A 144,179-nucleotide genomic window follows, 5' to 3' on the forward strand; every position below is an offset into this window, starting at 1 on the left:
ATCTTTAGAAAGAAGCAGTCTAAATGGCCACCAAGTCAGGAACAAATGAACAAAATACAAGCATAAGATAGAACACTCTACAACATGCAGAGACAGCAAAAATGTAATACTGTGTAAAAAAGATAAGATAAAATGATTCTGATATAGTAAATGCATTAATAAAAACATGCAAAAAATAATACTATGTAATTTTACATGCATTTTGATGAACTGGAAAACTACACACTAATCATAGTGATTGCCTCAGGAAAACGGGTCAGACGGTGGGACAGGTTATAATGGTCAAAGGAGATGTTAGCTTCATGTTATGTTTCACATTTTTAACAAGCAGAGAACGCAGATATGACAGCTTTTTTTTTATACTTAACTCTTGGTGATAAGAAAGTCGGTATTCTTAATTCTGTTATCATTGTTTTAGCTTTTTATAAATTTTAAATTTATAAATTTATTGTCCAAAGTAAAAGTAAAATAAAAAGAACTCAGAGCCTGAGAATTTAAAAAATGATTTGTTTGGAGCAGTGATGGAGAGAAGACACTAGAATCATGACTGGATCAGAGCTGAGTAAATGTAACTTTTAGGGTCTCCTTCTCAAGCTATGCACCCTGAAATCTGTGGAGGTGAATATATACACACACTTATTATTATATTTACATAAAATTCTATTGTTTTATTATTTATATATTATATGTAGTATATATATAAAACAAATATATATACATATATATATTTACATATATATAAAACAAAACTGGTATGCTGAGATGTGCACTGTGAACCCCCAAGGAGAACCTTGGCTGAGGGGATAAAAAGCCATTTAAAAACCAACATTTCATTAACATGGGATGGAAGTGTTTGTATACTTTATATACTTCATCAGGACTCTTTAAAAGAAACTCCAAGGGAAGGAGCAACGGCCAACATTTTTTTGCAGGGGGGCTATTTTTATAACATTAACCAATAGTGGCTTAAGGACACAGAAATTAGAGACCCGTAGTTGGAGAGAAAGAAAGGAGGAAGAACTACAGATGTCCATCAACGGATGAACGGATAAAGAAGATGTGGGGTGTGTGTGTGTGTGTGTGTGTGTGTGTATTTAATGGACTATTACTCAGCCATCAGAAAGGATGAAACCTTACCATTTACATCAGCATGGACAGAACTGGAGGGTATCATGCTGAGTGAAAGAAGTCAAGCAGAGAAAGACAATTTTCATATGGTTTTACTCATATGTGGAATATAAGAAACAGCACAAAGGATCATAGGGGAAGGGAGGGAAAAACAGAATGGGAAGAAATCAGAGAGAGAGAAAAACCAGGAGAGACTCTTAACTATGGGAAGGAAACTGAGGGTTGCTGGAGGGGAGGTGGGTGCCAGGATGGAGTAACTGGGTGATAGATGGGCATTAAGGAGAGCACATGATGTGATGAGCACCAATGAATTACCGAACTCTACATCTGAAACTAATAATGTTCTCTATGTTGGTTAGTTGAATTTAAATAATAAATAAATAAATAAAATATTCCTAACATTTTAGAGCTCTCCTTTTGAATTTTAAAAACCCCAGGAAGTCCTATATGATATTATTTATGCATTTAAAATCCACCGATTGAAAAAAATAATTGCAAAAACCTATTTTGAGTTAGGCAATATTTCTCAAGAAGATTTACTTAATTACTAATTCAAAATTATCTTTCGATGCTTGAAAAATAGTAGCATACTGTTTTTGTTTATAGGCAATAGATGAAGTATCTCTGATTCTGTGGACCTTTATAACAATTTTGTAGACCCCTACCTCTTTCCATCAGATTGTGGCAACATTAATCTGGACATAACCTCTGGTTTTAGGTGTAAGATGATTAAAATAAATGGAAAAACAACTCCACAGAAATTTGTGGCTTGAGTTCAGTAGAGAAATCTGTGGACTTAGAAATGGATTAAGAAAGCTTATTTGCCAAATGCTAAGTGGCAGAAACAGGACTCAAATTAATCTGATTGATTTCAAAGCTTGCGCTCCTTCCACCCAACACACAACACTATTTTTGAACATTGCATTTTGTACCCAACGCTAGGATGACTAAAACACAGTTAAAGCCAAACTCAACACAAGCCCTAAAGTAAAGATTTGAGCTTTAGATAAATCAGTTGTTATATTATACTGGTGGAGGTTTATTTTACATTATTCCAACCAAGACCTTCCCTGGGAGCGAAAGGCTGAGCAAACAAACCTGGTCCATCCATGAGGCAACCTGGCAATGTGGGCGGGGCCCTGCTGAATGGGCAATATTCACTGTCTTACTCTGTATCTGTGGATGCCTCATTCATGCATCCCGAGACCCTCTGTAAAAATTGTCTTTCCATTGTCCAATTTTAGCAAAAAGAGAGTCAGGGCAGACCTGGATCTCCTGGACAAATATTTAACTGAAGAAAGGAATCAAATCACCTGGTGTTTAACATCCGGGTACTCCTGACCAGGAACATGAGCAGCTAAGCAATGAAGCTGAAATCCTTAGTCATATTTCCAGGAGCCAAATGCTGACTCCCATTTGGGGTATGTTCCTGAGTAGAGTCCTGCCTCTATTTTGAAATGCAAGCACCATGGGAGCAGAAGCTGATTCACACATCCCCCCTGCTATCTCCCCAGCACCAGCACCTAGAACAGTGCCTGAGACATAGAAGCACTTAAATATTTGTTAAATGAATGGATACTAGTGGCTGTGGGATTTTTATTCCTTTCCTGTTAGTATAAGTTATAAACATAATTCACTTGGAATAGTGATGATACCTTTGAGCAGAAGACCAAGATCCAGCTTAAGAGCTGATAATCTCACTAGAGTATCTGAGAGCTTCAGCAAAGTGTTCACTCCTTTAATTTCCCCATCTCAAGGCTAGTGGGCCTTTCCAAGTCCTTCACCCATGATCAGTGATGCGTTCCATAGGTAATGTATGTAGTTTATTTGCACCTACCTTACCTCATTCAATCATCACAGCTAATCTTTAAGTAGAATAATAATGCTTATTATTATTATTATTATTATTATTATTCCAATTTTACCAATGAAGAACCAAAATGTTCTTGTCAGGACTCAAACTAGTCCAAACAAAATGAAACGCAAAAAGGTTAAAAAAAAAAAAAAAAGGTGATTCCAAATAACTGAAATGTCCAGAACCGGATCCAGGTTAAGTTTAGAATCAGTGACTCAAAACATGTCAGAGCTCTCTCATGTGGGCTCTTCTCAGCTCTGTGGGCTTCCTTCTCTGCGGGTTAAAATTTATTCTCAGGTAAGTTCATTCCAGTTCCATAACTGGAAACTCAGTCAATACCATCCTTATAGCTTATGATCCTGGAGAACAATAGCTCACTTATTCCTCTTTCCAAGAAACTTTAGTAAAATTCCCAGATTGGGCCAGTTTGGGCCATGTGTCCACCCATCCCACACTAATCACCGCGGCCAATGGAGTGTTTACATTGCCCCAGTCCACATCATGTTATGGAGGAGGTCAGGTATTGGCCACCTTGTTAGGTAGAAGAGAGAGAGTTCCTACAGAAAATTGTTGGGCAGACGAAATGTGACAGACTGTCCTCAGTACCAAAGCACAAAAAATTCAGTTCCACATACACAATTCCATTGCCCCTAAGAGGCTGAGAACCTGAGTGCATAACACATTAAGTATTTACTGAGTAACTAAATAAATGTGAGCCTGTGTTCTAACTCCCAAACCCATGCCCCATCTACTATGTGGGTAGCCTTCTATATTTTCAGCAAAATGCAGAACTACCCCCAAGTTCTCAAAGTGAATAGGATTCACCATGTGGGTTGACATAGAAAATTGAACCATAAAAATGGTCATTCTTAGAACAGTGCTACATAATATTGACCTAATGCTTTCTATTACTCTTGATTGTAAGGATTTCCTAATTGATCTAATGGTTTGAAAATGCTTCATTTTCTGTGCACTTAGCCAGCCAACGTCAGAGGTAGTTTCACTCAATAGGAATGACAGAACTTGCTCCCTTAAGAGATGAGGAACAGTTGCTCATGTTGCTACTATTTCTGTCTTCCATCTAGTATGTCTTATCCCCTCCTCCTTTTCTGATTGATAAAACACTTGACTTGAATTAGTGAGAAAATGAGTGGGTAGCATCTGTAAAATGTTTTTAAACCTCCCTTTTATCTTGCAAAAATCCAAATGATTTTTATTTTCACTTCAAGAAGAAAAAGAGAAACGAGTCTAAAAAGTATCAAGCACAGGTGGAACCATTTGCATTTATGTTCTGACACTAAAGTATTTTTCTAGTGTCAACAAATGGAGAGCTTTATTTTAAATGTTGCTAGACTCTGCCTAAGCGTCATTATTCCAGTCCGCTCCGCTACAAAAAGGACAGATACTCTTTCTTTATAACCTAGGATTCCTGGGGAAAGATTGAGGCAACCCTTCTGGCTGGGAGGAAAATGTGTGACTTTTCATTAACGTTAACAGGAGTGCTTTGCGCTGAAATAGCAGACTCCATGTTTTTAAATGCTTGAGTGATGATTCACACAAAGCGGGGAAAAGCCTTTTTGTCTTATGCAGCTCTGCCCACTGTTGGCAGTACTGGGATTACGAATCACAAGGGGCTGTCCTTCTAAGACAGTACATCCATCCACAGACATGCCAGAAAGATGTCATGGCTCCTCACTGCAACATCAAGGGACAAGGCTTCCAGGTAACACTCTTGTTAGACCCTTATGAAAAGAAAGACTAAGTTAATTGAAAAACTGCTTAAGGCTGTATCTTTTCTCTGGTAGGTTTAAAGTCAGAGAAAAATAATAGTATTGCTCCTGTATTTGCAAAGGCTGAAGAAAATCCACTGAAGTACGTGGACACAACAAGCTAATCCTGGTAATTTTTCCACCCTGTATTTACCACATAAACAGAATGACGCTGTTTTCTTATGTTCACTTCTAAATAAGAAAAAAAAGTATAACTTTACAACCTTTTAAGTAAAATAATTATGAAATAAGAAGAGATATTAATGGTTTTTTAAAGATCCAATAAATCATGTAAACTAGGCTTTCCAAGTAATGTTTGCAAGTTGCTGAAGATCTGAAGAGAGGAAGAAATGACTGAAATTAATTCCGAAGACAAATCCCCATCAAAATGAGAAATAGTGCACTAGCTTATATTAAATGAAAAATCACTCGGGTGGCATAAAGCAGATAGAATATCCCTTTTTTTAAAGGAATACAAATATGCAAAGGAGCCCTGTGTGAAAATAAGCAAAAAAGAGACTAAAAGACTGGATGCTGACCAGGTAAGGGATGAGGCCATGAGAGCACCACGGTGGGTTTGCCCACCCTTTGGTCTTGCTCTGTCTCCCTACCCAGTACTCCCCCAGCCTGGGGACCTCTGTGTTCAAATAAGTCTCCATGGGCCAGCAGAGGAAGGCCCAGTGCCCACCTCCTCTGCTTTGCCTGTGGATGCCCATCTCCAAAGTCCTTTCCGATTTGTCTTCTATGGCACAAAGTCTGCTGGGTCTGGAGAAAATGGGGAACCTACAGGGTTACAGGATGCTGAGGGGGGAGTCGAGGGGGCCGGGCCCACGCATCCTCTTAAAGAACACTTTTAGAAAATAGAAACAAGGTCAGAAGCTGATAGAACAACCACATGGAAGACACGCCCATCCTGAGCATATGACCCTGAACAACTGTGTTGTCAGCAAGTCGAAAAGAAGAAGGGTGATGTGGCTTTAGGATAATGTGAAGGGCCAGGAAGCTGCTGGGTGTTTTCCAGATCGCAAATATTTCTACCGTGAAATCAAGGACTGCTGAGAAGAGATGAGGGCTGGGGGAAACACACACACACACACACACACACACATACACACGCAGATTATGTTTTACATTCCCACAAAGATAAGTAAATCTATATTTAGTTGTAACTGAGGTTTGTTTGTGTCTGGTAGCAAGTTCAGAATCTTTTACCTCATTGGGAAATCTGTCAAGCCTCAAAAGTGTATGGGAGAAAACATGCTGTGGGAACCTATCAAAGAGACTGAAAATAGTCCTTACTTTCGAGGTGTTTAAATGCTACCTGTGAGGAGCAGACATGGGCCCAATACAGTTTTTTGAGGGCAATTTACAAGTAAGACATTTAAAGCATGTGAGAGAACTACTTTCTATTTCTTGGAGTCTGCAGCGTAACGGGAAATGTTTGTAAATGACCCGTCCCACAAAGTAAACTGAGGACAGCTAGACTCATCTGCTCATCAGATGAGTGACTCACGAGGAGAAGAGCTTGTACAAGTGAGGAGGCAGCCTCACACCCCGGCTCTCAAGCCAGGAGGTGGAGCAGGCACCTGTCCCACCTCATCATCTTCTCCATCTTGCTTCTTGGCCCTGATGTGTCTCTGCCTGCCCACATCTGTGGGCAACAGGCCTGCCAGCCCCCAGGTTGCCCTCTTCCAGACCACCATGCATAACATGAGGGGCTAATGTCCAGACACCTCAATCCCCTGTTCAAAATTCTTCTGGGCCTTGTTGCCGGCTCTGTATCATTTATCCTCCAGTGTCTCCGGTGTCTATTATGGTGCATGCTACTTACGTGCTCATAATTAACTTGCATAATGAATCCATTATCTCCGGTAGACAGATAAAGGTCAAACTTCATAATCTAGCTCTCAAAGTACTCAGTGTGATTCCTTCACCTGCCTTTTACTGTAATATTTCTCCACTTTCTGGCACATATTTAGATTCAGAGACCATGGCCCATTACCAGCTCCGTACCCCACCCACCCTCACACTTCTCTTCCTCTTTCTTCTGATCCATGCACCTGGATGCCTTCTCTGCAACTGCCTCTCTAACCTTCCTCTCCAACTTTCAAGTCCAATGCCACCCTCCCCATGCAACAGTCCTTGCTCACCTCAGAATGTTCTTTTTTTTTTTTTCTTTTTTGAGCATATACTTTGCACCATCCATCCGGCTTTAGAAGATGCTCTGAATTATATTTAGGTGTGTGTCAGGCAAGAAGTGAATTTCCCTTAGCACAGGACACTAACTGACACACAGTACAAGAACACAGTAAGTATTCATGGAATACATAAACGATATGCTTGCATGCTGTCACCCTCACTGCCAAGGGAGAAATGTCAGGTGTTACAAATCACGTTTAATTACAACAACAAAAGAAGAGAAACAAACAGAAGGAGGAGTGTATTACTGCACTTGACTTTGCCATGTTTCCAAGGCCATCATAACCATCTTGTATACACCCTTCCTACTGTGCAACAGCCCTTACATTTGTGGATAGAGATGCCTGCTCACCGAAACATCAAACCTGCTTCAGGACATGCATGGTATTAAAGATAACTATAGACTATAGGACAAGCATTAAGTAAAATTATCATAATGGGCTTGTCTGACCCCAACAACATGTAAACCTTATCTTATTCTATCTTCGGCTTCAAAGTGAGTCCGACCATCATCCCAGGAGGGATCTCAGTGAGCAGTACCTCTTACCCCAATCAGTTAGGGGCCCCTGTCAGTGGGACTGCTCTCTAGAAAGCTCTACATCTCTAAGAAAAGATAATGCATCAACTAAATGCATTCAAGAAAATAATTTCCTTTAGGAATAGTTTCACAGTATTATATAGGGCATTTGTTAAATATTTCTGATGGGTGGAAATTGAGAAGCATATAATAATATGTGGTTACATAAATTTCACTGGTCCTGACTAGAGAGTGGGCATGGAAATAAATGGAATGTGTGCATTAAGAAAACTTACCAATGGTGATACCATAAATTGGTGTTCTGTGATAGAAATGTATAAAGGAACACAATAAGGTAGTGTTCCAATAGTGTGGGATTAATTAGAAATATGGGAGAATGGAATTAAAAGTACTGTTAACTCACACTTATATTCTGGATCACCTCCCACAAGCTGACATCCTGTCCAAGAAGGGACTTGTCCATTGTGTACGTGAATGAGACTTTCAGTCCCAGGGTGACCCTCGGGTCTCCTTGTCACTTAATTCTGTACTCAATGTGCTACCTACCACAAAGTGCCCTGCCCATTTCCTAACTATGCAATTCAATAATTCAGTAATTGATTTTTTTAGAACCTTGTCTAAAACCCAGCTAACACAAAGCTACTAAAATTTTAATGTACTAGAACTAGATCAAATTCAGTAGCTTTGAGTTCACAGGAACCAAATAACCATCTATTTTATCTGCTTCATATTCTCTTGCTAGAGTGTTTTTAGGCAGAAACAGGAAAGTTCTGTTAGCGTTGTATATTTGCTTGGTGGATGAAGGGCAACTGAAAATCTACCTCTGTGCAGACTTACTCATTTTTATGCACACCCCAAGATGAAGCAGACGATCCATGCATTGCAATTGTTTGCCTTTGGTGCTCTATCATTATGAAGAAGTCTGATTTATCAATGTAGTTGGCCCATCGAAGAGCTCACTTTCATTCACCCACCTGGCCCCAAGAGAGTCCTCATTAATGTGGGCAACGAACAGGCCACAGACTAAACAAATGCCGACTCTCCACTGGAAGCAGAAGCAATGAGTGTTGATATTTAGTGAATATAGGAAGTTCTCCAGATAACAATTCCACTTACCTTCACAGAGTTTTCAACTCTTTCTCACCTAAGTGGCTCTTGGAAATTAAATATTCTACTTCCATTTGAGATAAGACAAGCTAAAAATTCTTAACCTAACCATTATCTAGCACACACAAACCTGGGAATTCATGGATTAAAAGATATTGCCCCATGCTACCCAGATCTCATATTGCTGCCTAGGAAGTCTGGTGTGTTGTGAGGGAATGTGGGAGATAAGATTCCAGTCAGATTCCAAGCAGAAAGTGACTTTTCCCAACCAGACTGGTGCTAAGTATGACATCCATCATGACATAGTGGAGAATGATATCACCAGAGAGAAAGAAACTGCCATGGAGGACACCGAGAGTGCCTTGAGGACAGGAGGGGCAGAGAGCTGTCGCTTCACATGGCCACTTCCATTAACAAGTCTGTGCAGCAGCCTCCATCTCACGGAACATTACGGCGGGAAGAGAGCCTTCAAAACAATCTGCTGAGAAAGACTCAGGACTTAACAACTGCATTTGGAATGAGTACATAAGCAAAAATCTAAGAATTATCAGGGCTGAGGAAAAAAATTATGAGGAAAAAGGGAGTTGGCTTGGAAGAGAACAATCTGCAACATAAGGACAGGATCCAGAGAGGACGGCATTGATTCCTTTTGTCACATGGCTTAAGGACTTGACAACACTTCCTTAGTGAGGAGGAACTGCAGGTTTGTATCTGAATCCCCTGTGTCTCCTTTACAGTTTGTTGGGTATAAATAACAAGTAGGACTACCTTTACCAGTGTGGGCATCAAAATTGATCATCTCTTGGGCGCCTGGGTGACTCAGTTGGTTAAGCGACTGCCTTCGGCTCAGGTCATGATCCCGGAGTCCTGGGATCGAGTCCCGCATTGGGCTCCCGGCTCAGCGGGGAGCCTGCTTCTCCCTCTGACCTTCTCCCTTCTCATGCTGTTTCTCTCTCTCTCTCTCTCTCTCTCAAATAAATAAAATCTTAAAAAAAAATTGATCATCTCTTTTTTTAGTGTGGCACTTGCAGCTCCACATAGCCTCATTCATAGAAAGTCTAAGTACCCCCTTGGGGAAAGCTGTCCAAGCAGGTACCATTTGCATCCCAGGGGGGCCGGTCTGGGCACTTCTGCTTTCTCCCAGAGCCTTCAGAGTCATTCACATTCTGCATTGTTATCCAAGGGGATGAAGGGTGGAGAGATCCAGAGCAGAGTCCAGCCTCAGCCCCCAAAATACTGCCACCCGTCCTAGCCCACAACCCTCAGGCTTTGCTTTCATCGGATGTCACCAGATCGGCCTACCCCTCCCACATGGTGCCTTGCTTTGCTGGGCCTTCCCAAGCAGTGAACTACCACCAGGTTCCTCTAACTTTCAAACTCACTTGAGAGTCTTAGCTTCTTCCCTCCCCAGAAGGACCCTAGCTCTTCATGGAAATAGTGTCAACTCTACCCCAGAGGTCTCCTCACAGAGAGGAGCTCCCCTTTGTCACACTCCTCTGTGCCTTCCCTCCAAGTGAGGCACACCTACATGCCAACATGTGCATCTCTAAGAGGGGGTCCCTCAGCAACTCTGAAACACAAGGAAGTTACCCTTGGGAGACTGTCTCTACCTAACCTTACAAGAAGCAGGCATAGTCAGCTTTTTAAGTTATCTGCATCAACAGACAATAACATATAAAATGACACTAAGTAAACCTATTTACTCCTCATTTCAGAGTATGGCTTCACTCATCCTTCACAAATTATTTCATCATCTTCCTTCAAGTAATTCGATATTCAGGTACATAGAGGCTGATCCTTCCTAAGGACTACACCTACTTTCAGTGCCCAGCATGTGGGAAGAAGAAAAATGATGAGAAACTCCTCAGGAGATTTTGCCTTGGGGAATGATATTCCTCTCTCTCAGCATGGGAGTGACTAATACGCCATGTGCCACAGAGGGAGGTCCTGTCTGTGTGGAAGCCCAGGGAGAGCCAGTGGGCACAAAACCGATGATCCTTCCAAAAAGGCAAAAGGGAATGATAAAGAAGACGAGACTGCCCAACACAGTCCCCTTCCAAAAGCCCAGGGCTCGTGGTGGTACAAATTGCACTGGGGGTATGAAGTGCCTCCTTCATCCATTTGCTTGGTGGACATGGACATCCATGGACACGCAGACCTGCCAACCATCACGAAGAAAGCACAGAACCGTAAGGAGGGTCCATTCCAATCTTATGACGGAGTTAATACATGTCATTAACAAGGTAAGGCAATGAAAACACCAGACAGTTACAGTTCTTCGGTCTTTATATCGTACTCAGTGTCATGAAAGCTTCTGTTTGCTATTTTGTCATCAAACTCTTAAAGGTTAGAGAAAACCTACCTCTCAGTGTTTTGACTAAGGAATGAAAGACTGGAACTGGCTATCAATCCTCTTGGATATGAAATGAGATCTGGGGAGATCTATGCAGTCTTGGATACGCTGAGAGGCTGAATGCAGAGGTGTATACATTGCAAAGTATCCAGAAAGAGTGCAGGATGGGTGGGCAAGCTGAGGTCGCCAGGCAGCCTACCCACTTAACGCCTGTCACTCCACAAAAGTGGGGATTGCTCTGACCCATTCTTCACTATATCCCCATCACCTCGCACAATGCCTGGGACTTATAAAACTGCACAATCAACAGTTGCTGCACAAGTGAATACATATTCTATACACGATTAAGACAGCTATAGGGTAAAAGCACTTCTCTAATGTCTTAGACATTCCCATAAGTGATGTAGTAACAGCAAACACTTAATTTAGATGCTCCCATGAGTGCTACAGTCTTAAAAATGAACAACAAAAGATTTAAATCTTGAGATCCAAAGATAAAGAAACTGATACCAATATGATTAAGTACATAGCTCAAGGTCACACATCACTTGCAGGACTCAGACACAGAATTCAAATCAAGGAGTCTGGCTCCAGTCTATACCTGGAACTCTCTAGAACACCTGCCCATGTGACCGCCTGACACGAGGTGAGCACATAACCAGGAATCAGTCAAAAACTTTGCCCAGCGAATGGTGTGAGGAATACCACTTTGAATCATCTAAGGTACTGACCTGTATTTATTACAGCCATTACTTTATTGTGGGTCTGGCTTCACTGAAATTCTTTGTTCCTTTTGTGACGTCTTCACCTCCTTTCATTTGTGCACCTGTCCCAGGTGCGTGCTCTTACCATATGTCACTTTCCACATGCAGGCCCTGGTTTCCCTCCATTTGTCTATATGTGGGGGCTTCCTTTCCGCACATCAGCTGGAAGACATGGGTCATAGCTTCCTATTCCTGATTCACCTCACATGGTAACGGTGGGGACTAATGCTGTTGAGGCAAGTCTGCTTTGTTAAGAGCATTGTGCAATGCATTGGAAAGATTCCAAAGGAAATAAAAAGTACAAATAATTCATCAGATGCAGAGGTTTGACAGTAGGTACTGGACACATTTTTTTTTCCCTTTCTGGTCAAAAAAAGGAAAGAGAGTTTCCCTTGGCTGAATCAGAGGACAGAATTAAGAAACTCCAGAAATCAATTATGTCTTCCTCTCTCAATAGTTTTTAAGTGATTTAGAAAAAAAGAAAGAAAAAAGTCTCTTCTGGCCTCAATATTGTCTGCCTCCTTTGAACTAATTCCTATGGTATAGAGACTACAATGAGAAAAAAATATATTTAATACAAATGTGTGAGAATGTAAAAATACAGACCAATTGTTAGTAAGCCAGAAGAAAGAAAACTTCTCCAAGGGTAGTACTGAAAATATGTATCATCCTGCCAAAGATGTGTAAGTTAAAAACACTGCATCCTGGAGTCTCAAGGAGGCTCTGAGAATAGAGCAAGGCAAGGCTGGAACCTCAAGGGTCAGAACTGCAGTGAGATATAATAGGTGTAATCAATGTCCATAAGACGTTTTCAAATATGTGGCTTTGTGCAAGGACTAGCAGTAATAATGGTCCTAACCTATATGTGATGCACTGTCTCTTGGAGCTAACTGCCTCACCTGCTTCTTGTCCCACACAACAGAGTACCACTTAGGATGTTTTCTCACACTTACATAAATGAGAAAATCACCTCCTTGGTGCTCCGAAGTATTAATTTCTCTTCCTGGGAAGACCCATCTCCCCACAAGAACTATATTTACATTTGCTTTGTGGGGACTTAGAAAATAAAAACCTGTGGAGTTATAGCCTTCTCTTAACTGGTCTCTGTTTTTCCCAGACGGCTTCACATTTCTGGTTATGGGTGGAGGCTGAGCTTGGCCATCTTGACTACTGAGCCTAAGAGCAGAGGCAAGTTCCTCTCTGCAAAGCCATCATAAAACACTTCCCTAGACTTGGCGTGTGAATTTTTTTAATAATGCCTCAAATATATTTATTGGATGTTTGGAACCATTTCATATGAAAATAATTTCTAAGTATGAGTAGAAAAAAGGGGGGGGAAGCACATATATTACAGGAGGTTTTTTTGTGTGAAGATCATTTCTTTCAAATGAGATTTGTTCAAAAAAGTATTCATAAGGAAATTTATTTAATATGACTGAAATTTCAAGGGCTCAATTTTCATCTCAGTCTTGTGCTACAATAATACTGTAGATCTCCTTTATGCCATAAAGAAGCATCTTTATGTTATAAAAGATAAAATGTTTTTCACGCAACATATAGACTTTAATCTGCATTTTAAGAAAATCCCTTTGGGCCAGATTCTAGTACAATTTCACAGGAAAATTCCTATTGAGGCTGACTGAATTCCAATATAATTTGAAAGCAATTAAGGTTTATCAAAGGAATTATGCAGTAGAGTTATTCTGGAAATGAATCAGGCCCAAAGGCAGTAAAACAAGCATATTAGGTCTTTGGATTTCTTAAGTTCTATTCACTCACTAAAACTATAGTGTTCCAGTGGAGGGAGGGAGGACAAAAGCCTTATAAGGCAATTTATACAGATTCATTGAAAAGTTTCTTAAAACTTGATAATGTCATTTCCAAATGGACATTCCTGTACAACCTGAAGCATAACACTTCTAGTATGCTTTAATAAAACATAATCTAAGCCTGATACAACACAAAATTTCCAATTTAAAATCCTTTCTTCTGTGTTGTTTTTATCTTTCTTAAAAATGTCTGAAGGGTCATATTTCACCACCTCACTACCTCAGTGAGTGCCAGTTAAGAGTTTCACACAAAAGTAACACGGGAAACAACTCTAAACAAAGGAAGGGAACATAGAAAGGAAGGAAAGAATGTTTCCCTGTGCATATCCTCAGGGGTCGCATTACCTCATCGGTGTACAATACCTCATCTTTTCCATAACGTTCTATACCATTAATTAAATTTAATTAATTAAACATAGGTTGTTTTTTATCATAGGAATAGTTGCTATATCAATATGGTCTAAAAGAAGTGAACAGATTCTAAGGAAAATGAGATTTATAGGGAGTCTATTTATGCACATGCCACCTTGGGATTAAGTTTGTAGAGTTAACTTGAAAATCATCAGCACATGTTAGCTAATTGCTTTTAACTAGTTGGTTAAATAGAGAAATAAGATCTCAGGGTAATTAATTCCATAAGTTAATGACTAATATTGTTAAGTCAAGGTCATTTTCATTTTAAGAAATTTTACCAAAAACTACAAGTCTACCCTCAATCACAAATGATGATATTTGACACAAAATTCTGGAAAATATGCTCACTCAAGTGAAAATTCCAAAAGGGATAGCCAGACATTTCAAGTTAATACACAATCTTGAGAGAAAATTACATCCAGAATGACATGTAGAGCTTCACAGACCTGCTCCCCAGCAAAACAACCATGACTGATAGAATTGGAAAAAAAAAAAAGAAGAAATTTAAAAAGTCTGAAAATTTTTCTAAGGACACACAGCAAAAGAAGAAACATTTATTCAAGAAAATCTCCTAAATCTCAGTAAGAACAGGAAGACATATGGTAAGAGCACGCACCTGGGACAGGTGCACGAATGAAAGGAGGTGAAGACATATGTGGTATGTTGTACCCACTTACTTTTTATCCTTTTTATGCCTATCAGACAGAACCACAGAAAGAGACAGCCAAGAACCCTCCTAGGATCAGAACAAATCTCACAGCTGGCCTCAAAACCATTCCAGCAAAGGGGTCCAAATTTAACTGAACCAGATGTGGAGCAATTTATGCCCCAGGGCATTGTCAAAAACAATGAAGCAACCAGCCAGGAATTAGTGGACCTAAGAGCTAGGGTGTTTGTGAGGCAAAGAGCTTAGAAGAGAAATCGAGGAAAGAGACCACGCAAGAGAGTCCTGTTACATCACTGTCATTCCAGGATGACTGTGCACATGCCCAGAATTGCAGTTCTCTTGAGAAGCTACATCATAGGCTTCACAGTGCATAGAATAATAGATGTGATAAAAAAAAAAAAAGCCAAGTCATTAAACAAGTAAACAAAGCAAACAACAACAAAAACAAGCGGGGGGGGTGGGGGAGAGTGGGAGGAAAGGGGAGAAAATGAGCACAGGATCAGAGAAATATGGGACACTATTAAGTGCCCTAACAAGGGGTGCCTGGGTGGCTCAGTTGGTTAAGTGTCTGCCTTTGGCTCAGGTCATGATCTCAGGGTCCTGGGATCGAGCCCCATAGCAGGCTCCCTGCTCAGTGGGGAGTCTGTTTCTCCCTCTACCCCTCCCCCTGCTCTGGTGCTCTCTCTCTCTCTCTCTAATAAATAAAATCTTAAAAAAGAAAGTATCCTAATATTTGCATAACGGGAGTACCAGAAGGAGAAGAGAGAAGCAGGAAAAAAAATACTGAAAGAAGGAATGGCCAAAAACATCCCAAATTTGATGAAATATTAATCTACATATCTAAGAAGCACAACAAACTCTAAGTATGATAAACACAAACAGATCTACACCCAGACACATCATAGTAAGAATGCGTAGGAGAGGGCAGGTAACAGGAAGGGCAGAAAAAAAAAAAGAAGAATTTGATAGCAGCAACATAAAAATGATTTGTCATGTAGAAGGAAACCCCATCAAGTTTAATGGCTGACATCTGGGACGCCTGGGTGGCTCAGTCGGTTAAGCATCTGCCTTCGGCTCAGGTCATGATCCCAGGGTCCTGGAATCGAGTCCCACGTCGGGCTCTCTGCTCAGCAAGGAGCCTGCTTCTCCCTCTGCCTGCCACTCCCCCTGCTTGTGCTCTCTCTCTCTCTCCCTAATAAAAAAATAAAATCTTTAAAAAAAAAAAGTTTAATGGCTGACATCTCATGAGAAACAATGGAAACAGTGAAGGCCAAAAGGCAGCGAGATATCATACTCAAAGTGCTAAAAGAAAAAAAAACTGTTAATCAAGAATCTTATATACAACAAACTATCTTTTACACATAAAAGTAAAATAAATATATTCCCACATAAACAAAAAGAATCTGTTGCTAGTAGACTTGCCTTACATGAAATCCTTCAGTTTGAAACCAAGTGACCCCAGACAACAATATGAATCCATACCAAAAACCAAAGAGCACTGGTAAAAGTAATTATGTAATTATAAAAGACAGTATAAGTACATATTTCTTCCACTTATTATTTAAAAAGCAGCTGTATAAGACAGTATTATATAATTGCACTATTAGGCTTACGACATACAGAAATGTAACATATTTAACAATAATAACATATAGGAGGTAGGTGAAAACAAAGTAAGAAACTGGAGTAAATTACACAGATGGCAATGTGAATCTACAGGGCCAAATAAAGAACCAGAAATGATAAATAAGAAGGCTAACTTTATGAGAAATTCTATAAAGAAGAAATTCTACGTGTCCTTTCTTTGCTTAGCTTCTTTAATAGACAAACAATTCTATAAAGTAGTAATTATAACAATATATTGTTGGATTTGTAGGGTATATATATGTAATATATAAAACAATAATAGCACAAAAAGGAAGAAGAGTGAATAGAGAAATGTAAAGGTAGTATTTCTGATCTCACTGTGATCAAGTTAGTATAAATCTGAAGTAGATTCTGATGAATTACATGTATATGGTAAGCTCTATGGGGCACCTCAGTGGCTCAGTTGGTTAAGCATATGAGTCTTGGTTTTGGCTCAGGTCATGATCTCAGGGTCATGGGACTGCGCTCCATGTCAGGCTCCAAGTTCAGCATGGAATCTGCTTGGGATTCTTGCCCTCCCTCTCCCTTTGCCCCTCCCCCTGCTCATGCTCTCTAAATAAATAAATACAATAAACTTAAAAAAGAATATATATGGCAAGCTCTAGAGCAGCCACTAAGAAAATAAAGTCCAAAGAAAGTAAAAGAAAAAAATTATTAAAGTAATTGAAATAGTACAATGGAAAATATTCACTTAATGCAAAAGAAAGCAATAAAGGAGGGTCAGAAGAACAACAAAGATATGAGACATGTAGGAAACAGAAAGTAAAGTGGCAGACACAAATCCAACTATATCAACAGCAACACTAAACGTGAATGGGTTAAACAATCCAATCAAAAGTCAGAGAGATTGTCAGGCTGGATGAAAAAACAAGATCCAACTTTAAGTTGTCTACAGGAGACACACTTTAGATTCAAAAATACAAATACACTGAAAGTGAAAGAATGGAAAAGACAGTATTATATGGTTGCAAATAGCAACCATAAGAAAGCTGCAATAGCTATACTAATATCTTACAAGGTACTTTTTTTAAACAAAACAGATTTCTAGAGATAAAGAAGGACATTTTATAATAATATAAGGAGAACTCCCTCACAAAGATATGAAAATTATACATATATGCACCTAGCAATAGAGCCCAAAATGCCTGAAGAAAAAGCTGACAGAAATGAAATGAAAAATAGATAATTCAAAAATAATAGTTGGAGCCATCAATAGCCTATTTTCAATAATAGAAATAGGAAGATCAACAAAATAGAATACGTGAACCACATCATAAACCAACCAGACCTAATAGACATCTACAGAACACATCAACAACAGCAGAATACACATTCTTCTCAAGTGCACATAGAACCATCTCCAGGATAAACCACATGCTAGGCCATAAAACAAGCCTCAAAAGATTTGAAAGGCTTGAAAACATGCAGAGTTAGTCCTCTGACCACAATGGAGGGAAATTATATATCAATAACAGAAATTTGGGAATTCATAAATATGTGGGAATTAACCAACACACACCTAAATAATCATTAAGTAAAAGAAGAAATCACAAGGCAAATTAGAAAATATTTTGAGATAAAGAAAGCAAACACATAGCAAACAAAACTTGTAAGATGCAGCAGAAAGCAATGCTTAGAGAAAATTTTATAACTGTAAATGGCTTTATTTAAAAAAAAAGATCTCAAACCAATAACCTAATCTTCCACCTCAAGACATTAGAAAAATCACAAACCAAACCCAAAGCGAGCAGAAAGGAAATAATAAAGGTTAGAGAAGAACTTAATGAAATAGAGAATAGAAACACAGTAGAGACAACCAACAAAACCAAATGCTAGTTTTTTGAAAAAGCGACAATATTGGCAAGCCTTTAGCTCAACTGACCAACAATAAAAAAGACTCAAATTATCTTAATTGACAAAACTTCTGAGGACAATTATTACTTTATACATCATCAGGTACATTAATCATCATGAATCAGAGACACTTTCAGATGCGTAAGCTATGTGAAAAAGCACCTCAGCTTGTTGCTTTTTTTTTTCCTGTTAGGTAAACAAATCCACCCTAAATTACATTTCAAGATCCGTGAAATTTGTCATTTATCTCAAGTTAACTTCCCCCTACACCCCAACACACACACACTTTTGCTTTGAGAGGCTCCTTCCTCAACTTCAGGGCCCATTACATACCTTTCTTTCCCACAACACCATCAAAGCAGGATAGATTTGAGATCAGTTATTTGCACTTGTGTTTACAAATTACACTTTCAAATTCATTCCTACACAAGCATACGCTCACCAGCATTCATATTCTGAGTCTGAGGTACCGAAGTGTGGAAGGAAGAAGGGGTTTCCTATATTAAAGATTAGTAAGCCTCCACACAACCTTGCCAATGGCTACCACAAGCTGAAACCAAGTAGTTCATGTCAGCCTTTTGACTCAAAACATAGATGGTAAATAAATTTGATTGCTTCAGTTAAAAAACATTGGAGGGAGAAATATGGGCAACTAGATATTCCCCTACGGGTCATTTGAATTGTTATGTTTATTTTGTGTTTTTCAGGGACAGATGATAGGAGACTACAGGAAGCAGCAGAAGTTAAGTCCAAGATGATCCCCTAGCTGCTCAGTACCAAGTGCATCAGGGCAGAGGCTGGGTACCTGCACCCTGCTTTTAGGCCCCAAACACAGGCTCTACCAAAGGAGTTCCAGGGCGCCTTTTGACTGGCTTCTCATCCACAAGAAAATGAAATCTTTGGAGGTCATCTTTAGATGTCAACTACTAATGAGGCAACACCTACGACCCATGTTCAGCGTGTGTGGCATGTTTTAGTCGAAGAGAGAGAAGTCTTTAAATATGCTACAGTCTTTGCAACCATGCTTTGCCATTTCTTCATTTTTGCATATGAGAACTACATACAGAAAGGAAGAATCCAGGGCTTCTCTCCACTTCTCAGAGGCTCTGCCCGATGCTGCCCTCCTGTGGTGCAGGTTCAGGGCAGACCCCAAACCTTCACAAGCCCCCACGCTTTTCCTCACTCTGCTGCAACGCCCATCCTTTCTCCCCCTGCCCAAGGTTCTACCAGGATCTTCCTTTGCTGCCGTTTTCAGGGATACTCGGTGTGATTTTTATTTGTATTTAATGCTTTTGTTATTACAGCCTCTACCCAACACATCTAAAATCTACCCAACACATACTGCTTGCACCTGTATGATTTCTAACTTGGACATTGTGCATCCCCAAATCCCTCCAAATTAGGACTATGAAGTCTTTGGTTTTACAATAATTATAACAACAAATAACATTTATTAAGTACTTGCTTTGTGCCAGGCACTCTACTGCTTTACATAAATTATCTCATTCCGTCACATCTAACTGCTTCTAAGCATATGCTTACATTTGCCAGTAGCACTTAAAATTTAATTAAAATAAAGATATTGTTGATTATCTTGGAAAGCAATGTCTCAACATACTAAAGTCCATAGAATAAAATATTTTAAGGTCTTACAAAATGTACAACACTAAGTTATTATAGGATACTATTAAATTTATGTTTCTATCATGGAAAATAAAGCTATTTTCTGGTATGTTGTACCCACTTACTTTTTATCCTTTTTATGCCTTTCTCAAACTCCTGGAAACCAGAGCTTCTAATATGTCAAATAAATACAATTAGATTCATACATTCAATTTGATCCTTTGAGAAATATATAAGGTGACTTTGTTCTTGCATTAACTCCCAAATTGTTTTGCATAATAACCAGCCTGACATTAATTGTGGCATGAGGGCTGAAAAACAACATGAGATATGACTTTCACTAATCCTTCACATTCCATTTTCAAGCATATGCTGTTCCTGATCAAAACTCTTATTTATTATCAAGAATTACATTATTCTCTGAATGAGTGAATTTTCTCTCGGAGACAGGAAATGAAGGATCGCTAACACTGGGAGTGTATTTTTCCTGTCTCAGTATTAATACATGATATATATTCATATTAATAACAACTCTGAAAACTAGTTTCATTTCGTCTACACATAAGCAATAAACAGTATGTGCAAAAATCTGAATCCTAGCAGCAGTGGTGTGGATATAGAATATTGGGTTTCTTTTGAAGGCACAGCCATTTCTAATATTTCATTAGAGCATGTGTAGAGGCAACTGTCACAGATGTCCATCAAAGCTGGGTTGGATGAAGACAAACAATGCAGGCTTTGAGGATAAACTGTAGCTGCAGCTCAAAAGTTTCCGTTTCTCATCGAAGGGCACTATAGGATCATTGTCTTCCTCCTTGAGGCAAAAAGAATGAATCAATTATGTTACTGACATCCCTCCACAGCAGACTGAAAAGTCTTTTTTGCAGTCCCACAAGAGACAGTGAGAACAAGATTTCATAAGAAAATGTGGAAATTTCAAAAATATCTACATGCTCAAGTTTGTCATCTCTGCAATTTTTCCATAACGTCTCCCATCATTTTATTTCTGTGGCAGAATCTACTAGTGTAAAATTTCACAGAAGTATTTTCAACAGAAGTAAATGCTTGAACTACTAAACAAAACATTTCTGTACCATGTTTAATAATAAGATTCAGCTTTAAGTTATTGTCATTAATTTCATGTATATTAATCACAGATGGTAACTGCTTGCACACAAAGATCACTTCTTGCTAGCCCCCAAATAACTTTGCAATTCTATTAAGTAAATGGATAAATAATAAATACAAAATAATACATGAAACAATAGTCTTTTTTGAGATAGTGAATTTCCCATTTAGGAAAAAAACAGCTAAGATTTTAGTTCAATAACATCTATTCGTGTTGCCAGTGATGGGAGTGGCAAAACCAACTTTCATATAGTTGCTGCACGTTAACTGGTCCACTTTTTGGGGACAATAAATACCTATTAAAATTCAGATTGCATATACTTTCTGACCTGAAATTACATTCCTAGAAGTTTATTGTACAGATATAACCATCCAATCATATGAAGATTTTATGTCGGGATATTCACTGCAGCAATTAAACGACTTCCTTCCTTAATAAAGTATAGAGTAGGACACAATAGAGTACTTGAAAAATGTCCACATAGGCTATGTGTGTATGGATGTATTGTACATACACACATACATGTGTCTGCCCACATATGCAAATGTACATACAGATACATGCAATTTCTGGAACAATTTATTAGAAAGTATTTGTAATGTGGGGTATATTTTTCCCAACTACATTTCAAAGAAGATATAGTCCTAATCAAATCTTTAAGATCTCAGATAGAACTTCAAAGGTAAAATAGGACTTTGTGTATATATTTGACAATTATAACCCAGCAAATTTTAAGTCAAAGTGACTCACAGGAAACTGATAATCAAAATTGTGAAGCCACAGCATTTCAGAGCTAAAAGGAGCCTAAAAGTCATGATGTATACATTTTCTGCAAAAGAAAAATAACCTGGAGTTCCCCATTTCCTAAAATGTGTTCCACGCAAGCAAAAATTAGTTGGAAAAATGAATCCGTGTTCAAAAAAAAAAAAACAAAACTGGAAACTCTGGTTAAATACAGTAACATATGGTTCTTATATGTAAAACCACCTCAGAGTTCTTATATACAAAACCACCTAACATGCTAATGTGCACTGTAAATCTCCAAAAGAAGGTTACGATATCCAGGATTCTCCAAATTTATAGACTATCAGCTCTTAACTTAACAAACATCTTAATGGGTATCTTAATGGCTCCGCAGAACACTTTTGGAAAAGGCTAGTCGACAGGAATATATATTCCAAGTTTACCAGAGTAATGAAATTTCATTTTAAGAATATATGAAACCATTCTAAAAATTAAACTATCATGGTCCAAAATACCAATTAAACAAAAGATAGTTAATATGCAGTCTCCGTAATCATACAAATTCAGGTCTTAACACAAAGCATTTTAACACTGAACGTTCATACACCCAGAGTGCAACAGATGCACATGCCCATTGGTGTCTCATTCATTTTGAAGTTCTAAGGGTCTGATGTAAATGGTTCTCAACAGATGCTAAGTGAATTCTAGTCTACCAGAGTGTGGACTCTTCCTGGTAAATTTAGGTACTCACCCTGCTAAAATCTCCCTCAAGAAGAAACTTAAAAGATAATAATGCCCCCTGCTTGTTGGGCTTATTCTCCTCTACAAGGCACTGTGAGGATGATCTTTATGTTAGCTCCCCCCAAAGATGGATGCTTGATCTTGTTCACTGCAGAGACCAAGTTACCTGGGAAAATACTTCAATCGATCACAATCTGCAGTATGGATTTGGAATCAGGGAGACCAAGGTTCAAATCCCAGCTCTGCTGCCAACTTGCTGTGAGATTTTAGGCAATCTACTCGCCCCTTCTGAGCTTCAGATGATAGCAGAACCAGACAGAACCTCACAGGGTTGTGTGAGAATGTAATAGGACAACAGACAAAAGGTGACAACAGTGAGTCCCGGACACATAATTGAGCTACTAGTGAGGATTTCGGTTGATTCTACAGACATCTCACTAGCATCCATAGCATGTGTTCAAAATTTACTTTTCAGAATTTCAGAGGAAGTTTTCATGGAAGGAAATTATACTTGATCTCATTCGCAGTGTTCCCAAGGTCCAACGCAGTATCTGGCCCACAGCAAACACTCCAAGAAAATCAAGTGTGTGTGTGTGTGTGTGTGTGTGTGTGTGTGTGTGTGTGTGTGTGTACATACATTAAACAGTATAACAAAATGACAGGGGCAAATTTATTATATAGTTTTATTTAATTTTTAAAAATTTGTATCAAAATTACACATTCGCATAAAGGGTTAAATAGTTTTAGAATGTTTCTTATGAAAACTAGCAGGTCTCTGTCTCTTATGCCACCAATTTCCTCAACTCTTTTAACTGAGTATTTTATTTACACCAAAGAGCTAAATAGTGTATTACTCCTTTTCAATTTTTAGTATTCTCTTGACTTTCCCCATGGAGAATGAAGATTTGACCCTCCTTCCTCCTGTCAGACAACCCCCCACCACATACACATACACACACACACACACACCACCCACATGCATATAAACCCTTCCTTCACTCCATCCTTCCAATACGGTTATGTAGTAACTTTGGCTGGATCAGTTTCTGTTCTATTCTTTCCATTATTGTGATGATGTAAATCTTATCCAGAGCTGAATTATGTGTATTAATGTATCACTTTCTTCCTGCACTTCTTTTCCCCTCCTGGAGTGAATAACTGTAATTATCTTGGGGTTTTTCCACCTTAGTTTTCTATGTACTCAAACCAAAGCTACCTCCCAATCCTCTGATACTCAGGAAGTTAAAGGTATATCATGCAATCTATCAATTTCATCTTCTTGGAGAAAGTTCTAGAATCTTCTCATTTGCTCATATCTGGACTCATGACTCTATCCCTACAACCCTACTTCACAAACATTCTGGGCATCTCCTTTGCTGGATCTCCTGGTTCCCAAATTCCCCATCTGTTTTCTCCATTTTGGTGACACGTACCTTCTAGTAGCTTCCTAGGAAGAAATCTTCAATGATCTTGATATTTAAAAATGACTACTGTAAGTTTGACTGGGTAAAAAATTCTAGATGAGTTGTAATTTTACCTCAGAATTCATGCTTGACATTTAGCCTCCAGTGTTGCTATTAGTCTGATGTTCAAATTCCAGTTTCTTTCAATGTTTTTTCTCCCTGTAATTCCTCCCTCCGTGTCTAGGAATTTCACAATGGTAGTGCCTTGCATTTTGATCAACCGTGCTGGAAATTCAATCAAACTGTAAATGTATGTCCATGAGTCCTGAGAAAATGTTTAAATGATTTTGTTGCTGCTTCCTCTCCTCCATTTTCTCTGTTCTGTCTCTTGTTTTCTGATTATTTGGATAATGGACCTCCTGCACGGGTTCTCCAATTTTCTTATTTATCTCCTGGTTTTGCTCTATTTTCTAAGAAATTTCAGTTCTGCTTTCTGATTCTACTATAAAAGTTTTCCTTTCTGCTATCATGTTTTCGGTTTCCAAAAGCTTTTTAGAATATTCCTTTTCTTCACAGCATCCAATTCCTGTTTCATGGCTGCAATCTCTTCCCTCACCTCTCTGAAGATATGAATGATCACTTTTTTGAACTTTTCCTAAGTATTTATTTCTTATATCTTGCCTTCTATTTGTTTTGGGCTCTGCTGTATTTTATGCCTTCTTCAAATGTCTGTAACTGTTCATACCTAAGAATGGGAACTACCACTATAAAAACAACAACAACAACACAACAAAAATCCAGAGTGGAGGCTCTGAGCACACAGAGGGCACTTATTTATCTGTCCTGCCTTCACCATAGAAGTACCAGCTGGGCCATTTCATTAAAAAGTCCCTGGGGTTGCTCAGATTCTCCAGAAAGACCCTTCCAGGCCCCAGTCTAGAGAGTAGAGGATTTTCTGCCAGTGTCCTGGAGGCCAAGTGGGGGAGGAGCAAACACAAGACATGAGGATATTATTTATTCTATTTTTCAGAGAGGAATCCTGATACTCAATTGCACCTAGGTCCTCTAATAGGCAGATTCTCTCTTCATCAGCTTTTAACAACTACACAGGATCTCAGCCTCCTCTCAATCCAACTTCTAGAGATTATCTGTTGCCACCAATTCCTGAGATTTTGAGAGATTATCACGTAAACAGGCTTGTTCCTCACATCTGCTAAGTCTATTACCTCACAACCATCTGCTTCCAGCTTCCAAAATATTTTTGCTGCTGTCTCTTTTGTTTTCTCTATTCTTGGAGGTTTGTGCACTTAAAAAAAAACACACACACAAAAACTTTTCCTGTTATTTTAATGCAATTTGTGGTGGAAACAAAATTAATTGCCTATGATCAATGGATTATCATTATTTGATACAAAAGTTCTTTTTTATACATTTGTGTATTTTCCCAAGTTTCTACCATAACTATATTACTTGATAATCAGAATATATATTTATTCAGAAAAACCATCTAAAGAAATGATACTTTCAATATACAAAGGCAATCAGACTGACTTGTTCCCCTTTGGGACTTCCTCCAAATACCCATTTATGTATATATAAAAAATAAGAAAACTTAACTCTAAAAAAAGAATGTTCTATTATACAATGATCACTGTTCATAACGAGACCCTGAAGTATGGCCATATCCTAAGAAGTCCTCTAAATCATCTGGTATTTCAGTATAATTGTAACAGATGCTATCTTTCACATGTGAGTATTTCTGAACCTTAAATTACCTTCTATGAAGAGACCCTAGGAAATGAGTGCAAATCAAATCACTACTGGGAGGATTTCCTGAAAAGCTATCAAAAATAAACAAGCACGTAAAATTAAAAGAAATCATAATAAAATAATAAAAAGGCACGCATGCCCATGTGCCCCACTTCTCAGAGGTCACTGCAGGTCTCAGGGCTGACCTAAGGGTTAGTCTGGTTCAGCTCACTGATAACACATTAAAGTTTTCCTCCTTAAGTAAGATAACTCAGGGTAAAATCTCCGAAATAAGAATCTTTTAAGAAATAGGGATGGGGGTGCCTGGGTGGTTCAGTCAGTTAAGCATCTGCCTTCAGGTCAGGTCATGATCCCAGGGTCCTGGGATTGAGCATCAGGCTTCCTGCTCAGCCGGAAGCCTGCTTCTCCCTCTGCCCCTCCCTTTGCCTCTCCCCCTGCTCGTGCTCTCTCTCTGGCTCTCTCAAATAAATAAAATCTTAAAAAAAAAAAGAAATAGGAGTATGTTATACATGAGAATTCGCTCTTTCAGAATGGTCTCTTTGTCCTGTACACTAGAAGAACACTTTCTTGGGGGAGTTTTTACATGCTGTTTTAATTTGGAGTTAGCAATGTACCTGATTTACCACCAACACTAGGCTGTAAGCCCCTTCAGGGAGAGTCTATATATGTCTGATTATGTTCTTATTTTCACACAGCCCCTAGAATGCCACCATACACAAAACAGAAGACTAAAAATAAATGTCCTTCCATGACAAACAAGGACACTTGGCCACCTCTTCCCCCCCGCCAAGATACCCACTAATAACAACATCAGGTCATGAGGAAGGAAATACAGAGAGAAAGGAGGAAGAGAAAGGAAGAGGTCAGGAGTGTCCAATGCATTTGAAGATTCAAAGAAAAGAGTGTGAGGAAAATGCCATTGTATTTGGAAAGAGAAGTCAAAGCATATCAGAAATAAGAAAGGGGTGCCAGATTATTTAACATTATTCTGAAAGTACTATATGATGCAGTAAATATTGAAATTAGAAAGGAGAAGACTGTCATTATTTACATATGTGATCATGGTCTGTTTAAAAAATTCGAAATAATCAGCTAAAATGTTACTGGAAACTATGTGAAAGGTCAGTGAAGAAAGCCAAGGACAAACCTAAGTAATTATTTGTTCAATGAAGAAATATTAACCCACAGAAAAATATAATGGAAAATGACACTAATCAAAATCGATAATGACATCAGTAACAATAATAGTAAAGAAAGAAAAAGAAAACAATAATAGTAATAGCTCACATTTGTTGAACGCTAACCTCTGCTAGGCACCGCGCTGTGCATTTTACCTTATTTCATTTCGTCCTCACAACATCTCTAGGAGGTTATTACTCTTAGTATCTTTTACATCATAGATGAGGACACTGAGGCTCAGAGTATATCATTAATTTGCCCAAGTTGTGGAGCAAGTGGTGGTGCCAAGTTCCCCACCAAGCCACACCCAAAGCTGACTCTAGAGCCCAAGTTCACACACATCTGTAATAAGTCTAGTAGCGACGAGAGAACCATCCAATGAATGAAGAACATAAAAACTTTTAATAAGCACCGACCTATGCATCGTTCCTTGATAGAAAGATTTGATACCAATTCTCCTTAAAATTATATATTCAATGCAATCCAAATGAAATATTCTAGGAAGATCCTTTTTTCTTTTTCTTTTCTCAAACTCTTTTCACACCTCCTCTTTCTTTTACTCTTTATTTCGACCCATCTAATAAAATGACCCTATAGATTATCTGGAAGAATTAAGCACGTGAAAACAGCCGGGGGCGGGGGGGGGCGGGGAATAGCCAGGAAAACTCTGCAGAAGGGGCTAGGTAAGGGATCTTGTCCTACCAAACACTGAAACATACACAAATACCATAAACATTGTGAGCGATGCTCATGAATAGGCAGGTTGATGGAACAGGAGAAGGACTTCAGGAATAGAACCAAGTAGTCACGAGATTCAATGTTGTAACATATTTTTATCCTTTTTAGTCAGATGAGCATGGATGAAAAATCTGGAAATAGTTAATGGTGGTGAAGGTGAGGAGAACTGTGGTTAGTGGAAGCATAAATGGATACAACTCCTGGGAAGAGCAATCTGCATATATACATACTATAATTGAAACTCTCTGAACTGGTAACTCGTTACCAACAAATTTTTAAGGAAATAGATGCATAAATCAACCACAGTATGACTAATAGCAAAATACTGTAAATAACCTAAATGAATGATAATAGAGGAACAGCTCAATAAAACTTTGGTACATACTTAAAGGTAACCCTTAAAAGGCAATCATTTAAAAGTATGCCATATATCTACTCAACGGCATAAAAAGATATATTACCAAGCAGACAGAAAAACAGCCTGGGGCACCTGCCTGCCTCAATTGGTAGAGCATGCAACTTCTGATCTTGGAGTTATGAGTTCAAATCCCACACTGGATATAGAGCATACCTAAAAAAAAAAAAAAATCCTCTGGGTAGCCTGGCTGGCTCAGTCAGTAGAACATGTGACTCTTGATCTCAGGGTTGTAAATTCAAGCCCCATGTTGGGTGTAGAGATTACTTAAAAATAAAAAAATAAAATAAAATATTTTAGAAAAGAAAAATAGCCTGAATATAATCCCATAAGGAACATTCTATGTCTACATATCCCATAGAAGATAAATGCATAAAGAGAGATCAAATGGACAATAACAATAAAGGTTAAGTATTCACTGAATACCTACACCATGGACCAAAAACATGTTAAGCCCTTTACATTATCTCATTGTATCTTCCCAATCACACTATGAGGTACTTATAGACTTCTTTTAACTGAGGAAAAAAAGAACTTAGAGAAATTAGTAACCTTCTCAAGATCACACAACTAATTACTAATTAGTGGTGGAGTCAAAATGGAACCTGAGACATCCCCACTATGTTGTGGGGCCTCCATGTTCACGTCCTGGTGATGGCTGTCACTCACAGAGGGTTTGAGAAATCATTGCTTCTTCTTTAGTTTGTTCTATATTGTTTGAATTTTCTGTCATGAACATGTATCATATTTAGACACATGGGAACAAAGAACAAAAAAAGAAAGAAATCAAAGGTGACTCTTGCCACAGCAATTTCAAGAGGTACATGGAAGATGAACACATCTCAAGAAATCGAGGAGGAAAGAGGAGATGAGAAAGAGGCAGAAAGTATACTGAGTGATAAAAAAAAAAAATTGGCAGAAACACCTTCTATAAAATATTTGATCAATGGTACAAGCGTACATACATAAAGGACCCCATGAAAAGCTGCTTTATTTTTTGCTCCTTCTGCTTTTATTCTTGCTAGGACCCATACCCCTGCCTTCCACACACCTCACATAACAGATAATGTCTGTCCTCATTGCAGAGGTCAAGGAGTTAGTGATTTCTTTGGAGTCTTCAGCAAAAGAGATAACATCTTAGGAGTGACCAAGCAGGGTCATTATGAACGTTTTCCAAGACCACTGACTCATCAAGAGCCCCGGCTCTAGGGCATACGTGACTTAGGGAGGACACCTAAACACTCATCTTTGTTCCTGGATGTCTGAGAAGACATGTGCACCAGACCACAATCCCCAGTAAAAACCCCAGACCCCAAGCAACGACGAGACTCACTCTCCTCTCCTTTCCGAGTCTCCGAGACACTCTGTCTCGCTCTATGTCTTCAATAAGCTCTGCTCTCACTTCGTCTTGGCTCGAGTTTGCTTTCTATCCTGCACTAAGCCAAGGACTATGTTGGCCGGTCCTGCAGGACACACTCTGGGTCCTCGGGGACCCGGTAAGCCTGCATCATTAGCATAACCCTTATTATCATAACCCTGCATTTTAGCAATATGTTACCAAAAATGAAAACATGAGTGTCCTTTTTTCAGAGAAATCACATTTCCAGGAAATTATCTAAAAGAGATAAGGAGGCAAAGATATACAAGGACCTCATAACTTTCTGCCCTTTGTTATTTGAAATGTGGTGTAGTGACAAGAGCTCCGGGTTTGCAGTTAAACTTACCTGGGTCTGAATCATTGCTCCGTACTTTACTGGCTGTGACCTTGACCAAGTTACTCAACCTCTTTCAGCCTCAGTTTATCTCTAAAATGTAAGTCAAAACACAGGCCTCACAGGATTGTTGTGGAGATTAAATGAGATAAAATACAGCACCGTGTCTGAACTATAACAAAGCACTCAATTCTTTTTCTTCCCACCACTCGCTAATATGCTTAACTTAGAATGAATACATAAACTTTAATCAGAACTCTAATATAAATCATACAGCTTGGTAATTTCTACATTATTCTGCATCCAAGTATCATAAAACATTAAACTTAGCTTTTAAGGTTGATCAGTAGTAAACCTACGTTATGATACTTTGACACTTCCTCAATCTCAATTAGCTGTAAACCAATTAACAAAACTTTTATACACTACAGTGAGTCACATTTTTCTTCTTTCTTCCCTAATCCCTGGTGTGTTGTAAGGGTGATTGAGTGTCTAATTACTTCTTAATTGAATGCACATATTATACATTTTTCACTAGTTCAAGCTTAATGCTTTTAGTCCAGAAATCAAAGTCAATGAAATTAAGTTGAATTGGGATTTGGGCAACTATTATAATGAGAGAAGGTTTGTATTATGTCTAATTATAAGTAAATGTGTATTTTAGCATTATTTTCTATGGAAATATTTCAGGTACAGGAATGTGCCATAACTGACTAATTTAGATGATTAATAACATTGTTATTCTTACTTACAATCTTTCATTCCTCATTACAGTGATTTTGATTGCTGGGACCCACTAAATATAATCATTCTTTAAAGAAAAGATACCATTAGAGAATCATTAGTTGTACACAAAATCAGAATGAACATTCACATCAGTGACTAGATGAGTTTCTCTGCAGCATAAAGGTTACAGGAATTCTCAAATGCTGCCAACAGAAGAAAAACATAACTTTGGAATATAATCAGTTACAATAAAAAATATTTATTTATGGCAAACCATAAAAACATTACTATCAAAATGGCATTCCAAATTCAGTTAATACTTCAGAGAGACTATTTTCATGAGAGGTTTTCTTTTTTCCCCTTTTTGCATTCTACAGGAGTAAAAAAAAAAAAAGGTCTGAAGTAGACATTCTCCAACAACAAAGGTCTGTTTGCTGGTTTATAGATACGGGGAGCAGCCATCTGAAATAATTGAGTTGAAGACCTCCTCCGCAGATGACTAGATTAAGTAACTTTTTCAGGTCCAATTCAACTCCATATTTCCAAGATGTCCTAAAAAGATTTTCTGTAGACAAGCCCTAAATACCTTTATGAGTTTCTAAACACTGAAGTTACAACAAGAATTCAGAAATTTTGAAGGCGGTTAAAGAAGCACCTGTAATAGAAAACAGACCCATCAAAAACCAATATGGTTTTCTTGTTTTAACACTTTATTTTGAGAAGGTGTTACCTACCTAGTGGCAAATTTCTTGACTGGAGAAACCTCCACATTACCTAACAAGTATATCAGATTCTGCCCCAAGATATTGGGTATTGTCTAGATTATTTTAACTTTGTATGTTATCAAAACGAGTTTTAACTGGAATGTTTGTTTAATTAAAACTGAAGTAGCCCCAGGAGGGAGGAGCAAGATGGCGGAGGAGTAGGAGACCTAAATTTCGTCTGGTCCCAGGAATTCAGCTAGATAAGGATCAAACCATTCTGAACACCTAAGAACTCAACAGGAGATCAAAGAAAATAATAGCAACAACTCTCTGAACAGAAAAGCGACCGCTTTCTGGAAGGTAGAACGTGCGGAGAAGTGAATCCGAGGCGATATTCGGGAGGATAGACGGCGGGGGAGGGGGCCTCTGTCGGCCACTTCTGGCAAGTGATAGAGCCGCGGAGCACAAAATTGGAACTTTTAGTCGGCTCCGCGGAGGGACGTCGCTGCAGTGGCTAAGCGGGGGGTGGAACCCTCGTGGGACAGTGTGGTCTCAGTACCCTCGGGGTCACAGAAAGACTGGGGTGCCTGAGTGCTGCAGAGCTCCCAGGTATCGGAGCGGGGAAGCTGGCTGCAGAGACAGAGCCGAGGCACAGGCTCTCAGCTCGGGGTTGCCATAAACTGTGAACCGCAGCATAATCGAGCCACTGCTCCTCCAGCAGGGACCCAATAAGCGGCAGATCCGGGGAGACTCCCCTTCCTCCCCCGGGAGGAGCGGCGTGGGACCGCACCGCAGGGATCTGCTGGGTTTGGAGACTCCACACGGGGTCGGGTGCCAGAGATACAAACACTCGGTCCCAGAGATACAAACACTCGGTCACAGGCCAGGTGAGCATGGAGTGCGGCCGGAGACTGGGGAGACAGGACTGACTGACTGCTTTTCTCTAGGGGCGCACTGAGGAGTGGGGCCCCGAGTTCTCAGCTCCTCCGGGGCGCAGACTGGGAGGTCGCCATTTTCACTCTCATTCCCCAAGGCCGAATGGAAAGCTTGCAGGGAATAAAAGCTCCCGAGAGCAAACCCAAGATTACTTAGCCCGACCCGGCAAGGGCGAGGCAATTCCGCCTCCGGCAAAACATTTGGAAACCATGGCAACAGGCCACTCCCCCAGAAGATAAGCAAGAATAGCTGGCCAAGACCAAGTTTACCGATCAATGAGAATGGCAGAACTCCAGCGCTAGGGGAATACAGCACAGAGAATTCATGGCTTTTTTCCCATGATTCTTTACTCTTTCAAAGTTAATTTTTTTAATTTTTTTTGAATTTTTCTTTTTCTCTTTTTCAGCCATCTTATCAGTCCCTTTTTTAAAACATCTTTTTTATTTTTCATTTTTAGAGTCATATTCTATCCCTTCATAGTAGTTAACCTTATTTTTGGTATATACATAAGTTGTTCTCTCTTTAAAATTTTGGGATACAGTTTCTTCTAACAGACCAAAATATACCCTAAATCTCTAGTGTATGGCTTTGTTCTAGTCTCCTGCCTGATCATATTCTTTTTAATTCCTCTTCTTTCTTTTTTCAACCAACTTCTTATCAATTCCTTTTTTAAAATCTTTCATAATTTTCATCTTTACAGTCATATTCCTTCCCTTCCTCATATTTACCCTTATTTTTTGTACATATATGTTTTTCTTTAAAATTTTGGAAGGCACTTTCTTCTAACAGACCAAAATATGCCCAAAATCTAGTATGCGGTCTGATCTATGCACCAGCCTGATCATATCTGAGAATATTCTTTTTTTTTTAACCTTTTTCTTTTTTTTTTCTTTTTTCTTTCTTTCCCTTTGGGATGAAGCAAAGGCAGTCCTAAGAGGAAACTATATAGCAATACAAGCCTTTCTCAAGAAACTAGAAAGGTCTCAAATACATAACCTAACCCTACACCTAAAGGAGCTGGAGAAAAAACAGCAAATAAAGCCTAAACCTAGCAGGAGAAGAGAAATAATAAAGATCAGAGCAGAAATCAATGAAATAGAAACCAAAAGAACAGTAGAACAGATCAATGAAACTAGGAGCTGGGTTCTTTGAAAGAATTCATAAGATTGATAAACCCCTGGCCAGACTTATCAAAAAGAAAAGAGAAACGACCCAAATAAATAAAATCATGAATGAAAGAGGAAAGATCCAAACCAACACCAAAGAAATACAAACAATTATAAGAACAAATTATGAGCAACTATATGCCAGCAAATTAGATAATCTGGAAGAAATGGATGCATTCCTAGAGATGTATCAACTACCAAAACTGAACCAGGAAGAAATAGAAAACCTAAACAGACCTATAACCACTAAGGAAATTGAAGCAGTCATCAAAAATCTCCCAACAAACAAGAGCCCAGGGCCAGATGGCTTCCCAGGGGAATTCTACCAAACATTTAAGGAAGAATTACTACCTACTCTTCTGAAACTGTTCCAAAAAATAGAAATGGAAGGAAAACTCCCAAACTCGTTTTATGAGGCTACCATTACCTTGATCCCAAAACCAGACAAAGACCCCATCAAAAAGGAGAATTACAGACCAATATCCCTGATGAACATGGATGCAAAAATTCTCACCAAAATACTAGCCAATAGAATCCAACAGTACATTAAAAGGATTATTCACCACGACCAAGTGGTATTTATCCCTGGGCTGCAAGGCTGGTTCAACATCCGCAAATCAATCAATGTGATACAATACATTAATAAAAGAAAGAACAAGAACCATATGATCCCCTCAATAGATGCAGAAAAAGAATTTGACAAAGTACAGCATCCTTTCTTGATCAAAACTCTTCAGAGTATAGGGATAGAGGGTACATACCCCCATATCATAAAAGCCATCTATGAAAAACCCACAGCGAATATCATTCTCACTGGGGAAAAACTGAGAACTTTCCCCCGAAGGTCAGGAACACGGCAGGGATGTCCACTATCACCACTGCTATTCAACATAGTATTAGAAGTCCTAGCCACAGCAATCAGACAACAAAAAGAAATAAAAGGCATCCAAATTGACAAAGAAGAAGTCAAACTCTCACTCTTTGCAGATGATATGATACTTTATGTGGAAAACCCAGAAGACTCCACCCCAAAACTGCTAGAACTCATACAGGAATTCAGTCAAGTGGCAGGATATAAAATCAATGCACAGAAATCAGTGGCATTCCTATACACCAACAAGACAGAAGAAACAGAAATTAAGGAGTCGATCCCATTTACAACTGCACCCAAAACCGTAAGATACCTAGGAATAAATCTAACCAAAGAGGCAAAGAATCTGTACTCAGAAAACTATAGAATACTCAGGAAAGAAATTGAGGAAGACACAAAGAAATGGAAAAACATTCCATGCTCATGGATTGGAAGAACAAATATTGTGAAGATATCAATGATACCTAGAGCAATCTACACATTTAATGCAATCCCTATCAAAATACCATCCACTTTTTTCAAAGAAATGGAACAAATAATCCTAAAATTTATATGGAACCAGAAAAGACCCCGAATAGCCAGAGGAATGTTGAAAAAGAAAAGCAAAGCTCGTGGCATCACAATTCCGGACTTCAAGCTCTATTACAAAGGTGTCTTCATCAAGACAGTATGGTACTGGCACAAAAACAGACACATAGATCAATGAAATAGAATACAGAGCCCAGAAATGGACCCTCACTCAACTCTAGGGTCAACTAATCTTCGACAAAGCAGGAAAGAATGTCCAATGGAAAAAAGACAGTCTCTTCAACAAATGGTGTTGGGAAAATTGGACAGCCACATGCAGAAGAATGAAACTGGACCATTTCCTTACACCACACACAAAAATAAACTCCAAATGGTTGAAAGACCTCAGTGTGAGACAGGAGTCCATCAAAATCCTAAAGGTGAACACAGGCAGCAACCTCTTCGACCTCAGCCACAGCAACTTCTTCCTAGAAACATCACCAAAGGCAAGGGAAGCAAGGGCAAAAATGAACTACTGGGACTTCATCAAGATAAAAAGCTTTTGCACAGCAAAGGAAACAGTCAACAAAACCAAAAGCCAACCAACAGAATGGGAGAAGATATTTGCAAATGACATTATCAGATAAAGGGCTACTATCCAAAATCTATAAAGAACTTATCAAACTCAACACCCAAAGAACAAATGATCCAATCAAGAAATGGGCAGAAGACACGAACAGACATTTTTCCAAAGAAGACATCCGAATGGCCAACAGACGCATGAAAAAGTGCTCAACATGGCTCAGCATCAGGGAAATCCAAATCAAAACCTCAATGAGATACCATCTCACACCCATCAGAATGGCTAAAATTAACAAGTCAGGAAACGACAGATGTTGGCAGGGATGTGGAGAAAGGGGAACCCTCTTACACTGTTGGTGGGAATGCAAGCTGGTGCAGCCACTCTGGAAAAACAGTATGGAGGTTCCTCAAAAAGTTGAAAATAGAGCTACCATACGACCCAGAAATTGCACTACTGGGTATTTACCCCAAAGATACAAGTGTAGTGATCTGAAGGGGTACATGCACCCCGATGTTAATGGCAGCAATGTCCACAATAGCCAAACTATGGAAAGAGCCAAGATGTCCATCAACAGATGAATGGATAAAGAAGATATGGTATATATACACAATGGAATATTATTCAGCCATCAAAAGGAATGAGATCTTGACTTTTGCAATTCCGTGGATGGAACTGGAGGGTGTTATGCTGAGTGAAATAAGTCAATCAGAGAAAGACATGTATCATATGACCTCACTGATATGAGGAATTCTTAATCTCAGGAAACAAACTGAGGGTTGCTGGAGTGGTGGGGTGTGGGAGGGATGGGGTGGCTGGGTGATAGACATTGGGGAGGGTATGTGCTATGGTGAGCACTGTGAATTGTGTAAGACTGTTAAATCATAGACCTGTACCTCTGAATCAAATAATACGATATATGTTACAAAAAAGAAGAATATAGTAGGAAGGGAATAATGAAGGGGGGGAAATCAGAGGGGGAGACGAACCATGAGACTATGGACTCTGAGAAACAAACTGAGGATTCTAGAGGGGAGAGGGTGTGGGGGGATGGGTTAGCCTGGTGATGGGTTTTAAAGATGGCACGTATTGAATGGAGCACTGGGTGTTATACGCAAACAATGAATCACGGATCACTACATCAAAAACTAATGATGTAATGTATGGTGATTAACATAACATAAAAGAAAAACTGAAGCAGCCCCCAAAATAAGGCAAACCTATACACACACACACACACACACACACACACACACATGCACACACGCACACACACACGCACCTCCAAGACCTATACAGTTAAATGAACTTTTTATGGCGTATTTTTACTAAAAATATTTTAAAATACGTTCTCACCCTTTTGAGGGTCCTATCAATATCTTTCTCTTATATGGTTTCTTCTCCAACTCACCCTTTTCCCTTCTTCAGGAGATGGCTTTCATCCCTAACAAAGCGGTCCAGGGTAGTTTCCTCCTTACTGTCACGGCATAATTCTGTCCTCACCATCATGCCATTTCCATGCTGAAATTTTAGATTCCCTAGGTTTTGCTATATGTAAGCAATTTGCTATATATAATGGTCAGAACCATAACTATTGCATAACAAAATGAAAATATTAAAAAGAGGACTTCAGTCATTTCATCATGCTTCCGTGTTTCCTGGATAACTGCTAACACCTAGCTGCGGATCAGTAGCTCTAATGCAGATAGGTTTTCCAAAGCCCATTTTCAAAAGACTCTGTACCTTAAGAGCAAACATTAAATCAGATGCCAATAATAGTACTTTTCGTTATGGATGGCAATCACCACCACCACCAAACTCCCAACAGCAGGTGTTGCCAACTAGTCACAGCACCCCTTCCCACTGTGCTGAGAGCAAGCTTTAGTGTCCCTTTCAACCAATCACAGCTGACACACAAGACTGACTGCTCCACGTCCTCCATGTCTTTTATTTTATCAATCTTTCCTTAATAATCCTATGTAGACACCACATCCTCTGTGTCTTTTATTTGTATCAATCTTTCTTTAATAATCCTACGTAGAAGAGAGGGGGGATGCTCTTGTGACAGTCTAGATGAGAAATGGGGCTAAATTCTTGGGGTGTGATGCTAGGGATGGGGGCACAGACAGATTTGGGAGCTGTCAGAAGGCAAATCTGCAGAACTGGATGATCAATTGGAAACGTAAGGTGAGGTGAGATGAGGAAGAGAGGTGTCAAGTGTCACTCTGGTTTCTAAGAAAACTGGAAGAGAGCCAGGTCTGTGAAGAAAGATCATAAATTCACCCTCGTAAATATTGAGTTTAAGATGTCTTTGACACCTCCAAAAGAAAAGTCAGACAGTCAGTCGGGCATTCAATACTAGAGCTTAATATTAAGAGAGACCTAGTCTGGTACTATAAATGTATGGGTCATCTGCAGTTGGTGGGAAAAACTGTAGGTTTTCTGTCCCCTACCTCCTCACAGGTTGAGCTGTAAGGACTCCGACCAGAAGTGGCCTCCTGGAAGGTCCGTCTGAGTGCTGAGCTTTTATTCCTCCCCAGTTCCAGAATGACTGCTTTCCTCAGTCTCTGTAAACTCCATCATAGAAAGAGAAACTCGAGAGAATGGACAGCAAATAAATGAGGAGGAAACTGAAATGAGTGCCTCCTTATGAGTATGGTTTTCTTAATAATTGGTCTCAAAGTGGAAAAATGGAGCTAAAGAAACTGATCTGAGGAAATTACCCAAAACGAGCACCCATGATGCAAAAGGCATAAGAGCACATGTTTAGAGGAGATCACCTGGTCTCAGTAGTTTCTTATGGAAAACATATGCTCTAGGCTTAAAATCATGAAACCTACCATATTTAAGGTATCAGAATATATGAATGTTCAACATACAAGTTGGCCCACGACTGCAAAATGTTCTCTTTTCTTCCTCCCAAACAAAATTTTCTTTGAATTCATGGGGGGGGGGGAGAGAAAAACCAAATCATTCTGCAATTTTTATCCACAATAAACCATTAACATTCCTAAAACATAAAAAGGAAAAAGGGATAAATGTGGAAGTAAGGATTATTTGCCTTGTTGAGTAATCTTAAAGAAATCCCCATACAGCTTTGATGCTTTTCATTCTTGGGTTAACAACAATTTTTATACCACGTAATCAAAACATAATAGACAGGTTGAGCACCCTTGATATTTTGGCCTTTTCCTGAAATCATTTTGAAATCCTTTAGGAAATCCATTCCATTTTCAAGAAATTCTGTATGATACAGTAAATAGAAAACAGCTATATCCATCGAGTTTTCATTTCTCACCCTAATGCTGTGCATCAAGTTAAATTATTAGAGTGAGGAAAAGTCCAAGTTCTATTGACTGAAAATATGGCTTTGAGTTTTCCATTTGTCTGGGAAGGATAATAGCTTTTCTGGAAACTACTTGGTCATTCAGAATTGACGCTCTCCCTTTCCCCACATAGCCCCTCCTTTTCTAGAATGCCTTATCCTTTTCTAACCTATAACTCTTTGTTATAAAAGAGAATGGATAAGAAACTGATGCTTGTGATAGTGTTATTAAAGCTAAAAAGACAACATTATTAATTGCAAAAGTATATGGGGGGAAGAGTTCAACACAGTCAAGGATGGCTTCAAAGACCCAGAAACAAAAATGAGGGCAAGCCTGAAAAGGGAACATTCAGAGTCATTTGGTTTATAACCCTCTTTTTTCTTCTTTATTTTTTTCTCTAATTTACTTGGAGGCATACTTAGATTTCTTCCCCCTTTCGGGGGGGGGGGGGGTGGAGGGGAAGAAAGGAAACTATTTAAAGAGCCTTGTGGCATAGGTTTTACAGAAAATAAATAATTATAATTAAGTATAGTTACTGTACACATGCGCAGCTTAACAATATCTGAGCTACAGGGGAAACAGACAAGTCTTTGAGCAGTCAGAAAAGCTCTAAATAATGGGCTAAAACTTCATGAAACAGGCAAGTAATCATCTCATCAGAACTAAGTACCAATATTAAGATACCAAGAGCAACAAGTAAACTAGACCAAAACTTTGGTCTTGTTTTTTGTTTGTTATTATTAAGATTTGGTTATCATACAGAAAATTCAATGGGTAAAGAATCATTTCATGTCCACTGGCTCCCAGAAATCTGAAGTAGTGCTGCCAAACTAAAGAAATTCCAGCACCTGGATGAGTTATGTGCTAGTTCTTTAAACAAGTATAAAACCATAGTTCATACTTCTTAAATGGTAATATAAAAAGTCACAGATTATTTATGGAAATAATAAGTCTTGGTTATCAAAGCCCTCCAGATGTCTAGACATGTCATGCAAAAAAAAAAAAAGTCATTTTAAGTCCAAAAACTAGTTATTTTAGTAGACATAGCTAAAATAAATCTGAATTATTTTAAACATTTTTTTAGAGAACCACCAGAAAAAAATTTTTTTTCCTTTTCAGTTCCAAGAGCTTAAATGAAACATTCATGCATTAAATTCAAAGTCTGACTGTCAAACCATTTCACTTTAATAAAAATTTGAATTACCTGCCTTAGGGCATTATTAAATATCAAATAAAAAGCACACATCCATAAGTCTGATTTCCCAATATAATTTTTATGTAGAACTATGACTAGATTTCTATTACACATTTCAAGATAAAAGGGTCAAAAATGTATTCATAGAAGGATGAAGTCTAAACTGGAGTTGCCTTTGAAAGAATTCCTGCACCATTCTTAGGAATTTGGGGGAAAGTGACCCCTCTTAAGTCATCTCAGTCACCAAGATAAGGATACAAATCCATCCTCCTTTGAAAAGACCTAGATCGTAATAATTTAAAGCCTTGAAAAATTATACATTATCTTCCTATCATATAAGGAAAATGAAGCACCTGAAATACGCATAATCTCATCAACAGCATTTCAGTCTGTGTGCACGTATGGGGGAGATAAAAGAGTGATGGTTATTTAGATACTTAGAGAAAGGCAACTCTGGTCTAGGGCTAGATGTGGATCAAAAGTTCATGGTAATAATGTGATTTCATAAAAAGTGTCATTTACAGTTACTGATATTCAGAGAGGACATAAAACCTAGACTGGGGAAATTAATAAATTCACATTCACCAAAGCTCACCACACACCTCCGGCCAGCCCACCTGCCCCTCCTACTGGGTCGCTCCTGCGAGCCCCCCATCCCCCTTCCCCTCTGCTCCAGTCTCCCACCTTCCCTCCTCCCACCTCTCCTAGCTGCAGCCCCATTCTTCCTTAAATAAGAAAGGCAAGTCATGGAAATGCTAACTCTACAAACCACCGCCTCCGTCTCTCCTCCTCTTACAGCCCAGAAAGTGTCCCTTCTTGCAACAAAGGCAATCGTCTCTCTTCCCATTCTAGCCCAGAAAGTGTCCCTTCTTGTAACAAAGGCAATCGCCACATTTGCTTAGGATTTCATTGCCTTTCTTTTTTAGTAATCCCTACACCCGGGGTGGGGCTCGAACTCAAGATCCCCAGGTCAAGAGGCTCATGCTCCTCCAACTGAGCCAGCCAGCCACCCCAGATTCCATCCCCTCTCAAGTCTTCAGAGACCGCACAGCTAGGATTAGCCCCCCTGAGAAGTGGCACCTTCATCGCCTCCCACCGACTGGCTCATTACCCCAACATACAGACAAGTGCTAGTGGTTTTTTTGTTTAAAAAGTGTCCCTGGATCCCTTCACCCCCTCTACTGCTGCAGCCTTCTGCTCTCCTCCCACCCAGCTCATCAACAGCTGCCATCACACCTTATCTCCCCCTCTTCCCTTCCCACTGGACTCCGCTCTGCTGCAACACGCACCCCTCCTCGTCACACCACCCTCACCGCAAGCTTGGGGGCACTCCCTGACCCCTGCTGGGCAGTGGGTAACAAAAGGGGCTCTGCCAGCCAGGCTGCCTGGGTCCAATTTCAGCTCTGCTGCTCCAAAGACTGCGTTATCTTGGCCAGTGATCTAACTTCTCTGTGCTTTTATGAACTTATCTACCAAGTCTCACATTAAATTTTGTGAACACTCAATGAGACAATCCCATGCAGCATCAGAACATGATACGTGTATATCCAAGCTCCATGCCAATGACTCAATGACTCCCATATTCGGTTCAGACCTCCTTTCTGATCTCCGCTTCTGAAAGTCCAGTTAGCTGCATGAAGGGTCCATTAGTGCGACTGACAGACATCTCTCATTCAACGAGCTCCAACTCAACTCTTTGTAACTTCCCAAGAGTCTCCTCTGGTTTTCCTGCTGTCATTCGATGACGGCCCTTGACCCGCACACAGTTTCTAAAGCCCCCAAATCCCAGTACTTATCTTTGATATTTCCCTCTCTCTCCACCATCATCCAGTTTGTCAACTAGGTACTATCACTTTCAAGGTCTACTAAACATACTTTAACTTCTCCCCATCTCCATGGCTCCTGGTCTAGTATCCGAGTCTCTGCGTCTTTCACCTCGGCTACCCAGCAGACTTCTAAAATATCTCCCTACTCCTGCCCCGGGCCCACTATCATCCAATCTGTTCATTCCGCAGCTACCGTGATCTATTGGAAATGTACATGAGGTCAGGCCACGCCCCTGAGCAGAAGTCTTTAGAGGTTCTCAATGCATCAACAGCAAAATAAAGATGCCTTAACAAGGCTGACAGGGCCTCCAAGATAAGAGCCCTGCCCCTTTGAGTCCTACACCCCAGACACACAGGGCCTTCCTATGTTCCTCAATGCATCAAATTCTTCCCTCCACAGGGAGTAGCCCCTCAGGGCTTTTGCAAAAGATACTCCCTCTACTTGAAATCTCCTTCACTGCCTTTTTTTGTTCTTCTCATTCATGGATTTATTATAAGTTGTAGTTGTATGTTTTCTGAAATATCTATTTTAGTATTTATTTTTCCACTCTCAGGCTCCCCACAGGAGATTGTTTTCTGAGAGCAGAGACATCTATTCTGACCTTTGATACCCAGAACCAATCACACGGTAGTGATTTTTGATCAAATATAATTTGAATTCTTTAGTCCCTCCATCACAAGGCTTAGCTTAAAGCAGTCTTGCATGTTCTCTCATGTTACCACATACGAATTACGGAAAGTCCCTTCGCAGTCCTACCAAAGCAACTTTGCCTGGCCCTCACCCTCTCCAAAATCAGAAGAGGAAGAACCATACCAACTAACTCAGAAACGAAGAGTCAGGGAATGACTGGCATGTGGCTGGCTGATACACGCTACGTGTAGCTCTCAAGAATTACTAATGGGCCAACAGACACTCAAGACGCAAAGTGTTATGTGTCACAATGGATTCAAAGCAAAATGAACATGTTTCAACCCTTTAAAAGCTTGACTGTAACACAGAAAGTAAGAAATACACACAGCTAAATGGAAGAAAGAATGTGAATAGAAAGGTACAATGTAAGGGAGAAGCAGAGAATTCGTGCTGAGAACAGGATTTGGGTTGAGCCTGCAGGGTAGCTAGGACTTCAACAGGCAACAAGAGGGGTGGGAAGGACTGTATGAGCAAAGCACATTCACAAAGAAAAAAGACAGTTTGGATGGAGTACTGGATATATATGGTTACAGTGATAGAGAAGCAAGAAAAATGGACTGGAGAACATATGGATAAAATGATCACCTCTGAAAATTCCAATGTCAACTGTCTAGCTCAAGACACTGTTTGAGCTTCCCGAAGCCAGAGACTTCTATTCATCTGTGACTCCCAGTCTATATCATACCACTCGCACAGTATGTGAGCTTATACTCACCACGGTCCATTATACCAAGTCCAAGCTCTGTCCTGTTTACCTATGTAACTTCCAACAGATGCTTTCCTCTGTGGGAAGCAGCAGTTGGCCAGCTATGTGCGCTGACCGATGTTATGCACTCTTAGGTAATTCACGAGGTAAAGAAATAATCCAGGATACAGTCGTTTATGTATATTTGATCTTTCCCATGTCTGTGAGATTTTATTTTGTCAGCTCTTTGGGGATAAGGTATGCATATATTCAATCCAATATATTAAAATGCATAGATTATATTTCAGTCAATAAAGAAACGTACCATATTCACATACCTAGGAAGTGCTTCTTGATCTTTCAAATAAAAGCACTTCCACAGGACAAGGATTTTAATGCACGCCAGATCTGCCCTCGCCTACCCCGATAAAGAGGTCAAACCTGCATTAGACGAGGGTCAGCCCTGAGGCTCACATACCCCTCCAGAGGATCCCTTTATGTTCCTCAGTCATCAGGAGGTGACTGCTGCCATTTCAAGGGTGCAGCATAGGGAGCCCTAAAAAGGACTTTTACCTCTTTACCTTGAATAAAGAGGGGATGCTTCTTTGCCTTGGGGCTCCTTACCCGATGAAGGCTAGTAGTAAAGCAAAATGGGAATTAAAGGCTGCTCTGGTGGGAAAATACAAGGATCGGAGGTTCTTTTTCAAACACTGCATGAAATTTTTAAAGCCACCTGACTTGTAATTAATAAGGTTTGAGAACATGTCATCACTTTTATCAAAGTGAAGTGCATTCACACTGCTACATCATCAGGATCACCATGAGACTAACTCTGGTGTGACAGGTTTATATGACTGGGAGCCCCATTTTCCTTACTCAATCTGCACATACCCAGATGAAGGCCGTCTTGTTCCCATTCTCTCTGGCTACTGAAATGCGGCTCTAATGACTCTGTCACTAAGTGGCTGAGTGGGTCTAAAATTGTCTCCCAAAACCCCATCACAGCCTTCCACGAGCTCTGCCCCCTTCACATGTGTCCTCAGCCTGCGAAATTCTTCAATCTGAAAATAAAAACAGAGCAAAACAGCTTGATTATTTACTAGACATGAACAAGACTGGAGTTTCCTCAGTGACTCAAAATATGCATAAATTGTAGCAGTTTATAAAAAGAAAATGAAAATTAATCTTTAAGAAGAGTAAGACCGGGGCGGGGGGAGGGGGGGGCTGGGTGGCTCAGTCGTTAAGCGTCTGCCTTCAGCTCGGGTCATGATCCCAGGGTCCTGGGATCGAGCCCCGCATCGGGCTCCCTGCTCAGCAGGAAGCTTGCTTCTCCCTCTCCCACTCCCCCTGTTTGTGTTCCCTCTCTCGCTGTGTCTCTCTGTCAAATAAGTAAAATCTTTAAAGAAAAAAAAGAAAAAAAGAGTAAGACGGACTTAATTCTTCCAAACCTAGTAAGACATGAGACATCACTGCTGCACGAGAAATGGAGACAGCAGAAGGAGAGGTAGTAAGGTCTCCAGACAACCCCAACAGCCACAGAAACCTGCTGGATTTGCTCACGCCAAAATGCAATACACCTCTCTCTAAAAGCTCTCACACCTATCTGTAACATAATAAGAGGCGAACAAATGAGTAAGTATTCCAAGCATAGCTTTAATTAATGAATTCCAGTATTACTGTATGTTAGCACTGATCAGGCGTTAGATTTATCAGATGGAGGTGTCCTTCATCACAAGACTCTCTCCACTGCTCTTCTAGTTTTTCGGAGAACACTGGTCCAGTGAAAACCTCTGACTGTCCAAAAATGTAAGCCCAACTTCTCCCCTTAGCAGTATCAATTTTCACGTTCATCTCCCTTTCTCAGGTGGCCTCCCCAGATCCCATGGATTCTCATTACACGTTAAGAAAGTCCCAGAGTCTCAAGGGTCAGTTTCTCCAACTTAACAGGTCTGCGCCCCCTAAGAACCTTCCGAGGAGTAGCTGAACCCTCCGAAGAGAAGCTGAACCCTCCGAGGAGTCGCAGAACCCTCTGAGTAGCTGAACAACAAGCAAACGTGATGAACGTTCCCCAGACTCATTCCCATCAGTCCATTTATCTACAGGACTCATCGTCTGCCATTCGCTTAAATGCCACATGGTCACATGACACAGTCCTCACTCCTTTCACAAAAGAGGAAACTGAAAGATTAAGAGAGTTTCCATGTTAGCTGGGTCTGACAAGTCCACCTGCTCTTCTCCCAGCTCCACTGCCACTTCTTCAGAAATTCCCATCAACCCAGTATAACCTGCATCCTCCGTATATCACAGGATATGGAACTGCTTTAAACAGCATCAATCCCCCAAGTCAGCCAGGTCTGTATCACAGGGCTTTATCTACAAAAGTTCTTCCTACAGCACAGCCACAGAAGTCTGCCATTCATGAACTAAAATGAAATGCAGGAGATCCATGAATTCGGGGGTTCTAATAAAAGTCTAGACACCCCTAGAGACTTTAGGGACTCATGAAACCCCTGAATGATACGCAAAATTTTACATGTGCATTTCCTAAGAAGAGGCTCCCGGACCCCAAAAGAATGGACTCTCACAGGATTCTAATACTCCGAAAATTCACATACATGTTGGGAAACAGAGCTGAGGGAAAAGGAAGTCGCTTGTTATATTAGAATGCAAGTTAGAAATCTAATCTCTAAGGTCTTATTTTCTCACGTCTCCAAATGATTTCCCTAAATGTTGATTTCCCTACATGGGATAAGACTGACCCACTTGGTACTGTCCTGTTTTTTTGCTTTTTTATCATACCTACGTGCTGTCCTTCTACGGAAGTGCCAGTGACATAAGCAATTAGCTGTTTAATCTACACAGTGGTTTTTCCCTAGACCTTCTTGGGATCTTAGGTTGGGAATATAATATGGGCATCACCTATTGTTTGCTGCACCTGGAAAACTTCCAGAGCCAAGTCTGCAGGAGAATCCCCTGTCCTTATTTGTGGCATGTATTTTTACTGAGTTCTCTCTAAGCATGGAGTGGAAAGGAAACTAGTCAGGCTTTTTCAAACAGGAGAATATGGAGGTTAAGGCAGTTGGCTCTGCATCAAAAGCCTAGTTCAGAGGCACCTGGGTGGCTCAGTTGGTTAAGCGACTGCCTTCAGCTCAGGTAATGATCCCAGGAGCCTGGGATCGAGTCCCCCATCGGGCTCCCCACTCAGCAGGGAGCCTGCTTCTCCCTCTTCCACTCCCCCTGCTTGTGCTCTCTCTCCCTCAAATAAATAAAATCTTTTAAAAAAATAAAAATAAAATATAAAATAGAATTTTAAAAAGCCCAGTTCACACCCTGGCTCTGACACCTAAGACCCAAAAGGCCAGGCTACGTCTCCTCTTTACACTTCAGTTTTCACATGGATATAAGGGATGACAATAACAGCATTTGCAAGGACGGTGTAAGAAGCAAGATAATTCATGAGAATCGCTCAGCATACTTCCACAGCACACAGAAGTGTTCAGTAGATACTGGCACAACTTCTTTTGAAGCCAAACCTTTAGCATCTTGAGATAAATATTTAGCTAAAATTTTCTGTGCAAAAAGTATACTGGAAATAATAAACCAATTGACTGAGAAAACAGAAAGTCCTGCCCTCCTCGTACCCCCTTTTACATGTAATCACAAGTAATGGCAGCAACTAGAATCCACACACTATGCACGGGGTCACCGATGAGCAATGCGGACTAGAAAGTGTACTGCCTAAGCATATTTTAAGGAAGACTCCATTTCTGACTGACTTTGAAGCTTATTTTAAAACTAGGTTAATTTTATATTTACATATTCTATAGTGACGAATAAATCTTTCAAGCCCCAGACCTCAACCTGAAGCAAATAATGTGAAAACAGCTTCTTCTAGAACAGACGATCGGAATCCACAGCCAGCCAGTCTCAAATCACTGCATTCTTGGGAGAGAACTATTTCACAAGAAATGTTTTTCTCTGATCATAGCAACACTTTGAAGACTTCAAACATCAACAGAGATCGAGGGGAAAACACGCCTTTCTAAAATGCCAATTTTTCTGAAGTAACCACCCCTCAAAACCTTTAGTCACTTCAAATGGTTTTAAAAACACGTACTGTGGTATCTCCCACTGAAGAGAGAGAGAGAGAGTGAAAAACGAGCAGAATAATATCAGGATAAAAGTCTGCCACGAAATTCAAATGTCAGGGCAGTAGAGAGACTATCACACGTATCAGTAGGGATGATTTCGTCAATTTTTAATGTTACTCTACTTAAACATGGCTATTAGTTTTTAACCAATTTACAAGAAAGAGAGGACAGAAACCCAAGCTTCAGGGAGACGTGCTTGTCTTCTGAAGGTAGCAGAGTTGAACAGCTATTCTCTGAATCACGCGTGCACTCTGCTTGGTCTAAAGCATTGACTCCAACCTTCACTGACTCATGAACCAGATTATTCACTCAAAGTTCAGCTTTAAAACCGTTTTCTTTAGGAGTGCATTTAAAGTGCTAATTTACAGGGCTTAGGGTTTGGCACTAATTATTTTTAAAAGTTCCCAAGTTCCTGTGCATATGCTCTCACAAATGTCTTTTCACTTGCATCTCTGTTACCACGTTAAAATTAAGAGAAAAAGAACACATCAAAGTCAACGTTCTCATCTTATTTTTTATCATCAGGCAATGAAATACATGAATTAGAGTAATATAATTCCTGATGGAAGCCATCAAGTTAAGAGTCAAAAGCCAGCTATACTTAAATAGTCCATAAATAACGTATATATACTGAGATTATGTCATTGATAGGACTCTCCGCCTTTCATGTACTCAGTCTTATTGTTTTTATTTCATTTTCTTCAACCCACTATCTCACTTTTTTTCTAAAATCATTGTTTTTTTTTTTAAAGACTTCTCATCCATAAACCAACTCATCTGTCACTGACTCCTTAGTCTCATCGTTCTAATTTTTCTGAGGAAGAGCTCAGAGAAGAGAAGATCCTCTGCCCAGTACGACTGATGCCAACTTGCCCTTCTTCCAATCCCCAGTCCTGGTCTCTGCCAGGGGTCTTCCCATCTTCACTTGAGGGCAGCTACTGAGGAGCTACACATAACGCAAACTTAGTCAAGAATTACAGTCTAGAGCGCCTGGGTGGCTCAGTCAGTTAAGCATCTGTCTTTGGCTCCAGTCATGATCTCGGGGTCCTGGAATCAAGTCCCGCATCGGGCTCCCTGCTCAGCAGGGGGCCTGCTTCTCCCTCTCTCTCTGCTTGCCACTCCCCCTGCACATGCTCTCTCTTTCTGTCAAATAAATAAAATCTTAAAAAAAAAAAAAAAGAATTACAGTCTAGAGTTTGTGACCACAGAGGAAGCACTCTCTATCATGGAAGACACTGAGGAAATACATCCCAAACTCCCCTCAAGTGCCTAAAAACCACACGTTTTAAGAAAGGGAAGGAGTGTGCCAGGAGAATCTAGAGTTGCACTATCTCAGTGTGGCCACTGAGCATCTGAAATGCGACTGGTCTGAACTGAGATGTGCTGGCAACGCAGGACATACCCTGAAGTCAGATTTAGCATGAAGTAACCATGTAAAAAAATCCCACCCATGCTTTTTTATATTCACTGCATGTTAAAATGGTATTTGGGGTACACTGGGTTAAAATATACTATTTAAATTCATTTCAGCTATTGATATTTAGATTGTTTTATTGTGGACACTAGAAATTTTAATCTTATGTATGTGGCTCACATGGTTTCCACTGGATAGTCAGTGCTTTCCTTAAGAAACTCTGCATTCTGCTATTAGAATGCGGTTCTAAATTACATACGGAGGTAAATTCCAGTAGACAAGAAACAGGGGTCCTCAAAGTGTGCTTCCTGGAATAAGTTCCTCTCCCAGTCCTACTGGATCGGCAACTCTGGGGTGGGGCCCAGCAATTTGTGTTCAAACAAGCCCACCCAAGTTTGAGAATCATGGATACGGAAGAAAATTCACAACAAATGTTCCCCATCACTTGAAATCATTTTCAAACATGACCACGTGGTGGTCCCACAGCAACTTGGGTCTTTAGAACCCATGTGGGAAGCACACAGACAAGAAAGGCCCTGCTGCTGAGTCCTGAACCTAACTGGACCTCTTTGGTCACCCAGGACCAGGTGGGCTCTCAGATCCCACCAGCCAAGCACACACCATACCCTGACTTGGGCTGTCGGGGCTAGGAAGAGTCCCACTTCTCAACCTCTCAGAAATATGTAATGGGGAAGGAAGAAGAGGAGGCAACCGAGAAGAAAAGAAAATTAAAGTGGTTTTCCAAGTTCTTACAGACAAATATCCACATAGTGAAAAACAGTGAACACATTTATGTTCCTTTGCTTCCCTGGTATTACTGGAGTTGAAAGAGAAAGAAAAAAACAAAGACAGGCGCATCTAACTGGAGAAAGCAGATAAACTAAGAAGTAGGAATAGATGAGTAAGGGGGAAACAGAAAAAGAGAGAAGCAAAGTAGAAAATGGAGAGTAAAACTTAATCAATATCTCTGTGTATGCATGCATACTTGCACACATGCCATATTATCAATTTTGAATATTGTTCACATTTTCATGTCTCTGAAAATCAGGATGGGTCTTATAATTTGTTGACAGATTTGATGAAATTTGGTATTTTATTCTGTTCTTGGAATCTCATCTCCAAACATAACAATTCAGCTGAAAAAATTTTTTCCTTCAGCTTCCTAATGCTTAGACCACTATTTATTGAAAAGTAATTTAACAGTTATAGATCATAGCAAAATAAAATTACACATATTCAAATCCATCCAGTTGCATGTTTTTTTCCCCTAGCATATGGTATGCTAACCAAGCATAAGATGAAAAAATTCAGTTGAGCAGAGGCTTCCAGTTGCTTACTCTAGAATTCTGATACCCAGGAGGATGTGAATGTTCCATGATAGGCTTAACTGTCAACACTGCACGTCAACAGATGACTCCTCCTTAATTGAGATGCTGTGCATTTCATTAAAAACTACGATGATTTAGAGCCTTTTCTTTAATGTGGCTAGTGCAGACGTTCTTATCCTATGGCAGATGGTACATTTCAAGAGACCAGTTGTTTCCATAATAATACCCAGCAGCTTAATTTACATACATTAACCCCAAGATCTAAAAGGAAACATTTTTTCTTCAATACAAAGTTTTATATTTCTCAAAATACTCAGCTATGCAAAGACTCTACCTACTACTGGCCGTTCCTTTTGTTATTTTACATACAAATAATATTTTATAACCCCTCCCTCCATCTCTCTTCCTCTTTAACGGCAGTAATAGGAGACATCTCAATTTTTCTTGGTCTGAATTCTAGAATCCCATCTTTCCCTTTTCTCATTTTTCCTGCCCTCTCTGGACCCTTTCTATTTTTGCTCTGCTTTCTCTGAAGTTATATGAGCAGCAACAGTGAAATATTTGAGTCAAGAACAGACTAATTTACATTCTCCAAAAATTACAATTTTTTTCCCCAAAATCAACCTAAAATGCATTTTAATGTGTGTGTGTGTGTGTGTGTGTGTGTGTGTGTGTGTGCGCGCACGCGCGCGCACACGAGCGCATTTTAACACCGATGTCCTCTGAACAGATGCTGTAATGGAGCTTTGTGCTAATAGTACCTAATCTTTTTTCTTAAAAAGATGCAGCTAATTGGAAAGTCATCTATTTTCAAGAGCAGTTGATGTTATTCTTTCCAAAACACATTCCTCTGGCTTTGGCTCCCAATTAGGAAGATATGGCTTTTCCCAACAATTGAGGAAATGACTTGGTGGGTGAGGGTTATTAGAGTCTGTCACTGGCCTTACTCAAAGGGATAATAGAAAGCAAGGTTCCCTTTGAAGCCAGCCAGACACAAAGGCAGGCACAGTGATTTGTCTCTGAATTTTGGCATAATGTGCTAGTCAACAGGGGAGTAAAACTTTTACTGCTCACATTTACAGAACATCAGTTAACATTCACAGTATGGTTCAACAGTACCATTCCCACGCATTAACATGCTGGCAAGGGAATTCTTAATGGAATTCCAAGAGGAATTTAAGAATGTTCTCTTTTGTGGCTCAACAAGGTTAATCTCAGCTAACTTCCAATAAACAGAAATTTATTGTGCTGATAAAGTTTTATTTTTCACTAAAAGGTTTGATCTATTTTTAGAAAAATACCCCTAAATAGAGCAATGCTGAACAAATGGGACTGCAGACTCAGCTTCTTCGATTTCATCTCCATGCCTGAGACCTCTCCTTGTGGCTCAATCCAATTAATACTTTTCCACCCTTCGCTTAATGTTTGTGCAGAAATCTGATACTTTCCATCTCTCCACTCCCTCCCTCCTTAAAACTCACACCTCCCTTGGCTTCCAGACATTACATCCCACCAACCTCCTGACTCTTCCCACCCCTTGAGTCATTCCACGGGGACAACTATGCCAATGCACACCCTTATCAGCTCCCCTCCCCATGCTCTGCATTGTTTCTTTTTGTCTCCCTAAAGGATCTCCTCTTCTCCACATGTGGCTTCAACCATCACCTATGTATTATACCCCTTTCTTGGGATGTCTCAAAGGCATCCTCAAACTCTCAGCATTTACAACCACAAACTCATAATACTCTGCATAAAGCCTGCTCTTCCATTTTTATCCCCTGTCATGGTGAAGAGCGACATTACACTCATTAGTCACTCAAGCCAAAATCCAGGGAGTAATATGCGGCTTCGTCCTCCCTGAAAACCTTCCTATGTCGTCAGTCACCAATTCTACTGACTCTACTGCTTTATTATTTCTAAAGCCATTCCTCTCCTTTCATCCCACTTCACAATCTTAACTAGATTGACATCTTCATACGGGAGCTACAGAGAGGTTTCTCAAATTCAGACTTGGTCTTGTCTCTCTCTCTTTCTCACAGTGTTCCAGGAATTCCTTGCTGCCTTCAGGAAGCCTCCACAGCACAACATCAAGGTTCTTTGGTGAGTGTCAGGCCCGTGATCTCCTCTCCAATTGCATCTCATGACCCTGGCCCTTTACACTAACAGTGGGCATCTCCAAAGGCCTCTGTGCCCATGCAGGCTCTTCTTCCCCAGTCAGCAATGCCCAGTAACACTCGCGCCACACCCCATTATCTGGCCTGGGGAAGGTCTACCAGATGGCTAAATCTTATTAGGTACCCGTCCTATGTGCTAGGGCATATTCATGTCATACCAAAGCACTGTTCACATGAAATTACTATTCTTTCAATGTGAACATATTTGCCTTTCCCCCCAGATGGTGAATTCCTTGAGGTCAGAACCATGTCTTATTGGTCCTCCACTTGCAGTGCTTATTACTACAGCTCCTGGAATATAGAAAATGCCAAATTACCAAATTCATCAACGAATGCATGAATTAATGAATAAATTATCTACCTTATTCTCAAAGGAGAAATTCCACATCCTAACATCTGACTATGACAAGGGTAAAGGAAGATGGGACTACAGCAACATATTACCTTATCAGTAATTTGCTTGTGTTCATAGAATCAGGGACATGTAAAGGCCAATGAATGAGTCCCCAGCAAAACATATTGCTTATTAAGCTTCATTGTTTTGAAACTTAGTCGTCTAAGATGTTGTGCTACTTGCTGCAACAATGAGAAAATGTGTATCACTGCCCCTAAAAGCAAGATGTAGGAAAAGTAAATGCAGAGGGATGTTCGATCTTTGATATACGTCATTCCCAGAACAATCACAACTCTCCCGCCCCAGCTTAGGACAGCTGAAGCTGCAGTCTCAGTCTGACCTGGATCGGTCAGCCAACAACGGCCTTCACATACCCACCTGCTCATCCCAAACCTTCTTCCCTGCTTCGGAAATGTGGTATCAGCGAGAGAAGTGACTTGGAGTAACCAGATGGCAAATGGAGAGTAGTAAGTCCCATGGGACCCTACCAGCTTTGAAAGTTCTCTTGTAAAAGAGTTCTCTTATAAAAATTTTCTCAGGAAAACCTCCAAGAGACTGTTTCTCCCATCTTCTCCACTCTTCTTTTCCCATACTCTTTTCTTTCATCTCATTTGTTCGTGTCCCTTGGCTCCTTCTCCTATGCCAATGAGCCCTAAATCTCTATGTCCACATCAGCCTCTGAAGGTCTCGTTCTGTGTTTCTGTCAAAAGAAACCAAACTCCTCCAACTGAGAACACAAAACAGGCCAAAAAGGTAGAAACCTTCTCTAGTACCAGTGAGATTTTCCCGACAAGGTCTCATATAGAAAGAGGATCTCAAAGGAACTGTGATATCATAAAGGGCGGGAGTTGAAAGGGGACAGTGGTTAAGCACCCAAACCAGTGACAATCACCCGGAACCGGGTGGGATCTTAAAACCACCCACTGGCACCTGGGCCCATTGCTATAAGGCATGGTTATTTGCCACTCAGGCGAGCAGCACCCACCCTACTTAAATTCTCTGAGGCATCTGTCACTATTAACTTCCCTCCCCTCCTCCACATGTGGGCCATCCTCTCTCCCATCCTGGGCCCCAGGACATCACTCCCTCTCAGGTGTCCTTAAGTTAAGTCCTTCTTAGCTCCCTGCGTGGTGCCATCTCCTCCAGCTGTACTGAGGTTTGGCAATCAGCCGACTGTCCTGTCTCCTCCTCAACTTGAGCTCAACTCATCATCAAATCCATTTCTTCTCCTTCCTGGACATGAATCCTGAATCCACTTCCCAGCTCAGCAGGGAGTCTGCTTAAGACTCTCTCTCCCTCTGCCCCTCCCCTGAGTTGGCAGGTGCACGCACCCGTGCTCGCGCTCTCTCTCTCTCTCTCTCTAAAATAAATAACTCTTTAAAAATAAATGAATAAATCTCTTCTGTGAGAGGTCACTGGAATGTTGATGTTTATTTGTTACAGCAGCTACCATCTTTGTGGTTAAAATCCAAACCCATAATTATTAGTCCAAACTTCTATCCCTAACATTAGACTCAAATTTCTAATTTCTTTCCTCTCCTTTACCAGACTTACTCCTAACATTTTTCAGGAATTACTCCCGGTCCCACCCAGGCCAGGTTGGGTTTCTTTCCTATGTGTGTCTGGAGCACCTTACTTCTCACAATCAACACAACCGTCTGTATGATTGTCTGCTTCTTCTACTCTGTGGTAAACATTTTGAGGGTAAAGACTGTGTTTTAATCTCTATATTCTTTGTGTGTCTGCTTGGCATTCAGGAATAGTTTCTTTTAAGAACATAGGGATAAATGAATAAATAAGGGATCTGTCATATTAAAAATACAAAAGCCTAAAGGTGGTGTGATCAAAGTCTGTAAAAGGATGGAGAAGCTAAATTGGGAAGTTTTAAAAATTAATCCTTAGAAAAAGAAAAAGAAGAAACTGTTAAAAGTTGAAAGGATTTTGAAGATTTAAGGACAAGCAAAGGAAGGCTTTACTGAGTAGTTAATACACTTAAAGTTCTTAGAAAGTGATAGGAGATGTAATAAAAATTTGTAGAAAGTCACTAAAGGAAACTTCATTTTGTTTGGAGTACAGCCTAAGCCTTCTGAGGTTGATCATGAAGGAAAAAATACAGCCTTTTAGAACACATCCCTGAGCTCCCTGGAGGACAGGAGATATTTAAAGCACCTCTTTTGAAATAATATCAAAATCATTATTTAAACACATTATAATGATGTTGCCTCATGTTCCACCAGCATGACAGTTCAACTCAGTGCCCCCACCCACTGTGAATCAGCATTTAGAGCACCTATGCAAAGCCCAAGGTGAGAAGCAGGTGACCAGAAGTGGAGCTAGAGAACAATCTGGCTCTTCCCAGAGCATTCTTTTTACCTCCTTCACCCTTCTGCTTACAGAACTTTTCCTGTGCAAGCGAAGGAAGAAGTATTACAAAGCCCACATGACTCACAGAAATAAGCAACATTTTCACTTCCAAGACCTTTCTCCTCTCCAGTCCTGGGGAATCCCACACAAAGAAATAACTAGACTAATCAAAAGTCTGACTATTTCAGTGACTTGTATTTACTCTATAAAAACTAACTTTTAAAATACAGATCATAAACGATAGCTGGGTTTTATTCATCCCTGACCTTTCAATTGCTTTCACTGGTTCAAGACCATCTAACTTTCATCTGCGAAGATGTGACTGATCTAAAGGAAGATAAAACATAAAACAGACATTTCCCTTTTACAGAAATAATATTTAACCTTTAACTCAGAACTTCTTCTGAAAGATTTAAAGTGCTGTACTCACCTGCAGCTGAGATATAGTTAAAGGGTATCGGAATAATATCCAGGTAACACCTTCGCTGCAAGGTGGAATGGTAAGAGAGCCTTCATACACCCAATAATCCCGCAGCAAAGGATCTGTGCAACCGGGTGGCCACGTCACAAAACAGTAAATTAATTAATAATTTCGAAGATGCCAACAATAATTTTCAAAATTACAAACTGCCTATAAACAACACTTTTCAGAATGAGTCATTTTAAACTACAGCCTCACACATGCATTCTTAAACTAATCATCACGGAGAAAATAACCAACAGGAAAATATGATGAGCCCTCTTCCTAGTATTTATAGTGATTTCTATCCATGTATCACTATATAAGCCAAAGATGGCTATCCAAACTTGATATATACATATATGTGTGTATGTACAGATCCAGTTTAGTCACTTTAGAAGAAGTGTATCTGTGTTGTTTTTTACTTTATTGAAGGATTTACCTGACTTATTCATCACCTAACCCAATACCAACTAAATGTGAGGCACTATTCTAAGCATTTCACATGAACTCATTTAACCCTTACAACAAACCAAGGAGACAGGTACTATTATGGTACTATTATTAGCCCCATTTTTCAGATGGGGAAACTGTACCACAGAGGGTTACATAATTTGCCCAAGGTCACCCAGCTAATAACTGGCAGAGCCAGATTCAAAACCAAGCAGTCTGACTTCAAAGACTGTGTTTTTAAACATTCTGTTTTAGCCCTCTCTATACATCTCCCTCAACAGCAAAACACGAAGTCCTATTATGACAGGACAAAACAAATCATTCCTATGTAATCTTTTAGTTCTGCATTAGAAGAACTCTCGATCAAATATGGTGGATAAAAATGTTCAACACATGGCAAAATCTGGTTTGTTGTAAAGCAATTAAATGTAGGCCGTAGATGATACATACAGTGCATCAACCTATTTGGTTTTGTTTAAAACACTAAAAAACAGGGGCGCTTGCGTGGCTCAGTCATTAAGCATCTGCCTTTGGCTCAGGTCGTGATCCCAGGGTCCTGGGATCAAGCCCCGCATCGGGCTCCCTGTTCAGCAGGAAGCCTGCTTCTCCCTCTCCCACTCCCCCTGCTTGTGTTCCCTCTCTCTGTGTGTCTCTCTCTGTCAAATAAATATATAAAATCTTTTAAAAATAAATAAATAAATAAAACACTAAGAAACAGCATATAATTTAGGCAGAAGAATGTGAAGACCAAAATTTTGTACAAAACAACCTTTAGCTACAAACTATGTTTTGAGTATTTTATACGCAATTCTTACCTGTGTAGGTATACCTAAATAATTAGAATAACATCTATATGATAGTAGCACTGCAAAGAGTTTACCTTATAAAATTAGATACAAAACTTAATTCACTCTAGAGATTAGTAAGAACCTCACTGACCAATCCTAGAAGTATATCAAAATTATGTTATTATGCTCATGCTTTACACAGAGGTAGCAATTTTTGCAAATGAAAATCCAAAGGAAACTCTTCAGAGAATAATGGAAAAAGGGACAAAATGTTTATTATTTCTTTTTTTTTTTTTTTTTTTTTTTTTTAAAGATTTTATCTATTTATTTGAGAGAGAGAGAATGAGAGATAGAGAGCACAAGAGGGAAGAGGGTCAGAGGGTCAGAGGGAGAAGCAGACTCCCCGCCGAGCAGGGAGTCCGACGTGGGACTCGATCCCGGGACTCCAGGATCATGACCTGAGCCGAAGGCAGTCGCTTAACCAACTGAACCACCCAGGCGCCCAAAATGTTTATTATTTCAAAAGGTTTACTCCCATGTGTAGAGCAGTCTGAAACTGCTACCTACTACAGAGAATATAAATTGTAAAGAAACTTTATTAACTAATAACATATAGCTATACGTATTGGGAAGTAAACAATGCAATCATATTCACACACTTAAAATTCACCTGATGAGAGCAAGATTAACACCTACCTGGTAATAAAGTGTTAGGATTGAAGCAGGGTATTGTTTTGGACTTCCCCTGAAAAAGAAAAGAATTCACCATATGTTATCATAAGACTCCTAAATTTTATTATTTTTTATTTTTTTTTAAGATTTTATTTATTTGACAGAGAGAGACACAGTGAGAGAGGGAACACAAGCAGGGGGAGTGGGAGAGGGAGAAGCAGGCTTCCCGCTGAGCAGGGAGCCCGATGCGGGGCTCGATCCCAGGACCCTGGGACCATGACCTGAGCTGAAGGCAGCCGCTTAACGAACTGAGACACCCAGGCGCCCCAAGACTCCTCAATTTTAGAATAAAAAAATTGTTAGCACTGAAAACGCAGGTTGACATCTTTCCCAAACGGCACCCCAGACTGCACACATCTGGCGCTGTCTCACTCTGTCTTCTCACTGGAGCCACATCGGCTGATTCCAACAAGGCACTCCTGCTCTGAGTCCATGGCTATTTCTTTGCGACCACAGTTCAATTTCCCCTATAATTTCAGAGTGAAACTTACAACTGTCTGTCCAATGTCTGTCTGTCCCACTTTTCCTGCTCCTAGCACATCCAACACCAGAGAGTTGGGCTTTGGTGTAAAATGCCTGTACCCTGGTTGGTTCAGAGAATGCTTTTGAAATGACCTTCCCCCTGCTACTCTGACCTCAGCTCCTAACCTTCTCGGCATTACAACCTGCCTCCTAAATTCTCATTTTGTTTCATTTGCATTTGGTAACTTGTCTCTAGGATCTATTGTAGATGCTCTCTTCCTACAGAGAGGGAAAACTAACACCTGAATGAAAATATTCCAATTCTATGGGCGCCTGGGTGGCTCAGCGGGTTAAACGTCTGACTCGGTTTCGGTTCAGGTCATGGTCTCAGGGTCCTGAGATTGAGCCCTGAGACAGGCTCTGCATTCAGCATCGAGTCTGCTTGAGATTCTCTCTCCCTCTCCCCTCCAGCTTGTGCTCTCTCTCAAATAAATAAATCTTTAAAAAAAAAATTCAATTCTAAGCAACTTTTATCAAAGTTGTATTTAAATTTCAATAAAACTAAAGAATTTCACTAAAATATTTGTGCCATTGTTCAACAGTCACATTTGCAATCACTATTTTAAATAGTGCCACTTAAATTGCTCAGGCCCTAGAGGCAAACAGACCTGTCCCAGCAGTTGGAGGTCTCTTGTAAGATGACTCTATCAATGCAGACATAACAGGGCAAGTTAATGTGTAACCTCTTAGTCTCTTCCTTACTTCTAGGAACTATGTGACACAATAAAGAATCCAGCTTACCTGCTTCCCACCAGCCCCCTGTATTCCACAAAGACGGATGTTGTATGAGCTGAAGCAATAAAAGAAAATTTCTCAACCCGTTTCCATTGGACAAACGTCAGTCAAAATGTGTCCTTCCCTCTTCCTACCAGCTTTTTGACTAGTCTGTGCCTTCCCTTGGTAGCTGGATTCATTCTAAGCCTGCTCAGGAAATCTATGGTAGATGTTTTTGCCTGGTCCAAGATGCCCTGGGTTTGCGCTGGCCTAGAGCTAATCAGACTTCATTCTCAGATGGATTTTTGGATCGGCCTTGGGTCTCTGAATCTCTATGCTGTATCTGCAGCAGCCATCCACCAGGATTAAACTACTGCCCTCCAAGGCCACTCAGATTCAATCGATTCAACGTGAGCGTAAAAGGTACTGGTTATGACAGAACTTGGCTTCCCAGCAAAGGCGGGCTGAAGCACTACAGAGTCGTATCAAACTAAATCACCTTCTCCGAGATATGTGATCTTACAGCTTATGTGTACTTGCCTTTCTTCTTTTTTTAACATAAATGCTTTGAAGTATAGTCGCCATAATTTTTGTGTCATTTACACAACTTTCCTACAACCAATGGGCGGAAAGGGTTAACTCAGCAGGCCTGGGTTGCTCAAAAAGCTGCCTATCTTGGGCGCCTGGGTGGCTCAGTCCTTAGGCGTCTGCCTTCGGCTCGGGTCATGGTCCCAGGGTCCTGGGATCGAGTCCCACATCGGGCTCCCTGCTTGGCGGGAAGCCTGCTTCTCCCTCTCCCACTCCCCCTGCTTGTGTTCCTGCTCTCGCTGTCTCTCTCTGTCAAATAAATAAATAAAATCTTTAAAAAAAAAAGCTGCCTGTCTTGAGGACTGGCTTTGATGGGCTCTGAGGTCTTGGGATATTCTGCCTGATAAGAGTGGTTTTGTACGCCTGAGGCCTCGGGCCATGCTGTACCAGTTGGACCGCAGCAGTTTACCCCGACAATGTGATTTGTGATGAAGGCTTGGTTTGGCTGGGGCTGGGGCTGGAAAGGATGGAGGCAGGGTAGCGGAGGTCAGTTACACAGATACTGCATGCTCACATAACTGACCCCTCATAAAATCCCTATACACAAAGGCTCAGCTAGGCTTCCCTGGTTGGTCACACTTCACACACGTTGTGGCACATCACTGCCGAAAGATTTAGGTTCATTCCCATGTGATTCCACTGGGAGGGCACAGCTGGAAGCTTATGCCTGGTTTCTCCTGGACTTGGCCCCGCGAACCTTTGCATTGTCCTCGCTTTTGATCTGTAGTGTTCCTCTGTCATAAACCACAACCATGAGAATAACAGCTACTCTGAGCCCTTGGAGCAAATCATCAAATCTGAGAGTGGTCTTGGGGTCTGCTTTCATAACCAGTATTTTTATTTTCTTTTAAATAAAAACTTACCTTGTACTGGATATCCTGGAGGATTTCAGTCACAGCCTTCAAGCCTACGTGCTCTTTTCCTATCTGTAATACACAAAGCATAAACCATACATACCACAACCATCTTTAAATACTTTGCTTTCCTCCAAAAGAACTAACAGAAAGTGAAGCTCAAGTCTACCTGAATTTCCTTCTCAGGGAATAAGTAAAATACCTTTTCAATAATAACCAGGTCAACATCTACATAGAGAAATTAAAGTTGTAAGAGAGGCTAGTACAGAAGTATTAGTTCTTGGGGCACCTGGGTGGCTCAGTCGGTTAAGCGTCTGCCTTCGGCTCAGGTCATGATCCCAGGGTCCTAGGGTCGAGCCCCGCACTGGGCTCCTTGCTTGGCGGGAAGCCTGCTTCTCCCTCTCCCACTCCCCCTGCTTGTGTTCCCTGCCTCACTGTGTCTCGGTCAAATACATAAAATCTTAAAAAAAAAAAAAAAAAAACTTAGCTCTTAGACATTTTAAAGAATTCATTCTAAATTCATCTTGCTGTGTACAGATTATCACCCACTGTGTTATCTGCAGTCGACCCCTGAACACTGACCCCTGTGCCGTTGAAAATCGCGTATAATGTTTGACTCCCCCAAAAACTAAACTAATAGCCTACTGTTGACCAGAAGCCTTACTGATAACAATAGTCAATTAACATGTATTTTGAATGTGACATGCATCATATGCTCTATTCTCACAATAAAGTCAGCTAGAGAAAAGAAAATGTTATTAGGAAAATCACAAGAAGGAGAAAATACATTTACAGTACTGTAAAAAATCCATGTATAAGTGGACCCATGTAGTCCAAATTCATGTTTGTTCAAGGGCCAACTGTATATCAAATGATAGAATACTGCAATATAAACATTTCAAGAATATTTCTGAATTAAAATTGCTCATTACTTTCCAAACCCTTTCATTTTTGCCTCTGGCATTCTAGATCATTGTTATAAGATTGTACCTATGCTGGGGATGCCTGGGTGGCTCAGTCAGTTAAGTGTCTGCCTTAGGCTCGGGTCATGATCCCAGGGTCCCGGGATCGAACCCTACTCAGCAGGGAGCCTGCTTTTCCCTCTCCCTCTGCCCCTCTCCCCACCGCCCCCACTCATGCTCACTCTCTCTCAAATAAATAAAACCTTTTTAAAAAAGATTGGACATAATTGTACAATCACCATTTTATTCTTAAATACATCAGAATATGCTGTTCACAGATTTCTACTTTAAAACACTATATACCATTACACATTTTTAGTGTAAAAAATGCTCCAAAGAATGTGAGGTTTCAAAAGAAATTTGACATTAAGTATTCTTGACTTTAACTTTAAAAATTATAAACACCATCTGATTTCCACTTTTCAACCGGGTTTCAATGGTCCATGATAATGGAGGACAGTAACGACAGGAGGTAATTTAAAATCTGAGATAAAGAACGTTATCATTTGCTTTTTCTCTTCTGCACAAATTTGTGCAGGATGACCAACAGGAGCTCGAAAAGCTGTCAACATGTCCACGTTCCCTGTTTCTCGTCACGTGTACCACGTGTGAAATATGCCAGGTGAAAGGGCATCAGAAAGCAAAGAAAAGAGACAAGACATTTACATCATCTAAGATAGGCCAATCGGTTCAAAAGAGTCAAGACTTCAACTATTTCCCAAGTGTCTGCCATTCCTCAGACGGGCTTTAAAGATGCAAAATGAATTCTCTAAAGTTCAGAAAATAATACTTCAGGCAAGCGCACGCATAGTGCAGAAGCCCGGGCCCGGTCTCCGGGGCACCCGACCTCCCTTCGCTGTACTGGTTTAACCGTGACGTAGCATTCGGAGGACTACGCCTCCGTTGGCTGTTTTCCTTTCATGCATCTCCCGTCAGATTGCAACTCTTTGAAGAGTCCTTATCTGAATGCTGTAAGGCCACATACTGTAGTGGTTCAGGAGCAAGGCCGCTTATGCTGGAGGCCAGCTTCTGGTCCTGTTTTTAGCCGTAAGCAAGTTTACTTAACCTCCCTGTCCTTCAGCTGCCTCGTCTATCCAGTAGGGGAGGGTCGGGGAGGGCGGATAAAAGTGATAGGGTTGAAGAGAAGACCACAGCAAAGACCTCAGAAGAGGACATGAACCAGCCTCATTCAATTAGTATCACCCATTATTATCCTTACTCAGAAAGCCAAACAGCATCAAACACAGTTTTTACATATATTAGCACTTAACTCTCACAGGTTCCTCCTTCCATAAAGATTCCATACTTTATGGGCAAGAGTTTTAGATCTGCAATATTACTCCATCTCTTCCCTTTCCTTCTTTGCCAGATTTCTGTAGGAAGAGGTGATAACCACCAAACAGCAAGTACAGACGCTACTCTGCACAGCCGAGTCCCCCAAATCCTAGAGCAGTCCAGGTGACAACACAGCCTGGTGCCAAGAACCACGAGACCCATTACCTCCTTACCTCTCACCATCCAAAAGGCAACCTGTCAGCCCTGCCCAGCCCTGGCCCTGTGCTTTTCCACTTCTCACTCTAACCTCACCTCATTTTCGCTGTGCCCTCTGCAACAGGGTGCCACCGCCTGCTTGTCTGTGTGAACCCCTCAGGGCTGCTCAAGGCCCAGCTCTCCCAGGCCTTCCAAGTGGACGCTGTGCAGTCTCCCCCAGAGACAGGGCTGAAAGCTGTGGTCAGTGCCCTGCGGGTACCCTCCGATGCATACTCTGACCCACGGGCACAAGGCCGTCCTCCTCGGAGTGGACCATCCTCCTCAGATACTGCCATGCTCTACTACTTGTGGTGAAGTTCAACTGTCGCCAAGTTTTTTAAAAAAACGACCCACTGGTCACTCCCCCATCATCATCACCTCCTGCCGCCACTACGGAGGACTTCAACTCCCTGGAATGCATCTTCACCCCTCAGCCCATGGCTATCAGCCCCCTTCCACCTCAGCAGCCATCCTGAGAACATTCCCTGAATTTGTTTTCACTCCGAAAACTTCAGCTCCGAAGACCATTCCCCCTGACCACAGCTTCTCATCCATGCAGCTTTTTTTTTTTTTTTAAGATTTTATTTTTTACTTGACAGAGAGAGAGACAGCAAAAGAGGGAACACAAGCAGGGGGTAGTGGGAGAGGGAGAAGCAGGCTTCCCGCAGAGCAGGGAGCCCAATGTGGGGCTTGATCCCAACACCCCGGGATCATGACCTGAGCCGAAGGCAGACGCTTAACGACTGAGCCACCCAGGCGCCCCCTCATCCATGCAGCTCTTACCCTCTCCTCTCTCTCTCCCCATTCACTGATCTGAGGAGCCACGGCTCCCAGGAGCCTCTTAGCTTTGTCTCCTTCCCTTCCTACCTACTGAATGATACCTCTCCAACCATCCTCAATTCTCTAATCCCTGTGTCCCCCTAAATCACCTGCTCTGCAAAGAGATCAATGCAACAATTTGTGAGAATTTCCTACTCTTCTACTTGAATAGAGAACAATCCACAAGATCTTGTCCCACACCATCTATGATGTTCAGTCATAAGTGGGTCTCCCACACTGACTGTCAAGTCTATTATCATTCCCCTCCCGGGCTATTTCAAAACCCAATCCCACACCCATGCTTCCCTTGCTCTAGAAATAAATTCTGCTTGGTATGTCTCAGAGATAATGAAGGTCATCAGGCATGAGCTCCTCTAACTTCCTGCCCTTCTTCACCTTTAAATCCATCCCATTTCTACCCACTCTTTCTTCCTGACCCTCTGTTTTGGAGAAAGGGTGGGTGCCCCCTGGTCTCCAAGGTTAGTCTATCCACAAAAGCTCTCCATCCTGCATCCTCTTGTCTCCTCTTCTTCTACATCAAGTACCTCTTTTTTTGCCAGTATTTTTAAACTCTGCATCTGCACTAGTGGCTTTTTGCTCAGAATAAAAATACAGGCAGATCGCAGATCTTGAAATGAAACAAAGAGAACATTCCTATACATCAGCACGAGTTATTACCCCATCTGTCTTTCTTTTCTTGAGCCACGCTGCTTGAAAGGGAAACCTACGCTCACTGCCTGTGCTGACCCCCTCCCATTTTCCCACTCCTCCTGCCAAAGTGTGAGAGCCCCAGATGGACTTCAGTCCCTCTCCTCTCTGCTTCTGTGGACACTCCCCATCAGTCCTTCTTTCCTTCACGAAATTCTGCTTGCAGTCTTTCTGTAACTTTACTCTCTCCTAGATAACGAGAATCTCTCCTCACAGCAAACTCAGGGCGAGTTAGAACCAGTGCGCATGCTCGCAAGCTTCCCCAGGCCTACAACAATGAGCTTCTTCCTGGAATACTGATGCTGGTTCCCAGAGTCCTGCCTTGCAGCCTAGTGCTCTAGTAGTCCATGCCACCTGTCCTATGCTAAGGATCAGTAAGTGAAAATATTCTCATATTTAACTCCATTCACAAATATGTGTTGAATACCAACTCCAGAGATGAAACAAACATGCCTACTTCCCTTCTAGAAATGACTGCTCAGGTATTTGTATTATTTTATTTCATTATTTTTTAATAACAAGACACTGCCTTCTACTTCTATTGCCTCAACTTCTCAAATTTGGGTGCTTTATTAACTTTTTCAGCTTACAAAAATGGACTTCACTAGTTACTACTTTAGTACATTCAAGATTATCAAAACATTTTTACCAACACCTTGATACCGTAATTTTATTCTACTTCTACAATGCAGTTATAAAATAGAAGAAATACAGGGCCCTGCCTGTAAAAAAACAAAAAACAAAAAAACAAAACAAAAAACAAAAAAACCCATGAAGTAAACAGTAAGAAGGTTCATTTAAAACTAGAAGAATTTGCTTTTAAATTCTATGACATGTGTCATACTTTCAAGATACTGATTTTTAAAATATTAAAAGGCTAAAGCCAGATGGTTGCTTCCAAACATCAACAAATACCTGAGAGAGAAATTTATAATGGAAAACTGTTGTGCTTAATAATACTATTGAAATATATACGACACAAAAAAGGCAGGTTTGTGAAGGCCCCGCTCTCTTCGGAAAATTAAGTTACTAACGATCACTGGGCTAATATGACGCTCTAGTACCACATTCTCCAAGAGGCAGCCTGGAACCATGCAGAACTGCAGTTACAGCAATGGTTTCTGGTCTTGACGGTGACACCAAATCTGTGTGTGTCTGTGACCAGTGACTGACCTCTCTGGCCCTTGGTTTCTCTCTTGTAGGATGGGGAAGGAGAGAGCAGGGTCTCTTCTACCTCTTAATCTTTTAGGACATCCAACAGATGACGAGACAAAGTTAAAAAGATCCACGGGGGAGAACTAGATTAAATTTTTACTTTTGGAAGTATCGAGTCTGAAATTAATTTAATTAATATCCTGTGCCCACCACAAGCTCAAATCTAAACTTTATATTGACTGTATCCACCAAGATCTTCGCCAGTCTTATTTCATCAGTGTTTTTCTATCGGACACTTCAAATCATCTTGGACTGAAAATTATTAATAACAAAGAGCTAAAAGAGTCTACTACATGATTACATTATTGATTTTTCTTCGATTTCACAGCAAGCCAGGGTCCAAAAACATTTTCTAAAATCCTTTTTCATTAATAAAATGAACTTTGCCTTCAGGAGACATCTTCGACATCATTTCTCCAAAGACCCCGAAGGCCAGTTGGAAGAAAAGGTCTACTGACCAACTGAACCATTTTCTACCAATGAATATGGCTGCCCTCTCACGAGCCAGAAAAATCAAGTGTTCTCTTTTCAAATTACATGTGTTCTCTGCACAGGAGTTTAAAAAGTAATAAAATTGAGAGAGCACACAAAATATTCTGCAAAGGAATCAGAAATAAGCATCCCTGAACAATACAACAGTCACAGCAGGGGACGATTTACCTGAACAAACAAAGCAATGATGGCAATGCCATGTGGCTTCCCCACGGCCTCATCAATACTGCCAAACAGGGTGGAGTTCCAGTGGATCAGATGGAGCTGGGTAAACAACAGACAGATAGCCTCGTTATTAATGCATTTCTAGTGAGAACCACAAAGATAGACCAACTTCTCCTTAATTGTTATCTGTTACATCTCTATGGTACCACATGCAACACAAGTATCCCAAATAGGCACACACAGACCACTTCTTTAATCCAGGTCCTCTGTAGGAGTTCCTTTCTTCTTATTTCTCAACAGAGGCAACCGCTCAGTGGGTCGCGGCCTCTTGAGTTCTGCTTTAGTGCTAATCAGAAGCACATCTTAGGACAATGGCAGATTGCACATTGATTTAGTTGCTTTTCCTTAAATGCCAGCCCCTCTGGTTCTCGAGAGGACAAAACTTCAGGTCTAGGCACAAACACCAGCACTCATTCCAGGTATCAGTACCTGCAAAATCACATACTGTGTCACCTGGTATTTCCATCAAAAATAAGACGAAGCCGGCCTCAAATTCTGGTAAATTATTTCAGCTCTCTAAGGATATACAGAGCTAGGACCCTGTAATGCTGCATCTTCTGAAAGTCATGGTACTATAATGAATGTTGACGTAGAGCTCTAAAAGAAGGCCATTTCCTGCACCGGAGATAAAATTTTATCTGTGAAGGAATGACAAACAATGCTCTGGAGGACTCCCTCACTCCTGGCTTCATAAAGCTTTGTAGCTTTCAAGTTTATCTAGAATATGCACTTGCTCCTACACCACTGATAAAACACTTGCAAGAAGCCAAATTCAATTCCCTGGTTAAAATCAAATGCCCACTGAGGTTCTTAGTAAAACAGTAGCTAGGTAAACCTTCTGCCCAGAATGCTATCTTCATCACTATAGCTTTTAATCAAGTTATAATTACTTACCACGTTAAAACACTGCCTCGTTTAAAAATCGGTTCTAATCCAAAAGGACAGAGCTAAAATTCAATCACGATGTCATTTTAGCATCCATATTAAAATGTGAAGGCAAATCATCCCGAGAATAGTCACCGATTTGCTTTTTCTACCCGCTGAGTCTGTCCTAACTAGAATTCAAGATTATAAAGCTGACCGCTAGAGGGAGCTAATGAAGTCCTCTGCCTGTAATAGAAACCGGAACCTAGAAAAAGACCACATGCAAGGCCAAGCTAGGACAGGCCATGAAAAAGCAACATGGACCGCGACTGCCCAGTAAATGCAACTATCAAGGCACTGCCTTTAAGAAAACAATGCTCTATAACATTTCAATTAATAATGAAAGACAGCCCAATTTTAATCTTTCCTCTTCCGGCTCCAACTAGAGCTGGAGTCCCAGTGGCACAGTTAAGTGTACCGCGAACAGATAAGAACCCATTGCCTTAATTAAATAAACGAAGAAGGCCCAAGGTTGAAAGCTATTTTTATTCGGCAAATCACAAAGTTCAAATGAACGTTTTTCTTACTTCTCATAGCAACATTACAGAGTATTTTTTCTGAAACAAAACAAGCCAAAAATAAATAAATAAATAAAGCCTGGTTTCTTTTTGTGTTTCGCCTTGCCACTCCTTATAACTCAGCAACATCATGTACTCACAGGTGATCTTCAACACCTGCTTCACGGTCTTTTTGTGTTTTAAAAAATTGAGGGTCCCCATGCCGTAAGTGGATGCTGCACAAGGTGACTTTGTTTCAGAGAGTGAGTTTACAGTGAAGAAACGGGACCAATGCCACCTGGACCAGGGGAGCAAGGTGAGCATCCACAGTCATCAGTCATGTTGACAGCGTGCACCCTGGACAGGATGTGCTGAAAATGACATGTTACCCCCGTGGTCTTCCCCCCAGTAACCTATAACCCCAGTCTAATCATGAAGAAAACATCACAGGGATCTCAGCAGAGGGACAGTCTACAAAACACCTGACCGGTACTCCTCAGAACTGTCAAGGTCAACAGAAACCAAGAAAGCCTAAGAAAATGTCAGTGACAAAAGGGGCCTAAGGAGACATAAGAACTAAATGTAACATAATATCATAGGTGAGCTCTTAGAACACAGAAAAGTTAATTTAAAACTAAGGAAACAATAAAATTCAGACTTCACGTATAGATTTCAGTCCACTAATTCTAACAAAATACAACATGCTAAGGTAAGATGTTAATAAACAGGGAAACTAGGTATGGATTATATGGGAACTTCCTGGACTATCTCCACAATCTTCTATAAATCTAAAAGTGCTCTAAAAAAAAGGGAAATGTTGGCACCTCAGCCAACCCAAGCTAAAAAAGGGTAATCGGAAGATCGCTAAGACTCTTGTGTGACTAGCACATAACACAGAATGAACTAACCAAAGAACCTCTACTCCCTGTTGCTCATTCTACCATCTGGGTCTTAGCAGGTCAGTGGCAGAAGAGATTTTTCCCTCACAATCAACAAGGGACCCAAGACTGGGAAACACAGTCCTGTTCCCGTACTTACTGGAAACCCTCTTCACTTGGAGGCTCTTGCTCTCACTTTAAAACCAAACATCATTAGAGATCCTCTTTCCATACCTTTAGAACGTGGTTAATTCAAGGACCAGGCAAGTTTCCAACACATTCTGGAAATCAGCCATAACCCAGCAGTAGTAACTTAGCTGCATGACCCACGAACATAACGCTCCACATTTCTGCTGTCTCTCCACTTCGGCTCACTCTGTGCTCCCCGAGCCCTTCCTCACTCCACCTGCATTAGTGTGCTAGGGCCGCCATAACAAAGCCCCACAGATTGGGTGGCGCAAACAACAGAAATGTATCTTCTCGAAGTTCTGGAGGCTGAAAGTCCAAGATCAAAGTGTCAGCAGCCTTGGTTTCTTCCGAGGACAATTTCTTCGTCTTGTAGATGCCTACCTTCTCCCTGTGACCTCACATCATCTTTCCCCTGTGTGTGTCTGTGTCCAAATTTCCTCTTTTTATATAAAGACACCAGTCATACTGGATGAGGGCCCACCCGAAGCACCTCATTTTAGCCTAATTACCTCTATAAAGATCCTGTCTCCAAATATGGTCACATCTTGATGTGGCAGGAGTTAAGGCCTCAACATATGAATGGGGGAGGGGAGGCACAATTCAGCCCATCACACTATCCAGCTCACCCTTTCCTCTCTCCCCACCTTCATGGAAGTTTTTTCAGATCTCGAAAGCTTGAATTATCTGTATCGACTTCTGCTCTCCTATAGCCCCCTCCTTATTTTTGCCTCGTATTAGTCTTGATTGTATCTCATAAAGCAAAGCCATAGTGATGGGAAATTACCAGTGTATACGAAGAACTACAAGTATCACTGAGGGTAGCTAGAGCGTATGTACATCTGACTGTGACAGGAAAGATGAGGCTGCAAGTTAGAGGGGTTCGGGTGGCACAGAACTTTAAATTTTATCATAACTGTATTTTGGGGAACACTAAAAAATATATTAGCACAGTGACTATTATTATTACTTATGCTGCTTAGACTCAAATTTGCCCATGCCAGTGTCCGTCCTTCTAAAGTCCCCTGGCGGGGCGCCTGGGTGGCTCAGAAGGTTAAGCGTCTGCCTTCGGCTCAGGTCATAATCCTAGGGTCCGGGGATCGAGCCCCGCATCAGGCTCCCTGCTCCGCGGGAGGCCTGCTTCTCCCTCTCCCACTCGCCCTGCTTGTGTTCCCTCTCGCTGTCTCTCTGTCAAATAAATAAAATCTTAAAAAAAAAAAAATTTTTTTTAAGTCCCATGGCAGTATGAGGGTAGAGAAGAAGTGGAAGATGGACACAGGAGCCTGGAAGATAAGCCTTGAAGGCTATCACAAAAGCTCCAGCTGGAAGATCATGCCAGAGGTGCACGATGGCTCATTTCATGGGTCAACATGGCTAGGCTATGGTGCCCAGTTGTTTGGTCAAACACCAGTCTAGGGGCACCGGGGTGGCTCAGTCGGTTAAACGTCTGCCTTCAGCTCAGGTCATGATCCCAGAGTCCTGAGATCGAGCCCTGCGTCGGGCTCCCTGCTCAGTGGGGAGTCTGCTTCTCCCTCTGCCTGGTCTGCCTGCCGCTCCCCCTGCTTGTGTGCTCACACTCTCTCTGACAAATAAATAAAATCTTTAAAAAAAAAAACCAGTCCGGATGTTGCTGTGAAGGTACTTTTTAAAGATGTGATAACACTTAAGTCAGCAGACTTTTAATAAAGAAGATTAATTAATTTAGTGTGGGTGGGCTTCATCCAATTAGTTGAAGGCCTATGAGAAAAGACTGAGGTCCTCTGAAGAAGAAGAAATACTACCCCCAGATTATAACATACAAATTCTGCCTGAGTTTCCAGTCTGTGACCTGCCCTGCAGATTTTGGACTGGCCAGTTCCTGCGATCTCATGAGCCAGTTCCTTAAAACAAATCTTAGTTTCTCTCTCTTTCTGCCTCAGATATGTATTCTCAATATATATTTTCTTTCTCTAGAGAACCCTGATCAATACACAGGTTGTAGAGACAAATGAACAAGCAGAAAGCGTGAAGACAAATGAACAAGCAGAGAGTGTGAAGACAAATGGAGGTTTAAATATGAACAAGACTAGTAGCCAGAGGAATAAAGACAAAGGACTCTAACAATTAAAGTGACAGTATTTGGAATTTCCTCTCCTAAGCCTAAGTGGAGTTCCTGCAGGGAAGGGGGACAGAGCGACGAAACAATCCACAGATGATCAGAAAATACATACGAGAACTTGTGCTCATTTATTTTTGTCCTTTTTAAAATTTCAGTTTCCCTATGCCTCACAAAATAATTACATGTACGGAAAAAGACAGATCTAGATCAAATACATATGAGTGCGTGAATATAATTTATTACTGAATATGCACAATAGTGAGGCTATGTGCTCCAAAATCCGCTGAGGGACAAAGGAGTTTGAAAGGAAAGGCATAGGACACTAAGAACATGTTTAGAAAATGATGAAGCAGTCCATCCAAAGGGAGGCTTTTGTCAAGGTCCAAGCAGTTCTTATCAGTCAAGAGAGCTTGGAAGCTAACTTCAAAGCCTAACAGGAGACGCAGGCTCTGGGGTGTGTCTGGTCCGTGGCACACTACAGAGCGCAGAGGCGGGGATGCTGGGCACTTCTGCAACTCTCTTGATAAATTCTGAGAGGCAACATGTTCCCACAAAAGGTCTCTGAGCTAGCAATCAGGTCCTGGATTCTTGGTTCGGTTCACAGCTCTTTAGCTCTGTGAACTTCTCAAGTCACTAACTTGTCTGAGCATCAGGATCTGTAACATAAGGAGGGCTGTGTCTTCCCAGCTTGGCTTCTTCACACCTCTCTCTGCCTGCCCAGAGTCCTCTCTTTATTCCTAGATTTCTCTCACGGTTCGTGCTCATTAGCATTAATTATATGCAGGCAGCAAAGACATAGAAGCAGGGTGATGAATTTTGAGAATGGAGAGCAGCTTACTTGAGAGTGAAGCCCAAGTATTTAAATGCCCCTGACCGTTGCTAAGGAGTCTAGGGGTTAGACAGCATTATCGCTACGTCTGCCGCCTAGACTCACGACAGTCCCACTCTGGGCGGCTGCTTTGCTCCGTCGGGGTCCGCGGGACTCATGGCCGACTGCAGGCGGGGCTCTGCCTCACCAAGGCCTTCTGGAGCCTGAGCACAAAGCACAGCAGGTGGCAGAGGGCCTGCTTCTTGTCCTCTGAACCCCCACTCCCGCTACAGCTACCAACAACACTAGTTGAAAAAGAGAGAATTCTTCAACCCAAACAACAGGGCAGTTCTCCACTCTCCCTTCAGAGACTCACCCTCAAAAGACAAAAGGTGTTGGCTTCCTCCCGACGTGGGTACGCCTGAGTAGAAGAAAGTGGTTTTCTCTATCAAAGCCGAGTCTCTCCTCACTTCTCACTGTTCTCCACCCCCCAACCCCACCACTGCCTAACCACGGGGCCTCAAGGTATGTGGCCTCATGTGAGTTAACAGTGTACAAATTACGGAGAAGTAAGAAAGCAAAGACCCATTATTCCTCTTATCAGCATCCTGACCATCAGTCCTTCCTATTAAAAGAAAAAAAACTCCTGACCATTCGCCAACAACCGTAAAGCACCCTTTTATAGTTTCCGAGAAAATCTTGGCACTTTTGCTGTAGGGCTCACAAATTCAAATTTCCTGCAATTGATTATGCCGCTCTTCTATTAGCACCCGTGAAATGTTAATCTTAATGTACTTAACTCATAGCGATAGATAAATTTGTCCAAAGTTATGAAACTGTGACAAGCCATAGCCTTATAATCACTTATTTGTCACCGAGAAAAATAAGTTTGAAGATTTCATGGCAGCCTAACAGAAAGCTATCTTCAAGATAAATGAGGTTTATTATTAACATAAAAAACACGACAGCATTAAAGTACAAAAGAATGAATCATGAGGAATGGAAAAAGCGGTAAAGGCTGAAAAGGCACTTATGACTCACAAACTTCATTCTCCAGCCCTGTGCACTCATTCGCACAAGTTCTGTGAAATCTCTTATCCTCAGATGCTTGATGGACAATTCCTTTCAAACGGCTTCACGTCAGCTCAAGCTGAGTATCACTAGAACTGACATCAGCTCCCTTCAAAGGTGCCCTCTTACTATCTCACCACAGAGCCCCAACCTCCTGGGCTTGAGACCTTGACCCAACCCCCCCCAACCCCTTTATCTCCAACTCACCAACGCCTTTCCTGGCTCCTAATTGTTTGCCTTATAAAGCTCAACTGATGTCCATTTCATGCAGCTTTCACCACATTTCCTCTGTTCAAAAATGTCTAATTTGCTTTATTTTCTACCCACACAAGATTAAATTTCTCTAACCCCATCCCTCCCCATCTTAACTATCTCCAAAATACTCAAACCAAGTAAGACTCCTGACCATTCACAACAGCCTCCCTATTTTGTTTATGTTCCACTCACTTGCAATGCCATTCCCCATCCTGTCCTGAGACTTATCCAAACGTACCTATCTTCCTGGTCCTCGGCAGGCATTTGATAGAGAGGCAGACAGACTGAAGACGCAGATGATGGAAGATGGAAACAGATACAACCTGAACCAACAGATACGAAGGAAAAGGGATAACTGGGGTGTCCACCCTGTATCACTTCCCAAAAGTAAGATGAGTTCTCTTGGAGAGAGGAGTTGAAAGTTACATCACAACAGTCCAACTGGTCTCCCATGAGTAAGCAATGCAGAATGAAGAACTGCCTTAAGGAGAAAGCCTGACAGCATGGACTACAGATATCTTTAGATATCTAGAGAGATAGCCTTACAGCGTCCATTCACCCATGGATCCAGTCACAAAAAAGAGTGACAGAAAGACAGACTGAGCTTTCAGAAATGGTGAGATGAGAGAAGGCGGAATATCAAATACGCAGGAGGAAAACCAGAAAATTCCGAAGTCCTGTTTGGACAAAAGAGAAAAATCCTTCTAGAAGAAATTGTGGTCAACGGTGTCAAGGCTCTGCAACAAAGCTAAAAAGAAAATGAGGAAAGGAAGAGATTTGGGATTTATTTCTTCTTAGAGATTATTGAGAAGGCAATGCAATCGAATGAAAGCAACAGACGCAGAACATAAAGACGTTAGGATAAAACCAGCAGGGCAAGGCCATTCATCCAAGAAGGTGGGCAGGGAGTATCAGAAAACAAATCAAGAGGTAACTGCAAGTGAGTGCTAAGTGATTTTTTTTTTTTTAAATAAGGACAAACAGTACGCTTGAGTTCAAGTAAAAGTCACCTTTGTCTTTAGTATTCTTTTAATCTATTCTTTCAATGGACAGAAGTAAAACCTAAGAGAATCACAAACTGCTGTAAGTTTTGATAAATCAAAAGCATTCTGTGCACATATGAACTCACATGCAATTGCACCTAAAAACTGTTTTTCTGCCAAACTATAGTCATCGAGAACTTTCCTCTGAGCTGGGCCACTACCTATCACAGATTCATCAAGAAAAGATCCTGGTGTCTGGGTCCTGATTTTTTGCTCAACTGCTTCCCTTAGTCCCAGAGAAATTCAACGATGGAGAGTTGCAGCCCATCTCCCACCAGATTCTGAGTTTCAGAAGCCACGAATGTCCCCTCACCCGCGCTCCATCACACTCCAAGACACCCATTATCAAAGCACTCAGGAAGAGCTATAAAATGAGAAAAAGGAGAAGAAAAGATAATGTCTCAGCTACACCTAACACAGAGACGGTGGAAACAAAGAAGACACTAAGTATTCAAATTTTAAAAAAAGAACGGGAAACTGGAAGTGAAATGTTTTGAGTAACAAAGTGGGAGCAATAATTAACTGAAAAAGAGCAGAGAAAGCAGCCCCTCTCTACAGATCCACTCCTCCTTAGATGAAGCAGCTATTCATCTGCAGATAAACTGAGATTTAGTGTATTCCCTTCAGGTGCTGCTGTACTTTAAGATGTCACGGTCAACATATTATGCAGCTATTACTCAGAGAAGGACATCCAAGGTGCAGACAGATATAACAGTGAAAGCACTGTAAAGCATGAAATGGAAAATAAATTATTTGAAATTCTATCTCTGACTGTCATTTACTGGTCATGTTTGCCTAAACTTAATTATGTATCCTCTTACATAGGTAGAAGAAAAATAGGAGGGTCTGTTAAGACATTTCAGAGCAACTTCATCTATTAAAATATTAATATCAAAAGCTATTTATAGTGTTCTTAGGGTTCGGAATTGTCAGTGCAAAAGGCACTGGGGTTCTCTGTAATTTCTAAAAAGATTTTTTTTTTCAAAGCAGAATGACCTCCTCTTTGAATGCTAATTTCCTTTTGTTTGCTTTGATGCTGCTGTCATCTTCGAAAGAGAGCATTTTAATACTGTTAAGGCTCTTCTCTCAAAAACAGACGCTTCCCTCAGGAAATTCACTAGGAAAGGTTGGAAAAGGCTTGTTGGAGCAGTCATGAATCAAAGAAAACAAACATACCGTTTTGAATTAATTTCTGTTTAAGAGCAAAAGCAATTAAAACAAATTCTTTGACATTGGTTTCTTTGCTTTCCAAGAAATACCCCCCATCTTTTTTTTAGGCCCCTGTCCTATTTTATTAAAGAAAAAAATCTGAATTGTGGGTTATGGGCTGCAATTAACTTGCCATAACCGAAATTCTCTATATTTCATTTGTTATTCTATAAAATAAAAGGCGGCTAAGGAATGTCAAAGGGTCTTGGTGTTACAGAACAGAAGTCATCTATAGACTGCCTCTGTGTGCTCTGCACGGTCAATCAGTAAATAGTGTCTGTGTTCTTTCCCCACTGCCCCCAAATAAAAAACACGCTTGACACGAGTTCTGAAACGATGGCAGCATTCAACAAAACAGTTACGGAGCATCAGAAATCCCTGGGCTTTAGTGTTCACTGCTTCCAACACTGGAAACACAAAGACCTCAAATCCTTTTATAATACAGGGTATGAATAAACGAAAATATAAAACTTCTAATTCAACGGAAAAAGAGATGGGTGAAAGGGGTCAGCTGCAATGTAAATTATGGAGGATGCTTTGGGTGTCTGATTTTTTTAATGTGCTCTGATGTGTGACATTCTCCACCAGGCGCTGCTCATTACAAACATGACCTCACTTCAATCCTCACTGTCTAATGACCTCTTCCTAAGGACAGATGCTAGGACTGCCACCAACACCCCATCTTGACAAGAAGGGATTGGAGGCACAGAACGCAACGCAGCCCCCGTCCAGGGTCACACAGCTAACAAGTGACAGAGCCAGGAGGTGGCCCAGGCGGTTGGGCTCCACCCTTCCATGGCAGCTCCGTGCTCCCAAGAGGGAGGGGAAAAGGAGACCGATCAGGGCAGCTTTCGCAGTGTAACTGTCCACACAGTGCGTGGAGGAATGACACACAACGTTCTCTCTCGAGACAAGAAAAACCAGGGAGAAAGAATGAAGGGTGTACAAACCAAGAAACGGCTAGTAATCCAGTCAGGCTGTGCCTGATGCCAACAGCACACGGGTGCCTCGGTGCACACCTGCTGCGACTGAACACTTACTCACTCTGAGCTCCTGGGGGAATTACCTGAGCTCTAGGAGTCTCTGCCGTAGAAGAGAGATCATACTGTCTACCATTTAAGGCCCTTACAAGGGCAAGAGATACGACACGGAAAGCTTCTGGAAAATGGCAACGAAGTGCTGGCTAGAGCCAGTGAGAGTGGGGAGAAGCAGGAGGTGCCAACAGAAAGATACTGTATGAAAATTGCATTAAAAGTCTTGGGAAACAAAGGTATGCTCATCTACCTTCTCTTTTGGTTATTTTCTCATTATGCTGCTGAACTCACCTATTTATTGTCCTCAAGGTTAAAAGTAACTACTAAGTTTTTCCATTATAGAAAGCTGGATCATTTCTATCAGAGTTGCAGAATTCAGATGCCTCCGGGAAGCAGGCCGATCAATGAGGGAAAGCACGGGATGCACAGGGACGGGGAGAGCCAGGAAAAACATCCTTTTGCCTCTTCTCTTCCCACTGAGCATATTGCTGTTGGATGATCCTATACACTCCCACATCTTCCCTGGCCATCTAGATGCCCATGATTCCAAAATCAACATCTTTCACCAAAATCTGCCCTGAGTCTATCTCCCTTTACTAAACTGCCTACCAAAATATTTTAAAATTAGCTTTTCATCACTGAAGTCCCTCCGCCACTCCGCAGAGCTGTGTCCCCCCACTTTGCTCCTAGCTCTGCTAACGGACCCAAGCCAGAAATCTCTTTCATCATCTTCTTCCCTTACAAACAACCAAGAGGTATGTCCCGCCATTTTCTACCTCCTTAAAATCTCCCACCTCCATCCACTTGACTTATTCCCATGAGCCGTTCCTTAGTTTAAAATATCTGTAATCTATTGCTAGAATTACGGCCCATGTCTCTTAACTAATCTCCATGCCTCCAAAGTTGGCATTTCAAATTCATTCCTCAGCTTGCAGTTATATGGTGCAAATCTTATCATGTCACCCTCCTTAGGAAAGCTCATTCAAGGCTCCTTACTGCCCCCAGGGTACAGCCCACACTCTTTAGTATGTCTTTCTATAATCTTCGAAAGTGTGCCAGCTTTATTATATATTAACTGTTTCACATGTGTTGGTGATAACAATAACAGTAATAAGCTCTTTTTAGTAATAAGAATGCACATAAAACGATTTTAATTGGGCTTAAAATTCAACACTACTTCATTTCTCTGTAAAATACCTCTGTCAATTTTCATATTCCAACTTTATATACCTAATACATTGCCTCTTAACCTAATTTTCAGGAAATATATTTTAAATCCAATTACAGTATTCAAAATATTACAATTCACAATAAAATGCATTTATCTGAAAGCGTTAAAGAAAATCCATTTTAATCCTCACTGTACCTGAAAAGGTACTTGTCTGTTAACACAGCACACTCAGACGCTTTCACTTTTACTTTGTGAATTGCAATTATCTAGAGCAAAAATCAGAATCGTTTCGGTAGAAATATGAGAAGGCGTATATTTAGAGGGAAAAGAATGGTACTCGGTCTGAGTCTCAGCCGTTACCGACGTACCTGGGGCAACTTATTTAACGCCTCTTGACCAGATTATTCAACTGAAAAATACACATAACATCTACCTCTAAGGGATATTTTAATGATGAAATAAGATATGGCATATGCCTGGCGCACGGGTGGTCTTCAGAAGTGTTAATGCTTGTCTCCACAATTCCCTGAGGACTGCAGGAAAATGCATCTTGCATTAACTCCATGGACATGAGATAATGCAAGGGACATAAAACTTCCCAACAATAACAAAAATCTTGTATCCTCGAAATATTCTGAGAAGAGTGAACTCTGACAGGCTAAAGAAATCAATGTATACATAGAAACTCATGTCACAGATTGTCACCAAAACATTCCCCCCACCAATAGAGGAATTTCCCCCGGCTCTACAACCGGATGAAAACGGAGGACTCCTGTAATCCTCAAGACAAAAAGCTCTGCAAAAATCTACACCTATGTTTTTCCCACAAAGTACTTCCTTATTTACATAAGTTTTGTAATACTTTAAAGTCATAACAAACTAATCCAACTCACTTGTTGCTCAAGAGAGTCGCACCGGGAAGGAAGCATCCTATAAGCAAACTCACTGTAAACCACATCACTTCTAGTGCTAACGGAAGGGGACCATGTTTCCCTGAAATCTGTTACGACTCTCCTGCTAACACAGGAGCAATGCTATAGGGAGCCAAATACGAATCAGATTCCTTTAAAGGGCCTTCTAGAAAACTGGGTTTTAACCTACTACTGACCTCAAACATGGAGTCCAAGTTTCTTTTCAGTGCCATGACAAGGTAAAGTACCACTCTGCTTGACTGAGATGGAACTTGTACCAAAACAGCTCGGGTAAGAAAAAGGTCAAACTAGGAACAGGAAAGGCATGAATGGGTGCGAACCAGAAAAGGCACAACAATTCAGATAGGAAATTTAACCTACGTTTACATGGCAGCGCACTTCAATTTTGTGCAGCTCACACTGACTTAGGGGAAAAACATTTCTAAAACAAGATGATCACACTTGGCACATAGTCCAAAATGAATCATCACCAATGACCACAGTGCTTCCGATGTTCAGAGGGCAGATATGGGAATGCCAATGAGAAAAGGAGACCCTTACCTAGGCCTGAATTTGCCTACCAATGGGGCCTGTCTCTCCAGGACTGACCAGAGTCTCTGTTTTATGACACTTACTCCCCTGGTCCACAGTCACAGTTGTCAGACCGGTACTTTTACTGGACTACTCAACACCTTTATCATCTTGGCCATCCAAAACCACTCAAAAAAACGATAGAAATTCTAACAGAAACAAAATTATTCTTTTTCCAGAAGTCTTTAGTATAGGTAGAATATTTTTTATTTTTTTTAAAGATTTTATTTGTTCATTTGAGAGGGAATGAGAGAGAGAGAGAGAGAGCATGAGAGGGGGGAGGGTCAGAGGGAGAAGCAGACTCCCCGCTGAGCAGGGAGCCGATGCAGGACTTGATCCCAGGACTCCAGGATCACGACCTGAGCCAAAGGCAGTCACCCAACCAACTGAGCCACCAGCCAGGCTCCCAGAATATTTGTTTTAGACCACTGAAATGTATCAGTAAGTAAAACTGTATTTTTGTGTGTACATGCAGTCCTATAGATGGGCCCCTTAGAAAAGCAAGGACCCTTCCTTGCTCGACAGTAACATAACCCAGAAGATAATTTTGCTATCTAAAATTATTCTACAGGTGTGCAGTTACTTTATTACCTTTGCTTTTACAGAACACCATTATGCGAGATTTTTAATTAATTTGCAGCTAAGCCTTAAACAAGAATGAAAATTTAATGGAAACCCTGTTTCTGTGGGGAAAATGGTAACTACTTTCTAGTGGGCTCTCGCCAGCACATTTTCAGTAAGGCACTGTGATGAAGATAAGAGTGAGGACTCGCTACCCTGTACAAAGGTCGACATTCAATTTATTATAGCAGGCCTAATGAAAATGTAATGTTAGAAAAATACAAATGAAAATGAGAAAAGCATAATCACTATAGAAAATATTTATTGAGGACTTACTATATTTAGCTACCCTGAAAACCAAAGGCCAATTAAATTTTGAAAATAATTCCAGAAGAGATATCTTGTGGAGCAAGAAGCCACTTTTCTGGTAGTCCTCTAATTGGTCTGAATGGATGTTCCTACTTTCAGCAGACACAGCCAAATTCCACTTGCCATCCGTTCCCCTCCCCTGCCCTCCATGCAGACAGAACCTCAATTGCATTTACGTATCAGGAGGCCAAGTGCTTATGGGAAGGCTAGACCCCCGCCCCTCACCCCACAGGGTGAACTTGATTAAGCTAAGAATTACAGCCTTGTCATTGACCTTGAAATGACTGTTTCAGGAACCTGCACGTACAGAAACTCTGGACAATAAGAGGGGAGGGCAATTCTGTTGGATGGCAGGGGTATGGAAGACTTCTGGAATTCCTAAGACTGGTGGCAAACACTTTGGTTAATTCCTTGGCAGCATCCAATATAGCTGCACTATGCCTTTCCCACAACCCAGGCCAGGCCACCCTTCTAAGTGTATGAGCACCAAAAGTCTAGAATATTCACAGAAGCTCTATCCTAACAGACAAGATTCTGAATGTAATCCAAATGTCTATCAGCAGTAGAAACATACTGTGGAAAATTCATATAATGAAATACTACCCATGAAAGCAAATTTAAGCAAACAGAAAGTACACATCACTGGTGTAGAAGACTCTGTGAATGTAATGCAGAATTTTGAAAATCTAAAACACAGAATAACAACTGCTATATGACTCAATTTATTTAAAATCCCAAGACGGGCAAAATTTATCTATGCTGCTAGAAGTCAAGATCACAGTTAACCTTGTAGGAACCATGAAGGGAGCTTCTGGGCTACTGGTTATTTCTGTTATGTTTACTTTCTAAAAATGCAATGAACTGTCTATTTGTGGTTTGGGCAACTTTTCTGTGCATATATTATTTACCTATAAAAACATTTTTACTGTAAAAAATAGAGATGGCGCCAAAAGCACAACTACTAAGAGAAAAAATCTGGTAAATTAGATTTCATCCCAATCAAAAAGTTTTGGACATCAAGCAACACCTTCAACAAAATGAAAACATAATACATCCAGATGACCAGCAGCCACATGAAAAGATGCTCAACATCACTAAACATCAGGGAAATGCAACAAAACCACAACGAGATACTACTTCAAACCCACTAGAATGGCTATACAAAAAGACAGACAATAACAAGTGTTGTCCAGGATGTGGAAAAATTGACACCCTCACACAGTGCTCTTGGGACTAGTGAAATGATGCAGCCCCTTTGGGAAACAAATGAGCAATTCCGAAAATGTTAAACCCAGAGCTATCTTATGACCCAGTAGTGCCACACCTACATATATGCCCGAGAGAAATGAAAACATGTGTCGGCACAAAACCTTGTACACAAACGTTCACAGCTACATTACTCACAATGGCCAAAAAGTGGAAACAAACTAAGTATCCATCAACTGGCAGATAAGCAGCATGTGGCATATCCATACAAAGGGAACGCTTTCCGGCAATAAAAATCATAAAGTACTGATACCAGGTTACAACATGAATAAATGAACCTTGAAAACTTTGCGTGGTTCCATTTATATGAAATGTCTAGAATCGGAAAGTCTATAGAGACAGAAAGCAGATTAGTGGTTGCCTAGGGCAAGGGTTGGGGGGTAGGGGATGGGGAGTAACCTTTTCTTTTTGGGGTGATGGAAGTGTTCTAAAAGTAGACCATGGTAATGGCTGTGCGACACTGTAATTATACTCAAGCCATCGACCTGTATGCTTTAAATGGGTGAATCTTATGGTATGTAAATTTTATCTCTGTAAAATGATTTTTTAATGCAGGAAAATACAACTTTTAATCACTAATTTGTCAGGATGTGACACTTAGAGGTGATACAGCCATCTTGCAACAATGAGTCAACAAGGGCGAAAAGCCGAACTCCTAAAATGCCTTAGCAGAAAAACAAAGCAACTGGCCCTTAGAAATATGGCTTAGCAGCTGAATTAACCAACCCTGGAACTGCCCTTTGGGACTTTCTGTAATGTGGAAGGAAAGTGTCTGATCATTTCTTCATTGTGTCTCCTATTACTTGCCTGAAACCCAGACACTCGTCTAAAAGAGACTGAGTATGCTAAACAAAAGCACTCTGTTGATTTCTTACATCAAATCTCCTCGATGTATACATAGCAGAATAACTTAATAAATAAAAGAAAAATTTTATTACAATTCAAAATCTGGGCTTCTGGTAGACGAAATGGGTATTTCCTGAAAATAAAGTTCTGTCTAAGAATACACAAAAGTGGATGGAACTTTTTGCTCTCACAGAGAGCTTTTCACAAAAATATTCTAAGGGGCATTTTCTACATCGTTATTTTTTTTTTAAAGATTTTATTTATTTATTTGAGAGAGAGAGAATGAGAGATAGAAAGCACAAGAGGGAAGAGGGTCAGAGGGAGAAGCAGACTCCCCGCTGAGCAGGGAGCCCGATGCGGGACTCGATCCCGGGACTCCAGGATCATGACCTGAGCCGAAGGCAGTCGCTTAACCAACTGAGCCACCCAGGCGCCCTACATCGTTATTTTTAATACGATGAAAAATGTAAACCAGTTATCAGTGAGCAGAAAATGTATCATCAGCTGCAGCAATTTCAGGAGTATAAATCTAGTCCTAAATCTCTTATGCTCACATTAGTATGTCTTAATAATAAGCAGTGGATTTTATCAGTAGTTTATTACTGAGGTGAGTAGCTTAGTAAGTTTCCAGAATGGATTAATTATTGATGTGGATGAAGACAACATATGCTACTAGGACCGCTACAATCGTAATACGTAAACTAAGGGCATAAAACAGCCATTACCTAGGATTAAGAATATAATTTCCCCTTGGTAAAGTAAGCCTATACTTGGGAACATTACACACTCCTGTGATACCAATAAGCAGCAGTTATTAAAACTGCAAATGTTTTCCCATGACATTGCATGAAGAAAAGATACTGTGTACTCTTATATTAACTCACTTACCTAGAGCCAGATTCAAATAGATGCATAAGTAAATAATATCAGCTGCTGCAATAAATCCCGGTTAGTGACCTCTCTTCTGAGTTCAGATCTGCATTTCCAGCCCCTTCCTGGGCATTTCCACTTGGAGGAAAGGCGGCTGTCAAATTCAAGGCATTTCCAAGTATACCCCATGATTTTCCACCACAACAGCCCCCCGGATGTCATATTCAAAACATTTCAAGGTATACACTACGATTTCCCACCAAAACAGTCCCCCCTTTCTGACATTTCTTAAAAGGTCCATTTTTCCAGTTACGGAGGCTCAAATCTTAGAGGAATCACTGATTTCTCATTTCACCTGATCTCCAGAAAAGCTATCAAAGCCCTTTTTGGTCTCTGAATGTTCTCTCCCCACACTGTTTCTAACACCCTTTCTCTTTGTCAAGGCCGTCGTCCCAATTGTATTACATCTGGTTTTTAAAATGACTTCCCCAAAGCATCACCTTTCTGATCAATGAAAATGATTAGATTTCACTTGAAGTACAGTTTTAGCAGGGAAGTGATTTTTGCATGCTTTGTCACTGGTGTGTTCCTAGTACCTAAATTGCCTGCAACCTACATAGTAGGCGCTCAATAAATATTTAGTGAATGCATGAAAAAATCTGTAACTGTGAAATGTAGAACAGTGATCCCCACTGCCCTTAGTGAAATGCCATGTATACATCGTACATCTGACCAAGGAGAAACGTATCAATATAATCCTGACATTCAAGAGTTTCCAATTCTTTGTCCCCAACCTGCCATTCAAAATGTATCTCCAGCTACTTAATTTCTAGATCCCCTCAACTCCAGCTACAATAGATTACTATAAAATTGCTATATTTATATGTTTACATGTACATGGTATATATGTATAAACACCTATATATATTATTAAATGACTGTGAAATACAATGGAGAAAAACACAGCAGGTTAAAGAAAGCTAAAGTTAGCCTCACTGATTTTGTGACATTTGAAGAGAGACCCAAAGGTGCCAAAGGAGCAGGCTGTGTGGCTCTCTGGTACAGAATATTCCAGACCACGGGACTGCAAGGACAAAGTCCCCCAGGTGGGAGAAGGTCATAACTGTCTTATTTACCTCCTCAGAACCTGGCACTATGCCTAGAACTTTCCCATCTATTCTTTCACTCTCACTTGTCTTTATTTATTTAGAGCCAAGATTTGAGATTCTATTAGAAATCCAACTTCCCAATGTAAAATTCCTAGAATTTACCTTTGAGTTTAATTATATAAAAACCTCAACCAATCTCAAATCCAGCACAACTTCAGTTGACCCTAACATCCTTCCTCCAAATCTCTCTCCCTCCTGGCATTCCCCATGTCATTTCACAAAGCACAGTGCTCCCAAGCCTCCCACTCAAAATCTCTATTCCTTTTTGACAAACATAACACTACGCACATGCCTACTAAAGATTATCACCCCCCCAATTATAGTATTTGGTCAGCCCACTTTTACACCTACTATCTTCCCCAACCCCACCCCCAAAAAGGAAAGCTAGGAAGAGAAAGGCAAAGCCATCTGCCATTATCTCAAATCTTGGTCCCCAGAGGATTCAATATTTATTCAGGAAGTGACGCAACCAGGATGTTTCTGATGTTAGACTCAAATAACCACGGATAATTCTTCCTGTCAAGGCGGTTCAAATTTGACTGGAATCGAGAAGCACAAAGTCTAGTTCTCCAGAGCCTTCTGGCTCACCAGACCAGTAACACCAGTAATGCCAATCCTAATAACCTAAAACAAAATTCTGTGTTATAGTGATTAAAACTGCACCGGTTTCGCACCGAACTCAAAATCAAGTCTCTAATAAAATTTAGACATGGAAATGTTAACTATCCACGTAACTGATGCACTTTCTTGCATGTTTTTCCTGGTCAATATCCTTTCTATTTCTGCCACTTTAAGTTTCAAAATACAGAAACTTCTAAGAGCCATCAGGGGCACTGACAGGGCGCGGACATCTATGTTAAAAAATAACATGGCCAGAGGCAAGGTTGGAGGAGGAGTCACCCTGGAAACAGCAAGTGATAATGGCAAACTGTAGCAATTCCAAGGAGCACAGATATCAAGAGAAAGTCTCTTCAAAAACACCACCAGAGAGGAGAGGTTCTGCTGGGTGTTGCCTAGGAAACCCAGGGCAGAAATACATGCTACCCAGTGAAGATCAACGCTTTCAGACCATCAAACTAAAGAGAGGGGATGAAAATCCCAAAGCTGAAAATTATTTCCCTGAGAAAACAAATCAACTCCAATTAACAATAAACACAAACTAAAATCAGGCAATCCTCCGTGTAATGCACTCTCCTGTTGTGTAGAGAAAGCTTAGCCCTGCTTTCATTAAGACTCAAATTGTGTAAGGCTAAGGAGAATTTCAAACATTTTTCTCTCTTCACCTTACCTACAGCTGAGAGCACCTTTACAACCTTTCAAGGAACTGCAACCCCACCTTGTGCTGTTTTTTTTTTACCTAATTTGAGAGTGTTCTGGGATTAAAAGCAGTATGGATGTAATTGAGTCAAGTGACACTTGTTAAAATAGTATCATTTATTAACCCAAATTCATTAGCCTCTCCCTACCATGGTACCTCACTTTCTGATTCCCTCATTTTCCTATTAATTGCCCACGACTATTTCCAACACTCAAGTTCCATTTCTCAGCACATTGGCCTTTTCAAATCACTCATCAAGCCCTATTCCACTGGTCCTTTATGACACGTCTTGTGCCCACCTCCACTATTCCATGATATGTGTTCCCTCTTATACATTATCTTCTAAAGATTTTTTCACACATAACAGCCATTTTTAAAGAACTTATTTATTCATTTATTTTAGGGGGCGAGGGGCAGAGGGAGAGAGAGAATCTCAATCAGACTCCCCAAGGAACACAAAGCCTGATGCAGGGCTCGATCCTAAGACCCCGATATCATAACCTGAGCCAAAATCAAGAGTCGGCGATCCAACCGACTGAGCCACCCAGGTGCCCCATAACAGCCATTTTTAATAGGTCTGTCACCCTGTTGGGAATCCGAACTTCTTCTAGACCTGGGTTATTTTTCATTTATTGTCATATATCAGCACCACACACAGCAGCAAATACATAATAGCTGCCCCCAAGTGTGTTTTGAATAGTCTGAAATCTAACCCTCCAATTATCTCTTCACATGTTTTTATCTTAATTCCACCTCTTCCAACCACACTACAGAGTCATTAAATACAAATGCTGTTGTCTTACATGTTGTGTACCTCACAGGGTTTGGCTTTAAATAGAGACCCCTAACAAATGTTGGCTAACTGAACGGTACACACCACTCCACCATCCTGCCTTCCTAAGAGACTCAAAACCCAGACGTAGCTTTCCTTTCATTTGCTCATGGGGAAGTCAGCCTCTAGAAGGGAAAGCCTCAAAGGAGGTAAGCCCCTGGAGCTCAGCAGAGGAAAAGGTAACAGACATTACTAATGGTACAGCCTCTATTCCAGACCCAAGCCACTGACGGACACGGCAAGCTCTAGCTCGGCTGGAAAACAGCAAGATTGGGAGCACCATTAAAGCACATCAGGGCTAATCGGTTAATTAGAAACAATGCCCACTGTTAAAAATCTGTGATATCTGTTCTCCGTGACAAGGTGGGTAAGTGACATTTGTTCTTAAAAATTATTGCAAAATAGTTCCAGCGCCCTACAACCCAAATTTGCAATAGGATTAGTAATTTAAGCCCTGGACCCAGCTCACCATTTCTGAAAAGTGAAAGTTATTTATATATGTAAATACAACCATAGCTTTGGTTTAAACAGTGACTGGCCCAAGCTGAGATGTTGCGTTGCGCAAAAACCCACCCAAGTGAATTAGAAAGAAAAACATTAAATCCTGCACGTGCATCAAAATCCTTGCTCACTCCGTCTCCTAGCTCGTTCTAGAAAGTGGGAAACCGTGTGACTATCTTCGGTACAAAGGAGCGGCAAGCAAAAAGGGAATGATTTGGTCCCAGATGGTTAAAATGAGCAAACCTGCAATAGAAGGAAAGAGAACTTCCTCCACTGATTCCCAAAACGTAGGTGTCTCTTGCGTCGAGTGCCATCGAATTTTAAAAGGTACAAGGGAGAATTCTGAAGAGTCTTGTCTTATTAACAGGAAATCCCTCTTCCCTGTTCCCGGTTCCTATAAAGAGGGATTTTCCCTAAACAGGACTGGCCTTCCTCCTCTACACTCCTTCAACTAACTTCTCTTTTTTTCTTCCTCTTTTGAAATTTGAGCTACCCTTACAGAGCAGGCTAATAAACCCTACCAGGAACCTCCGCCACCACTATCAGCTCTGTCCTCCCTCTCACCTCCGCCCCTTGCCTGCCACTGAATGGGCAGAGCCTTTTCTCTTTCACGCTAAACTATGTCTCCACTGTCGTTCTAGTCACGATACAGGTGACATTTTGTTCTCTGTATGAGGACTCTAATAAGAACTCTAGTTCTTAAGCTGTTCAAAACTCAGGCTGGAGAAAGGTATCCCTTTACGGATCTCCTCAGAGAACTCATCAATTTAGAGAACTCATCGAAGAATGTTCGCGACAAATACATTAACTCTGAATAATAATAATAAATCGGTTCCACTGAATAAGCTCTAGCGTCTGGAGCTCCAGGTGACTCGTTAAGCTGTGTTTGGAGAACATACTTGCCTCAGGGTCCCCAAGTGAAAACATTAATTGGTGAAAAATAGGTTCATCTTTCATCTGTCAGCCCTTACAAGCATAAATGTTCCTTCTGTACCTAATGTTTACATTCAACAGTTTAAAATCTGGATTTCTGGGTGCCTGGGTGGCTCAGTTGGTTAAGCGACTGCCTTCGGCTCAGGTCATGATCCTGGAGTCCCGGGATCGAGTCCCGCATCGGGCTTCCTGCTCAGCGGGGAGTCTGCTTCTCCCTCTGACCCTCTTCCCTCTCATGCTTTCTATCTCTCATTCTCTCTCTCTCTCAAATAAATAAAATCTTTAAAAAAAAAATAAATAAAATCTGGATTTCTTTTCTAGTCAAGGCTTCTAAAAAAAAAAAAAAAAACAAAACAACCATACTGTCATAAATCACAAGATTTACATCCAATACAGCTAATTATTCCCTTAAAATGCTTTTACAAAGTACTTTAAGTGAACACCAGATTGTGTTTAAACCACCATATGAGACACTTAAGTGGCTGGTGCCTCCAGTATTAACACCATTAATTTTTATAGTCTCTCCCTAAGTTTCATAAGGGTAGGTACAACTGTATTATCCTTATGTACCAGCGCAGGAATGGGGCTGAGATGGCTACACATGAGTCCCACAGCAAACATCACGGTGAAGCGGAATGAGTGTGGCTCTCCCCTCACTGACATTGCCCATCCCCAGAGCAGGCTTCCTCTGGGAAAACCAGGGCACCAAAAATTCCAGTTTCCCATAGGGCTTATGGCATGTTGTTCTAGGATTCTATCGGGAGCTCCATTGCATGGCATCCTGAGAAGCTAAAAGAAAAAAAATGTATACAAGCACAGCAAAGCTGTAGCCAGGGCACAATTACCTTCCCAACATCACTGTGCCATTTTAAGTGGTCATTCTCTCTTTTTTTAAGATTTTTTTTTTTTTTTTTTTTTTTTGAGAGAGAGAGGGAGCAAGCACCATGAGCTGCAGAGGGAGAGGGAGAAGCAGACTCCCTGCTGAGCAAGGAGCCCGATGCGGGGGCTCGATCCCAGGAGCTTGGGATCATGACCTGAGCCGAAGGCAGACGCTTCACCAATGGAGCCAACCAGGGCCGCCCCTTAAGCGGTCATTCTTAAATATGAAAAACAGAACAAAACAAACTTACATAGCTTTTATACTAATTAAGATCTTACAGAGTTAAAAAAATCTCTTAATATTCTTTTGTTTGATTAGAAGTTTTATCATACCATTACTCAACAACCTTACACAGGAAATATTTTATTTTCACTACAATATAAGCTGATGATATAAATTCTACTGCATATACACACATAATAATCATAAAAAGATGTCTCAGGAAGTATCATATTGACCAGACTTGTGGAGGATAATATATTCAAGTAAAGGGGGAACAGGGATTTTAAAGAAAACAGAAGACTTCAAATTTTTTCTTCATTCATATTCTATGTAGTAACAAACAACAACAACAGCAACAACAAAAAACCCTTTTGTTTTCCCCTCAGGAAATCTTCATTAGATTTTTATCATCACAACTACAATTGCCCCTTTGATGTCCCCCCATCTCTTCCTAATCACACGAATGATGTAATAATAGGAATAATAATACCTTTCTAATATACAAAAAGCTTTACTCCTTGCCAACCTCTGAGCTAGTTTCAAGCCCCTTGCATAGACAGGAACATCAAGGCTGTAAGAGGTTCACTAGTTTGCCCAAGGTCGCAGAGCTGGCATCTCAGTCCTGGTTCTTCTGTCTTCGCAGCCTAAACTTTCACCAACCTGAGCACTCTGACCCCCTCCCACATAGTCCCACCAGTAAATGGCCTGGGTTTTCCAGCAGCTTTCCAGAACCTAAGACCTTTCTTAACTTTCCCCTCACCATCAAAACTTTCCTATCATGGGTCTCACTGAGCCTAATTATGTTAAGTTATGGCAGTTAAATTTACCCTGTAGCAGCGTTACACCTCACACAGTGCCTTTTACATACTAGTCGATAAATATTTTGTTTGGTTGACAATCATTTACATCTCAAATAATGGATCTGCTTTCTAACAACTGACTTCAAAACCTTCCTCTAATTAGCTTCTGACAGCCAGAGTCTGCATATTGCTTGACAGGATAGATGGAATGATGCCCTTTAACTGTCATGAACACAACTGATTCAAACACTCACCAATTTGGGGGGGGGGGGGGCAGCGGGAGGAGACAACTCGCATACACTGCATTTGGACTTCCCCAGTGTAATAAACCCTACTTGTTGCCTTCCCCACTCATTGTTATCTCCCCATCACGTAGCCCAGAGCATGAACATTAGATTCCAAAGAAACACTTGATCAGACGCATGGATGCATGGATGGATGGATGAACAAACAACAGACGGACAAATGGACGAATAGACGGAAGAGAGTCATTTTAAAGATGGCCACTTGGTTACGGACTATATATTTAAATCTGAGTCTATCTTTTTATCTGAAGACTATTTTTTTAGAGGGCGGGAAAGGGACAGAGAGAGATGGAGAGAGAGAATCTTAAGCAGGCTCCATGCCAAGCAGGGAGCCTGACACAGGGATCGATCTCACAACCCTGAGATGATGGCTTGAGCCGAGATCAAGAGTTGGAAGCTTAACCAACTGAGCCACACAGGTGCCCCTATCTGAAGACATGTTAAGGAGATATGTTTTATTGTAGAATTTAGATCTGTTAGAACCCAACTGAAAATATTTTCAATCTGCAAGTCTATAACCACCTATAAATTATATATCCTATACATTTACAAAAACAATTTTTCATTTTGTACAAATTTGCTTTATGTTGTAAAAATATACATATAAAGGATTCTTTCAAATTTAGTTTGCCAAAAACATTTTATACATCTTCAAACAACAAAGAAAAACCTACTAAAAAAATTTACAAATATAAAATCAAAGGTAAGTTCAAAGACTACTCAAAGGTCAAGTTGGCCTTATACACTTCTATTTCTAAGTGGGAGTGGCACATTGCCACATCATGTGGTACAGCTAAAAGAACATTTCTGTTTGTTCAACACTGTAATTTATTTTCTATTCAGCAAACTGTGAAGTTTCTACACTAAATACATTTTCATAAATGAGAAAATAAACATGCTAAATCAAAGCAGGAACTGTGATTTTTATGGAGTAAAAATGCAAGTGTTCATCAGAATTCAGGAAACAGGAAATTTGTTTTTATTTTTTTATTTTTTTACCCAGATGTGAGAGGGAGTTTCCACAATTATGACCACAGAAACGCCATAGCACAAAGTTCTAACTCCTTCATCTGTCTTTCACGAGGCTCAACCTGCTAGCCCCGCGGAAGATTCCAGGATGCCAGATTATAATCATAATAATCATTACATTGACAGTTTGTTCCTTTTTCTGGTCAAAAGAATAAAACTTCCCAGAGAAATTGAACATTCAAATTTTGAATCATTTCCTTTAGTTATCAGTCTTTACTCACCCCCCGTTTTCTTCTCCTAAAGCAACCTCATCCAAACTATTAACTACCATTGCAAATGAAATCTCAACACTATTGTTGATTTTCCCAGTAAGAATTAGCTTTGGAAAGTGGAAAAAAAAGCACCCCTTGGAGAAGTCAGTTCACAGGTGTTGTGTGGCCTCTGCCATTTCCTAGGTGTATGACCCTGAGCTAGTCTCCTTCTCCTCCAGACCTTGGTGAACACCCCGGCAAAGTGGGAGGACTACAGAATCCATTAAACCCACCCCAAGCCCCAGGGGGCAGCAAGGGTTCCACCTTCGTGACACCACAGTCCTGCACTTTCACGGAGCCACTGAGTTTGTCTTCATAGCCTATAAAGCCAGGGTCCCATGCCACAGCTTCGCTACAATCCTACACAAGGTACAACATGCCCACCTCTGAATGCGGATGCATGCAGACGCAAAAGCCCCTCACCGGAGGTGTGGGGGGAGGTAGGGAGACAAAGACTGTTGTGTTGTCTCTTTTGATCTAACCTATTAGAGAAAAGACCAATATTAAAGGATAATCCTTTCTTAAATGGGATATTTAATTAAGCAAAATACCCCCTTCTCTACCCAGGCTGTATACATTATGGCTTCCGGTAAGTTGCCCTGTGACCCTTAACCTTTGGGAGCTTCAGATTTCTCCTACGTTAAACAGGAGTTTGCACCAGATGAGCTCTAAAGCTCCTTTTGAAATAAATTAATTATACATCTTATTAAAAAATAATAAGAATGATTATATGTCTCATAGATCTAATCTCATCATGTTCTCTCACTGAAGTCAAGGAAAGTCAATGAAGTCTCTCATTTGGAAGCGATTCACAAACATGAAGCTCTACTTGAGCTATCCATGGAAATAATGGAAATGATATAACTTGAAAAGATCCTCATTTCACTGTTAACCAGGCAAACTCTTCCTGGTATCTTCCCAGAGTAGTAAAATAAATGAATACAGGATAAATGTCTTTCAGTCAGGCGAATGCACAAATGACTTGGGAGGCGGCGAAGCAAAAGGCCAGATCATTTTTACTAAAAGAAAACTTAAATGGCAGACACTAGTATTTGCCTGAAAAGGAAAGAAAAATATAGGATCACTGGGGCACCTGGGACTTGGGAGAGTGGGGAACGTAACATTCAGACTTGCCACTATATTATGAGATAACATTCTTCACAATGTTGTCGGCCTATTTTGCAACCAAGGCCTAGACTCTTTGCAACTGAAGAATCCTGCTCTGCACAATCAAACTTACTTTTTCTTTTTTTTTCAATATTTACCTAATGCACTCAACTTCGCATAAAGAGCTGGTATGTGGCTCAGTTACCACTGAACCCTTTCAGCAATGGCTGCTCTTTAAATATGCAATATAAAGATAAGCATGTGTCCTACAATATGCTCTTTCTTGGTAATTCACTCTCAAATTATAAACTTTCAGGCCCACAGGGCCAGGAAGACAGACCCACCATGCATGATCTCCTGCTGGTCTGTGGGCAGGACCAGTGCCCATCCTGACAAGACTATCATTCATCTGCAGTGAAATAAGAAAATAGAACTAACGTAGTGAGTGTTTTAAAAGCTAGTGGGGCGCCTGGGTGGCTCAGTTGGTTAAGCGACTGCCTTCGGCTCAGGTCATGATCCTGGAGTCCCGGGATCGAGTCCTGTATCGGGCTCCCTGCTCAGCGGGGAGTCTGCTTCTCCCTCTAACCCTCCCCCCTCTCATGTGCTCTCTCTCTCTCTCTCATTCTCACTCTTTCAAAATAAATAAATAAATCTTTAAAAAAAAAAAAAAAGCTAGAATCTGTTCAACTTACAGGTCTATGTTTATTCTCAGACTGCATCCTTCCTACATTTAGCTAGTAAAGATGTTCTCTCTATAAAATGATGGGGACAGCACAGTTAATATGTTCTTATTTAGAAAAAATAAAACTTGGCCACACTATTGGTTTCCCCATCCTCTAATTTTTTTTTAAAGATTTATTTATTTATTTATTTGAGAGAAAGAGCAGGCGGAGGGGCAGAGGGAGAGAAACCTAAGCAGACTCAGTGCTGAGCATGGAGCCCGACGTGGGGCTCGATCCCACGACCCCAAGATCATGACTCGAGCCGAAATCGAGAGTCAGATGCTTTACTGACTGAGCCACCCAGATACCCCTAATTTTTTTTTTTAATTTACTGCTCCAGCATAAAATCTAAATGCCTGGGAAGCACTCTTCCATAGAAGTATGAAAGTAGCAATTCATGTGTAAAGATTAATCATAATTTCCAAGAGCTATACAGGCCACAAAGTTAGGCTACCTCGAAGTCGCAAAGAAGCTGACAGTCTTCTCAGACAAGACACAAAAACAGAATATACAGCCTGAAAGTCAATTGTGAACCTAAATACTCAGACATTCCTCTACCAGTTAGATTTGTAAGAAAAATTACTGGGAAAATAAATAATTCCGGTGGTATGGTGGATGCCACTGTGAGCAAAATGGCACAATTCATAGAGCACTGAAGGTGGACTTCAAGAGCTATAGTATCTAGTGATTGTCCAAAGAAGATATGAAGTTTCTACAGCCATCAGAAGGACAAAGACACAAGAACTAATTTGATTGGATCTCTTAAATATCATGATGCAAAATATCTGCACGCTAAGTAAAAGAATTCCAGCTGGTACACATGACTCAGACGTTTGTAAGAATATAGTTAATACATGCAAGCCCATTAGGTTTTCAGGTAACAGGAAGAAAAATGCAGTACAATTTATTTTTCTCTTGCTAAGGCACTGTCATGTAAGCATAAACTTCGAGTATTAATAATAGAATCCAGGTTTACAAGATGAAAGCACAGTGAGAATGTCAGATGCCGTGGAAGCTCGTGTGTTTCTCAAAACTAAAAACTGCAAGAAGAAAAAACAGAAGTGGCCTGCTTTACCCATCTTGCTTAGCAAAACAGCTGCCATTTAAATTGTTTAAAGTCACAAACTGTTAATTTGGGGAAACGATGCGGATGCTGGCTACTAGTAGTATCAAAAATATATTCAGGATCGTTTTTACTGCATTTATAATTTTAAAAAGTTGAGGGAGGTTGATGAATTACTGTCAAAAGCCATTCCTGTGCTACATGTAACAGACATGGTAATTATTTGTTTACAATGTTTAGTAAGCCATCCATTTAAGTTTAAACGAAATTAATAAAAACGAAGTATGTTGGGGCGCCGGGGTGGCACAGTTGGTTAAGTAGCTAATAACTCTTGGTTTCGGCTCAGGTCCTGTTCTCAGGGATGTGAAATGGAGCCCTGCGTCGGGATCTGCGCTCAGTGTGGAGCCTGCTGAAGATTCTTTCTTCCTCTGCCCCACCCCCTCTCAAATAAATAAATCTTTAAAAACAAAAAGGAAATACGTATACATATATGATTTGGAAATTAAAGTTAGTCTTAAAATGTAAATAAAATATGGAAAGGGTCTTAAAACTTTTTTTAATCACATACTCAAGAAGGTACCTACCTGATCCCCTCACTCTCCTCTCTTCTATTGGCAGGTGGTCCTTGTCTCCAAGGTGGCCCTTGAGGGCAGTTCAGGGCCAGGGGACCAATGGGAAGTTACCTACCTATCTCCACGTTAGCCTTCTCATTCCCTCCTGGACTATTCTACGTGGCGTCTGTCTCTTCTCTCTTTCAGCACACCATGTGAACCCTCTCTTCCTTAAAACCCAGCTCAGGGGCGCCTGGGTGGCTCAGTCAGTTAAGTGTCTGCTTTCGGCTCAGGTCATGATCTCGGGGTCCTGGGACTGAGCCCCGCATCAGGCTCTGTGCTCAGTGGGGAGTCTGCTTCTCCCTCTCCCTCTGCCCCTCCCCACTGCTCATGCTCTCTCTCGCTCACTCTCTCTCTCAAATAATAAATAAAATCTTTAAAAGAAACAAAATAAAAAATAAATAAGAAAATAAAAGAAATAAGATAAAACCCAGCTCAGTATTCACAGCCTCCATTAAAACAAAGCAAAACAAACTAAACAGAAAACACGTGGCTTGTAGATCTCTCCCTCTATTTCTGCACACTCCCTGCATTTATGTACTCAGTAGGATAGAGCACTAAACAAACACTGGATGATGAAACAAGTATTTTCTCTAGGATTGAATCAGGGATAATCTGGGATAACAAAGAATATAAATATTATTCATCATCTATTTTGGAAAAATTACAGCCAGTAATTCCATTATCCTAAATATAAATATTTCTGCAGAAACAGAGCCTATCAGAATTTAATCTTTACTCAAAACAAACCATTACCTGTGTTTAATGGACTAGAGCAGTTAAAATGCCACCAAGTAACAGGAACAGTCTGAACATGTGGTCTGGAAATTCTATTCGACCACAGAGCAAAAAGCACACACCACTGACTCGCTTAATCTAATTAAGCTTTCTCAAGGCTGTAAATTCTGTGTGTCACAAGCAAAGCCACTAAATTCTCGTCCACAAGTTGTTGCCTACCCAATTACCTCCATCTCTCCCTCTTTGAAGATGGGTCAAGAGGAAATGATGAAACAGTCTTTCAAACCCAAAGCAGCCCTGCCCATCAGTGTCCTCCAGCCCCTCACTCTGCCCTCCCCTACCCTGCAGGTTGCACTGTTTTGGACTGCTTTGTGTCCTCTCTCCTCTCTGACGCATCCTGGTGTGCGCTTTTCCTTCTCATGTTGGGTGAGGACAGCACAGTAGACAGAAGTGACACAGAGACAGGGCAGAATTGTTTTAAGGTAATAGAAGTGAGGGCGCCTGGGTGGCTCAGTTGGTTAAGCGACTGCCTTCGGCTCAGGTCATGATCCTGGAGTCCCGGGATCGAGTCCCACATCAGGCTTCCTGCTCAGCAGGGAGTCTGCTTCTCCCTCTGACCCTCTTCCCTCTCGTGATTTCTATCTCTCATTCTCTCTCTCTCTCAAATAAATAAATAAAATCTTTAAAAAAAAAAAAAAAAAAGGTAATAGAAGTGAAAGGATGTCTGTAGGCACTGAGAAAAAAAAGTCCCTAGGATGGTAACATATGAAGTCCCGACCGTCCCCATCAAGGCCTTTATCACAATCTGCAATCATATACTCAGGTGCTTCCCAACTTATTGCAACCGATTCCCCCCTTCCCCTCCTTCCTTAAAACACTTAATATTTCACTTTTAAGACTCGAGTCTTGAGGCACCTGGGTGGCTCAGTGGGTTAAGCCTCTGCCTTCGGCTCAGGTCATGATCCCAGAGTCCTGGGATCAAGCCCCACAACGGACTTCCTGCTCGGCGGGGAGCCTGCTTCTCCCTCTGCCCCCATTCATGCTCTGTCTCTCTCTCTCTCAAATAAATAAGTAAATAAAATCTTAAAAAAAAAAAAGCATTCGAGTATTTTTTAATGAAAGGGATATCTTGAGATTCCAAAGGCACTTTTTAAGAATTATAAAGTAATATGGAGAAATACTTCCTCTACCTTGATTCTACGAAGCACATGTATCACTTATAGGAATTATACAACAGTGATTTTCAGTCACTGAGGTGGGACTGGACACAGTATCTAGCCATGTTCAATTCCATACTTAAGGACACAGGCAGTTGGGAACAACAGAGAACGAAGACCGGCACCCCAGCTGCCCCCAAAATACACTGCTATGTGCCACCGAAGTGCTGTTTCCTGGAGAGAACTGTGGGTCCTTACAGGAAGACACATAAACAAGGCCTGGACCAACAGCGACATCGCCTGAAGTTCACCAACACGGACTGCCTCTGAGTACCCGCAGTGGATGAATGATGGGTGTAAAGAGAATGAGGGGCGCCTGGGTGGCTCAGTCGTTGGGCGTCTGCCTTCAGCTCAGGTCATGATCCCAGGGTCCTGGCACCGAGCCCTGCATCGGGCTCCCTGCTCCGCGGGAAGCCTGCTTCTCCCTCTCCCACTCCCCCCGCTTGTGTTCCCTCTCTTGCTGTGTCTCTCTCTGTCAAATAAATAAATAAAATCTTTAAAAAAAAAAGAGAGAAGAATGGGAGGGAGACATTTTTTCAGGAGCTTAGTCAAAGTGGGCCATTATAACAAACAACCACTGATGGGGTGGCTTACAGGACATTTATCTCACAGTTCTGAAGGTTGAGCGATCCAAGATCAAGAGGCTGGTAGAACTGATGTCTGGTGAGGACCCCCTTCCTGGATTGCAGGCAGCCATCCTCTTGTCGCGCCCTCACATGGCAATTAGCAGGGAAAAGCAAGCTCTCTCTGGACTCTTAAAAGGGCACTAATTCCATTCACAAGGACTCCACCCTGGTGACCTCATCTAACCCTAATTACATCCCAAAGGCCCCACCTCCTGATACCATCATATGCAACATACGACTGGGGGGGAAGGGGGAGAGGCACCAACACTTTGGTCCATAACTGGAACCCACAGGATCAGTGAAAGAGACACTGTAGACATTAAAGGTTACAATCCATGAGTGCCATGGCAACAATCTGTCAAGTATGCTGGGCACACAGAAGAGGGAGCAATTAATTCTGCTTAGGGAAGGGACTCAGAAAAAGTCCCATGGAAGAAAGGATACTTCAACTAGGTATTGAAGAAAGAGTAGGAATTGACTAAGAAGGTAAGTGAAGACAAAAGAATGACTCTTTAAAAATCTCCTTCTCTCTCTCTCTCTCTCTAATTGCCTGGGGTGAATAAAACCAACTTGCCAATTTTAATCAGAGCTAAATTAGACTTTTGACTAATGTTGAGATTTCTCCAAAAGTTATTGGTTTTCAGTTTATCATCTATTCATAGCATCTACAAAAATGACCTACTGATGGGGCGCCTGGGTGGCTCAATTGGTTAAGCGACTGCCTTCAGCTCAGGTCATGATCTCAGGGTCCTGGGATCGAGCCCCGCATCGGGCTCCCTGCTCGGCGGGAAGCCTGCTTCTCCCTCTCTCACTACCCCTGCTTGTGTTCCCTCTCTCGCTGTCTCTCTGTGTCAAATAAATAAATAAATAAATAAATCTTTAAAAAAAAAAAAAACGACCTAATGAATTTGCAGAGGCAGCAGAATTTTTAGAACAGTAACAATACTGAAATGAAACTTAATAGTGTGGTTTACCTTTATGGCCAATTGCCCGTGTGCATTCTTCAAGCTCACCAAAGTCAATGGGAAGTGTCATTTGCTGCCGAAGCATACATTTCCTTAAGCACTTTGTTACTTTAATATAAATTGATAAAATTTAAATGCTATACACCTACTTCTAAACTCAACCATTCTCAGTAAATCGCTGAATACTTCACATAAACAGTAAGATTTTTACAAGATGATTTGTTATTCTTACCTCCATGGGAAAAGCTTTGAAATTAACTGTGTGCTCAGAACCACGCTGGTTTTCTCTCCCCCAATGAAATCTAACTTCATACAGTTCAAATTCATGCCCTTGAGGCAATGGACCTCCTGACAGAACTGAAAAAAGAAAGTAAGTTCTGTTTAATTAACAGAAATCATATTCATCAGTACAGTAGAATACTGTAGAATAAACATGGGGGACGTTTTTTGTCAGAAAGCTCTTGTGAGCTCTAAAGATTAAATTCATATAGCCAAAATGAGAAATATATTCTAACTGTGGGAAGCATTCACACTATCATACTGATACAGTAAAGTTCAAAAACTCTGAAATACTTGGTAATATTGCATACCATCAACTTCTTGTGTGTTTCAGGTAAAGGAGTAGACAAAGAAGACACAGAGGACCTATCTCCCTGAGACTTACACTTGGCACTGCTCAGGAGACAAGGACAGGGTTTACATCTCAGACTGACCAATAATTTGCTATCGACCAATCAATAAATTAAATCTTGTTTACAGATCATCCATCTGTACCATACTTTCAATTTAGAGAATAAGTGTAAGCTAACAAAATTACCCTTGAAAAGAATGTTTACACCAATATGATTTTTCGAAAACAAAATCATACTTATTTACCATTTAGTACCACAGACATGCAAATGAAATAATTATGATAAAACATTAACAATATTTAAAATGTTAACATTTGGGGGAAAAATGTTAACATTTGTTCTACAGGGCCCTGCCTCTATTTCTTACTTCTGGATAGGACCCAGAACTTTGTCCCAAACAAGAACACTCTAAAGGATGATGAAAAATACATTTGTGTAAAAGAACCTGCCTTGAGGCAATAAAAACACTTTCCTTAAACACACCCTGGTGTCATAGAGAAAAACTTGGTTCGTTACAGATGACCAGTTTTGACACAAATGAAGACTGTCTGCATTTTTCCTATAAAACCTGTGAATTCTAGGGGCGCCTGGGTGGCACAGTCTGTTAAGTGTCCGACTCTTGGTTTCGGCTCAGGTCATGATCTCAGTCCTGGGATCCAGCCCCGCAGTGGGCTCCCCACTCAGTATGGAGTCTGCTTGAGAGTCTCTCTTTCCCTCTCCCTCTGCCCCTCCCGCTCATGCTGGCTCTCTCTCTTTCTCTAAAATAAATAAAACCTTTAAAAAAAAAAAAAAAACTTGTTGATTCTAAATGGTATCAGCTAAGAATTTTAAGTTATTTTTAGTCCAGGAGCTGACAAAATTTGTCTCCTCCCCCAGGAAGCAGTCTCTGAAAGAGAGGGGCATTCACACTTGGGCCGGCATTGCAGAGGAAGCAGTACGCCCAGAGCTGAGTGCCACACAGAGGAACGGGCCTGTGTTCAGCCTTACCCTAAACCATAGAGGACAGGAAAGGGAATTGGTGTGGCAATATTTATTTGTTTGGCTGGTTCTTCTTCTAATCGCTTGTTCCAAGAAGAATTTAAGGCTTCTTACATCAAGTACCTGTCATCCAGCCAGAAGGCATAAATCAGAAAGAAGAGCAAAGGGAAAATGAAGACAGAGACAGAAAACAGATGGAGAACTGCACAAATGAATGCCAAGAAGTCCTTACGAAAAGTACCCTGTACGTGTGGTTCTATGTTTTCTGCCAGCTCAAAGAAGAAAAAGAGCATCAGCAGCAAAACACAACTGTAATTTTCCTCTCCAGGGGAAAGGAAGTGAGACACATGGCCCTTAGGATAACACTATCTCACACACGACTTTTAGGTTTTCTTCATGCTTGGTCTTATTTTAAGTTGTACAACAAATCGGAGGGGTCAGGAGCACCGAGGTGGCACAGTCGGTTACACATCCAACTCTTGGTTTCAGCTCAGGTCGTGATCTCAGGGTCGTGAGATCGAGCCCCACATCAGGCTCTGTGCTCAGTGCAGAAGTCTGCTTGAGATTCTTCCTCTCCCTGCCCCTTCTGCTTATCCCCCCTCTCTTTCTCAGATAAATAAATCTTTAAAAAAAAAAAATTGGAGGGTTCAATCAGTGTCCCCATCCCAATGAACAGGGGAGAAAGTGTAGCTGGGACAGTTCAAGTGTGACCTGCCCCGGGGCACCCAGCTAGCCAGCTCCAGGAGCCTGGAACTCCAATCTTCTGACCCACATCTCACCCTGAGACAGGACAGGGAAATTCAAATCTCTGCATCTGTGAGCCAGAGCTGAAAAAAACAGTGAGTTCTTTAAGCCTGGGTTTCTAAACTGCAGTCCCTCCTTTGAGTACTACACCTCATCCTATTTCCCAAAACAATAAAAAAAAAAAAGTGAACACGTGGATCACAAAGGTTTACAGATATCCCAAACTGCACAGCAAGCGCAAGGCATGTTCTCCAATAACCAACTTGTATTTCAACCGGCAATGCCACAGTTTGTGAATACCCTCAAAAAATCACTCCTTTCCCACTGGCTGCCTGATGTTGGTCTTATGAAAAACCAGGAAGGAAGTCTGGACTGTACCCACTCCCAGAGGTGGAATGTATCCCACCTCCCAAACCAAAAAGAATCCATGGGAAAAAGCTTCTTGTAACATCCCGTGCCACACCCCAGCCTGCACCATCAGAACTCGAAAACACTCCCCACTTTTTTTTAAAACACTTTTTTTTAAAAGATTTCATTTATTTATTTATTTATTTATTTATTTATTTATTTGCGAGAGAGACAGAGATAGTGAGAGAACAGGAGCAGGCAAAGGGAGAGGGAGAAGCAAGCTTCCCACGGAGCAAGGAGCCCGATGCGGGGCTCGATCACAGGACCCTGGGATCGTGACCTGAGCCGAAGGCAGACGCTTAACCAACTGAGCCACCCAGGCGCCCCCCAACACTCTACTTTCAACAGAAGGTGGAAATTGTCTAAGAGGAGGCTTAGCTCTGCGTTGCTGAGGAAAAAGAAAGGGCAGCACTGTGAATTGGAAGCACGTGACATGGGAAAGAGGATTTATAAAATCTTTCCCCCAAATTTCTTTGTAGGGCTCAAGCACAGAAGTGCACCATATTTCTGGGCTGGTATAGAGCCGTCTACCCATACTTTCCTATAGAAACAGAGGAAAGTGACTTTGACAGTGAATTCAGGGCCCCAAAATACAACGCCCATCTGATCGATGCCCAGTACTTCTTTCCCAGGAACCAAGCCTTTAGTTTAGAACTTGAAGACAGAGCTGCCATTTTAAATGCCCTTAGAAACTCAAACTGCACCAATTTATGTGTTGACAGGGAACAGTTCCAGGCCCACAGGGCTTCATTTACTCATCCTTTCAACCAATATTTTTATACCAGGTACCACATTAAATGCTTAAGATATACTGACTTGGCTAAAACTGACAACTTTCACTAGCCTCACGGATCTTACATTCTATTAGAGTGAAATGAAAATTCGCACATTTATGAAGATCAACGTTTTGCTGAGTGGTATTTGGTCACCACCTGGCAGATTTGTTAGCTGTGATGTCATTATGTTCAATAAAATTATAATGAAATAAGACCCTCATGGGTCTTACACTCCATTGGGTTGAAAAATAAACACAAAGAAGGGAAGCCTTTTGCCCAGGCCTGGTCCCCAGGGAGAGGAGACAAAGACGCCGCTTTCAGCCAGCAATCAAGGCTCCGGGTACCTTTTGCTTTTGCTGCAGATGAATAGTCCAAAGTTAAACCACACTAAAATCACACGGCTGTACAAAGCCATAAAAAATAACAAAATACTGAGTTCAGAATTTTATGAGGTGCCAGCTAAAAGCATTACCTGTTCATCCCCCAAGAATGATTGCATTGACAGACTAAAAATAAATAGTAGCTCTGTTTTACCCATTTGGTAACATCCTCTTAAAGCATTATTCTCCCTTTGCACAGCTTGTTTTTTTAATAAGAAAACTAGTCATACCAAAAGGGGTGCATTTTTCCTACACTTACGAGCATCAGATTTTGCTGAGTGATGTTTTGTCACCATGTGGTAGGTTTATTACTTGTAATGTCATTATGTTCAATAAAATTACAATGAAACAACATGAAACTCCTACTGATGACACACTGCACTTCCTTAGAGTAACACACTTGTGGAAAGAATATAAAGTAAACTGATGCCATTAGCACTAGCTGCTTTTTCCTTAATAACGGGCACGGCTGTTATGCTTATACATATAAAAAGATCTCCTTTCAGAAGCCTCTGCAAAATCTGAGAACCCCATAAAGACATGATATATATGCATTTACCTAAATCTAGCTAAGCTTCCACAAGCCTTTGCTGAAAACAAATTTGCCAGATAGTTCAAAGGCTGTTGATCAAGGCTTATCACCCCCACTTGTTTCATTTGAGTTCAACCCGCATTTAAAGATGGACTCCATGCCCAGCCCTGTGTTGCCCACCAAGGAGGTAAAAAGAAGGACACAGTGTCTGTGCTGGCTGGACATTCTCAGTGCTTAAGAAACTTAATACTGTCATTTAAACGTGAGGAGCAGTAAGGGAAAGTGCAAAGGAACCAGGAGAGCACCGAGCAAGTGCGATGCCAGAACCAAGAGGGCATCGGAAGGTCAGAGAAGACTTTCCAGAGGAGATCACTAAGCAGAGTCTGGAAGAGGAAGCTAAGGGAAGTGAGTAAGTACAGTCCAAGCAGAGAGAAGGGGCTGAGAAAAGCCTGAGTCTATTTCAGGAGAATAAAGGTAGGCTTCAAGATGCAAGCACCAGGAGGGGACTTGTAGGCTATGCCTAAGAACTGGGAGTTTATCACGGAGGGAATCAACAATAGCTTTTAAGCAGAGGGCTAATATCTTCTGCATTTAAAATGTTATTCCCAGGGGTGCCTGGGTGGTTCAGTTGGTTAAGTCTCTGCCTTCGGCTCAGGTCATGATCCCAGGGTCCTGGGATCGAGCCCCACATCGAGCTCCCTGCTCAGCTGGGAGACTGCATCTCCCTCTCCTGTTCCCTCTGCTTGTGCTCTCTCTGTGTCAAATAAATAAATACATAATCTTTAAAAAATAAAAAAATAAAGTGCTATTCCCATACCTTCACGGACAGTGGACCAGAAAAGCTCAAGCCTAACTAGTAGCCTGTCATAACCCAAGCACAGATGGTGAGGCCCGGAGACAGAGTCCTCTGACCAGAGCCGTATCTCCAACACGGAGGGAAACTGTTGATGGTCCCTGATGCATCCCTCAAATGCCCCTAAAGACCCAAACAGTTCATCCTCGATGGGTCTAAAGATTTTATAACTTCAGTTTAACTTCTAAGGAATCCAAAATGTATTCACAAAACATTCCAAAAATAGTATAAATTAGTTCTTCTAAAAAGCATTTGAAATCTTAAAAGCAAAAAATCAATTCTTTTACTGCCTTTAGCTTCTAACCTACAGTTTCATTTCATATTAAAAGAACGAATATCGTCAGCTCTTAAGAGTGGGGTTAACACGGACGGTGTGGGGAGGAGGCCAGTTAGCCTGGGTCTGCATGAGCAAAGGGAAACAGATTAAAGCAACTGTCCAGGTAATGCAAACCCCCAAAGTTAGCTAACAATAAGGACAATCATAAAGAAACTCAACCCTGACATCTCATATAAGTAAACAATACAGAACCACTTCCTAAGTGAAAATAATTTTAAGATATTTTTGACCACTTCATCTTTCAATCAGCAAAGCACTACAAAGAAGTTGTCATGTTTTTGGGAAAAAAAAAAAGTCTGATTAATAATAAAAGTAATCTAGCCTAAATTTAATACTGAGAATTAGAAAAGACCCAGAAGTAAAACTGTCTAATTAGGGTTTCTATAATAAGTTACAGCGAAGGGCACAAATGACCTATCCTGATTAGCAATTTCTCCCATACCGATGGCCCATTAAAAACGTCATTACCCTTAACACACAGCTTGTCGTCAGATGGAATGACATTCTATTGCAGAAGCTTGGCCAGTCTCACACTTTCTCACGACTTAAGTAAGTATCCAACCACTCAGGCTAGAAATCTACAGTTATATTTTTATACTTAAGCAACTCTTTCTGCCGCTGTAACATGTCTGATTTTCAGTTGTGTACACAAAACATGGCAATTCCTGTGCTACACTGATTCACAGGTCCGACAGAGATTAAATGACAGATGCGGCAGCCTGAATAACGCTCTCCGTACTCCAGGAGATCACAGGACCCAGAATGTGAAGCTCGGCTCCACTCCATGTTAGGAGGCACTCTTGTCACCTTGAAAGATGCTGAGAGCAGAGGGCGAAGCACAGTGACAGGACCCAAAGCGTGGTCCAGTGCCAGGGGCTCCTCCCCAGCGCATCCTTCCAACGGGTCCCTCCTCACCCCTGTTCCACATGGCCAAACACCGACTCCCTGTGGACGGCATCTCAGAAATCTCCCCGTGTCATCCCTGATTTTCCACTGGCACTGCCAACACAGCAGCTCCCCCTCTCTCCCAGATCCCATCTTACTCAGTATGGCCCGGTGAATTTTCCTAAAGCAACGTATTTTACAGGGGGGAAAAAAAAAAGGTTATACTCTTTAGACTTGATTCAAGATCCCTCATGAGTTTGCTCCAACACAGCCTCTCGATGTATATATTAACCTCATTTACCATGAATCAGTATTTTCTTCCAGATACACTTCAGGATTCATTCTTCCTCATCCAATGTCTAGACCTTCAAATCGCTGTCTTTTCTGCTTGTTGCCCTCTCTTCCCATATAGCCCAATCTTCCCCATCCAAATGCTGTTCACTCTTCAGTGATCACTGCAAATGCTACTTCCTCTGCCCATCCTCCCCTAATAATGGCAGCCCAAAATCATCTCTTCCTGTACACCTATCTTTCATAATCCACCACTGTAATCTTCTTAAGGGCAGGTTGGGGGCTTGATTTCTATTTACCTGATCCAAAGCAGGTAGGTAAAACAAAGATTACATCTTTGCAAGCCAGAGGAAACCAGTAACAGAAGCCAATGCAAATTGCTAAGTGGAAGAAGTCAATGTATGCTTCCAACTATACGACATTCTGAAAAATGCAGAACTATGGTAATGGTAAAAAGATCAGTGATTGCCAGGAGCTGGAAAGAGGAAGGAAAGAGTAGATAGAGCACAGAGGAGTTTTAAGATAATGAAACTATTCTGTAGGACAGTATGACGGTGGAGACATGCCATTGTACATTTGTGGAAGCCCACAGAATTGGCAACACCAGGAGTGAACCCTGATGTAAACTCTAGGTTTTAGGTGATGATGATGTGTCAACACAGGTTCAGCAACTGTAACAAATGTGCCACTCTGGTTCAACTCTTTTGCCTGTGGGTCAACAACCAGAATGCTGACAGTCAGGTGTGAGCCACCACATCCCTTTCTCCAGAAAAATGGGTAACATAGTCTACAGAAGTTCCGTCTACAACATGGCCAGATCCTTACATGATCACATTACTGTGATGTCCACCAGATCACAACCCCTGCCCAGGTGCACAGAGCTTCTAATCCAATTTTTAGACTCATTCTTAAATATGAACAAAGAGCCAAAGATAACTAAACACTTGAGAAGAACTCCCATCTTAAAGAGAGAGACCAAACAAATAGAAGGACCCAGAATAAATAGAGACATAGAAAGAACAGGGGAAAAAAGCAATACAGAAAACAATGGAAAAAGAGTCTGCATTTATAAAATAAATAGCAGAAGTTGTACTTGAACAACCAAGAAAAATCATAGAAGCAGCACAGTTTTTTTAGAAGTAAAAAATGTAAGAGCAGGAAATATAATAGAAAGACCAAAAGAGGGGCGCCTGGGTGGCTCAGTCGTTAAGTGTCTGCCTTCAGCTCAGGTCATGATCCCAGGGTCCTGGGATCAAGCCCCGCATCGGGCTCCCTGCTCCACGGGAAGCCTGCTTCTCCCTCCCCCACTCCCCCTGCTTGTGTTCCCTCTCTTGCTGTGTCTCTGCCAAATAAATAAAAATCTTAAAAAAAAAAAAAAAGACTAAAAGACATAAGTTGAGGAAATCTACCAGGAAGTAGAACAAAAAGACAAAAACAGAGGAGTTATGAAAGAATAAAGGAAAACCAGAAAACTTATCAATTACATAATGTAAGAAAATTTCTAAGAAATGGAAGACACAATCATCCTGATCAAAAGGCCCACAAAGCACCCAGCACAGAGACACACAAGGAATCCAAACATTAGCCCTCACATGCCCTTCTTCTTAGGAAATTACTGGAAGATGGACTATAGGAGGGAATAAACCAAAGAAACTCCTTGAAATGAGGGATCAACTACAAAAGTGGCTGCCCAGCATCCAGGAAACATGGGATTGGACACAAGAGATAAGCAAAGGGACCTCCTAGGCATAAGGTCCAGGGAGCTGCAGGTGATGGCTAGAGGGCAGGCCTAGAGATCAAGCGATCCAGAGGGGCAGAAGAAGGGAGAAGCCTCCAAGGGGAGGTGGGAAAGACCAAAGGAAGGAAGGGAGGGACTTCTCAGGGTAGCTCTGCCATCTGTCAGAGTCTGGAAACAAAATCATAATAGATAAAATAAGAAAATAAATAAACAAGAATGCATTAACTCCAGGGGAGAAAAACTCCACATTGTTCAATAAAGGAAAGAGAATATAGTCTCAGCTGGAAACAACAGCTACATGGTCACAGTGATAAAAATACTGAGTATTAATTTAAAGAAAAACCATAACTTAAGTATACAGGGACAACAGAGGGGCAAACCATGATGGCGGAGGGCAGTAAGAGAACCAGCCTCATTCCCATAGCAGGAAGTTCACAGATTTCTTAAACGTCAAAGCAGGACGGTATGAACCTATCCATAAGGGATGGAGACAGGAGAAGTAGCTAAGAATTGAACGTGGTTGTCACCAGGGCAAAAAGTTTTAGCTGGGGGCTGGAGGGTAGGGTCTCACCAGGGGCAGAGAGAAACAACATATAGCACAAGTCAACTATTTAAATTATGTGTATATCCTATTTTGATAAAGATAACCCTTGAATTAAATAAATGAAGGACGGGGTGCTCAGGGCTTGCAGATTACTCCTTTGAAAAGCTTAAATATCCTAGGAAAATAAATGGTCCACGCATGGTATTTTTTTGTCCCTTCTTTTTTAAGTTTGAGAAATATGGAAAAGGCAGAAACAACGAAGATGACATTATTCCAGCAGCAGAAAGGAGACAGGGCATCTAAAGGTGCAAGCTCTCCAAGGAGGCAGGAGTAAGGGGTCTGGAACATGTGTATCCAAATTAGGCTGGGACAGAGAGCTCTCCCCTGCTGGTCAGGGGTGGAGGATGGAGGGGACTGGACCGCAAGGGAAAACCTTGTGGTTAGAGAGTCGAGACACTGCTTGATAGTCTCTGTTTTGGGGATGAGTGAAGGGGCCAAGGAAAATCGTGAATGTTTGAGAAGGTACCAGAAGGAAATGTTAAATTCAACTTGATCAAGCAAATTGGATCTTAGAGCAGAGAGTATTTGTACTCAGTTATTCCTCCATGCTTCCATATTTCATAACTCTTCCATAACATCTTTATACTAATACTTTAAAGGACTCTCTTTTCACTAAACTATGAATCCTCGAGGACAGTCTTATGCCTTTGTCTTCTACGCATACACATTCACCACGGTGCCTGATGTGAAATGCATTTTTGTTCTGTAGATATATAAATGTTTATTTCCAGAAATACAAAGGCATGTCAACACACCGATACACATTTATTATATTAATATGCTTTCTATAAACCAGGACAGTCAGCATTTCATAATTTTACTATAGAGTTTAAAAATAATACCTAATGTCCCTCATGGATAGCCCCCCCCCAAAAAAAATCTTAACTTAAGGTCAAATTTACATCTGAAGCTGTCTCTCTTTGACTACATATAATAACACCTAGGATCTGTCTGGGGTGATGCCCATACCTTAACTCAACTCAGAACATCAGGAAAGACTACATGAATCTATGACTAACTAGCTCGTAGATTCTAAAGTAAAGTTCAGGAACATTCACAATGAGTTTTAAAACAAAAATTCCATAGTTGAAAATCAATGCCTGCCCTGTCAAATAATAAACCTAAAGAGTTTATGGTTTGAAATATCAAATTATTGATTCAGAATTAATTTTGAGTACAGGTGATCTCTGTTCATTAGTACTTCCCAATATTTCAACATACTCTAATTTTATATTCCTTCCAAGAGAGAAATCCAACTATTCACTAAGAAAAGCATAATATAATGCTAATTTTTAAAAAATTCTTCTTTCTTCTCCCCTGCTTTTAAGCCAATTTCCTTGATAATTTCCAACACCTTTTCCACAAAACATTTCAAATCCATCTCAAACAGGTCCAAAGGGGAGAGGAAGAGCTAAAACTAAATACAAACAAGAGTTTTGTTGGCCATTTAAATCTTTTACTAAGGTTAAAGGATGTTTTTGATTACTATTAAAATCCCTGCCACACTAATATAGAGAAAATTAATTTGAGAAGTCTATCTCAAATGCCAGATTATGTCAATAAATCCTAATCTTTAGTTTTACAAAGCAGCAAAACAGAATTTTAATTTTCTAAATGAATTAAGCTAATGAACGATTTGGGACAAAATGCAGATTAGTACACCTGAATATACTTTTCCTTAAATCTCACAAAGTTTAAGTTGATCAACTGAGGTTGTTCCAGCAATCATATAATACAACCAAACTACCATCTCCATAATTTCATCCTTTTATCCTTTCAAAAACATTTTAGAAATGCATTTTATAGTATACTAAGCTATCCTGATAATGGTACTATGTTAATTCTACTTTTAAAGTCATATAAGCCAAATCAGTTCAATAGCTCCATAAGAACTTCTAATTTACAAAGGCATGCAAAAGCATCTTCTAATATACCTGATTTTGACTTCAGGATAACCTGAATGGTATGTCCGTCATTGGTGACTTCGCAGTCTCGGCAGACCACATAATTTGGGGAGAGGCGGACATCCAGCAGTGAGGGGTCATATCTAGCTTCTCTTGAGTTTAAGTTAATGGGAGACTGGTATTCCCCATTAGCATCAGGAAACACCAAGCCCCACTCAACACCTAAGCACAAAAAAAAAAAGCAAATTTAGAACAGGTTAAAAGAAAGTTCCAACAAAATTTAACATGTAAAAGCTAGTTTAGACACTGTTTATGATCCTTGGCATTATTAAGGTTATGACTATTGTTTCTTTACAGATGAAATATGGTAAATGTGTATGAATTTCTGCATTCATATTTTCAATGATCTAATGCTATCAAATACCACACACAAAGTATTGTACTAACAAAATATTCTATTTGTCTTTGTCCGCACAGATGTAATAATACGTGATTCTAGAAAATTTAGGTCTTTAAGTGACTGAAAAAGAAATCAATAGTTCCACAAAAATTTCCTCGCTCATTAGTTCAATTACATGTAGTACTTGAGAAATACCCGAAAGTCTGAACTTGCTTGATGAGAGCCAAAAACCATAAATCTGATGCTCATGAATAAACACCTCTTATCAGAAAGGCAAATACATGGGCACCTGGGTGGCTCAGGTGGTTAAGCGTCTGCCTTCGGCTCAGGTCATGATCCCGGGGTCCTGGGATCGAGTCCCACATCGGGCTCCCTGCTAGGCGGGGAGCCTGCTTCTCCCTCTGCCTCTCTCTCTCTGACTCTCATGAATAAAAAATAAAATATTTAAAAAACGCAAATACAGCAATTCTGAAGTGGTCTTATGCATATATACGCACACCGATATAATCATACAATATATACATATATTCTCTTAGCATATTTTGTAAAATTATAAATTCCCCTATTTGTTTCGACATCAGAACCAGTGGTCATTTAGGAGCACCAGTGGTCTATTAGGAGTCCTACATCTTCCGGGATAAATGGAGCAAACAAAACTTTTAAAAGTCAACGCCCTTCCGACCAAGCCCACTGATTCAGCTTGAAATTGGGACGTCTTTGGAGTTGAGCACTGTTAGTACCCTTCATGCAAAGAGTAGTGGCAAGAATGCTTTCTCCCAGCAGGGTCCGCACAGCAAGCAAGAAACGAATAGTTTCGGTACCACTGTGTACCTAAGGTGCTGGGTGAAACGTAACGCAGCTCTTCGCGGGCACTCAGCACACACAAGGGTTCCAGGCGCAGCGTAAGGCTGGCCCTCCGCATGGCCGCAGGTGCCAACTGCGGCGCGGCAGCACGGCCCGGCTCCCCGACGCGAACGCCAGGCGGCGGGCACGCCCGCTCTGCCTGAGGCCACTTCGGCCCCAAATCGAGCCTGGGGAGCGGGAAAGCGACAGAGACGCACGTGGGAAAGAGGGGACGCGGCGGTGCTGGGAGCGCGCGAGAGCTGCAGGGACTCGGCGCTCGGCGGGACGCACACGCGGGGCCCCGGACCCCGGACACCCCGCCCGACTCGCGGCCGGTTACCTTCTTCGTAGCCCCACTCCACCCCCTCCTCCTCTTCCTCTTCATCCTCTTCCTTCTCCGGGAAGGCGACGGAATCTTCGATGAAGCTCAGGTCAGCCATGGGAAAGGCCGTGGATCCCCTCGGCGCCCTCGCCCGCGGTGCCTGCGCGGCCGCAGGGAAGCGGACAGGAGTGGGAGTGTGAGGCCGAGCGGGAGCGCGTGGGGGTGCGAGGGCACGAGTGTGTGAGTGTGAGCGCGCGCGTGTGGGTGTGAGCGCGCGAGCGGGCGCGAGGCGGGCGCGGGCTGAGCCGGAGTTTTGGGCGGCCGGGGCAGGGAGCGCGCGTCCGGAGTCCCGGCGGAGCGCGAGGGGAACCGCAGCACCAGGAGCCGCAGCGGGCGGATTATAAACACGACCGGGGCGTGTCTGGCACGGGAGGATCCGCCCCCTTCGCTCGGTGGCCCCGGCGCCGGGGGCTGGACAACAGTTAAGGGCCTGGGGCCAGCGGCCCCACCGGGGAAATTGCGGAAGCCCGGCCGCCCTACCTGCGGGGTTGGCTCCCCACTCCCGGCTCTCCCACGCTTACCTTCAGAAGCCTGCGAATCGCCCAAGGACCCGTGTGTGCAGGCCCTAGACCCGGGGCTTTCTAGCTTATTTACTTTCGGCTTTCCGACAGGAAGTACCAAAAAAAAAAAAAAAAGCGGAGGGGTGGGTCGGGAAGGAGAGGGATTAATTGCCATGGGTAAGAGAAAGGAGAGGGCTGGGAAGACCCTGCAAGAAGTTTCCCACTCTGAATTTTTATTATTGGCTATTTACTTTATCCTTCGTCCTTAAAGGACGGTGGAAAGGAGAATGGAAAATTTTCCAAGAAACTTGTAGTTCCTAAAACATGTAAGACAGAATTGTTTTAATCCAGAAAAGTGGATATAATTTGGGGATTTGTTTTCCCTAAAAGAAATTATATCTCAAAAGCAAGAGTGCTGACAAACAATAAAGAAAGGGTGTTTGGTTTTAGTTTCAGAGTCTGGGCGCTGTTGCAGGTACAGCTTGCTGGGCACAAGACTCCCAGACGCCCAGTGACATCTTGTAAATAATGAAATGCACACATTGCATAACCAACAGGAACTTTCCTGATCCTAAGAGGTCGCATGGTTACCTCTTAAACGGACTTCCCAATGACTTAATGCCTTGACCTTCGTGTTTCAATGCGTTTTAAAAGCCCCAGCTAATAACCCCTGACCAGGTTAACTCCATATTTTTAGAAGCTCAGATTTGGACCTTAAGCAGAATTTGTGTTTTGGCGGGGGGGGGGGGGGGGGGGGGTTTGTTTTATCTTTTAACTTTTTTTTGATGTTATGTTAATCACCATACGTTACATCGTTAGTTTTTGATCTAGTGTTCCATGATTCGGTGTTTGCGTATAACACCCGGTGCTCCATGCAGAAGGTGCCCTCTTTAATACCCATCACCAGGCCAACCCATTGCCCACCCCCTTCCCCTCTAGAACCCTCAGTTTGTTTCTCAGAGTCCATAGTCTCTCATGGTTCGTCTCCCCCTCGGATTCCCAGACCCCTTCATTTTTCCCTTCCTGTCTTCTTTTTTTTCTTTTTTCTTAACATATAATGTATTATTTGTTTTCAGAGGTACAGGTCTGTGATTCAACAAAGCAGAATTTGTTTTTATATGCTCTGTGCATGCACCAGAATGTCTGTTAGCAGTTTGAATAGCCGGTTCTTAAATCATCCCATCTTGGGCGCCTGGGTGGCTCATTCGTTAAGCGTCTGCCTTCGGCTCAGGTCATGATCCCAGGGTCCTGGGATCGAGGCCTACATCAGGCTCCCTGCTCAGCAGGGAAGCCTGCTTCTCCCTCTCCCACTCTGCCTGCTTGTGGTCCCTCACTCGCTGTCTCTCTCTGTCAAATAAATAAATCTTTAAAAAAAAAAATCATCCCATCTTTATGAATGCTTAATTCCTCATAGGATGGAGATGCTCCTCCTGGGGATTTTTAGGTTCTGTGCTCCTAGCATTCAGTGCCTGCTCAGCCCTCCACTTTTTAAAAAAGCCACTTAACAGGTTATTAGAAACTACTCCAGAAGGTGGATTGGGATTGGCCGGGGGGGGCGGGGGGGGGGGGGCCTCAAATCAATCAATTCTGACACTTCCTGGAACATTTAGCTAAAGAGGTGAAAACTATTGGTCAGCTTTAGCTTTGAGGATTCCAAGCACTCGTAAAAAAAATAAAATAAAAAAAAAAATCCCCCTTAACATAGAGACTAAAAATTCTACCATTATGAGGACTTGAGCCACAGTCTAAGAGACATGAAATTCATTCTTCACTCACTGCCTTTAGGGTGTTCTTTAGTGGATAGCCTCTCTCCTCTGCTCTTCTAATAAGCCTGAGACTGACAGAAGTATAAGTCTACCCTATAGTTTTTAAAAATAATAAGCACTACCCGAAGTATTAACCATTTTCACTCAAGTTCTTCTAAAAGGAATGTTTCATTTATCTTTCCATTGTTGAAAACTTTTTCACAATCTTGAAATTTTCATTAAAGTTCCTTTCTAGAAGTATATTCACACATTAATCAAATGCTGCAGCTAATGCAACCTGTAGAAAATAATAAAATCATTTTGCCACCCTGAGCTCATCAGTAATGTCCATACCCCTTGGTCGAAACGTGCGTAGATGCCAAACGGTAACCGTTGTGTGACCACCAGTTTCATTTAAAGTATCGCATGAATTATAGAGATGTTTACCAAACCAGAGGACAACAAAATCACCATGGAAAAAATTCAGTGTTCCATGAGTAAATGGTGTGCCATATTGACTACAGACAGCCTGAAAGATTGAATTACCAATATTGAATTTTGTAGCTAATAGACCATTTTGTATATAGCCAACAATATATCACTATTCATAAATGCAGTTAACCGCTAGACAAACATATGTTTACCCATACTTGTTCTTTCTAAATTATTCAACATCGTGTGTATAATGTAGCTCCCCACTGCAAGCCTAGGATACCCTACCCAGCAACATATGAACCATTCCACTGTGCATCCAAGTATTCAATTAACAGCCTTAATTGCTTTGAGACTGTGTGCTTTAGATTTCTGCTAATTAACAGCACCTTAAGACCTTCTCTTCTCAGGTCCCTGCACTATATTATCGCTAAAGATGGAATTTCTATTTCTAGTTATTATAAGGTATCTGTCACCATAAAACCTAAACACACAGATGGAAGATATAGGCCAATTCTTTGACTTATAAACTAGAACAAGCACACCTAAATCTAATACCAGAGAATCTAAAAATACTCACGCTCTCTATTATGAACATAAGTACTCCACATATCCCCATATGTAATTTTTAAAAATATTTCAACCTAATATCATATTTGATTCCTTAAATTAACTTTCTATTGCTTGCTTTCAGTGTTTGCATAACTGAGGTCAAACCACATCAGTAGAACAATGTGTTAAGACTAAGACCTATATAACAAATTACTATTTGATAGCAAGAAAATAGAAATACCTAAAAAGGGACAAACTGATCTAGATGTCACAGGGACAAAGAGACACTAAGATTGCTTCACAGCACCCCTGACTTACACACCCCTCTCGTTCCAATCTTTTCCTATCCTTTGCCTACCTTATCAGAGCTTTCTTCTTGTGTTGGTGAGTTTCAGCCCTACAGTCGTCACGAACAATTACTACTTAATTCTTGCGTGCATCTTATGCTCTGGGAGCACCTCAAGGACAGAGCTAACATATGTATGTCAAAATGGCTTCTAACTAGATTGTAAATTTCTGAATTTCAACAATGAATTGTGTTCCTTCATGTGCACTGCTCTGCATTGTGCACTGTGGGAGACCCCAAAATGAATTAACACTCTTTCTGCCAGTAAGGAATTCATAGTTCTCTTGGGATGGGGGGGCAGGGGGAGTCAATAATTAACTATAATAAAGGCAATATATTTAATAGAGATGCAAGCACCATTACATCTGAGAAAGATGCAGTTCATACAGAGGGGAATGATCGAGCCAAGTTTCTTAGAGAAGATGGCTTTTAAGGCAAATGTGAAAGAATGAGTAGGATTTAGAAGACAGTGAGTGAGCAAACAGCATTTCAAGTGCAAGTAATGATGCCAGCTCGTGGAAGTGCTCATTGTGGATCCATGTCTCCATGAAGTACCTCCATGACCTGCCAAGACCAACCTAGATTACTCAAAAAAAGTGTGCTTCAATGGGATTGTCTGAAGAAAGACACTTCTTTGGCTTAGTTTGTTAGTCTGACTTTTGTTTTGTCAGTAAAGACATTGTTAACCTTAAAAACAAAGCAGTCACCTATTTTACCAGCAAAAATAGATTTATTTAGGAATATCAGAGAATTGCAATGGCAAAACCATAGGCAAGCCCAACAAATAAAGGAAAGGGATATTATTTTATGGAGAAGAAGGAGAGGTTGGAAGGGGTTGTTCTGAATGAAAGCCCATAGGAGAAAAGCAAGAATTAAAGGTGATAATGGTTTCTTATTGGCTGAGTTGCAGGGATGGTTCATTTCTTGTAGGAGATACAATGGACATCATTCCCTACTGGGGCCTGTAACTGATGATTTTTTCCTGTTGACAATTCTTCTATTCAAGTCTGTAATTGACAATTCTTCCTATAATAGACATTTGAGAAATAAAGCTCCCCCTTTCTGTGCTCCCCCTCTGGCCTCCCAACTCCATTTTAGTGAGGCTTCCCTTTATTAAATTTCACAACATCAAAATTTTCCTCATGTATATTTTGATTTCTGAAGCTTTCAAGCTTTGCTTATAAGGCAAGAAGTTCTGATTCTTTCATATTTTTTCTGATCAGATCAATCTCCTATTTTGCTTGCTTACAGCTTTGTTTATGAACCTACTTTGGTTTGATCTCTTCTCGATCTTTGTCTTCCAAACATCAGCTTTTAGTCTTCAGGCTTGGTGTAGCTGTGGCAGATTGTTTTATTGTTTCTGTCATTCGCTGCCCCTCTCCATGAGATTATGCTTCACTGACTGACCATAGAACCTACTTTGACCAATTGCATATGGGTAGATATGCACATGCCACTTCCAATAGAAGCCTTAAGGAGTTGTCATGTGGTTCCACCTATTTGTCCATCTGTCCGCAAATTATCCAAGAAAGGCACTGCTTCTTCAGTCACTCTGGATCCTGGCATGAAGAACACCCATAGACCAAAGCCACAGGCAACCAGAAGTTGACATGTAATGTCAGTGAGAAGTAAACCTTTGTTTTATAAACCACTGAAATCTGGGGATAATCTGTCACAGCAGCATAACCGAGCACAATCTAGCTGTTACAGTAGCCCATTGGGTAAAGGTGAGTCCAAGGATAATTTTCATTTCCTCAAATGCTTTTCTCATCTTTTTCTTCAGCGTAAAAGTACCTCTCAGGCCTGCAAGGAAACTGAACAGTCTCAAGCTGTGCCCTTATCCCACCTTGCGAAGGTCTTAGAAGCCCTGGCCCTAAGTAGGATCCTCACAATCTTGCCACACGGTGAGAAAGCCTTTATCCATCGGAAATCCCCATCCGTTCTAAGTAAACATGGGCTATAACTTCTGAGGTCATACCACTTATGCGTGGGACCCCACATCTAGCACCAAAATGACAAAGGCTGCAGTTGGGATATGAGATCATTATAGTGATGCTTCTCAAATCTACCTGTATTAGAAAGCAAAACTTTTTTTAGGGAACCTTCCTAGTATTCTGCCAAATGAAACTCCCACTCAAGTGGTTAGAGTGCTTCCATATACCGTGTACAGATCTCTAGCCCTGAAATTATGATTGTGTTTGAAATATGTACTTTATAGCCATCTCCTCCTCCAGTCGACAGTGAGCCCCCAAGAGCAAAGGATTCATCTTATTCCTCTTTGTAGTCCCCACATGGTAGGCACCTAGGAATTAATTTCCCTGTGCCAGCAGCCATATGGTGACCTGATTAGCCTTTATAAGTATATTAACGCAATAAAAATTATGATTACCAAGGTAGAAGCTTTCAGGATGCAGTGGGGCCACAAAAAGAGGGAGTGGCCCAGTTTACTTGGTGACAGGTGTGTCGATAGGGGCTTCATAAAGGAAGTGACATTTAAACGGTCTTGAAAGATAAATAAGTGTTCTTTTGCCCACAGAAAGGAAGAGGAAAGGAGGTAAAAAGGACAGACTAGTCCAAAGGAAAAATAAACAACAAAAACTCAAATACAGAACCAGCAAGACTTCAGCTTTTCTTTCTCTATGGCGTTAATAGAAGGTTTTCTACAGTTAATAAAAATGCAAAATGACACATTCAAATAATGTGTCTATGTTTGTCTTAGTGACTTCTTTTTTAAAAAGCCTCAAAATAATCTCATGATGTGGAGTAAAATACAGAGTAGATGGTATACTTATGTGAGGACATAGTATTGACAGAACAACAATACTAAAAATGTATTGAGCCCTTTTCAACATTACAAGGAGATGCAATGGCCAAGTTAAGACCAGTGCCTTGGCCACACCCATACTTCAGTTCCCACAACTTGAGATACCTCACTCTGCCTTACAACATGCTATTTAGCGGTAGGAGATAAAGGGTTGCCTCTTATGCAAGATGTCAAACCAATTCTAGGAAAGTAATCATTCGAGCACTGTGGTTGTCTCCAAAGATGGCCACCACAAAGCTTGCCCTCCTGTAGATACATGCCACTCTCCCATTCCAGGGAGATTTCCCCTCCCCTTAAATCAGAGCCAGCTTTGTGACTTGCTTTGTCCAACAGACTGTGGTAAAGCGATCCTGTGCAATTTGGGGCTTAGCCTTCAAGAGGGCTGACCAGTTCCTCTTTTGCTCTCAGAAACTCGTCATCATGAAAGAAACCCTACTACCTTGAGCCCACGCCATACTGTGAGGAAGAGCAAGCGAGGCAGGTCATGACAGGTGGAGGAGCACAGAGGCTTAGGTGCATGCATAAAGCCCTCCCAGACCTTCCAGCCCAGCTTAGCTACCAGCTGAATGCAGCCAAGTGAGTGACCCCAACTGAGGGTATGTGTGGCAGAAAAACCCTGCCTGAATTCCTGGCCCCAGAAATGTGAGAAGTCATAAATCATTGTTTTAAGCCAGGGAGCTCTGGAGTGGCTTATTAAGCAGCATGGATAACTGAAAGCAGCACTTACCTATGTAGCAGATACTATGTAAAGCAGTTCCCACGCTGTTTCCTTTCATTCTCCTAAGAGCCTCAATATCGGCTCATTTTCAGGTGAGAAAACAAAAGGCTCAGACTTGTCTGTTGCCACAGACAAGTGGCGGGTGACCTGAGGTGTGTCTCTAGAATCCAGGCTCTGAGCGGCCAAATTGCCTCCAGAGTTGGTGAGCTCAGGTAATGTGCCCCATCACCACCATCAGGAGAATGTGGGTTGCAGGAACAGTTAAGAATCAAACACCAGGTGACGTGCACTCCAGCCCTCTTGCATCCTGCCTCTGAGCAAACTGGGAGATATGCTGGGCCAGTCTTGGCAGCTGGGGGTTAGGAGGGCTCAAAGGGGAAGGGTAAAGGAAGCCAAAAAAGGAAGCTTGGAAAAAGACACCTACAACAACTGAAACTTTTTTTTTTTTTAAGTATAAAAGACTTTATTTTGTGGGCTGTTTTTTGGTTCCAAAAAGGATTAAGCAGAAAGCACAAACAATTGCCATCTAACCCCTTCTGCAGCCCAATTCCCCCTTAACATCTTGCCTTCCTATGGTACACTTGTTACTTAGACAATGAGCTAAGAATACTGATACATTGTTATCTACTAAAGCCCATAGATTACATTAAGGTTCACGCTTCCTGTCCTACAGTCTATGTATGAAAACTGTACTTAAGTATAGAAAAGGGAGTCGGGGGCTGGAATTCTATGTTGAAGAGATTTGCTCCTAAACCAGCCCTTGTCTGCAGTCTTAGTCCACCCCTGCTTACTCCTCTGACCTCTCCCTTCTATGTCCTTGCAGACCCTATTTGTTTCCCCCCTTCTCTAGCTTTTATGCCTCACGACACATTGTCCACAGCTTGGCTTCAACCTCAGGCCTGCCCTACTCAGACTAACAACCCAGGATTAGATGTCTCTTGGTAGACTGCAGAGTCCTCCCTGCTTGGCTGGTGATTTATTAATCACCCATTATGTATTAAGTATGAGATGTGATTTAGCTCATTAATTCATAATATGACAAAAGGTATTTTTTTATAGATGAAGAAACTGAAACTCAGAGAATTAAGTGCTTTAGCCATGACCACACAGCTAACAAATGGAAGAATTAAAATCTGAGCCAAGTCCAGCCAGCTCTACAACCAAAGCTTATTCCATAACCCTCTCCCACCTCTCACTCAGAGCCAAGCTTTAGCCACTCTTGTAGCAAAAAGCCCATTCAAAGTGTCATTAGTTATTCATCCTTTCACGGTCACAACCAACTCTCAATGGGATATGAATTAAGTGCCTACTTAGCAACCTAAAATGCTACTCCTCAAAAACAGAAAGCAATTCAAGATGTTTTATATTAAATATTTCTACTTCATAAAGAGTTTGTGTAATGAGGAGGAACCAGGGACACTAATGAAATACACAAAGCAATAAACATTTCTAATGCTAATGGAGCACAGCATGTTTACATTATGATTGGAACCCCATTGATTAGACTTCACTGAATATTACTTTTAGCATAATTATCAATGATGGAAGAGAAAGTATAGCTTGCTGCTGAGTACATGCTAAGCACTAAACAAGACTGACTGCACTAGTTTCAACTGGGCCTTAATTACCTAAGGGGCAGTAACGCACAACATTGTGACTTGATATTCCCCACCTTGACAAAGGAGATAACAGAAAAATAGACTAAAACTATAACATGAGAGATTTTGGTGAGACACAATGATTATCAGACAGTAAGAATTATTTAAAGTTGTCCTCACCAAAAGTCTGATGGAAACACCTCTCTCATTAAACGTTTTGTTATTATTAACATTTAACGTTGAAAGACAGTATAGAATAGTATAGTATAGTATGGTATAATATAATATAATGTAATGGTTTTGTCGCTGACTAAGTTTTGATCTTGATCAGATTATTCAACCTCTCTTTGCCTCAGTCTCCTCATCAATGAAATGGGAACAATAACAGTACCAAACCAAAAGGTGATGGGATGATTAAGTAAGTTCATATAGATAATGCACTTAAACTAGAACAGTCAGTTCAACTAGAATGCTTGTTCTGGAAATGCAAATTTGTTCTGATGCAATTGGTTTATGAGGAACAATTTGAGCACAACAAGGCTTCCCTGCTGCTTATGCAGTTTTGCCTGTGCGAAACACAAGACTAACACAGAAAACTACACCCAGGTGAACTGAGCTGTGCAAGGAGTACACTAAATGCACACATGTGCACACATCAGGCATCCACAGCTACGTTAGTTCACCATGGGTCAGCAGCCAAGCCATCCTCATCTGATATGACAACTGTCCGTCAGATTTCAAGGAACCTTCCTCCCACCCCTTCACAGTAACTCACATGCTGCAGCCTTTCTAGTACCTGCTTCCACAAGCAAACATCAGTCTTCTCCAAGTTAAAATGCCACACTAATTTTAGCACTTATGCACTTCTTAATCTTTGAAATGTGTAAAAAACTACCATCTTATTACATCCCTTTGTTTTTTTTAATGTGTCACTGATGAAGTTTTTGAGCATTGTGCCCCGAAACTCATTTTCTCCATAAGCCCTGTGATGGTTACTGCCAATTTTGCATAACACGTTGGTCTTTAAGAACACGTGTGTCACCTTATAATAAAACTGACTCTACCTTGCATGTAATAAACACTCAAATAATGTAATTATTATGGTGGTAATTATAAGAAACTGACATTTAGTGTGTATGACCTGGATATTTTCTTAGGTTATTTTATGTTTGGGTTAATTTGAGTATTACCATTATTAGTTTGATTACTATCTATATTAGTAGTAGTTATTATTATATTCACAGTCAGAAGTGGTCTTTATGTTTTGCACATCTGTGAGATTGCCCAAAGCATGTAAAACAATAAAAGAACAGTCCATCACTTAAGGATTTCAAATACATTGCAAGCCTTAGGAAATTGACCATATCCCTCTGAGACCAGAGATAAAAATAGGACCTGCTGGTAATCAGTAGGTGACTCTAGGTATTTGACTTCAAGCTTGTTTGGTTTTAGACAACTCTATGTATTCTAGACTTGTTTTCCATAAACCTCTTTAACCAATGATCACATAGATGGGGGGGGGTTGATATTTACATTTCAGATACAAGGGAAGTAATCAGTAAGTCCGCCAGAGGAGCTGAGGTTATGGGAAGAAGGCAAGAAGATCATTTGAGATGTGAATGTTTGCACACTTTCTGTCCTACTTCTTATGCACTTTCAAAACCCAAGTCACTTGTGAGCAACCCTCAAGGACACGATGAAGATACAAATACCAAGTGCTGACTTTCTTTCAGGCAGTCCATCAGTCCTGTAACTATATTGCTCCACCTAAGCTTTGATGACTTGAACGTGCCCTTTCATTCAACCATTCATTCATTCAGGCAGCATTTATTAATTAAGTACTCTGTGGAAGATACTGTCTAAAGGCTTGGGATACCATGATGAATAGTGTACCCACAGTCAGAATGCCTCCAGTAATGACCTTGATAAACAGACCTTACAAATCATGGTGTGACCACTGGGGAAGATCCCAGAGATGAGGAGCTTGTAGATTTCCCACAGAGCATCAGTAAGGAAAGTCCAATCTACATAAGCTCCAACTGCAAATCAAAGGACAACCGTGTGTACCTTCATTGTGAAAAGAACCACACATACACACATATTGCCTAATCCACATTCATACATTCATGATGTTGACAAGAGTAGCATTCCCTTCTATGAAAGACAAAAATATGATTCTATAAAAATATCAATTCACAATTATTAAAAATATGAAGATTATTAAAAATTGTAAATAATTATGCAAATGTAAATTTGCTTCATAATCATGATTCTTAAATTGCTTCTCAAATCATGTCTGTAGCTAAATTCATTCCCAACTCACCCAACCTGTTTTCACAACTTACTTTTCTTACGTTCTTTACTTCCAGTAGGGAATTTACCATTGGTACAATATAGAAAGCTCATAATCAACCAGCACTGCTTTCCTTCTTACAAAAGCAATATTCCTCTCTAATTCAACCCTGTTAATTCCATTTCCAAGCATGTCTCTCAACCCCTACCTTCCTTTTCATTCCCACAGCTACTGTCATAGTTCAAAACTCAGCCAGGTTTCACCTGGATAGTCCTGCCCCCACTCTCTCCTCAGTTGCTTATCTTCCATATCAATGGTGAGGGTAATATACTGTCTCTTTCCTGCCTAAAAATCCTCCTGATGCCCTGCCACTTATGGTTATATAAGATCTGCTTTCTTCAGTATGAAATACAAGGCCCTTAAAAAAGCTGGCCAAATCTTATCAGCTAGCTTCATTAAATTCTCTCAGTAATTAATCCAAAACTCTAACCACACAAACTTATCATTAGCCGTAAAATACTCACAGTTGTTTTCATGCCCACCATACCATTTTGTATAATGTTTCTTCTTTGACTCCCTATTCCTGGGTGGATATGAGGATGGGGAAGCTGGTAGGTGCACGGGTAAAGGAAGACTCAATCAGTGGGGATATGTGACTCTTTTCCTAGGCTAGGAACTAACTGCAAACCTATCTCGTTTATCTATAGTTGCCTTGCTAGGGTCTAGTAGTTTCCCAGTAGCTTAATAAATTTATAAACTGATGACTTTAAGGCACTGCTTCTCTTGCTACAGCATTACAAAATAGAGCAAAGACAATCAAAGACTTGTGGCCCCAGAGAATCTGACTCTCCTGGGAAGGCCCCTCACACATGGCCAGATTTCCACTAAAAGGACATCCAGAAATCTCTTTTGCCCATTTCAAACGTCTTTCACAACTATTGACTGACAGAGGAACCCTTGCAGATCCCTTCATTTAAAAGGCAAAATTTAGGGGCGCCTGGATGGCTCAGTCAGTTAGGCGTCTGACTCTTGATTTTGGCTCAGGTCATGATCTCACGGTCATGAGATTGAGCCCTGCATTGGGCTCCGTGCTAGGTATGGAGCCTGCTTAAGATTCTCTGTCCCTCTCCCCCTGCCCCTCCTCTGCTCTCTCTCTCAAATAAATTAAATTAAATTAAATTAAAAATGCTGCAAAAGGCAGAGTTCAGAGAGGTCCTGTGATTCCCCCCAAGCTTACACTTTTAGTGGCTGTTTCAGGTCTTTTCTTAACGCTTGACATTCTTTCCACTCTCTTTGGCATTTCTCTGTATCAAGAAACTCCCAACCTAGAACTCTAACAAGCTTCTCTTCTTTCTTCCCACTGGTGCTCCCTAGGTTTCCAAGTTTCTTCGACAACACTTTCTTGGAATCTCTTCGCAGGGGCTCTAGATGTAAGAGTTCCCTTGTAATTCATGGAGTTATCCCAGATACTCAAAACACAATGAAAAATCCAAATGCTTCCAGCAATATCTCAGTAGTTTCACCATTGATTTTTTGGATAGACTCATGTATCACTAACATCTGCAGAGCTGAGTCTTGTCCTACTATAACGAAGTCTTCTTTTTTTTTTTAATTTTATTTTATTATGTTATGTTAGTCACCATACAATACATCATTAGTTTTTGATGTAGTGTTCCACGATTCATTGTTTTCGTGTAACACCCAGTGCTCCATGCAGTACGTGCCCTCCTTAATACCCATCATGGGGCTAACCCATCCCCTCACCCCCCTCCCCTCTAGAACCTTCAGTTTGTTTCTCAGAGTCTTCTAATCTGAGTACTTCTTACAGTCATCCCAAGCGAAAAAATTAAATAATCTTAGTATGTTATTTCTGCCAGAAAAAAAAAAATCCTAGCTCATGTTGTGACCCAGAAAAGGAATCTCTCATGATAAAATGAACTTAGAAAAAAGGTACTGGGGAAAAGCATGTGACAACTTAAATGCTATTCTAAATTATCGATATGATTCTGCAGATGGAATATGCATGATGCAAAAACATCTTTATGAACCTTATTCAGAATACCCAAAGCAGTGACTGTAGTCTGCATGAGAAACTAAAATAATGGTCCCAGATCAGTTGTATCTTTGGAAGAATTCTTTTAAATGAATTAACAGCAGCGGTTCTAAACTATGGGAGAGGGTTAGAGCCAAGAATCATAGTTTTTAAAAGTTCCACCAATTAATACCAATATACAGCAGGGCTAAAAATCACTGGGCTAGAGCAAACCTTCATGAAACCAACCCACAAGTGTCTCCAGTTTCTTCAGAGATGTTATGAAGTTCTAAAAAGTTATTTAAATAAATTCAGTGTTAAGCCTATTAACAGACATAGGAAAACCATATTTCACACCAAAGTAGGGGAAGGGGTTAGGGCAGGAGCAGCAGTGAGCACATTCTGAGCACCAAGTGTGAATCAATTTCAATTAAACTTGCTTGCCATTTAATCCTCATGACACCTTTGTGATGTATTATTATCTCTATGATACAGATGAGGAAACTGAGTCTCAGAGAGTTAATGTAACTTAGCCAACATGACAGAAGCAATAAGCAGTGAAATTAGAATATGCACACACAGGGAGGCCTGGGTGGTTCAGTCGGTTAAGCGTCTGCCTTCAGCTCAGGTCATGATCCTGGGATCGTCCTGGGATCGAGCCCCACATCGGGCTCCTTGCTCAGCGGGGAGCCTGCTTCTCCCTCTGCCTGCCACTCCCCCTGCTCATTGCCTCTCTCTCTCTTTCTCTGATAAATAAATAATATCTTTAAAAAATATAGGCACACACAACCTGCTAGCTTCAAAGATGGTATGGCTTTCATTGCTCCAGTAATAGAAACTTGTAACTCCAGAAATACGTGGATAATAAATAGCTGCTGACTGATTGTTGATAAGCTCAAATCTGTTTTTCAAAAATGTATTTGACATTTAAAATGTATTAGATACTTACTGATAGATACAGTTGAGTAGCAGGATGCTAGCAAATTAGAACTCGTCATTTCTCACCCTGTCTACTGCAGTTACCTACGAGCTGTTCTCCCTCCCTCTCGATTCTCTCCATCTTGAATGCCACTTACTCTCAAAACTCCCATGTGGTCCACACAGGATCTATCTCAATTGGGTTGAATCAGCCAATTCTAGAACTCCTACAACACCAAATAATTTCCAGTCCCCAGACATAATGCCATGTATTTCCTATTGTATATATTGCATACGGTGCTCCCTCCACCCAAAAGGAGAGCACCTCTGGTTACTTCTTCTGCTCCCCACCCCCCAACCCTGCTTATCCCCTCACTGCCTGCAAAACTCCACTCAAATTCTTTCTCCCTGCCACGCCTTCCCCAGCTCCCACATTTTGCAAAAGCAGGTGCTATTCTCAAAGCATTTGCGCCATAATTATCACTTAACATGTGTTTCTCTAGCACTTGAGTATAACTTCAGTGGTTACATTTTCTCTTTGAATCTCAAAGACCTAGTAAGAGTCAGGCTCATCATAGAATGCTCACAATAAATGCTTGTTGACCAATACACATAACAATATTTTAATCTTTTTTAATAACCTATAACATGTTTTGGAAACTCCATAGTTTAAAATGAAAATTCTGAGTCTGCTGAGAAGAATTTACACACTTCCAAGCAAAAATAGCAAATATATTATTTGATATGATACATACTCTGAAGGTCAAAGTCCTATCTCACATGCCATCTCTGAGCCTCAGTACACCTAAATGAATTCTTTCTTATGAAAAGCTTTGTAAGTTTTTAATTTACGTTTCAAACCTGTCTATATTTTATATTTTTAAGCCATTGATTTTGGTCCTCCCTGGGAATCGCCCCAGAATGAATAAGCTTCTCCTCTATAACAGAAACCTGATGGGAACCTGGTGTTCCTGACTAGCTAGCACATCCAAGCCCAACTATATTTGGATTTGATGGAAACCTTGTGCATTTGTGAAGATCATGAGAAAATGTCCCCTGTTTTATTACCAAACTTCCAAAGAAGGAGAAGAAACTTTTGTTTCTTGGCTACATGAAAAAAAGGTCTGTGTTTCTTGTATGTCTTCTTGGCTGAGAAGAAACTTATGTCTTCTTAGCTACCAAGAATATCCAGGCCTGTCTCCTTTCCCAAAACACTGAAATGCAATTCCCCCTCCCTTTTTTTTTTTTTTTTTTTTTGGTTTCCTTTTCATAACAGCTTTGGGGCTAACTTATCGCTTGAAGGGGCCAAACCAAAACACCTGTGCAAGAAATGTGGATTTTGATAGCATACGTTGAAAATGGAATTCCTTATGTATATAGATGGATACAGCCAATGGATAAGCATCATTGGATAAGACCCTAACTAAAGTTCCCAAGGAGAAATCTAGACCCATGACACATTCTAGTTGGGAATGATGTGGTATCAGTAAATTAGATATAGCTGTGATTGCCAAATCCTGGAATAAGAAAATTAAAAAGAAAGTTCCTCTTTAAAATCAAAAGATACAATTTTAAGAAAAATAACAAGAAGGCCTACTTTATATATTTACTAAGCTTCAAAAAGTATGATATAAAATTATGATTATAAAGTTATGATGTTGTTTAGCAAATTTATAGTTTCAAGAAAGATTTAGATAAATTCAGAAGCCCACAGATACATTACAAAAGAAAAACAGATTTATATCTCTGGGGTCTAACGCATTGGGGAATCATGCCCCATCATTGAATGCCCTTTATAAGAATACAAAAATCTTAAACTCCTCTTTTGACTTACTCCTATATTAATGTTTATATAGTCTCAGTGAAATTTGTAAAAGTACTTCTGTTGAAAATCAAAGGCATATAAAACATTAGGAGCTCAAGATGATATAAGAGAGGAAACTTTCAATGAAGACTGAAAAAGTCAATCATTTTGGATTGACAATCACCCAGAAAATCTCAATTTTATTGCACAAAGACCATCATTTAACAAAAAATTAGTGACAGATGTCGGAAATGTATACCCATTGTCAAGAGAAGCATTTCCTACCGTATGTGTAAAGATCTTAGGTTTTTCTAAAACTAAGTTTTATAATGCATGGTCCCAGAACCACAGTATCAGCTTCACCTGAGAAATTGTGAGACGTGCAAATTTGTGGGCTCTACCCAGACTGGGGAGATGGGGTGTAGCCCAGCAATAATGTTTTAACAAGTCCTTCAGGCTAAAGTCTGAGAACCAGTGGTCCAGACCTGTGCTAATAAAATCATTACTAGCTATATGTTGCTATTGGATATTTGAAATGTGGCTAGTCCAAACTGGGATGTGCTGCCACGAGGAAAATACACACTGGATTTCAGAAACAGCACCTAAAAATGAACAAAAGATTTCCTTCATGGTTTCAATATTGATTATATGCTTAAATAATAATGATTTGAATATATTACGTTAAACAATGTATATTATTAAAGTCAGTGTAATCAGTATTTTTTTTAAAATCTGGCTACAAGAAAATTTACAATTCCACAAGTTGCACTGTATTTCTAAGAGACAACACCGTTCTACCAAATTTCTAAAAAGTGTAACAACTGGCTCCACAAAACTATAAAAAAATTCTATAACCTCTGCTTGAATATTTCCAGTGGCAAGGAACCCACAAATTAGCATTTTCATATCTGAACAGCACTTTCATATATTGAATCAAGATCTGCTTTGCTGTAACTTCCTGGGGTTTTTTGGTTTGTTTTCCCTTTATCCTGGTTCTGACCTCTTAAACCACAGAGAAGAAGGACAACCCTTGCTTCATGACATTTCTGTAACTGTATAACTTGAATCACTGTCAACAATGTCTCTTATCTTTGTCAGGGGGAAAATATCCCCAGTGCAATAATACTCTGTCTTCCCTGGGCTGAAAATATCCTACACAGTCTCCCCACCCCCGCCATCATTTGTCCATATAATGCATGATTTCAAGAGTTTCTACTTTCCCGGTTACTCCATGCTAAATATTCTCCTCCTTGGCAATATCTCTCCAATAGGAAACATGGTCCAAACCTTTGGAAATGGGCCAAACTGTTTTCTCGTATCCTTTCAGGGGAGCTCAGAGCATTGTTAGCAGACCCTCTGGGGTAATCTAATTCAATAGGGGTGTGCTCTTCTGATTGCCTTTGATTGTGGCTATTTTACAAATCCGTAGGGATAGACTTTAAGTTATAGAAAATGGGTAACAATGCAAATGTTCGCCCATAGCAATGCAAATGATTCCTGTTCGTGCCAATGCAAATGGGTTTTGTCTGGCAGAGGACATAAATCTCTGTTAAGTCAAAATCTCATTTTAAGTAGATTTTAATTAATGAGTTAAATAAAATACTTAACACCTGTTTGTTTTCTTTTTGTGATTTCACCTTTCAGAAAATGATGCTTTAACACTTCGGAGATAGGCTTCCCAGAGCACAGTAGGATATACTAAATGTGGTCTGAGTACAGTGCACTCTCCCATGCCTGCCTAGTTACTGCACACCCCATGACTCCAGAGCTTTCTAGTAACCTCATTAGCCCCTACTGACACACTGAGTCTATGGTGAAACAGAACATTTACTTCTTTTATTCACAGATGACACTCCAGCCAAGTTTCCCCTATCCTGTACCTTTTGTTTTATAACTCAAATGCTAGATATTTTTTTGACATTATGTCTTTTAAATTTAATGTTGAGAATTTGAGCACATTATTCCAGCCCCAGGATACCACTGTCACCTCATAGATCTCTTGATCAAAGTGCAAAACACATGCCAAAACCACTCAGAACTTGGGGAGGCTTTTGGTAATCAAGATCTAACTCCATGGTTAGGATGAGGGAGATGAAGGGAAAGGTCTTCTCTCTAGAAGCAAGTTCAAGCAGAGGCTAAGGCAGGTTTTGTGGGGCCTGAAACTTAGACGACTTAGGAGTGTGGGATCGTCCTCAGGAAGAATAATGCAAAATTGTCTACCCTTCTTTTATGTGATATCATACTTCAGTAAAATTACTGTCTTCAAAAACATATAAAATTAAGAATATAAAACTGCTGGAGCCTCTCTAAGAGCCTTGCAAGGGACCCCAGGAAACTGAGGGACCCTGAGCGCAAGCTTCTGCTCTGAAGGTCAATTAGCTTACTGGCAGAGAGAAAGTCCTCAGTACCTGGTGCTGCTGATTTTATGGACATGTCACAAGTTTTATGTCATTCATGTCTGTGGCTCCCTACCTCTTTCAAAAGATATGTATAAAACAACATGCACCTATTTTTTTTAGAATCACTTAAAAATTATTCTGAGCTTATAAATAAGCCTCATAGATAGCTGTTTCCTACTGCCTGAAGTTAACTTGGTTTTTTCCCCAGAGTAAAACCGTAGGGAAATTGCTCTGAAATTGACAGGTAGGTGAAATTGAGGTGAAATGTATCAAAACAATACGTTTTACTTTTTTTTAAGATTTTGTTTATTTATTTGACAGAGAGAGAGACAAGGAGAGAAGTAATAGCAGGAGCAGGGGGAGTGGGAGAGGGAGAAGCAGGCTTCCTGCAGACCAAAGGAGCCTGATGCGGGGCTGGATCCCAGGACCCTGGGATCATGAACTGAGCCACCCAGCCCCCCACCATGTCTTACTTTTGTAATTAAAAACACTCAGGAATTTTCACCAAAAGAAACGGATTTAGGGCCTTCCAGGGAGGCCGGTAGCGCATCCCAGTTCCCTTGGTGGTCCCTTCCCATGCAGCATTTGTGGGTGATGATGATCCTGAAAACCAGCCTTCTCACCCTGTCCTATTTTCACCTTCCAATTCAATATTTATAAACACATTAAAAGAAACGTTCGAGGACCCTGAAAGTAAAGACAGGTCACAAAAGGAAGGCGAGAAGGGCGCCTGGGTGACTCAGTCGGCTAAGCGTCTAACTCTTGATTTCTGCTCAGGTCATGATCTCAGGGTCCTGGGATCCAGCCCCGCAGTGGGTTCACCTTCACCACTTGTTAGTTGTATAACCTTGAAAGATTACTTAAACTTCCTAAGCCTCAGTTTCCCCATCTGTCAAATGCTGTAAAATACGGATAATAGCAACATTTCCCTTATATGTGATTATGGAGATAATACGTTTAAAGAGTTTAGTGCGCTGCCCAGTATGCCCTGAGTGCTTAGGGAAAGGTTAAGGGCTATTATAAAGTTTGTCACTTGTCATTTTGTATTACAGTGACTTTTTAACAGTTACAGTGAAATATAATTTACATAACATAAAATATACTTGTTTAAACTGTACAAGTCAGTGGTTTTTAGTATACTCGCAGAGTCAAGCAAACATCACCATCATCTAAGTAGAGAACATTTTTATCATCTCAAAAAGAAATCTATTAGCAGTCACTCCCATTTCCTTCACCTGGAAGAGCCTCCAGTACAATGTTGAATCCAAGTGGTGAGAGTGGACATCCTTTTCTTGTCCTCAGTCTTAAGGGGAAAGCATTCAGTCTTTCACCATTTAGTACGATCCTTGTTGACAGTTTTTTGCAGATTCTCTTTATCAGTGGGAGGAAGTTCCCTTCTATTCCTGATTTGCTAAGTGTCTATCATGAAAAGGTGGTGGATTTTGTCACCTAATTTTCTGGGTCTATTAAGATGATCGTTTACTTTTTTGTCTTTTATTCTATCAATAGAATGTATTACTAATCTTATTGATTTTCTGATGTTAAACCAACCTTGTGCTCCTGCAATAAATCCTACTTGCTCATGGTATATAATTATTTTTATATTTGGTTTGCTAGTTTTTTGCTGAGTACTGAAAGATAAGAATGTATGCCTTAATTAGGTCCAAATAGCTAGGTGCATAACACACTTTGTAACATGTGTCCAGAGGAGCTAAAACTCGAAGAAGTCACATCCTGCTGTTAGTAAAGGATACAAGGTCCAAACTTACTTAGAGCAGAAACTCTCCCTGGAATAATTACATTAGAGAAATCTGCTGGGTTTTGCATTATCAGAACTACTAGGCGCTGCTTTCAAACCTGATATAAATAATGCAAAAATGTATTTGGTAAATTAAATATACATGTAAATGTACAGCTATATACATATATATAAATGTATATAGCTGTGTGTGTGTGTGTGTGTGTATATATATATGGTGTTAAATAATGTAAAGAGAAAAATGCCTGAGAAAAAGAGATGTCTAGGTCTTGAGAGAGGTTAAGAAATAGAAATAGTGGTGAATCGAACACCTATTCATTCATTTTAAAAGCATTTGCTGATCACCTACTTGTGCCAGACTCTGAAGGGATAACAGAAAGACCAAGATACAGACCTTGTTCCCAAAGACCCATAGTCTAGTGTGGAAGGCAGAGTGATAAACAAATAATTACCCTGCAGAGTAAGAAGCCAAGAGTTGAATATGTGCAAGGCTCAGAGGCAGCCCAGAAGAGGGAGTTAAGGAAATAGTGGGTGAGATCTGGGGAAATGAGTCAAGTAGGCCTTGGTAATCAGTCCATAAGTTTATTATTTAAAGAAGTTCTGGAACTTCTTGACTATGTGACATGGCGCTTTAGAAAAGCATATTTAACCAATGCTTATATGGCACTTAATTGCTAAGTGCCAGTTACTGTTCCAAGGATTCTGCAATGATTAATTCAATTACAATCCAACGGGGTAGTACTATTATCACTCCCGTTTTACAGATAAGAAAGTTGTGTCTCTGAGAGGTTAAGAAAGTTGTATGATTTTGGGGCGCCTGGGTGGCTCAGGCATTAAGCGTCTGCCTTTGGCTCAGGTCATGAACCCAGGGTCCTGGGATCAAGCCCCGCATCAGGCTCCCTGCTCCGCGGGAAGCCTGCTTCTCCCTCTCCCACTCCCCCTGTCTGTGTTCCCTCTCTCGCTGTGTCTCTCTCTGTCAAATAAATAAATAAAATCTTAAAAAAAAAAAAAAAAGAAAGTTGTATGATTCATTTTGTTCATCGATGAACCTAGGCGTTCTAGCTGCAGGTTCCATGATTTCACTGCTATGCTGTGCTGCTATAAGAACTTGAGTTTTAATCTAATCTGTTTCCCAGGAAGTACTTCTAAAATTAGTTCCCTAGCAATCTTGTTAAAGCACATTCAGATTTAGTAGGTCCAGTTTGGGGTCTGATATTCTGCATTCCTTTTTTGCTTTCTTCTTCTCCTTCTCCTTCTCCTTCTCCTTCTCCTTCTCCTTCTCCTTCTCCTTCTCCTTCTCCTTCTCCTTCTCCTTCTCCTTCTCCTTCTCCTCCTCCTCCTCCTCCTCCTCCTCCTCCTCCTCCTCCTCCTCCTCCTCCTCCTCCTCCTCCTCCTTCTTCTTCTTTCTTCTTTCTTCTTCTTCTTTCTTCTTCTTCTTCAATATTCTGCATGTCTAACAAACTCCCAGATGATTCTAGTGCTGGTCTTCCAAGAGACTAGGATCTGCTGTAGTTTTTTTGTTTTTTGTTTTATGATCTTATTTATTTATTTGACAGAGAGAGAGTGCACAAGCAGGGGGAGCAGCAGAGGGAGAGGGAGAAGCAGGTTCTTGGCCAAGCAGGGAGCCTGACGTGGGGCTCGATCCCAGAACCCTGGGATCATGACCCGAACTGAAGGCAGACGCTTAATGGACTGAGCCACCCAGGCACCCCTGTAGTTTTGGGTTTTTTTAATATGATATATTCATTTATAGTTTTTTTTTCTCCACATCCACTCCTGTGCTTGTGGGAAAATTATGTGCCAATTTCACCTCACCAGCATGAATACTTTTGGCTCCAACCAACAACCTCTAGCACCTGCATGTCCTGTGCTTAAACACACGAATGGAGCAAGCTAGTCGACAGAGGGAAAGATCTTTTAGTCAGGCAAAATGCAAGGACAGAATCAGGGAAGCAGGAAGAAGAAAAGAAGTTTGGGAGTAGATACCAAGGCTCTTGTGAAAGTTGTGATGTGTGGGTGTTTCTATTCGTGTGTATACATCCCTTTCTGGGTTTTAATTCCAAAACAGATAAACCATCTCCAGGTCTTATAATCCAAGCATTCATTCTATAGATACATGTTCCTTAGTCTACTGGAAACTATTGCTATTGCTAACATAGGATGAGATCATTGTGAGTATCTGTGCATCATCACTGGGTACATATTCATCTCCTCTATATGGATTACTAGAACTTCGATCACGATTTCCTTTCACTAACAAAACTGACTTTTCCACAACATCTCATTTATTTTACAACTGCACTTCTTCCAAAGTTCGATAAGTGATTCTACAGTATCCTCATTTCACCTTGTAAACAGGCAATTTCTCTTTTCTTGGCATAATTCAAATTTATCCCAAATCTTTGACTACAAATGATTTCTGAAGGCTTTGTATAGGGAAGTCTTACTTCTTTTGAGGAATCTGAGTCATGGACCACTGTCTAAGAATCCAGTATATGCCAGTGGGTTATTTCACAACTCATGGAAAATTCCCAAAATTTAAATGAGAGAAAACAGTTCTAGCTCAAGAAATCATTTTGATTTTATTTTATTTTTTTAAAGATTTTATTTATTTATTTATTTATTTATTTATTTATTTATTTATTAGGGAAAGAGAGAGCGAGCACGAGCTGGGGGGAGGGGCAGAGGGAGAGGGAGAAGCAGACTGCCCGCTGAGCAGGGAGCCCAAGGCGAGGCTCCATCCCAGGACCCTGGGATCATGACCTGAGCCGAAGGCAAACACTTAACCAACTGAGCCACCCAGGTGCCCCAAGAAATCATTTTGATTTTAAAAAATGATTGCTTTATATTTGTGCCAAGTGATATCATGATGCCGTGGGTGAGGTTCACAGAATGCTCATACAGAGCCAGGTGCTATTTTTCATATGTTAATTTCCTCATGGCCAAGCACCCCGCGGGCCCATGCTCCATGTATTCCTGATTGTTTGGCGCTCTGAAACAGCTAACCAGCTCTAGTCCTTATAAATAAGGGACACATGCTTGCTGGTGCACAGTAACAGTTATTGCCATCCAATTTTTGTTTGAGTAAGCAAAGGCAAAGAGAGGTGAAGCGAATTGCCTAAGGTTGCACAGCTGGTAACTCTGAGACCCAGAACCTAAAGCCAGGAAGGTGAGATCTAGAGCCAAGCTCGAAACCACTAGGTTTTGTTGTGTCTCAAGAGTGAACAAAACCAGGGAAGAGTCCTTATCAAAAAGAGAAATCATGGCCTCATTTATAGGTAAACTGCCTTAAAGCCAACAAAGTAAAATGTGTAACGAGTCAGCCAAAGGTTTTTCTACAAAGCTGCAGGAAATGGAATCATTGCTTTTCTTTTTTTCTTTTTTTTTAAGATTTTATTTATTTATTTGACAGAGAGAGATACAGAGAGAGAGGGAACACAGGCAGGGGGAGTGGGAGAGGGAGAAGCAGGCTTCCCGCGGAGCAGGGAGCCCGATGCGGGGCTCGATCCCAGGACCCCGAGACCATGACCCGAGCCGAAGGCAGACGCCCAACAACTGAGCCACCCAGGCGCCCCGGAATCATTGCTTTTCTAAGAGCAAGAGCACCACAAGCCTGGCCTTGGCCTCTGCCCTGAATGAAGGGAACTAGAAGGGCTGGAGACTCCCATGGAAAAAAGCAGATGAGATGTCCCATTGCTGGAAAGCAGCTCCACGAGAAATGGAAGTGGGCGCATGGAGGAGTCCAGAGGCAGCCCTCCTACAGACAGTATGAGCTGTAGGAATTGGAGGGCTTAGCCAGTGAGTAAGGCAATTCGCGAGGATGAAGCCTCCCCTGCATATAAATCCTCTCACTGTGGCCATTTCCCTCAAAAACTTGTTTAAATTCCTACCCTCCTACTAAACTGTAGGCATCTGGTTACTGTTGTTCAATGGCAGTCAGTTGTAGGTTTCTTGCTTTAATCAGGTTTGGTCAGTGGGAGGTCGGGAAGCCAATCCATGAACCCTGCAAAGGGACAAAAATGGTGCTTGTCCTTTGTTATCTATTGCAGATTCATGGATTACTCGAAAATTCAGGGGCTTGAGAAAACTGATCATCTCATGTCTTCCATGGTTTGGGGATCTGGGCACAGCTTGGATGCCACCTCTGGTTCTCTCAAGGCTAGAGTCGGGGGTGGGCTGGGGCTGCTGTCATCTCATGGTTCCACTGGCTCAGGTTCTGCTTCCAGCCTCCCTCACGTGGCCATTGGCAGCCCCAGGCCTTGCTAACTGTTGATCCTTTTCCACGAGGACCTCTCCACCGGGGAGCCCACAACATGGCTGCCAGTTTCCCTGAGAGAGAGAGAGAGTCAAGACAAATCCAGAGTCTTTTAATAACTTAACCTTGGAAGAAGCATCCCATCACCTCTGCCCGATTCTGTTTGTTAGAAAGGAGTCAAAAAATCCAGCCTCTACTCAGGAAGGGAATAACAGAAGGCCTTGAGTACCACTGGGGCTGCCTTAGAGGCCAAAGGAAGACAGAGACCGTGAGAGATGTGATGAGGGAAACCTCTTATCTAAGCCTAAAATCATGATTTATAATACAAACACACTTTTCTGCATATCTAAGCTGCAAGAACTCAATCATATTATTCAAATATATAAGAAAAATGCATGCTATTTTTTTTAAAGATTTTATTTATTTATTTGAGAGAGAGAGAGAGAGAGAGAAACAGTATGAGAGGGGAGAAGGTCAGAGGGAGAAGCAGGCTCCCCGCTGAGCCAGGAGCCCGATGTGGGACTCGATCCCAGGACTCCGGGATCATGACCTGAGCCGAAGGCAGTTGCTTAACCAACTGAGCCACCCAGGCGCCCATGCATGCTATTTTCTTACCTTTTGTCTGAGTTCTCTGCACATCCTCAGCAATCTTCCTTCCCTGCTGCACCACTTGACCCTTGAGAGTCCCAGCACCGGTGACCTATCATTTGTTGAGCTACCAGTATTTGGGGCACGCATGTAAATAGGGTAGTAATTTATCATCCGTATTGGGACATTTGGAGAGAATACTGTTTCTAATTATATAGGGTCAACAGGCAAACCAGGATGCCTAGTCACCTACTCTTAGGCCAAGGCAGTGCTTTAGGGGGTGCCTAACCCCCTTCTACTCCCCTTCTCCCCCATCCCCCATCCTTTTCTTCATTCACTGTTCACTGGATCTCTCCATATCACTGATTTTAAAGGTGATCTGGTGGGGGAGGGGGCACCTGGGTGGCTCAGTGGGTTAAGCGGCTGCCTTCAGCTCAGGTCATGATCCCGGAGTCCTGGGATCGAGTCCCACATCGGGCTCCTGGCTCAGCGGGGAGCCTGCTTCTCCCTCTCCCTCTCCCTTTCCCTCTGCCTCCGCTCCTTGCCCCCTACTTGTGCTCTCTCTCTCTCTCTCTCTCTCTCTCAAATAAACAAATAAAACCTTCTAAAATATATACATAATAAATAAAATAAAATAATATATAATATATAGTAAATAAAAGTGAGCTGGAAACAGAAGCATCATCCATGAGCAGCACTGCCCATTTATGTCTGTAGGACATGTTGCTCTCAGCTCTCCTGGAAATCTTTTTCTCCAGCTGCCTTTGAAAATGAGAGAGCAGCCCATACAGTGCTCCCTGCCATGACTTGGGTTCCAAGCCTCACTCTGTCCTTTCACTGTTGTGTTTACCTGACACTTGGGCCACTTCTGGGCATGCCCTTCTTCCCACTGCCAATAACTCAGGGAGTATGTGTGTGTGTGTGTGTGTGTGTGTGTGTGCGCGCGTGCATCTGCCTGTGGCATATGTACATGTGTAGAAGGGATATGCCTATATGTGTGGTGTGTGTGCATGTCTGTGTGTAGTATCGATGTGCAAGCATGGGTGTGGTGTGTGCATGTGAGACTGTGTATGTATGCCTGTGTGTACACGGAGTGTCCCTGGTCAGAGTATCAGAAATCGGAAAGGATTAAGAGTCATACTGTCAGTATCGCTGGGTTGATTTTCTTTTTTTTTTTTTAAGATTTTCTTTTTTATTTTAGAGAGGGAGAGAGCCGGAGAGAGTGAGGGGGAGAGGCAGAGAGAGAGGGAGAGAGAGTCTTAAGTAGACTCCCTGCTGAGTGCGGAGCCCCATGCGGGACTCGGTCCCAGGACCCTGAGATCACAACCTGAGCTGAAACCAAGAGTCAGGTGCTTAACCAACCACACCACCGAGGCACCCTGATTTTCATTTTTATAAAGCATTTCTTAAGCATCTTCTTGAACAGAATGTCTATTGTACCATCATTTTATGGTATTTTTTATTTTATTTTTTAAAAGATTTTATTCATTTATTTGTCAGAAAGAGAGAGAGCACACCAGCATGGGGAGGGGCGGGCAGAGGGAGCAGACCGAGCAGGGAGCCGGATATGGGACTCGATTCCAGGACCCCGGGATCATGACCTGAGCCGAAGGCAGACGCTTAACCAACTGAGCTACCCAGACATCCCTATGGTATTTTTTAAATTATGCACTTAGAAGTTAATATATTATTAAAATCACATACTCTGGTGTTTACCCCTAATCCGGGATAGGAACTTTGTTACTAAAATTGAATATAAAAATGGGGAGCCATTGACATCACTTATCCAATAGGGCCAATCTTATCCCTCTTTTTTTTTTTAAGATTTTATTTATTTATTTGACAGAGAGAGACACAGCGAGAGAGGGAACACAAGCAGGGGGTGTGGGAGAGGGAGAAGCAGGCTTCCCACGGAGCAGGGAGCCCAACGCGGGGCTCGATCCCAGAACGCTGGGATCATGACCTGAGCTGAAGGTAGATGCTTAATGACAGAGCCACCCAGGCGCCCCTAATCTTATCCCTCTTTAAGGAAACAAATTTTTTCAAATTCTTTTAACTACCACCAGTAGATAGGTATTAGCCAGATTGTTTTTAGATAGATAAAATTTAGGAAACTGCATCCATTAACTAATTATTCATTAAAATAATGCTATTCCCCATGTATTGTTAACTCTCCCATCTTTCTTAGTAAACATCCTTTAACTCATTCTAAGAGAGCATGTACATGAACGGAAGAATATTTTCTTAAAACTGAAAAAGAAATTTCTTATGATCTTAATAGCAATCATTTCTGGATCATAAACTCAAGAGCAATCCAAATTGAAATTAACAATTACAGTTTCTAATGATCTGGAGAAACCATATGTCTTTTAACTGTTCAGTTGTTCAGGACAAATGAGCACAAAAGTGGTTTTTTCCTTTTTCTCCACTCATCCAAATTGAATTGGCAACAAATATGAAATCATTTTTCAGAGCTATTACAGAGTACAGTACAGTATTATCAACTATAGTCCAGACTGCTATTAGTTTTGTAGCAAGGAAATATTTCTATCATATGGTCCTTATCAAGAAAATTAAATAGGAGGATTGATAACTGGTGGATAATATCTTCTCATAAGCTAGCTTTTAAGTGGGTCACATTGTTCTCCATTGCATTGGAAACTGAAAATAGATGCTCTATCAGCAATGTTTGTGAAAAAATAGTACATTATCGGGAACTGACTGGTAGGGGTAGGGGGACAGTATATTTCTTTATAAATTCAGCCTCCAGCAGAACCATAAAGTTTTTAAATCTGACAGGGGCCTTACAACTCATCCATTCCAAGCCCCTCATTTTCTATCTGAGGCAAATGACATCCAGAAATATTAAGAGACCAACGTAAAACTATTTAGTATCAGAATTGTAATTTCAACTATGAAAATTCCTGTTTCATCCTAAATTCATTGTATATAATTTTTTTCTGAATAAAGACAGAGTGGAGAAAAAGAATTTTCCCTTGGATTATCTTCTGCCATAAATATCCTTTAAGATTCTGTAGATTTTACCCCTGATGATTCTTCACTATAATGAAAGTTGAAACGGGAGAACAAAGCAGAGAAACCATTTTTCCTCTAAATGAAATGGAAGCTGCTATCTCTCCCCATCCTGGCCCACAGGACATGGCCCCTGCAGTGGTATTAGGCCATGCCCTGTCCCCTCTCCCCTTGCCCCACAGGTGCTACTACAATTGTCCCTGCTGCGAGGACCCAGGGGGAACTGTGTCCTCAGCTTCAACCACTTCAGTCTCCCTGCAGTCAGACGTTGAGGGACAGAAAAAGGAATCAGGAGAGACTTTTCTCTCCCTGCTCCAAAAGGGCCTGTTCCTGCCTCCCTAGAACCAAGGTGACAGTCAAGCCCAGTCTAAAGCCAGCCTGCAAGAGCAGCTAGTGACCAAGATCGAATACCCCTACTACCAGACTGCTTCTGACCTCTAGGCTTCCTCACCATTTACTAAATACATTACAGGTTGTATTTCATGTATTTCAGGCCTGAAAGGGCTGAAAGAATGAAAGCTTTGTGTCCAGAACACATTAAATCAAGTTCCAATTTAGAACAACCTTTTTCCTGTCCCTGGCTTGCTGCTAAGAGCCATTTTGAAAAACAAGAAAATGAATAGCTGGAAGGCTAAGCAATTAGTATTTTTTTTTCCCCTACATACTTGGTCTCCTGCATCTCAGCTCAAGGACATACAGGGAGACTCTGGGCTCTGCTAAATTAGTAGCTAGTGGAAGTCCCTTGATAAATTAAAAAGAAATGAATTAATATCAGCGCTTTGTAAGGTGAGGCCTGAAGCACCTCTCTGGCAGAGAGAACTTAGGGTGACCCAGTTATGATGATAATGAAGAGCTGAACAGGATGATATTCCCAACAGAATCTTAAAACTTAGAAGACTGTGCGGTAATGGTAACCCATATATAAACAATAGCTTTGCAAAGCTATTTACAAACATTATCTCATTTATCCTCATTACAGCCCTGAGAGATAGGTTCGATTACTATCTCCAGTTTCGAGATGCTGAAAAGGAAGCTTGGGTAGGTTAACTAACTTGGCAGAGGTCACACAGCCTCGAAAGAGTGGAATCGGGCTTTGAATCTATGCCATCTGACTCCTGAACCCACACTTTTAACTGCCACTCTAGAACTGTGATAAGGAAGACATTTCTCAAGTTGTGATGTGTTTGAGCACTTTGAATATGCACAAAATTATTTAAAGACCGCAGTCAAAAGAGTTACAATGGTTTGCACAAAAAGGCCAACTCCTAGGTAGAAGAGACGGTAGAAAAGTCTGTGCAGGCCCTGAGAAGATGATCCTGGTAGGTCGTTGAGGAGAGAAGGAAGCAAGTATAACACTGTTTTGTCATTCTCGGGAAAGCCTGGCATGAACTTTTCCTGCCTCCAACAGGCCCTAATGCCAAGTCAATAAATAAAACAAAATAAACTCACACAACGAGCTCTCATCACATTTCAACCTCATTATTCTTGTCCTTGAAAATGTAAGAAATGATTAAGAAAGAATTGGAAAGGGGAAGTCTGTGGGCTTCCCTCTCCAGAGTTCAAAATACGTGCCTGGGCATGGAAAATCTTCACTCTGGGTTTGGATCTTTTCACTGAAGTGAAGAAGACTGGGTCTTTCGCTCGGGAGAACGTTGCAAAGATATTATGCAGCTGGGAGAATAGTGAACAAATGTTAGGAACAAACAGCAACCTTAAATTGAAATGAACCCAATTTTAACTTAAGGGGGAAAAATCACCTATTTTATTTGCCTGAAAAGGCCTGTTTCAAAGAATAGTAACAGCCTTGTCTCCAGATTATGTCATTCGTGTTGTTTAATCTTGGTTTTGTGCATCTGAGCAGTTCTAAGATTTAGTGTTATTTTATGTAAATAGTTTCTAAACATGAATAAAATAGGGTTTCACTGTGGCGGAGGGGACAGAACTTCCCGCACTCAGGCCATTCAGTTGAAGTATTCCCAAGTTCCATTTTTCTCCGCAGAACAGCCTGCAGCCTGAGCAGCAGTGTTTGGAGTAAAACATGTTGCCAGATCTTGTACCAAATCCTGGCAGCTTTATTACAGATTCAGAAACCAGAAAACCACAGGTATACATTTTACACATTTCTAATTTATTTAGTGTCGAATACGCCAGTTGTCAGTTTGCCACAATTTCGTATTTTTACACGTTGAGAAGTTATAGGAGTAGACATTGGATTACAAACTGCTTTCCGATGATCCCTTTGTTAAAGGAAAAGCTACAACGTCGGAAACGTACCCTGTGTTCGTTGGTTTACCTTCTTTTCGACTGTACGTTGCAGCTTTTGCTGACTTAAGAGAGGCCAAGTGCCCCCATAAACAGTCTGGTAATCTTCCAAAGCATTTAAATCATGAATAACAGTGCCTGAACTATGCTTTAGAGGAACTGAGCTGGGCTTAGACAACAATAGCATGATTTCATTTCCAAAAGCACTTGACAGATTGGAAAGGTTTATTAATAAATCCAGTTTGACCCAAATGAAAAAAAAATTGGATCGATTTCAAGCCACTATGGCAGAAATTGCAGAGGGATAAAGCAACAAGTACGGGTTGAGTGCCTTCTGTGGGTCAGGTGCTCTTCAAATGATTTGGACACTGGCTTTCAGGATGCTTCCGGAAGGACCACCCCTCCTGGAGTTTACAGTCTAGCTGAGGGCTCGTTGGGGGGGGTGGTGGAGGAGGGGGCCGGTGGACAATACAGCCTCGGTGGCAGGGATCTGTGTTAAGTGTTGTCATCATCCGAGAAGCACAGGCCCACGGAAGCTGTGTGCATCGCAGGGAAGGGAGGGAGAGGGGGAAAAGGAGGGGCAGGCAGTCCCTACCTCAGCTTGTGATGTGGAAAAGGACATACACATGTGCTAAATAGGTTTTGTGCGTAAGAGTGATCTTAGCAAGGAGAGACTGATCGCAGTTGTGGGGATCAGAGAAGGTTTCTTCAAGGAACTGATATTCGAATCAGGGATGACAGGGAAGGATTTCCGACAGAGGGAAGACTTGGAAGCATGAAGACACAGGGAGAATTTAGGGCACAGCACGAGGCACAGATAGAGAGCGCAGAGCCTGCTGAGAAGCAGAACTGACAAGGCGGGTGTACAAGATTTCACATGGATATTGGAACCCCAGGAAATGCAAAGTGAAGTTTTCCCTTAAGCAAAGATGTAAGTTCCCAATATGACTTACCTCAATCTTAAGCCATTAATTCAATATGAGAAAAATTGATTATTTTGCTCCTGCAATCTCTAACATCAGAAGTCTCCCAAAGGCACAATTAGTGTTTGGAAAATGCCTGAAGCAATTCCCGTTCTCTTTAATGTTCTTTTTGCCATTGGATCATTTATTAGACATTCAGAGAGTTCAGTTGTTCTCCTCTAGTTGCCTGAGGTAAAAGAATGTAGGCACCTCTTCTGCCATTAGCTTGCAATATTACAAGACCATCATTTTCTAGCACTGAAAACAGGAGAAGCCTTTGTCATGTGTTGTAGCTACACCATACCCCAAGAGGTCAACGTGAGATGCTCTCTCTCTCAAAGGCAATCACATAGAGACTTGTTTGGCTGTAGGTCATTTTAATAAGTTCAAAATACAAGGCAGGGCAAAGTTTTACAAATCTTGAAACCCCATAGCAGGTTTATCCCAAATAAGCAGGCTTTATCTGGTTGCTGAAACTGTAGGTAATTCTGTAACTGGCTCAGGGATTACTTTCTCAGTTGAAATTACTCTGCTGTCAAGAATAGATTTCTCAAAAGCTGGACTTTTAGATATTCACCATCTTGACAGATTATAGATGTTACAAATACACGTTCATATGTTTTCCCAGCCATAGAATTGGTCTTATATATGACCAATGGCTTCTGAGAAAGATCACTTTGGTTTTTTTCCTCTCAAACACATTGGTCTTTTAAAGTACATCCTGTAAGATTTTAACCCATTATGAGATACTATGAATTGATAAAAGGTAATATTGAAGCTTTTGAGGTTTCCTACAATAATTGAGTTAAATTTGACTTAAAAGATGGGGGAAGTTAGGAGCGCCTGTGTGGCTCCATCGGTTAAACACGTCCAACTCTTGATTTCAGCTCAGGTCATGATCTCAGGTTCATGAGATCGAGTCCTGACTCTGGCTCCACATTGAGTATAGAGCCTGCTTGAGATTCTCCCTCTCCCTCTCCTTCTGCCCACCCCCCCCCCAGTGTGCACTTGTTTTCTCTCTCTCTCTCTCTCTCTCTTTCACACACACACACACACACACACACACAGATGAGGGATAGTGGAATTTTAAAGAAAATCACCTTCTCCTTCATTGCACTTTGCATGAGCCTTCTACCTTTCCTAATAGGAGATTTCTGTGATGCTGTTTTAGTGTTATTAAAACTGACCTCGTCAATAAATGTATTGACTTCAGTCAACTTATCAACTCTCTAAAGACAACCAAACGAATTTTAAGTCAAATCATATTTCTACTAGGACTAAAACTGGATTTGTCCAGCTTAGCAGCTCAACAAGTGAAAAGATTTAGGAGTTCTAAGTATTATGGTAATAAGGCCAAGGTGAACTATCTCTCAGACTTTTCAAGAGACTATCCTAAGAATGCATCTGCAACCCCTTTGATACAGACTGGAGCCAGCCAGCCACAGGAGGGGCATGACGGCAGGGCTCCAGAGAACATGGAAGCTCATGGCGTTCTTCTCCGAAGCTGAGCGTTGACACGGGCTATGACATGGTGGTGGTTGCATGGGTCTTGGCAAGGGGCAGTCTGTCCGGCCCGGGCTTAGTCACCATGGTCACTGCATTCATGGGTTCACCATGTCAGCACCAGGATGATTCATTATAGATGCTGGCTGATATAAACTTGTTGGATCATTCTCTCTGCTCGGTTGTTTAGTGCTTTTTCTATTGATCCTCTCTCAAGGATATTAACATGGGATACAAAGGTCTTCACATTTGGGCCCACTCCATACGTCCATCCACATGCATCTACGATCTTCCAGTCTTTTTCCTTCCACACCCCTGACCAGCCAGCCGTGCCCTTCAAGATGTACCATGATTCTCATTATTTCCTAGCCATGGGCCACTTCTCTGTCATTATAAAGTGGGCGACCAAGTGTACTGCCCATGGGGAGGCTTTTCTGTCTCCACACTCTACGAAGGCCTCCTCCAAGGGAGCCTGCAGTGTGGTTGCCATCCATGTAACAAGCTCACCCTCTATAAAGCAAGCTTGGGCCTTTTCTTCCATCTGTAGGATCCCCTACAGAGCCATAAGATTAGCAGTGGGAGCACTGTACAACATTCATGGACGTGTTTGGGACCTGGACAGCTGCTCGCGCCGTTTGCTTATGCCCACTAGTGCTGTTCATGCTCAGTCCTGAAGGCACCAATTCACCACCTGCTACAGTGTATTCATGCTGGGCCAGTCTGACCTTATGATTTCCGAGGCCTGCCCAGCCCGTGATGGACAGATCCAGCTCAATGATCACTTGGGGTACCTTGGTCACTCATTCTGTCTCTACCAGAGACCAGTAACACAATAGGAAATGTTTTTAATTGGGACACCTGGGTGGCTCAGTCAGTTAAGCGTCTGCCTTTGGCTCGGGTCATGATCTCAGGATCCTGGGATCGAGCCCTGCATCGGGCTCCCTGCTCAGCGGGGGGCCTGCTTCTCCCTCTCCCTCAGCCTGCCGCTCCCCCTGCTTGTGCTCTCACTCTCTCTCTTTGGCAAATAAATAAAATCTTTAAAAAAAAAGAAAGAAATGTTTTTCAAAAAGCATATAATTCTCTGCTGCTGGTGAAATGGCATTACTCCAGAACTCTGGGGAACTACTTTTTGATTCTCCCACAAGGAGAGATCAATAGCCATCTTTTCCCACTGCTGATACCCTCCAACACCTACTACAGAGACCTTTCCTACTGTGGCCGTATTCACAGATGGTGGGTAACCTTTTGCTCCACTCGGTCTTAGAGCCGGAGCAATATTCCCAGCTGTGGAATATGCTGCTTCTGGAACCCAAAGAGGCCCTATAGGTATTGTGATTCCTTCTTTGTGGTAGAAAGAGCAAGATGTAGTCCTTTGGAGAAGAGGTCCTGGCTCATCCCTAACCACCAGATCCCT

General features: G+C 41.2%; 1 protein-coding gene across 2 annotated transcripts; it reads right to left on the minus strand.

Annotated features, from left to right (window-relative positions):
- Nucleotides 1-16,978: 16,978 nt before the first annotated feature.
- Nucleotides 16,979-110,552, minus strand: CA8 (carbonic anhydrase 8). Of its 2 annotated transcripts, XM_027619374.1 has the most exons (9): nucleotides 110,201-110,552; nucleotides 108,648-108,839; nucleotides 97,788-97,912; nucleotides 65,622-65,717; nucleotides 59,737-59,799; nucleotides 57,014-57,062; nucleotides 55,047-55,159; nucleotides 43,683-43,852; nucleotides 16,983-20,561 (listed from the first exon to the last, which is right to left on the minus strand). In XM_027619374.1, the coding sequence occupies exons 1-8, from the start codon at nucleotides 110,298-110,300 to the stop codon at nucleotides 43,718-43,720; spliced, it is 873 nt and encodes a 290-aa protein (XP_027475175.1). In that variant the 5' UTR covers nucleotides 110,301-110,552; the 3' UTR covers nucleotides 16,983-20,561; nucleotides 43,683-43,717. The 2 variants fall into 2 exon arrangements, with proteins under 2 accessions (XP_027475182.1, XP_027475175.1); XM_027619381.1 differs by lacking the exon at nucleotides 43,683-43,852 and having other exon boundaries at nucleotides 16,979-20,561.
- Nucleotides 110,553-144,179: the final 33,627 nt, after the last annotated feature.

Source organism: Zalophus californianus, chromosome 4 (assembly GCF_009762305.2).
Source record: "Zalophus californianus isolate mZalCal1 chromosome 4, mZalCal1.pri.v2, whole genome shotgun sequence".
NCBI lineage: Eukaryota > Metazoa > Chordata > Mammalia > Carnivora > Otariidae > Zalophus > Zalophus californianus.

Coding starts and splice junctions, on each gene's coding strand:
- CA8 (XM_027619374.1), bottom strand. CDS start 110,300: ATGGCTGACCTGAGCTTCATCGAAGATTCCGTCGCCTTCCCGGAGAAG. Junction 108,840..110,200: donor GGAGTGGGGCTACGAAGAAG/GTAACCGGCCGC, acceptor TTTTGTGCTTAG/GTGTTGAGTGGGGCTTGGTG. Junction 55,160..57,013: donor TCCTAACACTTTATTACCAG/GTAGGTGTTAAT, acceptor CCGGTTGCACAG/ATCCTTTGCTGCGGGATTAT.